At 35.4% G+C, this 121,896-nt stretch overlaps 1 protein-coding gene and 1 long non-coding RNA gene across 3 annotated transcripts; one reads left to right on the top strand and one right to left on the bottom strand.

The window, feature by feature from the left end:
* Positions 1 to 221: 221 nt before the first annotated feature.
* ABHD2 (abhydrolase domain containing 2, acylglycerol lipase) lies at positions 222 to 108,437 on the bottom strand. 2 transcript variants are annotated; one of them, XM_074295129.1, is made up of 12 exons: positions 108,298 to 108,437; positions 103,127 to 103,189; positions 78,861 to 78,939; positions 71,811 to 72,011; positions 39,059 to 39,234; positions 37,259 to 37,426; positions 21,229 to 21,412; positions 12,111 to 12,203; positions 9,160 to 9,270; positions 6,661 to 6,730; positions 5,009 to 5,093; positions 222 to 795 (listed from the first exon to the last, which is right to left on the bottom strand). In XM_074295129.1, the coding sequence occupies exons 4-12, from the start codon at positions 72,002 to 72,004 to the stop codon at positions 599 to 601; spliced, it is 1,278 nt and encodes a 425-aa protein (XP_074151230.1). In that variant the 5' UTR covers positions 72,005 to 72,011; positions 78,861 to 78,939; positions 103,127 to 103,189; positions 108,298 to 108,437; the 3' UTR covers positions 222 to 598. The 2 variants fall into 2 exon arrangements, with proteins under 2 accessions (XP_074151230.1, XP_074151229.1); XM_074295128.1 differs by lacking the exon at positions 103,127 to 103,189 and having other exon boundaries at positions 108,298 to 108,436.
* On the top strand, positions 28,610 to 93,374 carry LOC141558234 (uncharacterized). The gene is made up of 3 exons (XR_012487001.1): positions 28,610 to 28,648; positions 76,593 to 76,645; positions 93,292 to 93,374. It is a non-coding gene; the product is annotated as an uncharacterized LOC141558234 (long non-coding RNA).
* Positions 108,438 to 121,896: the final 13,459 nt, after the last annotated feature.

The raw sequence follows: 121,896 nt of genomic DNA, 5'->3' as shown, positions 1-121,896 counted from the left end.
TCTTTTCTGAATAGGGAGAAAGACCCTTTAGGAAGTGTTGTAAATATGGAGCTTGGCTTATTATAGAAGCTAATTCCCCCCCCCCCCCCCCACCCTGTTTATGGAGCTCACATTCCTCCAAATTCTCATGTTAAGTGGTTCAAGCTCCCTCTCCTCAGTACTGGCTTGGAACCACAGGCCCTTTCAAAGTTGAAACAACGGCACAAAGTATAGTCACAAAACTCTAGGATACATCTTGCCACATTCTTGGGAAGATTTTTTTGATTGGCAAAGCAAAGATGCTGTTCAGATACATTTTTAATAGGGAAACTAGATGACAATTGGCTTAACCAAATGCTGAAATCGGACAGGTGATCAAGAGTCCTGCCACTCATCAACATGGCCAATAACGCAATAAAGAAAACCAGTAACCTAAGCATAAAAATAGCTTGAAGATCCTGGGGACAGCCATCTGCCTCGGCGAGAGGTGCTCTTGGTGGGAAGCTTCCCTGCTGACATACCCAGGTCATTGAGAAGGATGAAAACCTGAAGCAACAGGTGAAGAGATGAATAGTTTCAGAAGATGGGCCACTGGAGTGCTTCTGAGTCTGTAAGGGCATCACTCCATGTCGGCATCCATTTGCTCTGTGTCTGAGCACTGGGATTTGTTACGCTCCCATTGGCAAATGGCATTGGCATACTGCACCACCAGCTTATCCATCCAGGTTAAGGGTTCTGGGAAAAGAACGGCACCCTCAAAGAAGCCCAAGTGACCTCCATGAAGTGGCAGCACAAACATGACATTCTCTCGTTTCTCTGCAAAGGGAAAAAGGCATCTGTGTGAGTGATCAGACTCCAACTGGCTCTTTTTAGGTACAGATAAAAGAAGTTGTATAATAGGTCTGTATTTTGCTCACTGGTAGCACCTGATTGTTCAAGAGAAAATGCCGCATAGTAGCACTGATTTTCCACCTAAATCACCCCTGTCTTTCAAATTAGAAGGGAAACATCAGAGGCTAAGATGCTGATATACTTTTATATTAACTTGGTTTAAAGGTGTGATATGCAAAAGGCTGACTATTTAATGTACCTGGCTTAAGATATATGGGCATGTTCTTTTTGATTGTCATTTTATGTTTTTCTAAGACTTATTTGCAAATCTAGATGTTTTAAAAGGGACTGTGATCTATTTGATCATTAGATCCTTGGAGATGTTAAAGTAATATTAGTTAGGAAAAAAGTATCGTAGGCTTAGGGCTGGAAATTACCAAGATATCCCAGGCTAGACCCAGACTCCCATGCCTCTTCTAGCTCCTGCCTCCTATGAGGTGGAGCTTCTAAAACTTCTCAGTTTATATCTCCTTCCCTCCCCATCATCATCCTCATCCTCACCCTCACCAGCCATAAGTTGGCACTCAAGGGAGAGCCTTGAACAGTCTATTCAACTGCCACCCTCAATGGACCTCTCTCCATGGTTAACATAACTCCATCTTTTTATACACCATGTCCTATCCCAATGATTATTAAACTTCAGCTGCCATGTATGGATCTTATTTCCCATCCCAATTGCCTGCTCCCTTACTCTCATAGCCAACCCCCCAAGATCCCATTTCAGATTTTTTTGGTGACAGATTTAATAGCTTTCTATCTTCTGGTCCTCACTGACTTGATTTCCTCTAGAAGGTTATATTTGGCCTGCCTTTCCAGTACTGGGTTACATTTTCTTTCTTATTCTCTGTCTCACTGGATGCAAGAGGAGAGTTGGAACTCTCCTTGCTCCCCACTGTCACTTCCAGACTCACCTTTTATCATCATTACTCAGAAATCTCTTTTCCTCTGAGATTTATGATTTCCAAATTTATCACCAAATCCAGATCTCGGTAGCTCTTATTAAACTACCTACGACATTCTTTTTGTTTTCTCAATGCATTCACTCAGAATAAATATTAATTCTCTCTCAAATTCTCTTAACTTTCCAGTTCCTCAATCTGCTATTTCTGATGACCACTTTACTCCAACTCAGTTAAAAAGAGTTTGTCATTACTCACAAGTGTACCATTTCTACAAAATCTAAAATTCCTTTGTATGACTTATCTTTTAGTTTCCAAGTTTTCCCTATGCTTTACAAAACCCTAATTATATCTTTATCCTTGATGTAACCTCATTTTCTTCACCATTTCTGAAGTGAATGCCCTCTCCTCTTTTCCCTATCTTGGCCCCTTGGTCAATCCAACGCTGAACTATCTTTTCCACTAAGTCATCTAATCATTTATCATGTGCCTTGCCAAATCCAACCCCAGATTTTCCCCACCACTTAAATCCTCTGCTCCTATTGACATGCTAGAATGGAATTGAAGTAAACAGAATATAGTACTCACTGGGTTTGTTACAGGCCTCAGGTAGGCCCTCATTGATGCAACAGCTTTTTAACTTTCACTGATTCATTATCTCATCGTTTAGATCAACTGTTCTGAATCTTCTCACTTTGGCCATTTGTCAAGAGCTCCTTTGTGTCTTCTCATCTTACATCACTCAAACATTTCTCTCCCACTATTTCTGCCTTTAGGAGAGATGACTTTTTCCCTTGCCAAAGACAATTCCTCTATCTCTTTGAACTTATCTCGTTTTGTTTTCTCCAAAATATTGTCCCCTCTATTATCTTTATGATCTCCAATCTTTCTCTATTATTTCCTTTCCATCTCCCTATAAACATGCCCAAGTTTCTCCAACCTTAAAAATCCTCAAGTTTAGCCTGTGAGTACTATAAGCCTATGAATACTTAATAAATGGTTCATTTATTCATTATTTCTTATTCCTAGTAATCTATCATCCTATATTTCTCCTCCTCTTTTCACTTACTCTTTAAGAAATTCATCCACACAAGATGCTTCCATTTCACTTCCTCTCTTCACCATCTCTTAAACCCTTTGACTATATCATTTAAATAAAATGACCTCCTTTAAAGTTACCAATGATCCCTTAATTACTAAAAATAATAATCTTATCCTTGTAGACCTCTCTGCAGTATTTATTGTCTACTTTCTCCTCTTGGATATTATTTCCTATCTAGGTTTTTGTGAAAGTACTCTCTCCTGGTTCTTATTCTACCTTTTCAATAGGATCTTTATCTAGGTCATGCTCACTAACTATGGGTGTCCCCTAAGGCTTTGATCCAGGCCATTTTCTTTTTTCTATTTTATCTCAATTGGTGATCTCATAAACTCTCATATAATTGGTTCCTAGATCTATGCATCCAATCCTAATTTCTCTCTTGAGTACTTGCCCAATATCACCAAATGCCTTTTGGACATATTGAACTGGATATGACTTATATGGATAGACTCTCAGCATTTTAAACTCAACATTTCTAAAATGGAACTTAACTTTCTTTTCAAACATACTTCTTTCTAATCTCCCTATTATTGTTTGAAGCACTACTGTTTTGTTCACCATGATGCCTTACTCTTAACTTCACATATCCATTTTGTTGCCAAATCATGTCATTTCTCTTTGCAAAACATTTCCTTCTCTCTATTCACACAGCTCCCCCCCCCATGCTAGTTCAAGCTCTTTCAGATTTCTCACCTAAACTAGTGCGATAGTCTTTTAACTATTCTCTCTGCACCAATTTTCTCTGTACTCCAAACCATTCTCCACTCAGCTATCACGATGACTTTTTTTTTTTTAAAAGTCCAGGTCTAGGCATGTCCCTTTTCTAGTTAATACACTCCCAATAGATCCCCATGATTTCCAGAGTCACAAACTTCTCTAATTGGCATTTAAAGCTTTCATATCCAGATCCCTTCCTACTTTTCAGTCTTCTTAGGTTTTGTTTCCTTCTATGTTCTCTACAGTTGAGCTAAAATGATCTAAAATCTCACTTCAGCAAGACACTTTTCCCAGTTTCCCCACCTGCTTATTCCTTTCCCTCTGAGATTTCATCCCAGGTACTTCCTATATCTTGTACATTTTTAGTTATTTACAAGTCACTCCCACTAGAATACGTGCTCTTTGAAAGCAGGGACTATTTGTACCTTTTTTATTTTTATTTTTTGTAAATGCTAAAAAAAATGCTAGTTGATGAATTAATTTAGACCAGGCTTTTCATTTTACAGTTAAAGAAAAATCACAGGTTAAATGATTTGCCCATTGTTAGTAGTAGTAGTAAATGACAGAGGCAGGTTATATTCAAGTATAAGAAATCACAAGACTATTTCTTTTTCATCACAAAAGCCTTTCATTGCCTAACATCTGGCCTCTGGATTACCCATTTCTTTTACTTTCCAGATTTCAAAGGCTTTTACTTAGTGACTAATAAGCCATTTCTGTTTTGTTCTATCCAATTAAACCAAAAATGCTATTTTTTAATTTGACTTTCTTATTATATTCACAAAAAGGGAAACTTTGTCCTCATAGTGTTCCCTCTCTTATGGTTTATGTCCTAGAGGTCTAAAATGGCCCAGTTTGTTCTTCCCACATTTCTTCCTCTCATTCCTCAGCTTTCTTCTTTGTCCTCTATCTCTTGTTAAGTGTGGGATGAGATTACATCAACCTCAAACTAAATAAACTACCTTCCACTGGGCAGTATTTTTATTCTTGCAGTTACTTGGTTTTAATCCCAAGAACAGCTGGTGTCACCATCAACAGTGATGACTTTATATTTAATATTTTATTCTTCTTGTGAAGCTGTAGTTCTGAACATTTTCCTTCCCAAAACCAACTTCCCAGTTTACAAGAATCATGATCTGCCAGAGCAATTTCACATAGCACTGGTGACAGCAAAAAAAGCTCCTGGCTAATAGTTCTGACCTTTTGCAATAGGACAGGAAAATCAGAACATTTCTTATTTAAGTGTTCAGGAGGCAACATTACCAGAGACTCTTTGAAAATGAATAGAATCTTATTGAATAAAAGCCTAGTGGTGAGAAAAGCCTCTCCATATAATGGATATTTCATGAGGAAGATGGCAGGATTTATTATGTCAGGAGTAGTGCAAAAAAAGGATCAATGAAAAAAAAAAACTACTTACCTGAAAGGGCTTTGGGAATTGTTAAAAGACTATCATGCACCAAGGGGTCATCAGCAGCATTAACCAGCATGAGTGGAACGTAAATCTGTACAAGGAAAGATAAAATTAAAGCTGCTGTCTCTATGTACTAACATCATTGCTCTTGGGTGACTAAGCCCGAGACTCACTGTGCAACCCTTTCTAAAGAGAAAGTGAACAAAGGCCAATACCTGGCCCATGATCAGGGTATACAAACGCCATGTCAATAATATATGAATGATAAACTTCTAGTAGGATCAGGTTGATAAACAGGTTGGGAGTGACCTTGGCTGAACTTGTTAATAATGCTAGCTGGAGGTAATACAGTCAACATATTCATTCTACTACAAAAATACTTTTTGGGGGGGTGCAAAACATGAGATAAATTTAACCTATACTTTCAAAAAACAAACTCTTATTTCAGTTTCATAAACAATCCTTTTCTATTTCTTTTAAAAATCAAGGCTTCCATTTCAGTTAAAAACCAAACCAAAACAAAAACATGGGGAGACTTATACTGGCAACAGGTTGATATAAAAAATTATTAGGTTTAAGTTTTTAAAAAAACTATTATAAGCCAATGATGTCACATGGCTATTAAAAAACTAATACAATGTTAGTTGCATTCAAAAGCTAGGGTTCTTTACTCTTTTTGTGTTATGGGCAATTTGGTGAAACTCATAGATACCTTCTAAAAGTGATGTTTTTAGGTGCATAAAATAAAATACATAGAATCAACTACAAAGGAAACCAATTATATTGAAATAAATATATATATTTTTCAAAAACTTTCTTCATATCTATCCAGACATCCCACCTACCTTGAGGTCTTTGGACCTCAGGTTAAAAACTCTGGCATATAATGTCAAGATTATATAATGTCATTATAACTGTGTTACCTAAACATATCTGGGGTCCTGTGTTTAATTCTGGGTAATACATTCAAAAGTGACATCATTTGGAAATTGGCTTAGGATGATGAGGAACTTGTAAATCATCTTATGAGGAACAGATCAGTGAAATGAGGCAAAGGAGAAAACTTAGAGGACATTATAAATGTTTTAAAATATCTGAAGGACTTTCCTATAGTAGAGGTAGATTTCTTCCATATAATTTTAGAAGGCAGAAAACTTAAGTAGCACAGGCTAGTGGAAGGATTGCTTATAGTTATAGTCAGAGGACCTGGGTTCAAATTTTGGATCTGTCACATAGTACTCGTGTGTCCTCGGGTAAGATGTCTAACCATTATGGGATTCACTTTTCTCATTTGTAACACAAGAGGGTTGGATTAAGTCACCTCTGAAGTTCCGTCTCCCTATTGATTTGTGATGAAAATTAGGAGGAAAGCAGTTGTCAGTGCAATATACGAAAGAACTTTTTAACAATTTGCATGTACCAGTGATAAAGTGAGTGGCTTGCCTTGTGAGGTAGCAAGTGTTGCATCATTAGAAGTATTCCAGCAGAATTGGATAATCATAATCAGAAATCATGTAAAGAGGGTTTTTAGGGTGCCCAGGAGGTTAGACTACTTGGGATACAAGTTTTTTTTTAACTCTCCAAGTCTAGGATTTTTAGGTTTGGGGCAAAGCAAAAATAGCCTTATTATTTATAGTCAATTCTAGTCATTCACTCACCCCGTGCAGATACCTCATACAGCTTTCTTCTTCATAGTACTCTTTTAGGGAATTATAGCCATGGAACTTCCTAAGATATACCAAAGGAAGAAAAAAAAATATAAGAAATAGATACTTTCCTTCAAGCCTCAAAGCTGGTCTGTTTTATCTTTCTTCTAATTTCCACATTTATCTACAGGAGCTAACATCTTTCCACAATATCAAAAAAGATCAACTATTTGAGCCCAGGTTGGCATTAAGCTAAGAGGCTAGGAAATTCAGAAGATGCCAATACATTCTTTGCAACAGAGGTCTTTCCAGCAAAGGACAGTCTTTGCATCTAGATTGCTAGAGAATGAGAAGACATAAACTGGCGAGCAGGAAGTGGACAAGTATGTTAAGTTCCTCCTGTTTACCCAGGAGGCAGTGATTGGAGATAGACTTACTTTCTCTTCTAATTTTTTAAATAGCATGCTATTTAATCATAAAAATGTATTATGGAATATGGTATAAGAAGTGCATCTAAGCCTAATTTTTACCACTTTGTTCTTTAGTTTCCCTAGTATATTTTAAAAAATTATTATCAAATGGGAAATTCTTTCCTAAGTAATTTATTTTATGGTATACTTAGGTATTATTTCTGATTCTCCCTTGTTTAGTATTTTCCATTGATCTATTTCTCTAATTTTTTAAAACCAATTAACAGATGGCTTTGATGACTACTGCTTCATAATAAAAGTTTGAGATCTAGGACTGCTATTATCCCTTTATCCTTACTTCTTTTTCAGCATTTCTCTAGATAGTCTAGATCTTTTATTTTTCCAAATGATTTTGTTATTATATTTTTGTAGAATCCTATAAAATATCTTTGATGATTTAATTGGCATAGTATTAAAAGTATAAAATAAATTAAAAAATTAAATTTTATTACATTGGTATGGCCTAGTTACAAACACTGAATATTCTTTCAGCTATTTAAGTTGCTCTTTATTTCTTTTAGGAAAATTTTATAAATGAATATACACATATGCATAAACACATATACACACATATACGTGTATATACAAGTATTTTGTATGCATTGATCTACAGATATTTTATATTTCTTGCAGTTATCTGGAATGGAACTGGTTTCCCTTTGTATTACTGCTTTTTGGATTCTGTTATTTATAAAGAAATTCTCTGGATTTTTAAGGACTTATTTAGTAGCTGGCAACTTTGCTGAAATAATTGTCTCAATTAGAATCTCTGCTGATTCTGTTAGAATCTCCAAGTAAATCATCATAGGATTAACTGCTTTTTAACAAAAATATAAAATGCTATGGGAAGAGAGCATGATAATAAGCAGCCCTGACCTTCAACTTTTAGGGGTCAGATTTGCTCTGGTTAAAGCTTAAGCATATGATACAGATCCACAACATCCATAGTTCAGATGATTCCTGAGAAAAAAATTGTTTTCCAGTGATGTTGAGGAGTTCAGAAGTGACTCAAGAATGACAAAATAGACAATTTCAGAGAAACCTAGGAAGTCTCGTATAAACCGATATAGAATGAAGTGAATAGTACCAGAATAACTTATGCAGTAACAATAATAATCAAGAAAAAACTTCAAAAGACTTTAGAACTGGGATCAATGAAATGATAAACCACAATTCCAGAGACCCAAGGAAGAAGTATGTCTCTTACCTTCTGACAGGGAGATGACTGACCCAAAATTCAAAATGAAACATATTTTTGGACATGGTCAGTGAGAGATTTTGCTTTGCTTTACTATGCCTATTTGTTGCAAGGATTTTTTTTCTTCCTTTTCAATTTAATATAACATCAAAAAAAATATTTACTATAAAGGAAGGCTGGCTCAGTGAAGGAATTTTTCTGCCAAGTTGGCTTTCCAAAACTCCAAATTGTCCCTATCTTAAATGAAGATGGTTAAAATCCATTTTGCTTTTGTGTTCATATTGAAAGCTTTTTGATTCCCTCTTTCCCATTTTTTGGCTTCATTTCTTACTTAGTCTTAATTGCCTCAATGGCTGTTGCCTCCGACAAACTAAGACTTGGGATAGACCTTAGCTCCAGTTGTCCTGATCTATATCTTACCATTGAACCCATATGGCTCTGGAGGAGAGAATAAGGCTGGTGACTTTACACAGTCCTGTCTCACTTAGATCCAATTTATTTGCAAGTCCTGACATTCATTACCTTCCTGATGTCATTGATCTTTTGTGAGAAAACAACAAGAGACCCTCCCCCCCAAGCTTAGTAGCTTAATGGATATTATAGTCGTGAAAGGAATGTTATTTGCATAAGCATCAGAAGAGGCTGATTTAAAGTTAGCTTTCCTCTGATCATTCTTAAAACTCGCTTTATGTTAAATAAAAGCTTTTAAGTTTAAAAAAAAAAAAATAAGTTCAGGGGACAATATCCCCTTTCCCTGCTAAGGCTAAACTCATTAAGCACCTATTTTTAGACGATGCTGTTTTAGAGGAAGATGTTTTAAGAGATCAAAACTCTTATACATACCTCATCACATTGTCATCAATTTGCATTAGAGATGTTGCTGTGTACAATCTGCTTAAGTCAGTATCCTCAAGGCTTTGAGGTTTCTTAACATTGTTTCCAAAGAGAACTTGCCTGGAATAAAAGTGAATAAAAACATAATTTTGGGAGGAAAGTTTAAGGAACATGCAATGGCAAAAGAGGTCTGCCTTGCCCAAAGGCAATCAACAAGAGTGAAACTTTGCCAAAGTGTCTATATGTTGATTTGAAATAGATCCCTGTAGCCCTCAGAGTCTGCCAATGAATGAGCTCAGATTGATGGTTTTTGAGCGACTGCAGAGGGAGGTAAGCTGAGACCTTCACTGCCCTTTCAGAGACAAAGATCCTCTCTGTGCAGTGAGTGGAGGCAGTCCAGACAAGGTTAAGAAACTGGAACTGAGACAGTGCTAAATCTTGTAGAACTCTTTCTCTCTCTCTCTTTTTTTTTGTCTCTGTCTCTCTCTTTTTCTGTCTTTCCCTCTCTCTCTTTCCACAATGCAAGTTATTAGTGGACTCTGCTATTGAAGGATGTGCCAGGCAGCAGGCTGGCTGCACGTGTGGGTATTACAGACCCATTGTCTTCAATGGCATGTCAGCAAACTGATATTTATCACCTAGAGGACAGTATCTTTTTCTTTCTGGATTGATTATTTCTCTTAAAGAGGAAGACAATTAGCTTATCCAAAACAGATGGCTAAAACCAAAGAAATATGCCTAGAAAATACTAGGCACCACATTCAAGAATATGGCTCCCTTTATATAGATATGTTACAGATCAACAAAGAGGAAAATGAGGATACTCTCATCAGGTAGGCTTAATGAGCAGTGTTTATTATATTTCATCTCAGTAGCAGCTATAAATCATGCTGCATTTAACAACATCTCTGCTCCCCCCCCCAATACCAATCAGTGTTTGATTTGGTGTCCTACTCTAAAGCAGAAAAGATAACCCAAAGGAAAGTACATTGTTTGGCGCTGTTACAAACCCATTGAAGAATTTGAAATCTTTCCAGCTTTTAAAAGTTTACTTAGTAGGGGGATTAAATGCTGTTTGTAATATAATTCATACATTAAAAATTCTTTGTAAAATATTTGGTTTTCAAATTTGGTAAATTCAAAAAAGTACATACACCCCCAAATTTACTAGATGAGCTAATCCAGGACACACTGGAATTTGCCTGTCCTATACAGAAGGTTCAGTCATCTAGTGATTGGCAGAAAACTTTTCAGATAATGGTTGAGATAAGGGCTGAGTCCTTGTCCTCCCTAAAAGAAATATTTTACAAATTGACCATTTGTGTCGTTATATGACTGACCACTGTGTTGGAAAACAAAACAGAAGCAGCATCCATGTCTCATGAATTGGTATCTAGGCTGAAGAACAAAAGTCCCTCCCCATCCATCACCTTACTTAAGGAGCAAGGAAACTACATTAAGAGTGGTGGTAGTGTTTAGTCGTGTGTGACTTTTTGTGACCCGATTTGGGGCAAAACTTCTGTAGTGGTCTGCCACTTCCTTCTCCAACTCATTTTATAGTTAAGAAAACTGAGGCAAATAGATTGAAGTGATTTTCCCAAAGTCACACAACTAGTAAATGTCTTGAGGTCAGATTTGAATTCAGGAAGATGAGTCTTCCTGAATCTACACTCTATCCACTGTGCCACACAGGTGTCCCAGCCATACTTTAATATGGCACCTTAAATATACAATTTGCAGATGACAGAGCCAGGAGACTAAATTTTTTCTAATGGTAATTTAAATTAAAAAAATAAGTGAATTGATAATTCAGCATTTATTTACTTTTGTTATTATTTCTAGGTCACCAAAAAAATAATTAAATAAATTGCCTATTGGGATGCAAAAAAAAAAAAAAAAATCAGATTTGTTTTGTTACCTTTAGAAGCTAATACTCTCCTTGCAAAGACATTCCTAGAACTTACAAATCAAAAATGAGTAACATGATAGCCTGTAATTCAGAGGTAGTGTGAGGAATTAGAAAGAAGACTGCAGAGAGAAACAAGACTTAGGTTCAAACTCTGGCCCTGTTACTTCCTTCCTATGGGCTGTCAGTTCACTCCTCTGGGTCCAAACTTCATCAGTTACATGAAAAGGATGAACTCTTAGGGGTTTAACATTTTTAAAGTTTCTTTGAGTTGTAAATATTATTATCCTCTAAGTGGTATATACAGGGTGTTTTACACACACCTCTTCTTCCTTATTATAGCCTGGTAAGGAAGGAAAATAATTGTGATATGCAAATTGTCAGTAAAATTTGGGGCTTTTTCATATGTGTGCTGAAGCTTCAGAAGACAGATGTTGGCAAATAGTAGGAAAACCAGAGTAATGCTTTGCATATAGTAAGCATTTAATCAATTAATAAAATGTGGGCTGCAATAATGTTGGATAGACAGATGTACCCTGATTATGGAAGACCCTAAATCTAGGGAGAAGAGATAAAAGTAGGGCGGCCATTCATGATTTCTTGAGTAAATGAATTAACTTAATGAAAGTGGTATTTAAATAAGAGCATGAATAAATATGGCAGAGGAATATTTTAGGATGCCAGGAAATCAAGTAGTGAATCAATAGCTATTTTATTAATACATTCTACGATCACCTTTGTGAATAGTGTTAAAAATGCTAACAGTCTTTATGATATTCTAGTTAAAGTATTATGGTAGAGAGCTATTCCTTTCCTGGATTTACTTAAATTTAAAGGTAGAAAAAAATCTGGTCAACCTTTGTGGTTGAGGAAAATGTAATTTCTAACAAAGGAAAAATTCAACGATTAGGCCAGCAGGAATACCTACGCAGGCCATTCAGACGATCTGATATTGTAGAAATGAGGGTCCAGAGCCTCTTAATAGCCCCTATTGTAACTAGGCAGCAAATGAGAATGAGCCCCATGAGAAGGAAGGTAGGGAGGGCAATGGTACCTGTGAGAAAGGATGATTTTCTTCATATTGTCAGCCATGAGGAAGTTGTAAAATCTTCGGCACTGATCCCACTGCATGAAAGTTTCCTGCGCCCTAAACCAAAATGACAGTCAGAAATGATGAAAGAAAGGCTTAGAAATGAGTGGTATTCAGGCAAAGACAATAAGCCGGAGGTTTTCTTCATTGTAATGAAATAGTTAAAACAGGCAGCAAAAAGCTTTTAAGGTTGCTGACTTTAGTTTTTGGAAAAGAGAACCATGATTGACAGTTCCAAAGCCATCAATTTTAGAGTAATACACTGAATAATCATGATATTGCTGGCAAGGATTTACACCAGGAAGAAGCTACTCTGGTGGGCACATCTTGTTTGGTCAAGGTCACTTACTGGGGCTTAATTTCAACTACATGTAAATCTGTTGGCCGAGAAGAAAGTAACATCATTAATGTGATAGTAAGAACCCCCCTTATTCTAATATCATGATTGCCTTCTACCCTGTAAATAAGTTTTCTCAGCTTTGTAACAGAACAATGACGAATATGACTGGCATTTCATGAGTGTGCATGTGTATATGTATATGTAGTTTCACATTTGAAAAATGTTCTTTTTGTCTCTGTTAAAAAGGTATGGGGAAGAAAATTTATTTTTAGTAACAAACGAATTTCTATTTTTCTGGTCTCTTGTTACTCACAAAATTAGTATGACTCCAAATTGATTGATAATTAACGATCAGTCTTAGAACTTTAGGACAGGGGGTGAGAAAATAGAAATGAAATTAAAATGAAAAAATCCTTTCCAAGTATGACTAACAGGGAAATTATTGCTGAACAGAGTCCCTTCCCACAGATACCACCATGCTAGTTCTATCGCATCCAAAATTATATTGTGTTTGGTTTGTGGTCATTTTGTGTACACACACACACACACACACACACACACACACACCCCTATATAACTATTTTGAACTTAAGTTCTCTGAAGGAAGGGATTGTTTTGCCTTTGTCTTTGTATTCCCATGCTCAGCACAATGCTTGACTCATATTAAGTGTTAAATAGACTTATTGATTATTGGGGGGTAGGGGTGTGTAGATATGTGTAGAGACAGTCTAGAGACTGCCTACCTTTTATAAATATTTAGTTGCCAGATTTGTATACTTGTATCTGAAATAAATGTACATTTTAATAAGCCAATAGCAGCAGCTTCCCAAACTAGCTAAAAGGATCAATCCTCATCAAGCCCTACCTAATGCTTCTTTTCCACCAGTCTAAGTCATAGCACCAACTGAGTCTCAGCAAATAAAATCCCTTTATTCATTTCTTGTTCTAATGTTATGAATGCCAAGAGGCTCAATTTCATAATATACATTAATATGTTAACTTAGGTGTTTCATATTTCTACTAAAGTCCTAAAAGAAACTTTATTTTTACCTTCCAAATTAGAGTGAGGAACTTAAATGATGTGAGTCTTTCAAAGTGCAGACACTTGAAAAAATTATTTCCTTCCAAATTGCCTCAACTTCTTTTGGGGGCCAGCAAACTTTCCCCATGAAATAATGTTAAAAATTACAGTGAGAAATAAATTATTTTTTCAGATTTCAGCCCTGAAATCCTTATATTATTTAAATCTCACTGCTAAGAATATTACTGAAACAAAGGTCAAGAAGGCCCAAATGCTATAAGCTTTGCACAAAATGGAATAGCAGAAACTGAAAAGCTAAACAGGAATCAACAGTAGAACCAAAACTATAAGAACCGAACATGTTGGCAGGCCCTTTGACCCCTTCCTTTGGACCCCAGGGGCCAGGCAGTCTTCTACCCACTTGCCTAAGCAATGAATAGCAACTTGTTTCCTTTGCCAGCTCACACCCTTTGACTCCCAGACAACCTGTCCAGACATTAGACTGCCTTTTCAGGACACTTCTCTTCCACTCCTTTTTTTTTTTTTTTTTTTTTTTTTTTTTACTGTACTTCGATATGAAGGAAGGGAGGAGATAAGAAAGTATATGTGAAGATGGAGGGTTGGGACTAAGATTAGGTATATGTACTAAGTGACTTAATAACAAAGTAAGCATCTGAAGAGCTTTGGTCCCCATTAGGTACTTAAGATTTGATGAAATGTTGGGATAAGATGCTGATTTCAGTATTTTCATAGTGATTATCTGTGACAAATATGTATTCCCAAACTAGGTTTTTCTTGTCATCTGTCATATTTCTGGGCCATTTTTCTTTATCATCAGGTGACATGTACTTAAGCAATGAATGACTTTTCTAATCAAAAAGACTGTAATAAATACTTGTCTAATCAAAAGTAACATAATAATAATAAGGCTGTTCCTGTTTGTGCACATACACACCCATACATCCTCTACCCCTTAAATAAAAAACTAAGCCCTACCAAACCACATGGAGTGGGCAATTAAACATAACTTAATTTTGTAATACTTTATTCACATGACTATTCTCTTTCAAAGTCAAGAGTTAACTCTACATTGGATACAAGCTGAAGAAGTTTTAGAGAAAGGGAAAACTTTCTCAATAAAAGCAAATGCAATAAAGACCTAAACACCATTTTCAGTGATGCCAAAACAGCCATTTGTGCTATAATACCACAACCTAGCCAGAACTATGCAACCACACATCTTGTCTCTATATGTCCAGAACTTCATTTGGACTATTTTATAGGGATGGAAACAGAAGTAGGGAAATGGGAGAGTGAGACTAAAACTGTTGAAAAGTGATCTTGGGATAAGGGGGAGAATGTAGTTGAATGCAAGTAAGAAAGTGCTGGGAAAAGAGAGTGGGGAACAGATAAGGGAGTTCTTAGACTATCTTGATGTTTCCTTATCAAGATTATTTCTTGTCAGCGGAAAGGGACCTGTATGTGCCAAAATGTTTGTGGCAGCTCTTTTTGTTGTAGCTAGAAACTGGAAGATGAATGGATGTCCATCAATTGGAGAATGGTTGGGTAAATTGTGGTATATGAAGGTTATGGAATATTATTGCTCTGTAAGAAATGACCAGCAGGAGGAATACAGAGAGGCTTGGAGAGACTTACATCAACTGTTGCTGAGTGAAATGAGCAGAACCAGAAGATCATTATACACTTCAACAACAATACTGTACGAGGATGTATTCTGATGGAAGTGGAAATCTTCAACATAAAGAAGATCCAACTCACTTCCAGTTGATCAATGATGGACAGAAATAACTACACTCAGAGAAGGAACACTGGGAAGTGAATGTAAATTGTTAGCACTACTGTCTATCTACCCAGGTTACTTATACCTTCGGAAGCTAATAATTAATGTGCAACAAGAAAATGGTATTTACACACATGTATTGTTTCTAGGTTATATTGTAACACATGTAAAATGTATGGGATTACCTGTCATTGGGGGAAGGGAGTGGAGGGAGGGAGGGGATAATTTGGAAAAATGAATTAAAAAAATATTATTTCTTGTCTTTAGATACCTGGACAGATATACAAGGTTCTATTGTACTTTTGAGAACATTTTCCTAGTGGGAAAGGTAATTGAAATATTATATTACTAAGAGCATATTTGAATAACAATGATTTTTCAAAGCTTCTTTATATTTAGTATCTTACTACAATCCTGTAACCTAGTGATTGGATGAGAAATAATTTACCAGTGAAAAACTGAAAAAAAAAAAAGTTTTCTTGTCAGAAACAGCAAGAATATTGTCTCTGCCAAAGATTTTCTTGTCTTTGTGCCTTAATTTTTCACATTTGTAAAAACCATGGAATTATTCCTATTTTCAAGCTTTCTTTCCATGTATGAAGTATGGTGAGAGAAAATACAATTTTTTATTAAAGTACTTTGAGATTCCTAGGTGTAATGTTCTGTTGGTCTCTCAGTTGTTATCCTTCTCTGGGAGGAGGTTTCTTTTCTGTAAAATCTTTTCCTCTGTAGTCAGGTTTCTTAGGAGGCTTCTGGAGCCTCCAGCCAGAGCGAAGGTAGAATCTCAAATTCTCTTCTTCCTGAATCCTGGCTCTGAAGCTCCTCCAGCTCTTGTCCTTCCCCAATCCGGACTGCTGTCCCAACTTAATGTCCCAGTCTAGACTGCTCTTCAGACTCAATGTTGCCTTCTTTTATCCTCCCAGAGAATGGGCTTGTGAGAACTCCCAGGCGCTTGTGGGAACTCCTACAGCCAATGAACTTGCTCCCTTTAAAGGTGAAAACTCCTTCAAATGTGTAAACTCTTTTTCAGAAGTCTAAAGGTGTAAACTCCTTTTAAAGATTTGAACTAAAGATGTGAATTCTGAGCTAGAGAATTGTTTAGACAACCTGAGTTATCACCTTGTAATCCTAACACTAGGGAAAAGGTTGCTATAAACTACTTTACTAAATTGTAAACTTGCTGAAGGAAGGGACCTGGTTTCCCATCTTTGTTTACAGCATTTATGTCTTGTACTTGATAAAAATTTGGTTAATTCATAAATCACTAATTCAAAATTTGTGATAAGGCTAGGTTTAAGTTCATCTCTTCTGAACAAACCCTTAATGCAAAGCACAAATTATCAGTGTCAAAATATTATAGAAGGAACGATTAAAATAATAAAGAATATTATTATATTCTTCATATATTTTAATACATTTTTAAAAGTATCCTCAAGTACTATTTATGTTAAAATTGATCCTAGGAGTAACCTCTAAAGCTCCATTAGCCTAATATGAACTACCTTTTGTATTGTTTTAAAAAGCCTCTATTTTAGACATTCAGTAGATTCAGGCTGCTCTTTCCCCAGACCTTCAAACTGGCACTTATGACTCTTTCAAGTCCTATGTTTTTTCCATTGCATAGCATTACCACTCATCTAATTTCCACTCAAAAGCCCAGATGTAGTGTTACCAAACCCATTTAGCAGGGAATATAACTGCAATGGGCATTTGATAATTCTTGTATTGTTCTTTAAAAGGGTCTCTAGTTCCCATAAGGCAATGTAGAGCCAGGCCCTGTGCCAAGTTGGTAATGCTTCTCAATACTAACCCATACCTCTTTTTTTTTCCTGTCTCATTTCCTTTTAGAATCTTTTCCTAATTAATTGCAACCTGGATGATAATTCCAGTGCCCTTCATCCCCTTAGTACTCATAAACTTAGGACTCAAATCATAGACTGTCCTTTTCAATCACACAAAGGGTGTTCAATGAAAAGATTGTTCTATATTGATAGCGGTTTTGTAGTTATTGCCCACTCTCACAGGAGACTATTAGGGGTCTTCTCTGAAAAAATGTCCAGGATTATTGAAATGCTCTGTAAACTCATTCTGCCTTCTAAGAAATCATGGGACTTCCCCTCCTTCCAGCTTGAAGGTCAGTTTCTTAGAAGTAAAGATCAAGCATATTGCATATTGCATTTGCTTGATCAATTCTCTCACTTACTTTTGGGATTTTCCTGTTGTTAAATGGATGAAACTTATACTCAAGATGTCTTTAGATATACAGGCTCAAACAAGTAATTAAATCAAGGATTAGCTTGACCACACACATTCCTTTAGCTTAGGCAGCAGCTGCATATACCGAGAAATTATCACAGAGAACATGGCACATATCATGTGATTTATTTAATCCATAATAAAACATGAAGTCATTAAACAGCCACTAGATTTAGCTGACTATAGAAAGCAGGCAGCTGGCTTCTCTCTGTTCCTCCTATTTCCTTCTGCCAGAGCAAGGGTAAACTAATGAGCTTAAGTAACAAGTGATGGAAATTAAACTACCGAAATAGTTTTCAAATTCAACTATGATTGATTTACTATAAGAAACCCAGAAATACTGATTTTGGAGGAAGGTGAGCCCTCCTCACTCCACTCTGTCAAAAAGGATGGAGAATGTTGGCCACTTTCATGTCCCAGCAGAAAGGGAGGGCTCAGTTTGTTAGACAATGCCATGGACAGAGTGCTGGGCTTGAGTCAGGAACACCTAAGTCCAAATCCTGGCTCAGACATATTATGCTGAGGGACATGTTATTGATGAAAGACTAGGGCAAGTCTAGACACTAGAATGATCCAAGATTCAGCTTCTTCATTTGTAAACGGGGATAATAATTCCTGCACTATTAGTTACAAGGTCAAAGGGCTGTTGGGAGTCTCAAATGAAAATTATTAGAATTTTTAAAACTTCCTTAACAGTTAAAATTCACTACACCAGATGGAAATGTATTCTAGGGTGGAAAAGAGATTAAAGGTCCCAGCATGGAAATCAAATGGAAAGAACCCTGAGCTAAAGGTTAAGAGAAAAGTCAAACAAGGTAACCCTGGGTAATTAAGATCCTTATTCTTATTCTTCAAAGGTTAAAACCATTGCTTATCTCATGAAGCTGACATAGGAATGAATAAGTAATAAAAAAACACTTTGTGTCTCCAGAGGGGGGACTAAATATATGTTGCTGCAAAATTTATAGCTATTTATCATAGTATAGACTTTGACTTTTGTTTCCCCACCTGAGACACAAACACTGGCCATAAATGACTCATGGTGTGCTCTTACCCCCAGTAGAGGGAGCTAGTGTAGCAGAATGAAAGAAGCTTCCATTTAGTAGATGCAATCTTTGCAGAAGTTTCTGGCTTTTTTTCTTTAAAACAACAACATGCATTTTTGCATCCTCTTTTTTTTTTTTTTTTTTTTGTAGCTAATAATCCTGGCAGATTCAATTTATTTATTTATCTGGGTTTTTTTTTAAATGGTATTTTATTTTTCCAAATACATGAACAAAGTTTTCAACATTCCCCTTTGTAAAACCTTGTGTTCCAATTCCCCACTCCCCCACCCCTCCTCTGCTCCCATCCCCTTCCCCAAGACAGCAAGCAATCTGAAATAGGTTAAACATGTTTTGTATCCTTTTAATGAATATTTTTCTAGTACTTTGAAAGTCAAGTTGATGGACATGCCTTCCTCAGTTTAGACAGGTCATATTTATAGATAACATAAGGGAGACCAGGCCATTATGGATTTATATATAATAAAGTCAATTAGAAGTAAAAAGATTCCTCTGCCTTTACTAACTTCAAAATTAGTCGGTTTCTAACCTATCACTTCCTACCTCAATGATTTTTACCAAAGTCATAATTGTGCAACATGATGTTAGGCTTCATAAAGTCAAGGAAAACCTACATTCAGAATGGTAGAATCCAACCGGGATGTTCCTGGTGTAGAATAAGACCTAGTTTATTGAACATCATTCAGAAAAGAGTTGTCCTGTAACTACATTTTCCAGAGAGCTGAATTACTCCATTTTATTCAGATCTTCTTATTCATTAAAAAAAATTAAGTACTTATACTGTATATATTACCTTAACTATAGTTGATGAAAATCTAGGCAAAATGTTATTATATATATTAAAGTATTCTTAAAGAATACAGAAATTTTCTTTTGTTTGATGATATAGGATAAATATTACAGAAAAATTATATCATATTGTAAAGAAAATAAAATCTAGGAGAAATCTGATTGGATAGTAATAGCTAATATTTTTGTATAGTCTTTTCAGCATATAAAATACTCTGTAGGATTAAAGAATACACTTTTGTTTCTACATATTTGATATATTACTTTTGAGCTGAAAATAATCCTGATTCAGAACAGCTCCAATAAAACCAAGATAAAAAGTATTATTTCTTTCCACCTGATTTCATAGTTTTGATAAGTTTGCTTTTATTTTTGTTTTTGGTGGGGTGAAGGGAAAAGAGGAAGGAGAAGGAAGGGGGGGATTCCAAAAGAATTAGAGATAGTGGAAAAAAGAATGGATTAAAAGAGAGAAGACCTTGGTCTAATTATTGGCTCTCAATCACTACCCTAAATATGTGACCAGGTAGTATTTAGTTTTCTAAAAAAATTAGTCCATTAAATTAGATGGTCTCTAAGATTACTTTGGACTCTAAAATTCTAAATTTATGAAGTACCAAATTATCTCAATTCATAGATACTTTTCAAGCTTCAGGACTAGAATAGGGACATCTTAGGGATAGAAGTGTATTCACATGGCTTTTTAAGGGCATTCAGGAATTAATAAGAAGCTATTATGAATCCATGCATGTGAAGCTGTGTAAGGTCTGGTCTTGGAGTTTACAGCTCTTGGTCACTACTACTCAAATAGCTGTTTACATATGAAAACTGATCCTGGGAGCCTAAGGTTTCTCTCACTATTAGAGAATTTTTCAAGACTAGGTTTATATTATATAGTAAAAGATTATATCTTGGGCTATTAATACCTTAGTGTGCTCACTGATTATATTGATTATCAATACTGGAAAATAATGAATACCACATCAGAAATTTTGGTTTTTTTTTAAATGTATATTTCCATTGACAATAAAATAATAAGAAGACAATAAAAAGGTTTAAAAATGAAGCCTGAGGCTTTTAGGTAAAACAACAAAAGATTCATTGATCATAAGTGCAATTAATACAAGAAGGACCAGGCCCTGACTATAAAATTTGCTTGGTCTTTCAAAGTATCACAAATTTCAGGCATTTAACATTGGAACAGATTGCTAAAGAATATTTCTGGTAATTCTTTGTTAGAAGCTCTTTAAAAACAGGATCAAACTGTAATGAGCTAGTAAGTTTACTGAACTCATAAATCCAAAGACAGAATATACAAATGAATTAGAATGCAAACAGAAAGGGATTTAAGTTTATGAAACCATAAAGTGTCAAAGAAAAGAAACTGAAAAATTCTTAATCTTTAAGGCTGAAATTAGGGAGAATATGCCCTCTCATGGCTCTTCAGTTTTAAAGATTACCCTGAATAGACCAACTATGATCTAAATTTGGCAGTTGTGATATATCTGGAAGGCAATAATCGTATGCTTCTCTTTTAAACTTTTCTCTTCCCTAGTTCCATTGTGAAAAGGATGGGAATTCTATAAATCTCTATGGATGATATTTGATTCCCTTAAGGACAGAGGGAGTTTTGTCTTTCATAAATATGGGTCCAGAGATACAGAATTATGAACAACAAGAAGACAAGGACATATCTTAAAGAACTCAATCCAAAAGCAAAACGTGATTTATCAAAAATCCAGAATTTTTTGCCTAATATTGGATTGATTTTTCCTGGAAGAAATGATGACAGAAAAATAGAAGAGAACACATACCTTAATGCACTATATCCTTGACACACACTGACACAGCAAAGGACTCTCTCTTGATTTGCCTGAGTTTCACCCAGGTATTTACACACGATGTTTCCACCCAGACTAAAACCCACTACAACTAGTTGGGTCTGGGGATAAGTCTTCTTGATGTAGCTCACCATGGCTCCAAATTCCCAGGTACAGCCTAAAAGTAGAAACCAGTCCACAAATCAGTTCTCATGCAACGAATATACAAAACACGCTTTTGGTGGGATTTTTCCTATGAGGGGAAGATCCTATCCCTTGAGATAAGTCTATTTTACCACTGACTAGCTCTAATTGTTAGGAAGTTTTCTCTTAAATCTATAAGTGCCTTTTTTTGGAACCTCTATCCACTGCTGCCAGTTCTGCCATCTGGGACTAAACAGAACAAATTTAATCTCACTTCCATCCTGGCTGTTCTTCTCTGGACATACTCCAACTTACCAATATTCCCTCTAGAACATGGCAGCCAACACTAAACACAAAACTACAGATGTGGACTGGTCAAGGCAGATTACAAAGGGACAGTCTAATCTTGAAACATCTGCCCCTCTTAATTTAGACTGCAGTGTAAATTCACAGTTGTCATGTCCACACTACTAATATATATTGAGCTTGCAGTTCACTTACTCCCTTGATCTTTTTTGGGCAAAATGCTGTTGAGATATTCTTCCCTGTCTTGTACTTGTGATTTTGATATTTTGAATCAATTTTTTAAGATTTTATTGATTTATCTGTTAAACACAATTTTTGTTCTTTTGTATTACAGTTTTGAAAATTACTAATTAGATAAGATATTGGAAACATGCCCGTGGTTTTTTTTTTTTTAACAGAAATTCCTAGCTAGTAAAGAAACTACTTAGACACTAGTGTTTCTAATGTCATTTATGTTGAAGATCAAATACTGTTCTAAGGGTAAATTAAGGGAGATCTGCTCCATTTTCAATCACCAAAAAAGAATGTTCAGGTCATACATATAAAAATGTATAAGGCTGAGGGCAAAATTTGTAGGGTCTTCATGATGTTGAGAAAAGCAGGAAGCTGATAACATTATTTGCAGGATCTACTTAGGAAGGGTGGGAACAACCAGGGAGATATATTCTGTGCACTTAGGATAAAAATGCTTTATGAAACAGTGGCAACAAGCAGAGAGAAACAAACCAATTCAGCAATCCAAATGAGATGCCCCTGATAAAAAAGGATGACATCAGCCTATGTCCAGGACTCCACACAAGTCATAAACTAGGTAATTCTCAATAGCTCCTTTAACAAGAGGAAGTCAATTACTATACAATAAAGAAGTGGCTCTGAATCCCTCTAAGTCCTTAGATTTGCCTCAGTGGGAACAAAAGTTAAAAACACACACACACACACACACACACACACACACACACACACACACACACACACGAAGACACTGGGGGAGGAGATAATAAAAAATGAGCAAAAGGCATGGTAGCATAAGAAAACTATTGGTTTATGGTGGAGGTTCAGACTTGTTGCTTGGTAAAAACTGAGGAATTTTAGCAGCTCATCTCACAAAAGAGCAGGCTGAAGGTAAGACTGTCTTTTTTTTTTTTTTTCTTTTACATATATGCCTCCCTCCTGTAGCAAGCACTCAGCATCTGGCTACAGGAAGCATGCTAAACCTATTGGGTCGGGTCTTAAGAAAGTGATTTATCTGCTTTTTTGAATTTGAATTCCCATCTGGGCAACTGATTCTATCAGCACTAGAACCGGATGCTTATGGAACCAGTCTCCAAATTAAACCACTTCTGGATACATACTCACTCTTGAATACTAAAGCAAATATTTTCCCCCCAGAAAAGATCTTCAGGATAGCATGAAGTTATTAGATCTGACCTTTAGCTCTCTCTTGAGGAGGCATCCTCCTGATACGTTTTCAAAAGAATGGCAAAATTACTTGATTTCACTCTCTTCACTGAGACAGACCAAAAAGCCCATGGTGCTATAGGAGTTGGTTTTTGTGAGTTGCTATAAACTGGAAAAATGAAACAGTGGCAAACTTTTGGTGATAATTGTCCTCAAAAGTTAGGTTGACCTTTGGGCAATACCTGGAATTCCCTTTTCACAACATTGCCTTCCCATCTCTGCCTTTCCTGTTCCTAGCAATAGATGGATACACAATAGCTTGGGGGAGCTCCAGGTAATAGCTTTTAGGATTTAGATTTGGAAGGATCCTTATTCCTTCCTTATTTTCCAATTTATACCTCATTTTATTTATTTATTTACGTATTTATTTGTTTGTTTGTTTGTTTTTATTTAAGCTTTTTATTTCCAAAACATATGCATAGATAATTTTTCAACACTGACTCTTGCAAAACCTTTAAATTTTCCTTTTCTTTCCCCCTCTCCAGGATGGCAAGCAATCCAATATATGTTATTCATGTTAAAATATATGTTAAATTTAACATGTAAACCATATTTATACAGTTATCTTGCTGCACAAGAAAAATTAGATCAAAAAGGAAAGAAAATGAGTAAGAAAACATAATGCAAGTGAACAACCACAAAAAGAGTGAGAATATATCATGATCCACAGTCTTTTCTCTGGGTGTAGATGGCTCTCTTCATCACAAGATTGTTGGAATTGGTCTGAATCATCTCATTGTTGGAAAGAGTCATGTCTATCAGAATTGATCGTCATGTACTATTGCTATTGCTGTCATACCTCATTTTAAAAGTAAGGAAACTGTGGCTTTAAGAAAGTTAAATGACTTTTCAAGATTACAAAATATCAGAGCCAGGATTCTAAACCAGGTATTCTTCTGTCTCTAAAACCAGTGTTTTTCCCACTATAACACATTGTCACCCATGCAGAAAGAAAACAAACCTTGTACTAAAGTTAAATTCATATTTGATTGGCACTCTAGGTTTTACTTTCCTTCTCTGTAAAATGAGGGCCTAAACTAGAAGGCTCTTGTAGTCCCTTCCATATTAGATTCTAATGTCATTAAAATTAGAGGCTAATTAAATGTGGCCTAAAACAAGTATAGAGATATCACTAAGGTTGCTACAAGAGCAATTTGCTATGGTACTAAGGAACAGTTACAGACTGACGGCTGAATTAAATACAAACACATCAGATTTGAGGGATGGACCAGTTCTGTCTGTCTCTTGGAACACTGTCATAACTGTTTTACACAAACCTGGATGTCTCCTAGGAACAGGGGAACAATCATTCAATGGACCTTACACAGCTCCAACTCTAAGTCTTTATGTTGTAGATGATTCTTCCCAGGTTCACAAGATGTTGTAAAGTTAATGGGATGCTACAGGTTTCATTGACTTAAAGGAGCTCACAGGTCAAACAAATGGGGCCCATTTTCCTTGGATTATTCCACTACAAGTAATACAAATGTCAGAGAGACTCTAATCTACTTTCAGGCATGAGAGAAATTCTTAATGAGATTCTACACATTTAATCCTTATGGGACTAGCATTAGTGGCACTGCTCAGATATCTAATCTAAGGCTACTGTAATAGAAATAAAATCTAGGGCACTGACTATAGCCTTGCACAAAGAGATGATTATTATCACTCAACACTTGAGGGCCAACAATGCTCAGAACAGAAAGATGAACGATAATGATACATAGCAAATGTATCAGCTATTGGAATATATAAAAAAAAAAGGCCTTCTGGGCAACATCTGCTTGTGATCTACTTAATTTTATAAGTTTTCCCAAATGGGGCCAACAGGACTGAGAAGTTCAACATCCAGGTTAGAGAAATAAGAATAAAGAATAAAGAATAAATTTATTTGGCTAAAGACAAAAATGGCATGACAAAAATGGAAAAGGCAAGTCCAGGTTCTGACACTTACTAGTTGTGATCCTTGCTAAATCAGATTCTTTTAAGTCTACATTTCCTTATTTGTAAAATGTAATATTGCAGTAACCATACCAGGGCAACTAGATGGTTGAATAGATAATATGGTAGGTCTGGAGTCAGGAAGAGCTGAGTTATATTGAGGCCTCCAACATTACTAGCTATGGGACCATGGGCAAGTCACTTCATTTGTTTGCCTTAATTAATCGAAGGAGGAAATGGGAACACCACTCAGAATCTTTGCCAAGAAAAGCGCATGGGCGGTACTGGCGTGCTATGACCATGGGGGCATGAAGAGTTAGTCACCACAGAGCAACAAATACTTACATCTCAAAGGGGGCGTGTGAGGGCAGGAGTCTGTAAATCTGCAAGAGCTGTGTGAATGAGTTCTGACACATATGAACAGATAGCTCCAGAGTCCTGCAGGCACAGTGCTGATGTTGGGAAGCAGCACGGGTCCACAGGAAAAAGATGGAGGTGGAGTTGAAAGACATGAGTTTGAATCTCAGTTCTGCCAACATTAATTGCATGACCCTGAGAAGGTCACAATCCCTCTGGGACTCAATTTCTTTATTTGCAAAATGAGTTGGTATGAATGGTCTCTATAAATCCTTTCAGTTCTTATGATCTATGATCATATGTCTATGTATGCATGCATATATGAGAACTTAATACATGTTTATGGAATAAATAAAATGTTTGCACACATCTATTCAAATAAGATGTGCATGTTAATATACATATGTCACATAATACACATACGATACATGGGTGTTTAAGTATACATACATAAATATATAAGTGTATATGTAATATATGAATGATATATCATATATTAATCTATCTATCTATATTAATTGCATTAATATATATTATACATGTGCAATCATATATATACACATATATGTAAATATAAGCCAAAGAGTTTTTGTAAGAGAGGGAAATAGAAGGTAAATATAATTCCCTGTCAAGTAGAAGATCTGGAAAATTAAGATGGTGAAAATAACAACATGAACTCATTCAGATGGGTGGGAGCCCAGGAAACCTTTTGTCATATCCAAAATAAAAATGTATGAATCACTATTAGGTCATATCTACTAGCTATAGGGTATTGCTATAAGACTGAATAATTCAGTTAAAAAATAGCTGTAGAAATTAAAAAATGCCAAGCCCGAAGTATAATTACTGGCACATCAGATGAGATGGCATTGTGTAGAAGAAAATCTTTATCCTTAGTTTTCCTTTTTCTTTGTTCCTTCAGAGCAATGACTTTGTGGGGACTCTGAGGATAGTACTGCCTTCAGGGATGTGAAGGCTTCAGATTGTAAGCTGCATCTATGGGGTTGTCAAGTTTGACTCTTCCCCAAATCTCATGCTGTTTTGGAAAGGAAATGCCTTTCATTTGTGCCTGAGAATTGTGAAAAAGGAATTGTAAAGGGTTTATCCTCAGAGGGATGATAAGTTAGATTCAGGGAGCTGGCAGATTGAAGATTGCATTTCACAGTCATGAAGAGTTTAAGTAAATTCTTATGTGCTCTCACTTTTATAGGGAAGTTTGGTAGAAATGATTTTTTTTCTGAGTTTTAAGACAGGGAGGGAAGCTATGGAAACTACATTTTTAGTTGAACTTTAAGAGTATTACAGATTTAAAAAGAGAAAGGGCCTCATGGGCTCATTAACTGTTTGTAAGTGGGAAAAAGCATTATTTAACTTTAACATATTAGTGTTCAAAGGTGCTGAGGGGTTGTCCTGAGAATGACAGTGGCTATTCTGGATCATAAATATGGAGAATAAGACAGCAATGTCTGTGAAACACACACACCATATACGTGGATGTACTTATATATAAATTAGGTAAAGGAAACCAAGTGGTAGTTTTGAGTATCTAGTTGGGGGGAGTTGATTATGAAAGGCAGAACCAGGAAGGAAAAGTAATAAAAATAAAATAAAAGAGTCCAGAAACTAGTAAGACAAAATATTTGTTGAATTGAATTAAATATAAAATGAATAATCCACTTTCCTGGGCCATTTTCTTCTCTCAATTATGTTCTCTTTATTTTGGTTTCCATTCCTACTAAATCCTTACGATCATTAATATCTTAATTTTCCATATAATATCAAGTATTTCTACCCACTAGGTACCTTTTCCAACTCTTCTCCCATTCTAGTGCAAAAAAAAATCATTCATCTGTAGACCAGATAGCTACAGGGAATGAACTGATGGATTTAAATTTATTTTCCTTTGCTCTCTTAGACTATAAGCTCCCCACTACAACTCTGTCCTTCTGGGTCAACAATTCCAAGGAGCCCTATTGGGGTGTGTGTGTGTAAAAAATATCTCCTTATTCAAATACCATACCAATAAAATAAAAGCTGAGTTAACACTCTTGAGGACTTCTCTTAGAGAAGTAGGCCTAGGTTATGTTCAATCTATTAGCTTTAGCTTGCAAAGGAAAAACTTCTTCTAAGAGCCAGGGGGAGAAGGTGGCTTTAATTGTGAGTCTAAGGACAGTGGACAGATAATTTGGTTTTGGGGGAAAGGAGTCGGAGTTTTAGGTATATGCTTGTGTACCTAGTTAGTTTGGGACTTCAGCTCAGGAAAAAAGATGAAGTTTAAGGAAGTCTGGGCATGTTGGAGGAGACTATAAGCAGCAGCCTGACATAATTAATCTAGACTGTCCCTCAAAAGTAATAGTATGTTATTGGTCCAAGTATAGGTGCCAACCCTAAAATGAGACCTCTTTGAAAAGAAAACAATATATGAGTAAACAAATACTGATTATAGGCTATACTCAAGTTTTATACAAGTCATATTGTGGGGGGAAAAGTTCAGTCATAAGAGATCATAGATTTAGAGTCAGAAGGGACCTTCTATAGTATCTAGTTGAACCCTTTAATTTTAGAGAGGGAAAATGATTAGTTCAGTCATATAGGCAGTGAGGGAGCAGAGCTAATATTTAAATTCACCAATAACCTGAGATTTTTAAAAAGATATTTACAAAGAAACACACAAGTAACTGAAGATGAAATCAAAGTACGGCACAATCCTGTCAGGATTATATTAGGAATGCTTAAATTTGGTAAGAAGTACAAAGAAGTCCAAGGCTTCTAGGGGAAGCTGACTTAACCAAACTTTAAAAATGTAATATTAGAGAAAATGTAATCAAAGAAAGGATAAGGTTGCTGCTCAGGCTAGAAGGAACTGTATAACTCCTTAGGAAAAGAAGGCAAAGCTAGTTAATTCTCCCTTTGCTTCTGTTTTGTCTGCCAATGAGAATGATCTTTAGCCTGAAAAAGACAATGAAAATGGCTAAAAGATCAATATATACATATAGACTCTGAGTCTTGCTCCCCTGAATCAGTTCATGTCATCCAATCCAGAGAAACTATATCCTATGTTATGCTGAAAGAAATGGCTGATGTATTTGCTGAGTTCTTGTCAATGACCTATGACATCATAGAAACCAGGAGAGGTGCCATCAGACTGGAAATGAGCAAATGCTGCCCAAGTTTTTTTAAAAAGGGAAGAGAACAAAGTATAGAAACTGTAAGTTTACAGATCTGATATTTGATTCTTGGTGAAATGCTAGATCTTATTATTAAAAGGGGTAAACATCCAAAGGAAGCAATGATTACAAAAGGCTAGTATGGTTTCAAGATCAAGTCATGCCAAGTTAATTTTTAAAAAGAATTATCCACATTTTTAGCAAAATATCTGATGGCTCTCTCTTATTATGGTTGTGGAAAGCCTGGAGAGATGTGGGCTAAATGATAATGCAATTAAGGAGATTTGGAATTGTTAGAATGATTATACCCAAAGAGAAGTCAGTTATTGGAAAGAAAGAGTCAATAGGGTAACGTTACGGATCTGTGTTTGACCCTCTGATGGCTAACATTTTTATCAATGACTTGGATTTACCAGTACAAGGTTGGCATGCTTATCAATGCAGAATGACACAAAATGAGCAGAATGATATTGGATTAAATAATCAAAATTCAAAAAGATCTTGAAAACCTAGAATACTGGGTCAAGTATAAAATTGTGAAATTTAATAGACTTGAATCTAACATCACACTTAGAAGAGGCAGTTAAATGTCAATTTTTCTGAAAAAGATCTGAAGGTTTTAGTGGCTCAGAAATTCAAATATAAGTCAACAATAAGATATGATAATCAATGAGGCTAATGCAATGTTGGGCTGCTTTAAAGAGCCAAGGAGGTAATAGTTCAGTTATCCTTTGCCCTGATTAGGTTATATCTGAAGTCCTTATTTTCAGTTTTGGGCAACACACTTCATGCAGAACAATGATAAGCAGAAGGGTATTTACCTCTTGAGTTCATGCCATGTGAAGATCATCTGGCACAACTGGGGACATTAAGTTTGGAGAAGAAAACTTAGGGTGAGATATGGCAGCTGTCTTTAGTATCTGAAGGACATCACTAAATATAAAGACTGGATTTCTTTTGCTTGCCTTCAGAGGGTAAGATTAGGACTAATAGGTAGAAGTTATAGATACAAATTTAGGTTTAAAGGAAAATCTTCATCACAATTAGACCTATACAGAAATGCATTGAGTTGTATTTAGGCTTCCCTTCACTTGGGGTCTTCAAACAAAGCGTGGATGATCACTTGGTGGAGTTATAAAGAATGTTTGCTTCAGTGTTGATTGGACTAGATGGTTTCTGAGATTCCTTTCAACCCTAATATTTTGTGATTTGATTCTGACACTAAAACTAGCCCTCTTTTCATGGTTCCCTCCTGCACTTGTATAACCAACCCCAGCCAACTAAGCAGAAGACAGATAAGAGATGAATAAGAATAGCTCATGCTTATTCTCTTGTACTCCTTTTTACAAACCAAAACTGGCAGGAATCAACAGGCCAGAATCCATTAAAATGTCTAAGATGCCAAGATGATAGTGAATCTGTTCATAATTTATTCATCTGCCTTAAAAAAGGATTATGTTTTGGGAAATGGAGAGGTCAAAGCAATGTGTAATTCCTAAAATGTACTTTTGCAGCAACTTGGAATAAGATGTCTTCTCAAATCATATAATATACTGATATGAATAATGGTTTAGAACATCACTATTTTAATAGAGCTTTATTGGTTTTACACAGAAGATCCCTAAAGTAGGTAGAAGAAAATTCTCAAAAAAAAGATCTAGCACTGTGCTTGATGGGAGGTTGAAAAGATCCTCTAGCTACCAAAACAGAATACTGCCCTCCTGTCCATTCTCTGGCCTTGCCAAAAATGAAGCGCTTAGAAATAAGATTAGTAATGCCATTTAAATCCCTGCAGAGCACCTGCATTAGCTTGGTGTTTCAGTCAGGGATGGGTACTGCTAAGTACTTAATAGGCTCATGGTCTTAAGGGAAGTCAGGTTATATTTTTATCCCTTTCAATATGATACATAAGGAAAGACAAGCTTCTCAGTTTCTTGAATCTAGACCAAACTTGGAAACCTTCTGGTTATTGACATGTACAGTGACATCTTGCTTTCTCATTACTAAAATTATAGTCTTAAAGACAATTTTTAAAAATCCAGATCCAATTACCCCAATAATCCACAATCTGTTTTACGGTTAATGTCTTTGGTTTATGGGTGTCTTCGGACAAAATATTAGACTATTTGCTTAAGGCATTTGGAAAAAAAAGAAAGCAAAACACACATTCTTTATTTTCCTAAATATTTTTCAGGATCAAGTGATAGGAAATGCTATACATTCCAAACACCATCCAAAGTTTTAAAAACAATATAAATAAGCCAACATATCTCTGCTGCTGTACTGTTCCTATGAAAAGCTACATTATTCACTAAAAAAAAATTTCAAATAAAATTTCTTAAATTTTGCTTCATCCTTTTGTAGCCAAGTGACCAATCCCATCTAGATGTTGAGATTACTATATATTGGTTTTGCCATAGTATTATATATCATTTATTTTTTCTTTGTTTTAATGATTGTTTTAGAAATCATACTACAGTGGGTCTATTATTCATCTTGAGTTTTAGACTTTATTTTTAGTTTGCTCAACTTGCTTAGATCATGCAAGATGGGTTTTGGACCCACTATTCAATTCACAAAAAATGATTTTAAAAAAATCAAAGAGCAACCTAGTTGAAAGAAGTTAAGCAATTAACTATCTACGAGACCAGGCTGAGTGAGCACTATTTCAAAAATTAACTATTTCAAAATTCTGACCAATAACTTCAAGGGATAAGAAAGAATGGAAACATGGACAGTCTGGGGAGGTATGACCCGAGCATAAATTCTGCTGTATTTACCAGGATAAAAATAGTGAAGGACATGCTAGCAGAAAGTCTATTCTAGTGGTTTGTTGCTGCTATTGTTGTTCAGTCATTCAGTCATGTCTGAATCCTTGTGATCCTATGGACTACAATACTGTCTATAGGGTTTCCTTGGAAAACATATTGGAGTACTTTGCCATTTCCTTCTCTGGTGAATTGAAGCAAACAGAGGTTAAGTAATTTGTCCAGAGTCACATAGCAAGTAAGTGTTTGAGGCCAGTTTTGAACTCAGGCCTTTCTGACCACACTAGACATTCCTGGTTCATGTCTAATTCTAGTGGTTTATCATCAGCCAAAACTTAGTTAAATACAAATGCAGAGTAAGTATCTGTTTTGGTTGGCATGGGAATATGGGTTAGGAAACATAAAACCAAAGGAAGGAGGAGGAAGTAAATATTTTCCTTTCCTTCTCTTTAAATTCCACCATCTAATCCTTGGTCTCTAATACAAAGTACATTTTTTTAATGGGTTAAGCCCTTATTATGGCACACATGATCTTCTTGGATAGCTATTCAATTTGATACTTGAGAATGTTTATAGATGCTCACTTGTGTTAGGTTTTACACAGACCATATTGTGATTTTTCAAGTAAGTATGCCATTTCTTTTTACTGTGAAACTGAGAACAATAATAAAGTGAAGGTGTAATTGAAAGGCTATTATATGCTATAGCAGAAAACTTTGCCCAATGGTCTTTAAATATTTTAAGGGCAACTCTTAGAGGTTAAGATTACTTAATTGAAAAATATTCATTGTGTTTAGGATCTAAAACCACTTTATTTATTTTAGTTGTTTTTTTAAAGACTAGGTTAATGTTTACTGCATTTGGGGTTTCTTAATCACTTTGCCTGAAGTCATTTTGATATATTTTTACCTTCTCAGAATATGTTCAAGATTATGTTTTGGTTTCTCTTCTTCCATGTCATCCTACAAGTAAAAGTATTGGTAGAAGATGAACTCTATAGAGCTGAAAGGAATCAATGGAAATGCTTAGTGTTTTTTTTCCTATTCTTCCAGTGGAAGACTAATATCAAAATAGACAGCACATTTTACAAATATTTTCACAATGAGCTTGTGCCATAAGGACAATCAATCAATCAACCAATAAGCAAGCATTTATTAAGTCCTCACTATGCAAAGGCTACTGTACTAAGCATTGGGTTAAAAATACAAGACTAAAGACAGTTTACATTCCAATAGAGGAGGACAATGAAAAAAAAGGCAGACAATTAAAAAGAGGAGATGAAGGAGAAGGGAACACGGGGAAATAAGGGATAGCTAATCTAGGCCTTTACCCAAAAGGCAGGTACTGGAAAGAACTCACTAATGAGAGGAAGGTTCTGCAAGGGTAGTTAGGAGGCAGCTGTTTACTGTAGAAACAGGAAGGCATCCAAGTCCTGAGATCTTTCTTCAGACATATTACATTTAACTTATCACTCTGGGTGAAACAGCATAGAGAAAGATGATCTAGGATCTGGAAAAACCTAAGTTCAAATCCTGCCTCTTAGCAAATGACAATCTCTTAATATCCTTGGCAAGTCTCTCAAATATAAAATCAAAAACAAGCTATCAATCTGTATTAGGAAAGCATTTCCATATCAAAAATTCCTGCTGGTCTAAAAGATCTATGAAGTCAGGGGTTATGTCTTGTTTGTCTTTGTACGACTAGTAAAATGAACAGTGTCATAAATATAGTAAGACTATAGACTAAGAATTGGAAGAGACCTCAGAGTTACCTTAATTCAAGATCCTCATTTTACAGATGGGTAAACTAAGGCCACAGATCTCTAGTGATTTGCATAAGTTCATATGGGGAAGAAGGTAACAAACAATTACTAAGTGCTTATTACATGTCAGGCACTGTCCCAGGTTCTGGACACACAAAGGTAATATATAAAATGGTCCCTATTCCCAAAGAGCTGACATTCTAACTGGGAAGACAAGAAGTACATCCCTAAGCATATGTAGAATAAATTTAAAGAAAATAAATACGAAGTAGTTCAGGGAATTAAGAAATGTTTCATGTAGAAGGTGGGACTTGAGCTATGTCTTAAAGAAAAGGATTTTGTGAGCAAAGATGAGGTAAGGTGGCACCCAGGCTTGAGGGATGGCCAATGCACAGAGATGAAAGGTGGAAGGTGAAAAGTAGAGCAGCCAGTTTGGCTGGATCTAGAGTGTAGGAGGAGAGAAAATGTTCAATGACATTAGAAAGATAGACTGAGAGTGTATTGTAAAGTGCTAAAAGCTAAACAGAAGAGATCACATATTATCTTAGAGGCAATAGGGAGCCCCTGAAGTTGATTGACAAGAGTGACCTGGTCAGATCTGCATTTAAAAAATCATTTTGGCAGTAGTGTATATGATAGACTGTTGTGGCAAGAAAGCAATTGAGAGCCTGATGCAATAATTGAAATGAAGAGTGATAAGAGCCTGACTTGAAGTGGTGACTATTTAAGTAGAAAGGGTCAGATAAGAGAGGAGATATTGATGTGGAAATGGCAATATTTGACAACTTATTGGACATGTGGGGTGAGGGAGGTTTAGGAGTGTAAATTAATGCTGAGCTTTTGAACTTAAGAGACTAGGAGGAGGACAGTGCCTTTGACAGAAATAAGGAAGACTGGTGGAGGGGAAAGTTTGGGTGGGAAAGATGAATTCAGTTTTGGACATTCTGAATTTGAAATGTCTCTGAGAAGTTCAGAATTTGAAATCTTAAAAGGTAATTGGGTGACATGGGACTAAAGCTCAGGAAAACAAATGGGACTGGATGTAAACTCTTAAGTAGCTGATGAGGTAATTGTGTGAGAGAGGGAGGGAGGGAAGTAAGGAGGGAGAGAGAAAGAGGAGAGAGAGAAAGAGAAGAGAAGAGAAGAGAAGAGAAGAGAAGAGAAGAGAAGAGAAGAGAAGAGAAGAGAAGAGAAGAGAAGAGAAGAGAAGAGAAGAGAAGAGAAGAGAAGAGAAGAGAAGAAAGGAGGGAGAAAGAGAAGAGAGGGAGGGAGGGGGAGAGGGAGGGAAAGAGAAAGGCAGAGGGAGAAAAGACAGATCTTTGGGGTATAACCAAGAGAGATATAGACTTGATGGCAGTAAAACTTGGTAGTTTCAAAATTGCTTGTATGACCCAGACCAAAAGAATTAAAATTAAACTGACCAATGTCCCCAGATATTTTAAACAAGAGATCTGTAAAATTTAAAATAAAATTTTTTTGATACCTATCTTTCAACATAATTAGTTTTCTTTATTATCCTATGTATTTTATTTTATGCATTTAAAAACATTATTCTGAGATAACTACAAGGCTTGAAGGCCTCACCAGACTGGCCCTAGAAGGCAGTTTCTAATAGAACGTCATAGGTCTCTAGTACTTTAGTTTGAATGATTAGTTAAATGTTTTAGTAATGACTTGAAGGATGACATACTTATCAAATTTATGGATAACACAAGGCTCAGGAAGTTAATTTACTCATTGAATGAGAGAACTCGAATCCAATAAGTTCTTGACAAGGTACAATAACAAGCTAAATTTCATAAAATAAAATTTATTAAGGATTAATAAGATCACAGTTCCAAAGTACTTAAGTAAGTGTAAAGTAGGATCAGTGCACAAGTATTAAGAAGGCAGTTTTAGTTAACTGAGCTTACTACGATTCAACAATGTGATATAGCTGTCAAAAAAACTTAATGAAATGCCAGACTGTATTAATTAATACTCAGTGTCCAGAACAAAGAAAGCTAGAGTCCTTGATTCTTTAACATGGACAGACTAGCTCTGAAACATAATGATATTTAATCCTAGTACTGCATTTTAAGAAAGATATTGACACAGAATCACAGATTCAGAACTAGAAGGGACCTTAGTAGTCATCTTGTCCAGTCCCTTCACTTTACAGATGAAGAAATTAAGGTAACACTGGAAATAACTAGAGCCAGGATTCAAACTCAGCTTCTATGAATGAGAATCCAGAACCTTTTCCAATTACCACCAGCTTTCACATGCTTGAATACATTTAGAAGAGGGCAGTTAAGATGGTGAAGGGACTGAAAATCACATCAAAGGAAGAGTGACTCAATTTGTGGCCTGTGCCCCTTCTGTTCTGAGTGGTGAATGCCTTGTGTGGCCCACAATTTCAGGTCAGGTTGACTTCAGTCATGTCTTACTTGATTTCCTGGCCATTTGTCATCAGCGGTTAAATTAAAACTGACATTGCTTCCAGGAAGGGTGTGCCAATCTATTCTATCCTTTCACTCATCATTCCAATAACTTTCCACACCACCATATCCTTCTGTGTCTACTGTTCTCCTTTATGGGTTGTAACATAAATTTCCATAAGAATATACGTCCTTCGAGGAGAGAGGCAAATTTGCTTTTGAATTTATATAACCAGAGCTTAGCACAGTTTTTAGTAAGCACTTTAAAAATCTGTTTTCATTAATTTATTCATTTATGTTTAATCTAAAGAAAAAATTCTTTGCATAGGAGGAGAAATGTCAGATATTTAAAAGATTATTAAGAGATGAAGAGGATTAGAACCTTTTAAACTTGGTCTTAGGAGGCAAAAATAGAAGGGAGACAGGTGAATGTTAGCTCAATCAGTCTTGGGCAGGTGAGGGGAAGGGGTTAAGGAAGGAAAACCTAATAATTAATGCTATGGAAAAGTGAAATTGGCAGATTTCTGAGACAGTGAACTCTCCCTAGAGTCAGAGATTTAGAACTGAAAAGGTAAGGACCTTAAATAGCATGAGTTTAACACTCTAATTTCACAGATGAGGAAACTAATGACCAGAAAGATTAAGTGACTGGTTCAGTGTCATAAAAGTATTAAGTGGCATTACTGAGATTTGACCTCTCTCCTGAGACGCCAAGCAGAAAGTGGATAATAGGGATAATAGCATCTCTGTATGCCTGTCCTTTCCTACCTCCCTCCCTCCATCTATATTATTTGGCTTTCATAAGCCTGTTAGGTGGATACTATTAAGTATTCTTATTTTAAGGAAGGATAAGGAAACAAATAGTCAAGGGATTTTGTGAATCCTAATCACATGTAAGTTTGACTAGATGATCTCCGAGGAACCTTTATCTCTGAACTCTTGAGAATCTATGATTCTGTAGTCTTAAAAGTCTTATTTATAGGTTTTGATTTGATCTAATTGAGTTTTGGGGAGCTCAGATCAAATGGAGGATGTTTCATTTCACCTCAAATGAGGTCAGGAGCTTCCTAGATTTGAGCGGTTCTCTGCCCAAGGCTGGCAGTTGATAAAATAATCCTTTAGAAATCTTATCCTGGAGCTAAACATCTGGCTTAGGGCAATGACTTGTTTTGCAATAAGCCATGGATAGTGCCAAACAATTTACAATTTTGGCTTCATTTCAGAGTGTGAGCTCTATTTTTTTTTAATGGTGACCATTAAAAGTGACGGGAAAACTAAGCTGTAGCCATGATGGGAAGGCTGATTTAAAGCTCTCCTTAAGTAACTACTTACAATGCATTGTCATTTTTCCTGATCTTCTTCCAAACATTGCAATTTTTTGGCTAAGAAAGTCAGAAATGATTAAAGATATACTACATCTGTTCATCAATAGCATTCCTTCTTAACCTTGCCCACTTGTGACCCCTTTTAGCCTAAGAAATTTTTATATGATCTCAGATATACATAAGTCTACAAAATAGGTAAACAAGTTAAACATTTACTGATAATAAATCATAATTTCGCTACCCCCACATTCAGTTATGAGGTCATGACCCAAAGTTTAAGAGGTTTTGGTCTATAGTGTAACTGTTACTATAGTGTAAGTTAATATGGCAAGAACAAGAACCAGAATAGCCATACTTGACATGTTTTTGCCCTTACCATAAGTGAACATTCGAGGAGATGTCAATTCAATATTGGGAAGTGCACCCAGGTGGTTCAGCACAGCACATCGATAGCCATTTTTCTGGGCATAGTCGACAAAGGTTCGGATGTACTGCTTCTCACTATGATTGGCAATTCCAGGGCAAATCACCATTGTGACATCATCTAAAGGTTGAAGAAAGACATTCAAAGAGATGAGATCAATGTTGATATACTAAATGAAAAAGCTAAAATCCAATTTTGTCAGGAAATGGAAGGGTTTCCCTAGTTCTCAATCAACAAAAGTTTTTATCACCTTGCCTGAAACAGAATTCCAAATGCCTTAGAAGGAGGAAGGAACTCGTCAAATGCTTATCTATGAATCATAACATTACCTACTTTACTTTGTATAGTGCTTTACAGTTTAAACTTGACACACAATATACATACATACATATATGTATGCATATATAGGTATATATACACATATCCACATATACACGTATCTCTTGTAGGGTAGGCCAGATAAACAATTTTACTTCCAATCTGCCAATGAGGAAACTAAGGCTCACATAAATAACCTGCCCAATGTCACATAGCTTGTAAGTAGTGGATTTGAAACTTCAAAATAGATCTTCTCTTTCCACTATACTGCTCTGTTTTTCCACATAGTAAGTTGTTTACCTTTTCAGTATGATAATGCTGCCATAGTGGACTAAAAACAAGTGCTTTCTTCCTTAAATCTGACAAGAATTCTTTCCACAAGTTAATAAGAGCTATTTCTGATATCTGAAGGTTTTTTTTTTCTTGGGGGGGGCGGTTAATCTATATACTGACAATACCCTTGAACCATTTCATCCTTTCCTAAGAAGAAATAGCTTGGAAATAAAAACATTTTAAAGGAAAAAATCATAACCAAATTATTAGTATTACTCATTTTTCCTGCCCCCTCACTGCTGTTTTTTTTTAAGCAAAGCAGGCTGGCTAAACCAAATTCTATTCTTTAAGCATAAGGTAAAATAAGTTAGGAAGTAAAAATATGCCACAAAGTACTTTCAAATTCCTCACTTATGAGAAATAAACTACCAAAATCTCATGCTAATGAACTTATAGGCATGCAAAACAAGCTTCCAGAAATGTGGAATCTGAAGCAAACAAGGTAGGTAATTCTGGAGAATTCAAATGACCTAGAATCTTGGCACATTTGTTGTCATTTTCCAATTTAAATATTATGAGCACCCATGACAAAGTTTAGAGTATAGGGCAGGCAAATGTCATTTTAAGAGATGAAAGCATATTTCAAGAATCATAAAGGCTGATACCATAATTAGAGGGGATATATGAAAATTAGTGTCAAGACAGTGGAGCTACTGACTGGTCCTAGAAAGAGTATTCAAAATATACCACCTTTTTTTTTCCCCCAGTTTTGTTTAGGGCTAATCTTGAGCTGAAAAATCTATTTGGTTTCCACACATCTTTTCTATTTGTAGGATCAGAAGAAGGCAAATTGTTCTATATGCATTGAAGTATAATGTGCATATACATACATCAGAATGTAGCCATCCTTATATGTAGCAGTTTTTTGCCACTACAAAAAGGGCTGACACAAATATTTTTACCATATGAATTTTTAATAATTTTTAAGATTCCTCATATAATCCAGGAGATTTGTTCTTCAACTTCTCTTCCACAGTGTTTCATAAGAGACTTAGTTTGTAATTAAAGACTGCCTCATAGGATATGCAAAAATATTTTCCCTTGTTCAATAGTTCACTCATTCTAAGTAAGGACACAACCATCCAAACCAGCTTGGCTTACCTCCAATGCAATGTTCAGCCAAAGGTTCAAAAAGGTCAAAAGTTGAAGTGGCTCCATCTGACATGGTAATGAACTTTCGGTGGCCATAAGGATGAGGTGACCTTACCCTCCCCATCTTCCCGTATAAAGCAGTCTGGATATGTCCACTTTTCCCCCATATCAAGGGTGGAATATATCTAGGGAGGAAAAAAAAAACAACTGAGCATTACTTTTCCTTACATACCATAACCTTAAGACATACACACACACACACACACACACACACCATATTGTACTTTAGCTCCAAAGTGGCTTTAGAATCCCTCATTGTGATTTGCACATATTGCCAATCTGAGTGTTTTAAATAATTCACAAGAGTACAAGACCACATATTTAGAGACTGAAGGGTCCTCAGATGCCATCCCCTCATTTTATAGATGAGCAAAGTAAGGCTCAAGAAGATTAATTAATTCATCCAAGATCACACAGGAATTAAGTGGCAGACCTAGGATCCCTTGGGCCTCTGACTTGAGGCCCTAATTTCTTTTTATTGTACCACACTATTTCTTGGTATTTTTATAAATAACAAATTAAAAAATATAAATATTTATTTTAGCCAGGCTTTATGGGTAAGTCACTGTATTAAGCCTAAATTTCATGTCTATGTTATAAATCCAAAGCAGATAATAACTAATCACAAATTTGTTAGCTAGGACCCTATTTAGAATTTTATTGCAAAGGATAATTACTAAATTCAAACAAGGCCAGCATCTTCATGCAATTGTCATTAAATGAAATAGTGAGTTATGTTCCTAATAGGAAATATAAAAAATATATTGTTGGATTATGTCTTACTGGTGATTGTTAATGAATGCAATAAATGAAGGTACAAACTAATAGATTTGAACTTGCAGCTAATAACAACAAAAATAAAAAGAATAATTGTAATAAATTACTTAGCTAGTAGTAGTTTTTCCGTACTAGAGAAATTAGGTAAAGTTTGGTTTTCAGGGAGTGACAGTCAGGTGAGACACGCGGAGCATAGCATAAGATGCATTTTTCAGATATGGTCAATATGTTGAATTGTTTTGCTTGATTGCATTTAGGACTGAGTTAGTGATAGAGATGAAGGAATGAAAAAAGGAAGGGAGAAGCTACAAGAAAACATTAAAATATGTAGAAGTAGTAGTAGTAGTTTTTTGGGGGGAAACATAAAAAACAAGGCAATTTTGTTAATACTGGGTTTAAATTTAAATATATTAAAAAACAACTTTAAAACTGTACATAACAGGCCGTTTCACATATAAATCTTTTTTTCTGTATTCTGAAATGTTTCTTTTTTGTTGATAATTGTTAAGTTCATAATGAAAAAAACCTAAAAAAATTTGTTCTTTATAGTACTGAATCATAACATTTTACAGCTAGTATCTTCAGCCTTTATCTCATCCAACTTCTTCATTTTATAGACAAGAAAATGAAGTATGGAAAAGTAACTTGACCATATAGCTAGTGACGGGCAGTGCTGGAAATGGAATCCATGTTTCTTAACTTCAAATCTGTGTTCTTCCCACTATAAAAGTACAGTTGTCTAATTTGAAGTTATTTGTAATCTATTCATCAAAAATGAGATCTGTTAAGTCATATCTCTCTCTTCCTTCAAAACCATATTCAAATTAAACATCTTTAAGCAGCCCTTCTAGTAACCTGACCCTATTCTGTTCATGCCGTTATTTCTGGGCCCACTAATATTTGGAAAAGGTGTAACTAGGAATGGTTGTAGCTGCAACAAGTACCACAAACCAAGCCCAGGGCCAGCTTAGTGAGTCATAGGTGTTAGAGAGTCCAGGTCAGTTGGTAGGAGGAAGCACCATCTGGTAGGATACTATTTTAATTAATGATTTTTGTTAACTAGATGATAAGCCTTGTTGTGTCTATGATGTTGACAAAGCCCCAACAATCCTTTTCTAGTAAGTGGCTCAGATACCTGGCATATTATTTTCTACTAAATTAATATATACTTGTTCATGTATTGTTTTATGTATTCTCAAAATGTATTCTTTTCTTATTATAGCTTTTTATTTACAAGATATATGCATAGGTAATTTTTCAGCATTGACAATTGCAAAACCTTTTGTTCCAATTTTTCCTCTTCTTCCCCCACCCCTTCCCCCAGATGGCAGGTAGACCAATACATGTTAAATATGTTAAAGTATAAGTTAAATAAAATGTATTCTTTATATGTGTATATTTTATCATCTTCCCATGTCTTCCTGAGAAAATAGGAAAACAAGAACTGTGCAATTTTTAAAGTAATGACAGAAGTAGTAATAATAATACTTACTGACATTTATAAAGCAGCTTGTGATTTACAAAATATTTTACTTAAATTCTCCTTTGTGTCTTATGACAGGTCTCTGAAATGGGCAACCTAATTGTAATTAACTATCAGAGTGGCTAGCTAGTCCAGTAAAATGTAATTCAATCTAATTAATGTTCATTAGGTACCCTAGTAGGCATGCAGTCAAAAATTTTTGAGTTATTTATTCTCTTATTCATGAACAAAATATTCAAAAAATAAAATTGAACTTGTTGACAAACTGCTAAAACAAACTGAATGTTAAACAGAATAATTAGATGTTTACTCAATAGACTTACAACCAATACCTGGCTTTAATGACAAAATCACAAAATTTGAAGGACTTTGGGAGATAATGGGGTATATCTTTTGAAGGGGAACTAGGAGAGTGTCTAAATAATTCTGAAAAAAATCTATTCTTTTTTAAAAGAATTTCAGGAATGGAGATTTCATAACTGCTCTTGGTCGTTCATAAGCTATTTACCACTACCACTCTGTAAACTGGACAATTTTTCTCAATATTAAGAATCCATTTTATCATGAAAGGGAGGTAACATAGTTCATAGATTTTATTCAGTATGGGGAAATCTGGATTTTAGTCCAAGCTCTGCTACTAATTAGGAATGTAATTTAAGGCAAAGTTTTGAACCTCTTGGTCCTTGATTTCTTCTCTGCAATGATAGGGGTAACCTAATGATCTCTAGGGCTAAAATTCTATAATTTTCTTGTGTTAGGGTTTCCAAGATAACAGTATCAACAAAGAACTTTTAAAATCCAATATACCAGGCAAGACTGCTTAGTCACGGTCCCTCAAATACACCAGCTTCCATGCCTTTGGTTTCCATTTTCTATTCAGAATGTCCTTGTTACGTATTTCCATCTGTCTGTCTCTTACTCATTTTCCAAAGCCTAGCTGGGGTTCCAAACCTCTTCTATGAAGCTTAATCATTCTTGCCTCTTACATGTGTAGCACCTAAAGTGTTTGTATCATTCTTTTGACAGCTAAATATGAGATAGCACAAAACTATGGTTTTCTAACAGAAACCATAATAACGATAATAATATCAATCAGCATTTATATAGTATTTAAATATTTATAGAATAATTTAAAAATTATTTTTAAAATCTGAAATTAAACATCAAAAAAGGAACACTTGCGTATAAATTGCAGACTACACAAAGGGTATATATGAAACTGCATCTCCATTTCACACCATTCACTTTTAAAACATCTATAATACATTTTTCACATGTTACTTTAAAACCTATCTAGCAAGTAATGTTTCCTTCTGAATTTCCTTTTGCTTTCGTGTGCATTTTTTTTTTAAGTTTCAATGACCCTCTTCTTGCTTAGCACTATTTCCTCTTGGGAAAGTGATTGGTGGATTTGGATAATGTCTTTGCACCCTCACAGAATGCCCATTTTAATATTAGTCTTGCACTTAGACACACACCAAATAGATTCTGATTGAAAATAGTGCTCGAGATTTCATAGCATTGGCATTTTGATTTGTGTATCTCAGGCTGACAGCCAGCAGACACTCTCACTATCAATTCTTTTGAGTTGTAATAGGTGGCCAACAGTGTTACGGTGGAAGAAAATGTTCATAGTTCACAGATTTGCAAAACTATTCCATAATTTTTTTCATCAAAAGCTCTTAGTAGTAGGATTTTTTCTGGGTGGCAAAAAACAGAATGAACATTCATGAATTGGGGAATAGCTGAACAAATTGTGGCATATGAATGTAATCAAATAAAAAATGATGAGTAGAAGGAATCAGAAAGCCAAATTCTGGCTTAACTGAAGCTACCTGAGACAGTCGTTAATAGCACTAATATGTGATCAGCTTATCAATAGTTTAATCTGTCTTCTGTTACATTTCACTTCTAACTTTTTGTACCTGTTTCCTCATTTACAAAATGGAATAATCATTGTCTTATTTTATCCAGGAAAGGCCTCTGAATATAAAAAGACTTAATACATGTTTGTTTAATTGAATGGAAGGTAGCACTACCAATTTCCCAGTCAAGGTACTAAACACAAGGTAGTATTTAACAATAGTAAAGTTTTTAAAAATCCATCAAACTGACATTTGGTCATAATTTCAAGAATCCTATTACTTATTGTTTCCCCCAAAGCCCCACATCTTCCACCTCCCAAACCCCATAAAGCACCAGAAAACCTTCAATTAGTGGTAGGCAAGTTTTTTGGTTTGTTTTTCCCCTCAGAGAATGATCCTTTATATATACAGTTGTGGAAATGAAACATACAATGACTCAGAGAAAAGAATGCATATACCCTATGACTCAGCCTGCAAGAACCTTTATTCTGTTCTTAGTACTAAGAGCAGAGAATGACTGTCAAGAGTAAAACAAAAATAGTTAATGAAATTTTAAGAAACAAAGTTCAAAAAGGAAAGAGTGAAGGAAACACATTAAAGAAAGTGGAAACCTTTCTTTAAAATAACTAGAAAGTTATATACTGGATCTAAGAACCAAAGCAAGAAATTCTACCAATCCTAATTGAATCTGAGGCTTCTCCCATAAGTCTATTTGTTAGACTGGGGTGAGGACAAAGAAAAGAAATGTGGCTATGTTCTTACTGCTAACTCTGCCACCCTATTATAGCATGTTATGAGATTCTATTGTCTCAAAAAGCTTAGCTATATTTTATCTAATTTATGGGGCTAGTAGTAGGTTTCCAGGTATGGGATTTCAAGAGAATATAAACATGCAGTTATTAGTGATATTAAAACAATAGAAATGTAAGGTAAGAAAGTAGATGGGTTTAACAGTATTTCTTTATTTCAGAAATATTTCATAAAAAGTCATATTTGTCTATATTCTTATACAGTATAAGAGGAAGGTGAATTCTAGAGAGCTGTACAAAGATGATCTAGAAACAATTACTATTTCTGTTGCTTTCCCTCTTCTTAATACTAGAGCACTCAAATTAAAGGAATGCTCTTTTAAAAAACGTTTCCAAAAATACCTTAACAGAACTACTATAAACTTAATGATTAATATAGCTTGAACTGGTGAGTTAGACTCTTTGAATAATAAAGATCATAAAGTAACATGACTAATTAAAAACAATGAATGGTGGAATTTATGTATATAATAAATATTTTTGATATTTCAAAAAAGCCACTTTGGAATGTCAGTTATTCTAGATGACATTGACTGCAACATTTTTAGAGCTTTATCTTTGGAAATGCTTATAGATTTTAAGGCATATTTCTTCTGGAAGGTGGTTAAAAAATATTAAGTCACTATAAAATAACAGTACAAGACTAATTTTCTTTTTTGGCTTACAGAATGGTTCCAAGGCAATTATAGTGGTTCCTAAAACTCTGAGCAAGAATAACATAGCTGCAATAAATGTTTTACTTCAAATAAGTTTATTTTCAAGGACAATATTAATTTGGATTCATAAATTCTGACATCTCATTAAAATATATCTCATAACTTTATATTCAGTTTCTATTAGGCATGACACCATTCATTCTTATTAACTTGGGTGTTTGTTTGTTTGTTTTGTTATTGTGTTTTGTTTTTTTAGCACACAAAAGAAATAATACACTATCACACATACCACAGCTAAGAAAAGAGCTTGGAGGAAATGAGAATAGGAGGATGAATGGTGAGAGGAAAAAGTAGAAACTGCTTTATATTTATGGGTGAAAAAAAAAGGATCAGAAACTCTGCATTTTTGAAGATTTTCTTCATCTCTCTTCTTCTCAACTTCCTCAACGGCAGAGTTGGGCCTTGGCACTTGTGTGCCGTTGGCAGTGTTTGAAAGTGAGCCCCAATGTGTTTACAGACCACTGAAGGCTTTGAATCTTCACTGTAAAACATGATTTAACTTAATACAAAATACCTTCATGCCACAGAGAACTGGCAGTAAAATAGATGATTTTTAAAAAGCAATTTTAAAAATGTTTCTCTGTATCTTCTGCCTTGGGCCTAGTCCATTCTCATTCTGGTTTAGCACCCTCCCAATCAGATATAATAAACTTCTCTTCTTTTGATCTCCTAAAACACTTTGTTCCTTATCACACTTAAATATTCTACCTTATGATTATGAATATCTATTTGAATCCACAATGGTGCAAGCTCCCTAAGAGACTGTTTTATTTCTTCTGATCCATGTATTACACACTGCCTTACACAGTATCCTATTGTATTTGTATTTGTAAATTCCTTTGTATTTGATTCAAAGGAACACAATAAGTAACAAGATTAAGTAATGAATATTACCAAAATTACATCAAAAGTGAAGTGTCAACAGATCCATTCCCCTGTTTTTAGGCAATCTTAACCATTCCAGATATCCATAAAGTGCTTTGAAGTCCTTGGTAATAATAGGCACTCTGACAACAATAGTTCTATTATGAAAAATGAAAGAAGACTGTATGTTTAAAAATAAAAGTCCTTATTAAATGAAGTTGAAATTCCCAGAGTCAGTTGTACATGATGCATATAGTGCAGCTCTTTATTTTGAAACAACAATTCATTATAAAACTCTGCACGATTTCTCAGACTAGCCAGAGGAAACAGATGTGGCTCCAAATCCTGTTGACCAAAAAAGATTATTTTTTTCTCTGTGGCTTTTTCTAACTTATGATAGGACAGGAAAGCTCAACTTGAAACCATGATGTTAACATTTTTAAGAAACCAGAATAGGTGACTCAAGTTCTACTGCCTATTTTAAAAAAATTCCATTAGACTATTAAGTTTTTAATAGCTTAATGACTTCTCTCTGGGGAAGGGTCAGAAAGGACAAATGACAATTCAGATTCCTCATGACAAAAATGCAATAGAAATACAGTAATAAATCCAAAGACCCTTAGAAAGAACGTTTAAACAACACCTTAAAAATTAAAAGACAAAGTGACCAAGACTTTTGGGTTAAACTTGAAATTCTGACATTAAACCAGGTATCCAAATGGAACCTTTGAAGGTGAAGATAGAACAGAATATGGGAATGTGGAAGAGAATGGACTTCAGGCAGCTCTTTTAGCAAAAGAATCACCAATGTTCTATTATTAGATTATTATCTATCATCTATTTCTATAGCTTTCTATTTCTCTTTATTTCTGATTTCTTTCCCCACCCTCAAGTGTTGGTCACTAACCCAGTAGGAGGAAACATATTTTTACATATTTTGAGACCTCGATAGCATCTTGAACCTCTGCACTGACACTGTGATTGTTTTTATGCATCAGATCAGGGCACATTCTGTTCCATTGTATTCTTACAAATATGTGTGTAAGGGAGGGGAGTTGAGAGGAAATAAAGGGTTCTAATTAATATTAATATTTATACAGTATGCATCTCAAAACATTCATATTTAATATTTATATTATTTCCATTTTGCAGATAAGGAAACTGAAGAGTAGAGAGATTAAATTAGTTATTTGAAGCCAAGTTTCTCCTACTTCTTTTTTAGTCCCCTTTCTGTTTCATCCTCTTTATGCTATTATACCTTACAAGTCACTTAGTCCAACTTTGTCACCATGTTAGAGATGAAGAATCTGAGGTCTAAAGAGGTTGGAGGCCCAAAGTCACAGAATTAGTTAGTGGTAGAACTGGGACAAGAATTCAGGTCTGGGCCCCCAACCCACAACTATTTCTAACATGCTATGCTTGGAGTCATTCTAAATATTTTCCCCTCTTGACAACTAAGAAAGGAGGCATTATAAAGTATCAGGGCTGATAGGGACCTGAAAGATCATGAAGTCTGTTATTTGACAAATGATGAAAACTAAGTAGTAAAGTGCCTTGCCTCAGGTTACATCTTGAGTTAGGTATAGAACCTAGCTTAAGACTAATTAAATCCACCATTTAAAAATCTTGGGAGTAACATTTTTATATGAAACTCTGAAGTATTGACTCTCAGGATATATTAATCATAGTCTCTTACTAATATATGGGCACAGTATTGATAAAAGAAAAACACAAACTGAATGGGGAGTGAGAGCTTCATAGGTTTATCATCAGATAAATCTATCATTTAATTCTTTTAAAAAGCTTTCTATTTTTCTTTATCCATAGCTTTATCAGAGTCTACTGGATTAAAGAACAGTTTAAGCAGATCTTATTTTTTATATAAATCACATTTTCAAGAATCAGGTTTTTTTCCTCCCAGCTATAAAATGGGATAGTAACAGTTATTATTTCACAGGAATAAGAATTATATTACATAGGCACTTTGCCCTAAATTCTTTTTTTTTCTGTTTTAAACAAAGATTGTTTATATGTGTGTGTGTGTGTGTGTGTGTGTGTGTGTGTGTGTGTATGTGTGTATAATATATATATTGCTCATTACACGATGTTTTACTTAGAAAATATCAGGAAATCAGAAAAGAAATAAATTGATAAAATTAACAACTTAAAATAGTAGATTGCAAACTAAAATACAAAAGATCAATAGTACTTCTATATAGCAATAAAAATTTTGAGAATAAAAGAAAAGCACGCTATAATTAAGTAACTATAAAATGTAGAAAAAATATATGTAGATAGATAGATAGATAGATAGATTATAATAGTCCTAAATTCTTTAGAAGGGGCTAGGGTCTCACTGAAATCTCTCTATGTCAAGAAAATATAAGAAATGCAATGCTGGCTTATATACACTTCAGTATTTTGTCTCTGATAGTGATATTGAGGAATATTCTGTTCTTGAGAGCATAGCTGTGCTCCATGATCTTTGCCTCAAGAGGTTAGGTATTTATCCTGACTATTCCTAACTTCTTTTTAATAACCTGTCAAGAAATTTCTCCTCTCACCTATGCATTTATATCCTTTTGAATGCAGTTCCTGATTATATAAATACCTTATGTTAGTATAATACTTTGCGATTTTTCAGAGTACTTTTACATATATTCACATATATTTGATATTGTGAGGCCTCACAATAATTCCATAAAGTGGACAAGACAATATTACTTTTCTCATTTGAAAAGTGGAATATAGAGGTACAGGGGAATGGTCACAATAGTTAAGTGACTTGGTACAGATTCAGAAATCTAACCCAGATCTGCTGATACTAAATTTGATGCTCTTTCATAGTATATATCATTAAATATACTGGGGAAAACATGCACCTATTTTCATTTCAGTGATTAATAGCATCAATAAAAATTTTTTACTTTTAAAAATCAAGACTATCCAATAGTAATGGTAATCCTTAATGGATTTTTAGATCTGCTGGTACAATCTGGGGCTTTAAAATAGCTTCAGAGACCAATAATTATATGTATTTTTCATAAGATTCAGATCTTCAGGAGATGGAGAGCTTATTTACTATTTGCTGGCTACCAACCAAAGATATTTCAGTAACTTAGCCTTTGAAACTCTTACAAATATTGACTTAATGGCATCCTGAACTCAAATGACTGGTAAAAAGGGGGAATAAAGAAGAAATAAATAATCCATAAGTGTGTGTTGTGTGTGTGTGAGAAAGATTTATGCTTTCAGAAGTCATCAATGTAATAATCATCGCAAATGGTGACATTACAAAAGAAAACCTTCAATCCTTTTTATTTCTGCCCCACCCAAAGTATGTTCAGATTCTAATTGTCTTAAAGAGGAAATATAACTAAGACCTAAATATAGAAAATGTTAAAAAGTGATGAATAACTGCTTAAAACCCAGTAGCACAGAGCATAGAAAAAAATTACCCCAGATCCTCATAATTTGAGAAATAACCCACAGCATATCTTTAGCCAGCTACCTGGAAAAGCTTAAAACTTTTAAATCCAGAATTCATTTGATCTTTAAAAGAAAAAAAGGGGGCATTTGGTGACACAGAAATGATTTTTCTACAGGATTTGTGGTTTTTAAGATTTCATCCTAGCACACTAATTATTTTAGTGCTTTCACTAGACAAAAACTACTAAAAGCCAGGAAACACTGAATGTATTCCTAACTTGATTTATGAACAGGAAGAAGTCAGAATTCATTTGCTTTCTCTGTCTCTTAGTCTCCCTTTTATGAAAACATTTTATTGGCAGAACACTAATAAATAGGTGGGATTGGGGAGTGGACAGGATGCATGCTTCAGGTAATACTGAGAAAATTACTCTCCCCAAAAAGGATTCTTCTTAAGAACTCCAGTGCTTTGCTATGGAGCTGCATTGCCCCCTTTTCCTGAAAGAGTTCGTTCTCAAAACTTGGCAAACAACCTATTTTCTTGGCCATAGTGCTCAAATGTTGTAAAGCATTAAAAGCCAGCCTAATGTGCGTGGGTCAAGCAGTTAATGTGAAGTGAGTCAGGAGAAATGGTTTTCATTTGCATCACTACTTTTCAGGGAAATGGTCTACCATAAAGGGACTTGTTTGCTTTCACAAGGACTTGCATTGAGCAGAGGCAAAATTTTCAGTCCTATAAGAAACATGGGATTTATTTTTTAGCCTTATGATATGGACCTGGAATGAGTGAACAAAGAGATCATAAGGTCACAGGATTTAGTCAGAAGGGATCTTAAAGGTTGTCTAGAAACTTTCATTTTATAGATGGAGAAATTGAGGCACAAAAAAGTTAAGCGATTTGTCTGTAGTCATATACGGTTAAGTGGCACAGGTAGAATTCAAACCTAATTACTCTCTTTCTACTACATCTTGCCAGGGAATTTGGCAGACTAAATAGGTTTACAGAAAGAAAAGCCAACTAGACACTGGGATTCAAAAACCTTTATGCTTAGAATTCATGTCTCTTCTGTCCCTTCTCTCATATTTCTCTCAATCATTACAAATCCATGCCTGGCATTGTGAGTCTTCTCCCAAGAAAATAAATTAGAAGGTAGGGACTATCCACAACAAATGTTATCAATATAATGACAGGCTATGAGTTTGCTTCTGTATTGTTGAAATGTGGTAAATTCTATTCTATTAAATTATAATATTAGAGTCTCAATACCAATCTCATGATCACAACTTATATTAGAAAGCAATTGTCTTTCTTTTCAGAGGCTGGGAAAAACCTACATTGGGACTTACTCTCACCATTCAATATGGCTTTAGTTACTTCCTCAAAACTCCTCTTCCCAGAGGCTGACTTTAGTTCCAAATTACTGATTTTATAGAAAGTGCAATTTCAGTATTGCAGGCAGCTCCAGGTAGTTCTAGGCAATAGTAATGGAAAAAGAAGAGGGAATCTCAACTGATTTCCAAATCTTACTTCAGCCTTCTGGTGTACCCATGCTTATGATGGATTGTACACTGGGGCAAAGAAAAGACTAAAACCTCTAGATTTAATGCACTGATATAAAAAGAGAAGTATAATTTGTGACTGCTTCCTTTTAGAAGGTTGCTTTGCACTTTATATTCTATACAACTCATCACATAGACTCTAGAGGTAAGGAAATTGCTGATAAGAAAATGATGGATTTCTTATGCAATTATATTTAGAATTAAACATTTCAGGCCCATTGTCATAATACAAGCAAAGTGCTCAGATTCTCAGAGTGTCTATTAGCCAGAATAATCAGAGCTCTCCTTTGAAAATAGCATTTTTGTTCACTGAATGCACTGATATTTCCACAGCTATGACACATCACATTGTCACTGCTCTTGCTAGATGCTGTACTAAGGCCCTTCTGTTCTTCAATTACAAGATTATGCATGGGAAAATTCCACTATAGAGAATTTCTCTTTTTGACTAAAAAGACAAAAGTTGACCAAGGAAACTAAATGAAATCTTCCTTGCTTAATGTAATTTGGGACTTGAAATATAATCCATTGGGCAAAAACCTTAATTTATATATAGTCCATTTTGTTTTTAACTATACATGGTTTAAACTACAAAGTTTAAAAGCAAAAGTCACATGATTTATTTCACAGACATAACTATGGCTAAATTACATTAAAAGTAAAGAAAGAAACTTGCTCTTATTATTATCTCAGCAACTTTTGACCAGGTTTAATTAGGTCACCCAAGGTTTAACAGTATAGAGTGATTTAGTTAAATCTCTGAGATCAGCAGTAATTGAGTAAATTCAGTAAAGCCTCATCATATAGAACTTCAGTATTTCAGGGTCTCAGTTTTAGTGCCTGTCAATTCATTTGCCTATGGGTTGTATTATGTGTGTGTGTATATGTATGCACACACATACACATATAACACACACACATAAAACATGTCTACACATTTACTTACAATACTAAATAAGATTATATAGAAGGAGGAATAGGATGAGTTTGGTTGGACCATAGTGTTGATGCAGGAAAATACTATGAAATAAGGCTGGAAAGGCAGAGCCAAGCTCAGTCAGATTATGAAAGATGTTGGATTCTTGACTAAGGCAATCAGGAGATACTGAAAAGGGGAATGTTAGGATTAGAGTATTATAATAGTGTATGTGTTTGGTAAATTAACAAATTCAAAAAAGGCATTCAGTATACATTCTACATGAGAGCTCACTGATGTGGTGCTATTTATCAATGTAGCTCACATGATGACTCCTTCTTAGTTCCTACCTGTATCTTTGCATAAGCTCACCACTGGGGGCCCATTTGTGGGTTAAGAACCTTCCTAACCTTTTCATGATCTTAAAGGATGCATATTAATGGAGTGTGTGGCTTATTCAGTGGTGATCCCTCATTCTTAGCATGCTTCTTTGATGACACTTCTCTTTGGTATTAATTCTTTATTTGTGATGTGTTGTGGCCAGAATGTCAATGTCCACCATATACACCTCTTTGTTGGCCTTTGGGTAACCTCTGAGATGATGTTTTACAGTTATAAATCATGGAACACAACAATCTTCAAAACATACACATATCTACAGACACACACACACATACATATACCATATACATAAATGAGTCATTAAACGAAGGACCTACTATGTTCTAGTCACTGTGCTCAGTCCTGGAGATACAAAGAATGGTAAAAAGATAATCCCTGCTCTTGAGTTGCACACAATCTACAAGGATAAAACTGTAAGTAATAAATAAAAAGAAGGCATTAGAATTAAGAGGGATTAGAAAAGGCTTTGAGTAGAAAGTTAGATTTTAGGTGGGAGTCAGGGAAGCCAGGAGGCAAAGCTGAGGAGGGAGAACATTCTATGAATGGAGGTTGGGGAGCCAGAGAAAATGTCCGAATTTAGGAGATGGAGTGTCTTGAGGAACAACAAGGAGGCCAGTGTCTCTAGATCAAAGTGTGTGTGGGGGTGGAAAGAGGAGTAAATTAGAACACTAAAGAGGTAGGAGGGGCAGTATTTTGAAGGGCTTTGAATGCCAAAAAAGGGGAACATTTATATTTCTTTTTTTAATAATTTTTATTGACAGAACATTGCATGGGTAATTTTTACAACATTATCCCTTGCACTCCTGTTACAACTTTTCCCTTCCCTTCTTCCACTCCCCCCTCCCCTAGATGGCAGGCAGTCTCACACATGTTAAACATGTTAAAGTATATCTTAGTTACAATATATGTGTACAGTTCTCTTGTTGCACAAGAAAAACTGGATTCAGAAGGTAAAAATAACCTGGGAAGAAAAACAAAAATGCAAGTAGTCCACATTCATTTCCCAGTGTTCCTTCTCTGGGTATAGCTGGTTCTGTCCATCATTGATCAATTGGAACTGAATTAGATCTTCTCTTTGCCGAAGATATCCACTTCCATCAGAATATATCCTCATACAGTATTGTTGTTGAAGTGTATAATGATCTCCTAGTTCTGCTCATTTCACTTAGCATCAGTTCATGTAAGTCTCTCCAGGCCTTTCTGAAATCCTCTTGCTGGTCATTTCTTACAGAACAATACTATTCCATAACATTAATATACCATAATTTAGCCAACTATTCTCCAATTGATGGGCATCCCTTCAATTTCCTGTTTCTAGCTACTACAAAAAGGGCTGCCATAAACATTTTTGCACACACAGGTCCCTTTCCCCTCTTTAGTATTTTTTGGGATATAAGCCCAGTAGTAGCACTGCTGGGTCAAAGGGTATGTACAGTTTGATAACTTTTTGAGCATAGTTCCAAATTGCTCTCCAGAATGGCCGGATTCTTTCACAACTCCACCAACAATGTATCAGTGTCCCAGTTTTCCCACATCCCCTCCAACATTCAGCATTATTTGTCCTGTCATCTTAGCCAATCTGACAGGTGTGTAGTGGTATCTCAGAGTTGTCTTAATTTGCATTTCTCTGATCAATAGTGATTTGGGACACTCTTTCATATGAGTAGAAATAGTTTCAATTTCATTATCTGAAAATTGTCTGTTCATATCCTTTGACCATTTATCAATTGGAGAATGGCTTGATTTCTTATAAATTAAAAGTCAATTCTCTGTATATTTTGGAAATGAGGCCTTTATCAGAACCTTTAACTGTAAAAATGTTTTCCCAGTTTATTGTTTTCCTTCTAATCTTGTTTGCATTAGCTTTGTTTGTACAAAAGCTTATTAATTTGATATAATCAAAATTTTCTATTTTTTGATCAATAATGATCTCTAGTTCTTCTTTGGTCACAAATTCCTTCCTCCTCCACAAGTCTGAGAGGTAAACTATCCCAGGAACATTTATATTTCAATGTAATTAGTTTCCTTTTATTATTATATTTGTATTATAGATGATAGGAAAAACCAACTTAAAGAGAGAATAACACAATTGAAGAGATACTACCAACTGTTTTAGAATGAATAAATAATATCAATTATCCTCATTTCTTAGAGTTCCAGGTCTCTAAGAGGTAAATAACACTCAATGAAGGGTGGCTATAATTATTTCTTCTCTAACCAAGACAGAATGATAGCTTCTTTTATGTTCTTTACATGCCTTTTAATAAGCTTGTCCTGTGTCAATACATTGGTTGCTTAAGTTGCTTGCAGGGGGCCAAGACCTTGAGAGAGATGAATTAGATTTTGAAGGTAAGAAGAAGACTTCTGGATGGGGCAAAATTAGTATTCCCCTAGAATCCATCAAGATTGACCCCAGTCTGGTAAGTCCATAGCCTCTGTAAAGTGCTACAGATTACACTTCCAATTATATAGCACTTTTATCCAGGTAATACCTTTTATATATATTTTAGTTGAATGGTTTCTATAAAGAGGTCGTAAAGGTTGATAAGATTATAACATAAGAAGAGCAAGTTCTCCAACTATGTTACAGTATTAGAATAGCAAGTTGTCTGACTGAATACATACACTAAAAATCCTAAATCAATTTCCTGTATTCCAGTAATTTCCTGTTTTGAAGTGTAAAGGTCAGATAGTCTGATAAAGTCTATAATGATATAACACTCTCGTATCATTATTTGTTTTTAAATCATACTCAATTAGTGACTCATGTCATGTTCTGATAGTAAACGATAGTAAACTCAATAAAATATGACTCCTAATACATAATCACTCTTAATTCTGAGAATCCTTCCCTCCCATTCAGTTGAATTCCACAAACATTTGCTAAGTATCAGTTTGGGACCACACACTATACGAAGATAAGGGCTAGGTAAAGAAAAACAAAAATGAAAACAGTTTTTCCTTCCAAGAATTCATTCTACATGTATTGGGAAGACTGAAGCCACCTTGTACCAAAGTCTAAGTTATTTCTCTCCTGCATCTTCCTAACAAATAAGCTTTGAAGAATCTTTTATTTCATAGGAGGGGAGTGTATAAAAGTTTGGGGGGGTGATGAGCAACATGATAAAGTTAGCCTTCCAGGCATTTAATGTGGTGGATAGAACCACCCGTGAGAAAAGTTGTTAAAATTTGGTTTGTGAATATTAAGTTTGAGGATATGTGAAAAATGTCCGGTTTCTAGTTGTGTTCTTAGGTATCACTTACCTCTAGGATCATAGAGTTGGAGCTATGAGGGACCTTAGAAATCATGTCATCAACTTTTTTATTTTGCAGGAAAAAAAGCAAGCCTGCGGAGCTGAAAAAACTTGATCCAGGTCCAGAAAAGCAAGCTCTAAGCTGGGGCTTAAATTTAATATTTTTTAAGCTCTCTAGACCTAAATATCTTTATTTGTAAAACCAGTGGATCCAAAGATAGAACTTTTAAAGTCACTTCCAGATCCAAAGTTCCATGAGTAACACAAACAATAAGTGCTTTAAGATCTTGGAGGAAGTAGGACTTGGGATGGATCCTCAAAGATTTAGATCATCCATAAAAAGCTGGTATAAGGAAAAGCATATAGGTAGATAAGATATAGGTTTTTGGGGACACTGCATACGTCAATTCGATTATAGGGAAGGTTTAATAAATATTCACTAAATTGATTTTTCTTGCAAAAATATATAATGAGACATTTATGACTGGAGAACCCTGTAATCCAAGTGAATATGTGAAGCTGAAGGAGGCAGGTTGGGAGACAAGAAAATTGTACTGGGTTAATATAGGTGTGGCACCCTTTAGAATTAACAAACCTTTGTGAAGCTCTTCATTCCATGTTAATGACTGTTCACAAGCTTTAGTAAGCCTGTTGGAAAAAGCAGGCCAGGATGTAGCCTCCCAATGAATCATATCCAGAAGTAAATACTACTTAAGAGTCAGCACAACCAGTCTAAGAAATTTGTGCAACAGAAGATAATGGAGCTAAGCCTTCTGAAGTGAAGTTATTGGCTTGGAGAATTAACATTTTAAAAATACAGCACAATGCATATGTTTTACTGATTCTCGTTGATCTCCTCCTAATCAGGCAATAATTGGTTGCTGAATTCAACCATTGATCTTTGGAAGAAAGAGTGTCTTGATGTTGGGTATTTCTCAGAAGGAAAGTTTTATGAAGCCCCAAAGCCCTTACTTAATGACCCCTATAACCAGAGGCTGACACATATACTGAACTATAATGATGGTTTCTCTACAGCAACAATAAACTCATTTTATGCCATAACACTTCTATGAATAGCCAGCTCTGGTTGGTTCTTTACATCAAAGACTCTTTCTTACCTTTCTTCTCTCTCTTTTGGAAGAACCATCAGTTCTGATGGTTGAAAATAACAGATAACTCAAAAATAAATCTATATCTTTATCTATCTCCATTATCATCTATATTGTGATGTTTAAAATGTTTGAGAAACATAGTTTCTGTGTAATTTAATCATTTTATTAATAATGCTAGCATTTTAATAATAGAGGTCAATGGTACTCTCAGATCCCAGAGACTCCTCATGCTAGTGGGCCCATAGTTTATATGCTCTTGGAAGAGGTGTTCACAAGGGTGGCAAACAACTCTGATTGTTTAACAAGTAATGAGAGAATAAATATTGCAATGAGAGGTGGCTTATTTTCCAAAGAGGGTTTTGATAATGCATACTGAAGTCTTTGTCAAAGAGACTTGTCAATTTCTGTATCACCTGTGTTAATACAATGGAGAATCCACATTTTCGTAGACCTGTAAAGAAATTCTAAGTTTAGGCAAATGTATAGATTCCCAATAATGAACAGGAATCTATACATTTGCCTAAACTTAGAATTTCTTTTACTCTGTGATTAGATCTTAGTTTTCCCACACTGGTTGATTTCTGGATGAGGAAGTAAAAAAGGGGGAAAACCTTGATCCTGATTCAATAGTTAATTATTAATACAAGAGAGAAATAATCATTTCTCTCAATATCTGCACCTCAATTTCTATATATCTCCCAGATTTCTGTTTCAGTACTACATTTCCAACTATCTATGTGCATATCCATTTGCATGTTCTATTGTCATTTAAAACTCAATCTTGTCCAAAATTGAAATCATTAGATTCTTTCCAAAACCTTTCCATCTTCCTAATTTCTTTCTGTCTGTTGATGTTTATTACCATTCTCCAAGCCTAGGCTTTAAAGTGTAAAATTAATTTTTTACTTTTCTGCTTCACCCTCCACATCCAATCCTTGTCAAGTCTGATCAATTCCATTTCTACAATTTCTTTTATATCTCCTACCTCTTCCCACTCACACCATCAGCAACAGATGAGAAGATGAACATTTTTTCCTATCTTTTTAAAAATTCTTTTAACTTGCCTGCCTCTGATCTCTCCCATAATTGAACTTTCACACAAATGCCAAAATAATCTTTCTAATGCCTGATAATGTCACTCTTTACCCAAAAACATTCAGTGGCTCCATGCTGCTTATAAGTGCTAAGCCTGGCATTTAGGGTCATCTACAATATGGCTCCAATCTACTTTTGGGATTTATTTTACACTAGTCCCTTCCATGAGCTTGACATTCCAACTAAATTGGTTGTTCCTTGATCTTAGCCTATGTTCTCCCTTCTCCATGCGTTCACAAAGACTCTGCCTCTTCCTGGTCTCCCACTTTTCCCTCCAAGTAATTTTTTGTCTTTACCTGTAGAAATCCCTTTCTTCAAGGCCATTACAAGAAGCCACTTCTTCTTATGAAGTCTTTCCTTTACTCACCCCCATACTCAGATGTAAGCAATTTCTTCTCTCCCCTCATATTTTGGCAGAATACTTTGTCTAGATCTTTTTTATACTATAGAAAATTGGAACACAAGGTTTTGCAATTGCCTTTTTATTAAGTTCTATTCTGTATCATTTTGTTCAGTCATTTCAGTCCTGTCTGATTCTTTGTGACCCTATTTGAGGTTTTCTTGGCAAAGATACTGGAGTGGTCTGCCATTCTCTTTTCTGGCTCATTTTTACATAGAGGAAACAGAGGCAAACAGTTAAATGACTTGCCCAGAGTTATACAGCCAGTAAGTATCTAGGACCAAATTTAAACTCGGGTCTTCTTAACTCCAGTCTAGGCACTCTATTTATTGTGCTGCTTAGCTGCCCACTCAATCATATTTTTGTGTATATGTCATAGTACCCCCATCTTAAATTAGAAACTTCTTCAGGGCAAGGTCTAAACTTTTTCATTTTTATATTCCCAGTGTTTACCACAATGCCTTACGTGTACTAGATACTTAATAAATTTTCATTAAAATAGAAAGTAGTGTGTGCAGCCCTGACAAAGAGTCTCTTTGAGCTGCTACCCAGGTTTTATTAAACAATATAGTTATATTTTTTTGTAAATATGTGTATCATCAACAAAATAAGTTCATAAAAAAATCAAAGCTTTCTGCATTAGTAACAGCCAAAAAGATCATCAAAGGAAGATATGTTTCAAAAAATGTACTTTCCTATTATAAATACCACAACATGAAAGCACTTCTGAGCCTAAGCCTTGTCACTAAACAATCTCTATTTTACACAGGGTATTTCTTGCTAAAAAGGCCTACCTATTTTATGTAATTTATATTGTTTTCACCATTCAATTTCATAGTATTCTATATATACTATATATAAATTAGACTCAGTTATTATTACTCCCTTACTCCTTTTAATATAGTAGCAAAGATAATTCAAAAAAGTAGATAAATCAAAAAATACTTTTTATTTTTCTTTGGAATGCATCTAGTTTATCCTTATAATTTGGAGGCCAAATTAATTGTATTTTGCTAAGTTTCTCTTTAAAATTAATTTGTATTCCTTAATTATAAATCATATACCAACAAATAGCAAAGGGCAGCTTAGACACTAACAAATGGCAAGGGGAGTGGCCAGCCTAGTACCAGAGAGAAACTGGTCTGGGGTTAAAAACTGGACATAGATAATTCACAGAATATTCAGAATACTACATTAGAATTGTGATGATCTTCTGGAATATATTCCAAATTTGTAACCTAGAGATTAAGTTCAGTTTTGGTCAGTCCAGGAACAGTGTGGGAAGGAGGGAGGGCTGCTGTGATCCCAGTAAGTGATCAACTCTTTTGGGGAAGGGATAGTTTCATTCTTGGCTTTGTATCCTCAGAACCTAGTACAGTGCTTTGTATTGGATGCAAATAATAGCATATTATTAATTATAAATATTTATTATTGGTACATATTAAACATTGTGTACCATATAAAATTGTGCTAATAAGCTTATTGATTATATTCTAAAGAAGTTTTCCCCAAAGTCTGCCTGGTTCCAGGTTAATCTGTGCAAGGATAGGTTTATCCAATAAGTATTGAACTGAATTGGTCAAAATGAACTAAGAAGGAAGCTTGAGATTGTTCCTCAATAACAATAGATTTAATGTATTAAGGACCGTTAGAGGATCTCCAGCTGAACTTCTCTCTTTCTCACTCTGCCATGGGACAGGTGAGAAAACTGCTAACTAGAATTGATAATCAAGTGGCTCACCCAAAGTTTCAGAGCCAGGATCTGAAGCCAAGTATTCTTCATTCCAAATAAATGAGTACACTTTCCAAAAGATCTCTCTGTAGCCTGGTCACTAATATTCACTTCACTTGTCTAGATTGTGATACTATTTGTGAAGGAGAGATATCAGAATATCTGTTTTGTATTTAAATTAAAAGAATTCTCAATTATGGGACGTTACTATGCTCAAGGTGAACTTCATTAGTGAAATGAACAATAAATTGATTTCAGAAGTTTTAAGACTATGAATTCATTAAAAAAAATACTGGGAATAGTGAAGCAAAAAGACGTTTCCTTTATCTGCAATAAGCAGGAGGCAATATTTAGCAATACAGACAAACTTTTATATCATTTGATGTTCAGAAAGGTATATACTCATGAACAGACTCACCTATCAATGCCTTAGCAAACAACCTTATTTAGTCCTGGTATCAGACAACTGATAAGTTGGCAGTTTGCTTAGGTTAGTCACAGTGATTTAACAAAACAGGTCTCTTGAGATGGTATTACTTTTTTTAGCAGCAGTTTTTTTCTTTCTGGCTTGACTAGCCTATTGAACTGGCTATCTGATGCAGTAGATAAAACAAGTAGGCATGATTCCCCCCCCCAAAAAAAGGGCAAAATAATCTGAGCACAATAAGCAGCATATATTTACCTTACTAAGAACAAGGCATTAGAAAAGAGAGGGACTTGTGATTATCATTATTAGAGGGAATTCCCAAGTTAGGAAACTCCCTTTGTCATACATAAGAAATGATATTGCCTAATGTTAAATCTTAGAGAAAAAGAGATAAACATTTGGGTCATAAATCCAGCTAACATCCTTATATCTTTTATTTCCTATATGGAATTTTATTTTCTAGTCTGAATTTCCATATAATTCCTATGATAATGAAATAACATGATTTTCTTAATAGGAATATATAATATATATGTATATGTAACATGTATATATACATATATGCCCACGTATACACACAAACACCAAGCACATATATGTATATGTATTTCATTCAGTAAAGAATACATCACACAATAAAAGATGACCTCAGGGAAGTGCTACAGTATAGAAAGGCAGTTTGGGATAAGGGAAATAGCCCTGGATTATAGCTCAGGAAAGCTGGATTCAAATCTCAGTTTTGCCTACTGTGTGACCTCTGGCAAGTCAATTCAACTCTCAGTCTCAGTTTCCTCATGTGTAAAATGCTACTCATAGTGCTTCCCTCATTAGTGTTATTGTGAAGATTAAATAAGAATAATTTGTTTCAAATCTGCATAATAATTATAAAATTATACAATAAAGTGCCACATAAATATAAGTTATCTTTTCTATTATTACAACATAAAAATCTCACTTTTAGTAGTAATGATCCTGTGTCTTTACTCTTTTAAAAAACTTGTTACCAATGTAGGTTTCTAGCTAAGCAAGTCCTTGAAATTCAGGGGATTGTATAATCACATCACTGTTTCCTAGATCACTTCATCAATGTTTAATATTTTACTGCAAATATATTTACATAGTTAAATATTTACACAGTTCCTAAAAAAGGATGAAACCAGTTCAAAGAAAAATGATAATTGGGGCAATGACTATGTATCTAGAAAAATGACAAAGTCTTAATTTTCAGCTTGAACAACAATAAATCAAAGAGCAAGGAAAAAATGTTTAAACCAATCAAGTTCGGAATGTCTCTGTGAGCAAAGGAAAATTAAAAGGAATTCAAGCCCAAGAAAATGAAATTCTTCTATTCTTAAAAAAAATTAGCGTTGTATATAATGCTTTTCAAAAGATACTGGAAAGGGTATATACAATGAGAAATGAGGTCACACATATCAAGTTGCCTGCACTCTATTTCTCTGGAGTTATTAATAACTAAAATAAAAGACAAATATCCAATGGCTTATTTTCCTCTGTGATACATTGAGTTTGATAAAGCAAAGTGTAAAGATGCCCCAATTTGCACATTCCTATTCTGTCCTATATATTGTGCATTCTCAGACCAGAGATTCACAAAGATAGCATATGATATATGAAACCTGGCTCTTGACAGCAGTCAGAAAGAAAAGTGATCCAACTATTAGAAGACAGTTAATAGGAGACAAAGAGAGGCAGGGAAGAGGTGACGTCTGGAACAAGAAATGCAAGCTAGCTGGCCTTGCTTAATAGAAACAATAAGAGGAGATGAATTTGTAGGAGACATTTCTGATCAGTATACACAGTCAAAACTCAAACTATAGCAGACAGGTACCACTGTTGGTAAGAAATGATATATAGGGGCTAATTAATACCAGAGCATCATCTTTCAAAAGACTTATACAGAGCTTTAGAACTCTTGAAAAGAGAAAGAAGAAATGGATAAAACAATATGGAAAAGGAAATAGTGAGGATTAATAGGAATCTAAGTTTTTTCCATTCTTTGACAGAAGCTGGAAACAGACCTAATGAAAAAAATAAATAAAAAGCTCAGGGACAGCCACATGGTATGTTATACTGGCCATTACCACCAGGTCCCATAGCACCCTGCCTGGATTCCTGCCCATACGTGTCGGGTATCTATTAGGTTCACAGGTAACAATAACATCCAACGTTTCTCATTAACACAGCCAGTGGCTGCTCTGAAGAACGAACCAATTACATTTTTATCTCCTAGTGAGAGATGATCAAAAAAATGGGTTGCTAGGGTTTTGATCACGAGAGAACCACTAGGGCTCTCAATTGTTTCTTGGATCAAATTAAAATACACATGATCCTAAGCTTTTTGACTCTTCACCCAACTTTCCCAAGTGTTCTCATTAGCAGTTGAATCTCAGGCTGGGCAAATCCATTGTTCTTCCCATGTGTGTGCTTTATCTTCTCTCACCCCCAACTCATCCCTCATGCTGTTCTCTTTTCCTGGGCAGTTACTCTTTTATATTCAGCTCCCTACTCCCTCTCATCCTTCTCAAGGCCTCTAAGCCCATAGCCTTCTAAGACTAGCTGAATCTGGCTTCTGTCAGTCCTGGCACTAGAGAATCTTTTCTTTGTGAGATATATATATATATATATATATATATATATATACACATATAAAATCTGTACCAGTGAAAGAAATCAACAAAGCATTTATTCCCTTTTTTCAGCTTTTTAAAACTTGCAGTAACATCTTTTCTCTTTGTAGACAGGATTGACCTAAGTAAAAGAGCAAATGGCAACAAGTACCCAAACGTCCGTGGTTTAAAGAAAAACTTGTAGGAGCAGGTAGATGGCAGAGTGGGCTAGAACACTAGTCCTGGACTCAGGAGGACCTGAGTTCAAATGTCACCTCAGATAATTAAACACTAGCTATCTGATGCTGAGGAAGTCACTTAATCCCAATTCCCTCACCAAAAACAAACAAAATTTCACCAAAAACTCCAGTAAAAGCTTTAATTATGGCATTTCTTTCAACATTTTAATATACTGTAAGTATTTGGGACTATGAGGAATAGCTATGCTACTGTGCAAGTCCTTTACTCAGTGTCCCAAACTTTTTTTTTTTAAGACATTGGCTTTTTATCATAAGGGAGACTCCCATAGTCTCCCCAAAAGATCTGGGAATAGATTTCAAATTATCTGTGAACTTGAACCTTACCATTTTGATAACTATATTTCATGTGTATTTTATGCACTTAAAAACATTGTTCTAAGGGAAGATCCATGGCCTTTGCTAGACTGTCAAAGGGGTCAATGACATAGTCACTTTTAAGACAATAAATTCTTCTAAGACAATAGATTGCAGAACAGGTGTCAATCAGCATTTGTTGAAAAGAATTTCCTCCTCAGGGGTTTCTTATACAAATGAATTAAAAGTTTAAGTCTAAATTATGGAGTTAGACCTATCACAACACAATCCTCTCCACACATGGTCTCTCCTCCTACTCACCAAAGTCTGTTTTTCTTCTGATTATGGTTTCTAGGGGATGAGAGATTTCAAAGCAATTGAATTACTGTAGGTAGCTATATCTTTCTTACTGAGGCATTCCTGTCATTAGATACATTTTTTTTCTTTTGCTTCAGTTACATTTCTAGAATGAACTTCTTCAAGCCTCATATGCTTGGACATTTCCTGGATATAGCATCTACCCTTCTATTTATTCTTTTGGGTAACAGTCCTTTAAAAAAAAAAAAAAAGAAAAAAAAAAGCTACCAAGGTCTCTTCTTTCTGTATATTGGAAATCTGGGGGAAGATAAGAGTAAGCAAATAGAAGGAAAAAGAAAAACCTGTTTCATTCTCTGTGGTCAGCTTGGGGCCACTATTTTCCATCTTTCAAGACAGTATCGTGTCTCCCACCTTTCAAATGAGTGCTAAAACACTTTAAAAGAGTAGTCTACATATATTCACTTTCTTAATTTCCTTACCATTCTCTTCTCCATCCCCTGCAATAATGCTTGTCTCCTATCCTACCATTTAGCCCTGAAATTGCTCCCTCCAACTTTTAAATCCCCCTAATTATTAAATCCAATTGTTAAATCCTCAAGGCAGGATGATATAACGCAAAGAGCATGCGTGACATTTGGGGAAAGAAGTTTGTAATTGTTGTTCAGTCATTTCAATTGTGTTCTACTCTTTGTGACCACAAAGGGGGTTTCTGTGGCAGAGAAACTAGAGTGGGTCACCATTTTATAGATGAAGAAACTGAGGTTAAAAAAGGTTGAGTGACTTCTCTGGGTCACTTCGCTACTAAGTGTCCAAGGCCAGATTTGAGCTCGAGAAGAAAAATCTTCCCAATTGTAAGTCTAGGGCGCTAAATCTGGCATCCAATTTATTGTACCACCCAGCTATCCCTGGAGTCAGAAGACCTGGGTTCAAGTCCCAAGCTAGAAATGGAAGGCCAGAGGGCTACAGGTTACAGAGGAGGGAGAAAATAGTTCCTGTGCTCAAGGATTGTACATTTTAATGGACTTGTATAGAGTAATAATATAAATAATAATGACAACTCATTATGTAGCTCTTTAAGATTTATAAAATACTTTAAACAAATTATCTCATCTGATCTTCACAACACTCCTCTACTTTTATTATCCATTTTACAGTTGAGGAAACTGAGGCTAAAGGAGTGAAGTGATTTGATCAGTTGCTAAGTGTTAGATTCAGTATTTAAATGAAAACCTTCCTGTTTCTGGATCTAGTGGAATCCTCCTTATCCTGCTGCCTCTCACTAGAGTAGGAAATGATTAATATCACCCAAATATTAAGTTGAACCTTAAGATTTTTTCTCCTTTTTCCCTTTAATTCATTGGTATTTTATTTTTTCCAATTACATGTAAAGATAGTATTCAACATTCATTTTGTATAAGATTTTAAGTTCCAAAATTTTCTCCTTTTCTCCTTGCCCATTCCCAAGACAGTAAGCAATTTGATATAGATTATACACGTACAGTCTGATAAACATATTTCCACACTAGTCATGTGAAAAAGTCAGAACAAAAGGAAAAACAATATTAAAAAGAAAAAACAATAACAACAAAGTGAAAATAGTATGCTTTGATCGGCATTCAGTGTCCTTAGTTCTTTCTCTGGATATGGGTGGCATTTTCTCTCATGAGTCTTTTGGAATTATCTTGGATCGCTACATTCTTAAGTCTATCACAATTGATCATTGCACAATGTTGCTGTTACTATGTAGAATGTTCTTTTGGTTCTGCTCACTTCACACACCATCAGTTCAAGCAAAATTTTCCGGGTTTTTTTTTTTTTTAAATCAGTCTGCTCATCATTTCTTATAGCACAATAGTATTATTACATTCACATACCACAGCTTGTTAAATCATTCTAGTTGATGGGCAGACCCTCTATTTCCAATTCTTTGCCATCACAAAAAGCATTGCTATAAATATTTTTGTACATGTGGCTCCTTTCCCTCTTTTATGATCTCTTTGTGATACAGATCCAGTAGAGACACTGCTGGATCAAAGGGGATGCACAGTTTGATAGTCCTTTGGGTATAGTTCCAGATTGTTCTCCATAATGGTTGGATTAGTTCACAATTCGACCAACAATGCATTAGTGTTCCAATTTTCTCACATCTTCTCCAACATATATCATTTTCCTTTTCTGTCATATTAACTAATCTGATAGATATAAAGTGATTCCTCAATTACTTTGATTTGCATTTCTCTAATCAACAAATGTTATTCAGGGCATTTTTTTTTTCATATGACAATAGATAGTATTAATGTCTTCATCTAAAAACTTCCTGTTCATATCCTTTGACCATTTTCAATATAACGTGCATTCTTAAAAATTTAACTCAGTTGTCTATATATTTGAGAAATGAGACCTTTATCAGAAACTCTGGTCATAAAAAATTGTTTCCAAGCTTTCTGCTTTCCTTCTAATCTTGGTTGCATTGGTTTTGTTTGTGCAAGATTTTTTAAAAAAGAGAGTTCCTCACCCTCAAAACATTCTAGTTATAGGGATGGAAATGTTCCAAATATACAAACAAGAAACTCCCAAAAGCTCTACTGATCAACACTGTTGTTTCACAGGCTGGAAAACTGCACTATATTCCTTTCCAAAGCACACACAACACTGCCAAAAACAGACCAACACCTACAACTATTTGTGGAACACAGTAGGCAGAAAGGCACAGTTTTTAAAATGTAGGCCTTGTCTAACAGAATCACCAAACTGTTCTCTCTCTTCAAATGCATTCTTCCTAACTTGTATGAGCATAAGGACTGATGTATTATTGGGTAAATATATAACTTGGAATAGTTTGACCTTTGATGAGCTCAAAGCAGCCAAGTGTTTTAATTCACCTATTATAAATACTCATGTATTTTATGGTTAGTGCTAAAAAAAAAAAGTCATAGATATACATACTTGTGCTTTGCTATGTGCTAAATGGGGAAGAAATGATAGAATATCAGAGCATGACCTAAGAGATGACTTAGTTCAACCTTTCCATTTTATAAATAAAGAAACTAAGACCCATGGATATAAAGTGCTTTTGTACAAGATCTCAGGGATAACAAATTGAATTAATAGCACCAGTCAGTTAGTCTGTAAGTATATTTTGCATCTTGATTCATTTTTTTTAATTAGCAGGCATTAATCTTCTTTCCTTCCTATGCATTTTAATTTAAAAAAAAAAAACAAAGTCCTTGCAAAAAATATACAGTCAAAAGCAACAAATTTCCATGTTGTCCAAATACAAAAATATATGCTTAATTCTACATTTCAAATCTATAATATCTGTCAGGATCATCTGTCAGGAGATGGGCAGCACATATCATCAGCAGATTTCTGGAATCATAGTTGGTAATTGCATTGATCAGAGTTTTTAAGTCTTTCAAAGTTGCCTGAGTTTAAATGCCTACAATGTGTGAGATAGTAGGCACTATGAAAGTAGTAACCTGGCTTTCCCTTTAATGGCAGAGTAAAGTCCTTTTTGCCACCAGTCCTGAATTTGCTCATTCTCAACACCAAGAAGAACAGAGGCTCAATCTGTCTGCAATCCAAACATACTTTGGTCTTGAGTCATAAGGGGAGTATCTATAGGAAGCCCTCTAAGACTTCTGTTCTAAGTGCTGTAGCTGTTAGGCCTCTAATCTCAATTCCTTACCTACAGAATGATTTTTCCAAGATAAGAACATTTATTCTAATAGTAGCTGAGAAAGTTGTCCAGTTTTGACCCCTTCATGGGCCCTCCCTTAGGTCATGCTGAGAATACTTTATTGAATATTTTATTTTCTGCACAATTTTGTGGCTTAACTATTCTCCTCATGTCAGAAATACTACTCAAGACAGTATCTCTGACAAAAATATTAAAAGAGAAGTAAAGATAAGTCAATTAGGGTCACTTAAATCCTGTGTTTAGATTAATACATGGCTCCTCCACCTCCAAAATAACTTTGGAAGTCTGAAGCAACATAGACAATCATTTTTCCTCATTTCTTTTAAGGATCTAAATAGGATTTGCACTCATGGCATAATCAGGTTTCCTACACCAGCTCCATTCAACTTGTGTCTTACTAGGAAGTCTTATCTCATCTTCATATCTTCATATTTGCCTCATCTTTTGTATTAGTAACGTCTCAGTCCCCTTCTCTAAAAGGAAGCAAGAATAGAGATAGGTACTTTTCTGCTAATAGCTAATAAACCTTATATCACTAGGATCATGAAATTTTCAAAATGGAAGAGATCTTTGAAACATGCTATTTAGCAAAGGGGGAAACTGAGATCCAGGAAAATTGGAAGATAAGATCACACAGCAAGTTAATATCAGGGATGAAGCTAGAAACCAGATTTCCTGTCTTCTTTATCCATTAGTTTTTTTATGTCACATTTCTGATAGGTATTAAGAAACTTAATTTTAAGCTGACTCTTGATCTGTTCATCCCAAATTAAACATATGAGAACAAAAAATTAATTACTAAGTCTAAATATATATTCATCTATTAGCACAAGAGATTAATACCATTCTATTTAATCAGACTTTTTCACTTACTCATAAACTAATTCATTTGTAACTTAAACACTTTATCTTTCCCATGCAAAGTTAACTTTTTAAAAAGTTTTAATGTCATACACAAAAGAATTTAAACAAACTCCCTTTCAGTTTCTTTCACATTCCTGCAAATTTCTTCTAACATGAGGATGGTAAAATAAGATACATTTTTATTCAGTTCTTAGTTCAGCAGAACTGTTTCTTCAAAGTGGGTAGTGCTGAACAAGAACAGCAATTTTATTTTAAGTGTCATCACTGCCATTTCAAAACCTGGAAGGGGATTTGTTAGTGAAAAAGACTATAAGCATGTCTGGTCCTTTAGAAAGTCTTTTGTGATTTAACTGTTAGATTGAGTACTTATGCCAGAAAAGCTTCCTGTCCTTGTTTCAAAAAACTGTCATGGCCATAACGATGTGGTCATGTTATAAGGAGAAACTGGCTTTGGGCAAGCACCAGTCATATGAAGGAATATGAGATGAAAATCTAATTTGAAGGCTCAAATTCTGATCTGGGTCCTGAGCTGGACCCCAAAGTTGGGAAAAGCTGGCCCTTAGTGGGCCCTGTCTTCAAACTAGGCATTTTAGTAATTAAATCCTAATGTTTAGTAGGGCTGACAGGACAAAGAGCAAGAAAGGTTAAAATAACTATTCTAAAATGTAAAGGGGTTAAAACTTCTTCCTTTGGTCACTTTTTACAAAGAAATTTATGCTTGAGTATTAGAGGTTTTTAACTGTTTCAATGCTATCTCACCATAAAGACAAAGCAATCTTCAATAATAACAAAAATTTAATAATTTAAAAAAGTTTTAAAAGTTAATTGTTGAGTTATTCATTAAATACATGTCTGAAATCACAAACAACTCCCCCCCCCAGTGCAAATATTAGTGCAGTTGCAGATCCAGAATAACACCCAAACCTAACCTAACTTGAAGTTAAAATGGCAATTTGCCAGTAACTATGCAATTGGTTCACATAGCTTTTCTCTCTCTTCAAATATCTTTATTGCTAAAGGGATCAAAGGACACCTCCACGTCAGAAAGGGAAGAGTGGGGGTGGGAGTTAGTTAAGGTAGATGAAGACCATTTCAATGGAACCAGCATAGATCACTATAGAAAGTATATTTATCTGTATGTTATCAGTAACCAGGGTCATCTCTGCCCTTCAGACTCATAAAACAAATGTGCCTAAAAAGGGGACATATGAGAAAAATTACAGCATTTAAAATCTTTGTTATTGGAAGAAAGAAGCCTACTCAGCTTCCTTTACATTCTGAACAATTAGTAACTAATCAAATCTTATCTATTATGCTAGAAAATGGGCAATAGCAGTTTTCCCCTACCTTCCTCTAATTAATCATGAGTGAATGGAAATTAATAATGTTCTGCATATAAACTTACAGAGCTTTAAATACATTTATCTTTTTCTGGAAGTCTGTCCATAAGAAGCTAGGTATGGAGCCTCTTCTTACATAGGAAATATTCATTTCTCATACAAATCAGTAATGATATGGATATGGAGAAAACATCCACTACTTAATTCTGATCTTTAGTGATGTGAATGTCATTGTAACTCATGAAGCAACATTCTTTAAATTAGGAGTGGGGGAAAAGAGAAGTTTTTTTGTTTTGTTTTGTTTTTTGCAAAAAGCATTTTTAATGTCTTTAGCTTAATATTTGCCTAACCTAATGCTTGGGTTGGTAAGCTTGCCTTAATTCAGTTTATTCATCAGGAACTATAATCTAATTCAATATTCTATGTATTATCCAGATTCCATATGATGTAAAATATATTAATATTCTGTATTGATATCTGGTTACTTTTTTTTGCACTCCTATTTTCTTAGCCTTTTGTTTCAGAAGAACCTGTTACTTTACCCCAAGAAAATGGGACATAAGTTATGAAGATAATCAATAATCTTGAAGTACTTGATAAGGAATTAAAAATGACAAGTATTTAAAATACATTTTTTCTTACATTGCTTAAAAGAAAAAAGACACAGCTTGAAGCCCTGAATCTTCAATTTCTACCTTTCAAAATGAAAAGTGGAAAAAAATGGATGAAAACTTTTATGTTGGAATCTGTCAATAATTTAGGGGGAAAGTGGTTCTCAGGAAATTTATTCCCATGGTTTTAAAATTCTGGGTTCAGAGTTTGATTTAGCCTAAAACACAGTGAATTTCCCAGGGAAACCGCATGATAGCTCCCTATGTACCAGCCTCCAAAGGGCTAACATGGGTTTCCCACAAACTTTTGTTTTCTAAAATAATATCTGGAGTTTATTTGTTATACATTAAAACTCTATTGACGCCCTACCATTAGCAGAAGAGAAGTTCTGGGAAGTCCTAACAAAGTATGGACCTGGTGACATATATAGCTAGCCTGTTCTCTAAGGCCCACTCAAGCTAAATGTTGACAAGTTCCTTACCAGAAAGATGATGACACACTGTGTTTCACTAAGACCACTATTAAGGTATACTAGAGTAACAACCCTGGTTGGTGGAGAAACCAGAAGTCTACAAACAAAATCACAGATCCTTACAGTGCTGAAGTAAACAGCTAAAATAAAAACTTTTCTTATTTGATCATATGCAGCAATATGTTATATATGAGTCCCTTTTCTCACATTAAAATTCTGTGATTTATTATTTTAAAATTGGTAAAAAAAAAAAAAAAAGTCATATAAATAAAAAGGAGGAAAAAAAATAAAGCCAGAAGCACCATTTTTTTTTGTTGTTGTTGTTGTTTGTTTGTTTGTTTTCTAAAAAAGTGAGTATTGGAGTGGCATCTAATGTATTGGGGGAAAAAAAACCATTAACTGAACTTTAGATATAACAAGGTTCTAATCAGTAGGCACAGATAAGGAAATCATTTTATGAAGTAATTAGAAATTTGTATTATGATATAACATCTGAGCATGAACTGAACTTATCAAACAGGATTCAAACACTAGGATCAAGCTCTCTGTTGTGAGTCTGGGAATTCAACCTGCTTTTCCTATGCCAACATCTCTATCTATCTTGACAAATAGAACACTGAATACTACAGAAATTCTATTGAGATGGATGAGATATCATTGTTCTTCAAAGTTTCTTATAAATACTCAACCACAGAAAATGGCAGTCCCTTCTCCTGTATGAATCATATCCAAGGCTGCCCACAGCAGAGGCTCTAATCCAACCTCCAAATAATTTAAAATATCCTCCCTTTTCTCAAACATAAATTAAAGGAAAAAAGGCTTAGTTCATTTGGGGTTTCACACAACCTGTCAGGATTTAATAACAAATGTTCTCATTAGCTAATGGAATCTTGATACATTTTCCCATAAGAGAACTGGCAAGTACCCAGTATGTCTGAGCTTTTTTCTCATTCAAATACTTTGGGCAGAGATGGCTTTTTTGCTCAATATTTATGATCATTTCATCCAACTAGGGCAGGAAATGGTGAATTTGATAAATACCCTAGCTTTATTTTGGCTCCTAAAATACCACTATTTTTTTTGTGAAGTCCCTGACACTGATAATATCACCTTGTTATAGAAGAGAGGAGGAGGAGAAAAGACTTCATTACTTCTATTTCTAATTTAAGTGTTGAAATATCAAAATGTTGGTGGCCACTAGTGGCCTCAAAAAGTCCCATATTTAAAATCAGAGATAATGATCAACTCTTTTTGCTTTCTACGGTACATAAGTCAACTTAGTTTCAAAGCACATAAGTAAATTAGGTTTCACTTCAGTCTTCTTTGGAAATACAAGCAATACAGCTTAGGATAAGATTGCAGGAATTACTTACTCTTTGGTCAGGAGGGGACAGGACTTCAGCAGAAATCGAGATAGCCCAGAGTCCTGGAAGTAGAGGTCAGGTGGGGCTGTCGGGCTCTTGAGATTCAAACATCTGACAATCACATAGAGTACAGCCGCCACAGCAGCTAACTTTACCCCATCAAACACAGCAGGCAGCTCAGAGGTTTCTAGCATTGCATTCATCTTGAGCCTGTGGAAAAGAAGTATACAATAAAAGGATGGTCAGGAGTTTGGTATTTTCAGGTCACAGTGAGAAAAGTCAAGTTTTAATCTCACCAAAGTAGCATGGTGAGACTTTCTTAAGGATTAACATAAGGGCCAATAGAGTGACCTAGGCCCATGCCAATGAGATAGCAGCAGTCCTAATTTCAACACTCTCTTCAGTCATGCTCAGGTCCCCCTGAATCCTAAAAAAAAAAAAAAAAAAAAAAAAAAAAAAACCTTTCCCTTGGCCTTTGTCTCTCTTGCAAACATCATCTCTTTTTTCCTTTCCCAATAATTACCAAACATTTAGAAAAAGCTAACTTTATACCTTCAGTGTTTTTCTCACAGACTTCTTTTTACTAGCTCCTTATAATCCAGCTTCCACCTTAGCACTCTCCTGACATGACCATCTTCGAAGGAGCTCTTTATTGCCAAACCAAGGGCCTTTCCCCAGACTTCTCTCACTTCTGGGCCATTCCCTCTCTCTGGGCAGGCACTCTGCCCTTGGTTTCAAAGACCACATTCTTTTTCTAATAACACATGGAATTTATGTACCAGTTTATAAAACCCTTTACAACAAAACAGAAAGGTGGGTATCTTCAGGTATTATTATGGAGAGGAACTATAAGGTGGTAGAAAGACTGCTGGGCCTTAAGTCAGGAGACATGGGGATTCAATCTTTCATCTAAGAGGTGACCCCAGGCAATCTCCCAGTTTCCTCACTGTCAAATTAAGATAAGCATATTTACCTGATAGGGATGTTATAAAAAAAAAAGTACAATAATAATAATAATATAAGGTAAGTACTTTGCAAACCTCAAAACACTATTTTGGAGATAAGGAAACAAATTCAAGAGAGTTTACTCGATTTTGCCCATAGTTACAGAACTAGTAAACAGCAGTAATAGGATTCAGGGTATCTTAGGGGGATGCAGGAAATGAGTGCCAAACCAGGAATCAGGAAGACTCATCTTCCTGAGTTTTACTCTGGCCTGATGCACTTATTTTGTGACTCTGGGCAAGTCACTTAACCCTGTTTCCAACAGTATTCTTATCTGTAAAATTACCTGGGGAAGGATAAGTCAAACCACTCTAGGACCTTTGCCAAGAAAACCCCATCATACTCCCTCAAAAAGAGCTGGTATTGATATGGCACTTGAATGCACACAAAATGTGCCAGTCCAGGGGTCTCATTAGCATGGCCTGGGGAAGTCTATGGGAACTATTCAATGGCAAACCACAGCTTCAATGATTTTGGAATGCTTTTTGATGCTCATATGCATTTCTGTCTCCTGTACTTATACAATGCCAGTGTAATTATACCTTATTCTCTTAGGCTCGGGCAAGACATTTATACTAATCTATGCTATAATATTCAATTTCTATTTAGTCATTGCTATGATTGACTCAAAATACATAAAAGGGCAAAAAAGGCTTGTACTAACAAGTAGATCACTTCAGTCAAGGATAATGGATTCCAAGCAGAATCTAGGCATTTTTAGGTTGGTAAAAACTCTGCCAGCATTTGTGCCATTGTGGATCTCATATTCTGAGGGTATTGGAACCTCTGGCATAGTTGAGAAATGGAATGGCATATTTGTTCCTCACATGTCCTTTACCCAGTAAAATGCTAATATGAATATTAGCAAGTAAGTCTTCTTTTTTTGTTGATCCCAACTTTTGATGCTTGAGACAAACTATGGATTTCAGTGATAGTTAACATGGTGACACAAAGCAATGCATATATATTAGCTTTCTAAATGTGCCTATTTCATTGACTTCTCTTTTGTTCTCCTCTGGACTCCCTCTGGCAATGTTCTCCTAAGGTTTTCCCCTAAGGCCTTCTTCTCTATTCCTTGGGAATCTCATTTACTCTCCTAAGTTCAACCATATTTATCCAGATGATTCTCTGAATAATTTCTAGTTCTGATATTTCTGTTGGTTCTGATCCCGCTTCTCTTTATCTCTGTCTGCTGGCCAATGCCAAATGAATGTTAAATTTTAAAATTTGAACATAACATCTCTCCCTCTATCTGAGCTCCTTTTGATCAAAACTTCTGCTCATGACAACACTGTCTGTTTTCCATGTCTGAAAGTCTGTTGCTTTACCTCCTCTTATTTCTAATCTTATAACTTTATCCTATCTCCAGCTAGTTACTAAGTTCTATTGCTCCTCTTTTTATATCTCTTTTCCATCCCGTTTTTCTCTTATCTATTTTTATTACAACCTTCCTAATATTAGTATTCATCACCACTCAGACAAACTACTGTCATTGCCTCTTAACAGGTCTTTTCACCTCTATCCTACCATTCTACCTTTCATATTATCATCAGACTTATTTTCATTATGTATGGATCTGGTCATATCACTCGTTTTTTCCCCCCTAAAAATCTTTAGTCTCCCTATTGCCTTTCTTGCTTAAAGTTCAATCTTCTTTTGTTTGGCAGTTGTGGGCCTTCAAAATTTTGTGCCACTCTCCAACCTCATTTCATATGACTTTTTCCCTTATGCACTCTATAGTCCAAGCATTGCTCTTCTCTGTTTCACTAGAACTCTTTGGCTCACTGTTACTTGTGCCTGGAATGTTCTTGCTTTTCCCTCCCGAATTTCAACTAATCATCCTCTGACCCTCTTTTGGTGATAATCCCCAAGTACTATTTTTAATTTTATTTTATAGGCATTTTATACCTAGCTAGAAGGTCAATGAATAGAGTGCTTGGTCTGGAGTAAGGAAGACCTGAGTTTAAATCCAATTCCAGATCCTGTATGATCCTGGCCAAGTCACTGAAACTCTCTCTCATTTTTTTCAACTATAAAATGGGGATAATCATAGCACCTAGCTCCCAGATGGTTGTGAGAATTAAATAATATCTGTAAAGAGCTTAGTATGGGGTCTGGCATATAGAAGGTGCTTCTCCCATTCCAATCCATCCTCAACATCATTGCTATGAAAAATTTCCAAAAATGAAGGATCAATCAAGTCAGTCTCATCTCCTTGCCTTTAAAAAATTCTATTGACTTCCAATTATCTATAGGATCACATATAAACTTCTCTGTCCTGGCATTTAAAGCTCTTTACAACCTGGCCTTTTCCAGCTTTCTTGAACACCACTCCCCCCTTTATAGATTCTACAATACAGCTATATTGACCTTGTTCTTCACACACATCATCTCCCAGCTCTGTTTTGAACCCCCTTATATCTGGCATAAGGTCCTTTTTCACGTCTACTTCTTGGAATCTTTATTTTCCTTTAAGACTTATGGTAGCAATCACTTTCTGCATGAGACCTTTCCTGGTCTGCCCAGCTGCAGAGATATCTTCTTTCTTTGTATTTCATATAATTACATATGTAAATGTTCATTGTCTTTCACATAGAATATAAGTTCCTTGAGGGAAGAGATTATTTACCTTTTGTCTTTGTACTCCCAGAACCTAAAGTAGTAACCTCACATATAGTTGTTTAATAAATATTTGCAAACTGAATGATTTAATCATTGCCCAAAATCACACTACTAGCAAGTCAATAATAGAGCTGGGATAAGAATACAAATTCTCTTCAAATACAGTGGCAATTCCAATGTACCTCATAACAGTAGTATTAAAAGTATTTGAAAGACTATCATGTAGAAGAAAGACTAATCTTGTTCTTTTATTCTAGAGAGCAGTACCCCAAACAAGGAAGGGGATTCAAAAGAGGCAACATTTGGCATACAGGGGGCAGCTAGGTGGCGCAGTGGATAGAGCACCAGCCTTGAATTCAGGAGGACCTGAGTTCAAATTTGATCTCAGACACTTAACACTTCCTAGCTGTGTGACCCTGGGCAAATTACTTAGAAAGAAAAAAAAAAAAGTTAAAAAACAAAACAAAACAAAAAAACATTTGACATACAGTCAGGAAAACCTTTCTAACAATTGCAATAGTACTAAAATAGAATTAACTATTTTGGGAAGTAATTGATTTCTTGTTTAGTAGAATTTAGATGGCTACTTGTAGTCTGTAATATTGTTAGTTCCTTGTAAATACAGGTTGGACTGGATTTCCTGAGATCTCTTCAAATGCCAATATTATATGGAAAATATTTAGATTTTTACCAAATACCAATAGACTATTATCATAGAAATATTGAAATTCATTCTGGGGAAAAATATCAAGACAAATTATGAACAAAAGAATGGCAAAAGGGAAATTTGTTCTATCAGATTATATAATATGTGAGTAATATGTGAGTGCTCATACCTTGGGGCAGGAGTAACATGTTGCTACTATTATAAGTCTTTTCAGAATGGAGGAATGCTATGAGCTTCTGCTTAAAGATATTACAAAAATAGCCTTAAGTAATAGGTATTTACTGAGTGTGCACTCTGAAAATATATCTTTGAAAATGCCAAAGTGCTTTTACTGCCTGAAGTATTTCCTCTCTCTCCCCCCAAAAACTTTTAGTTTAAAATTAGACAATACAGTCTTTGCCTGAGTTCTCTGTGACCTGTTTCAGTATTTCTCATATTTTTAAAAGAAAATTCAAATTGCCAGGCCCATTTAATTGTCTCTTTCTTTATAATTTCAGGGAGAGGGAAATGGAATTTTTGCCAAAATTTCCCAGGAGATAGTAAAAAAAATGTAAGTATATTTTGGTTATGTCCATTTATCTAGCCTAAATTTGAAACAAAATGAGATAGGAATATAGCAATAATGTTTGTATCTGGCTATTTCCTATTCTACTAATTTTGAAGTTGTTCTAATTTTAATAGAATGATATTTTCTCTTTCTGGATAGCACAATAAATAGAACATCAGCTTACAGGAAAAGCAGCTATGGCACTAGGTTTCTGTGCAATGGCCAATAGCAAAGGTACAACAGAACTGAATAGTACTAGTTACCCAGCCTCACAAAAGAAAACCAAGCCAGAAGGCAAGCGAAAGACTACTTCTTAGATTTTAAACAATTTTCCACACTATGAGCAGGGAAACAGAACTTTTCACTCTCTGGTACTTTTGGGAACCTGTAAGTCATTGGTGAGGATATTCTGTCCTCCTATGCAATCCTTTGGCACTTATTCTGAGTAATTCCAAGAATGTTAATGTTAGATGTGCCTTTATTAGGACACTGGATTCTTTGGAACAATATGATCAATTGTAAAAAGCACCACTAGTTAACTAAGGGCTTCGTGATTCTTAGCACTATTAGCTACTTTTTCTCCCACCTGACTGACTTCATTCTGGGAGCAGAAAGGGGTCACATGGCCATTTTGTGTTTTAATCTGTCATCATTTATGGCCAAAGAAAACTTTTTCCCCCACCCAAATCTTTAACTTCTTTTAAGATGCAAATGCTCTTCTTGATTGTATCTAATGTTGATGTCTTCCATCTCTCCCTCACTAACTATCTGGTCTTTGACTACTTTATATTTTTATTTTGCATTTGGTCTGTATATATTTATTCAGTCTATATTTATATAGGCTATATTCCCCCCCCCCCCCAATAGAATTTAGACTCCTTGAGTACAGACTGTTTCCTTCAAGTCTTTAAGCTTCATGCTCTCAGTTTCTTAGCTTGGCATGTAATTAGACACTTAAAAAATGTTGAATGATTGAGTGTTAATAGGCCAAACTCTAAGTGATAAACATATTTACACTTAGGTAAACTGAAAAATAAGCCCTTATTTTTAAGTCTTTCCAGTTAAAAGACCCATTAGAATTTGTGCTCTACTAACATAATTTCTGAGAATCTAAGGTTAACTTCTACACCACAATGACAGCTGAAATGGGACTTTCTGGAATGTCACTTTAACACTCAGCTATACCTTGGATAATTTTATCATATGTATCCTTTAAATTTTTCAAAAGGATAACATTTCTCCTTAAATTCACTAGGCACTGAGGGTAAGTCAGAGATCCCTCTGTATAAAACTATATTCATTACACTGAATTTTCAAATCATCCTAGACTTCTTTCTTCTTCCTTCTTCTGCCGCCCCACCCATTAGTTGCTAAATCCTGTAGTTTAACTGCACAGTCTTTCACATCTATCCCCTTTTCTCCATTCCCATAGCCAGCCCTCCAGTTCAGGCCTCTAGTTCATTACCTCTTATCCTGACTAATATAATATGGTCCTAACTGGTTTTCTTATTTCCAATCAATCTTTCATACCATTCCTAAAATAATTTTACTAAAGCACATGTTTCACTATGTTACTGTCCTCCTGAAAATCTTTTTGACTCTAGACCTCTACTCTAATGCCTCTATGATAAGTTATAAACTCACGAATCCTGGCCTTCTACAATTGGGCTCCCAATTACTCTGAGTCTAATTTCATATTACTCCATCACATATTCAATGTTCCAGCCAAAATGAACTAACTGCTGCTCCAGAATTTGGCATTTCACATATGTGGAATGCGAAGGAGTTCAACTCTGCCTCGGAAAAGCCTTTGTTCCATTCCAGGCTTAAGATATCACCTTTTCCATGAAGATTTCCTTAATCTCTTCAGGTGTTATGTCTCTCTATTTTCAAATTAATTTATATTTTCTCACCTGTATACCCCTCCATCCCTTCAATCACAATTGAATGAAACCTCCTTGAAGATAAGGGCTATGTTATTTTCAGTGTTTCCAGCCCCAGTGGATAGCCAGGACACAGAAGGAATTTCATAAATGTTTGTTGGATTGAATTGAACTAAACAGATCTGGTCTAATGGGCTTTGAACCATCTTCATTCTATTTTATGAAATAAATAAATAGCAAACACATTTTTTTTTAAGTCAACACATTTTCAGATCAATATGGTATTGAGAAACACAAGCAAAGAGGGGAAAATACCTTTAGCAAAATAATCTTACCAATGTCACTTGTTCCTTAATAGTGAGAATTTTTGAATTGTCCTTAGAAAGCCGTTGAGCCGTTTGTAGTCAAATTATTCTAAGAGGCAAAGAGATATTATATTATTTTCATAAAAGTGAAAGAAACAACTTAATCAAAACATAAACAAAACAGTCTAAAAATGCTGCTTTTGTCAGAAGGGCAAAAGAAAGATGATTATTGCAATGAATTATAGAAAATGACCCACAACTTTGTGGGGACCCCACTTTGTGAGTGCCTACAGAGGAGTATTTCTTAACCTGTTCCATTCACAGGTAATGCTAAAGAAAATAATAGATATTCAAAACAACTGTTTGGACATGTATACATATATTGTATTTCATTTAGACTTTAACATATTTAATATGTATTAGTCAACCTACCATGATGGGGGGAGGAAGGAGGGGAAAAATTAGAACAAAAGGTTTATTAATTGTCAATGTTGTAAAATTACCCATGCATATATCTGGCAAATAAAAATTATTTTAAAACTTTTTAAAAAGGAAGTAATAGCTATTTCATGGACAGAACCAGTGAACTACTTGGTTTTTTTTTTTTTTTTTGGTTTAACAACTTATGGTTGTTAGTACTCTTTTCCTTTTGAAATAACTTGCATCACTTTTTCCTTATATTTGGGTCCCAATGAATGTTTTTTTTTGTTGTTGTTGTTGTTTTGTTTTGTTTTGTTTTTTGAATGAGGTACCATTTCTTGTGGGCAGGGATTATTTTGTTTGTGTTCTTCAATGAGATCCAATTCAAGAGATAGCTCCCCAGTGATTAGCATACAGTTGTACATATAGCAGGCACTTAATAAATGTTTGAATTGAAATGAATTATGTGATTAAACTGGCAAAAAAAGAGAGAGAATACTTAATGTATTAGTAAACTAAGGGAAAAAAAGTCAATTGTGATTTGTGCTATTTCTGGACTTAGATCTTCAATGTACTTTAGCTTATCTTTGTACTTACTGTTCTACCAATTTCTATTTTACTATCCCATTATCTGTTCTGGCATTAAAACACAATTTGGTATTAAGTTCCAAAGATCTAGACTATACTTGCAAACATAAGACTTTAGTATTTTTTCTACATAATTTTACTGGAGACTCTCCTTTCTATCATTTTTTTCTTGATGTCTATTTTCTCATATCCTCCACATCACCTATCAAAGCACAGTGAAACGCAAACTATGGACATAGTTAACTGAAACAGCAAATAAATATAAGTTAATTCTTAACTCCATGAACACTTAACTCATGAACACTTAAAAGCAACTATCCTTGAACATGGAATATTGATATTTATACTCATCCTAAAACATTCTCTTTAGCTACTTTTTCTTTACAGCTTCAACTCAAAAATGCTTATGCTTAAAATCAGTCTGAAAAAATAAAATACTAATTCAGATAAATACTTTGGACCTTTTTTCATTTGAACTAAAAAAAACAGTTATATCACCAATATCTATCTGTTGTTCAGAACCCCTAAATGCTTCAAATACCTATAGACCTTTAAGTTACTTTTCAATCCTTTCATATTAGAAGATATTACCATTGATAGTATTTGTTAAAAGTCACAGAAGATCTACTGTATGCAAATAATAAATATACAATACAAAGGACAGGTGAATAAGATAAAACTCATTTCTGTAGTATTTCAGTAATAGCTCACTGAGTTCAGGGGAACCAGGGTCATTCCAAAAGCAATTCATATCATGTTCCACTCCCCATGTTTTTATCAGATAAAATCAAGTTAGTAGTTTTATCAAGGAAAAGATGTCACAGAATACTGGAATGGTATACTTAAAAGTCATGTAAAGAGAACAATTCTGTATCTTAGACGGTGAGGAATACTAGGCTGTAAATATGAGCTCAGGTAAAGTACTTTTTAACTGTTGCAGCTATTTCCTACTTTCCTACCGACAGCTTCCCTCTTTGAGGGTCTATCTTTCAGAGGCCAGTATAATGTCTCACACATATTATTTATATAATAAATATGTTAATTATGTTAAAATGATAATAAAGCAAATTTAACTTAAAAGTGTGCCACTTGCTTTTTTGGGGGAAGGGAGGAGCTGGTTGTTAAATATTTATCTGCCTGTCCCTAGGCCAGAAACTCCAAATTCCAGCTAAAAGGATTCTTTGATCCTATAAAAAAATCCTACACTCATCCTCATCCTAATCTTAGAGGGGAAAAAAATCTATTAGACAAATACATCCTCTCCTTGTAGGCTAAGTTCCATTACTTTGACAACCACTTTGTCTTTAATGTTCTGCTACAGTTCCTTTGATAAGTCCAGTGATTCATTTTAAATTGGAATTGTTAAGGTATGTCAGGAGAAAAGAGGTTTGGCAGGGTATAGTATGTTAAGAGAAAAAGAAGAGCCAGAAAGTCTACTGTCTCCCAATTTTGAATTTATAGCCTTTTCATTTGCTACTTAAAGGCGTTCATACAATGCAAAGTCTTGTAAAGGAAAAGATCAGAGAGAAAAATTTGAATTTTATCTGTTTTTTCCTTTTAGATGCTATTCAACTGGTAAAGTCATTTCTATCATACAGACTAGGGTGCTGGCACAAAAGAGAGTAAAATCTGCCGTGAGGATGGAACAAAAAACAAATCTTGGGAGATGATATAAGAAAGCCAAGACAATCTACCCCTGAGCTTTGTATCTTCCCTCCAAGCCTTTGGGAATGGGAACATTTCAGTAATGTTGCCAATTTTTTTTTTTTAGGGAATATGCCGGTCTTCCAGGACAATTGGGTGTATACCCCAACAAATTGTATTTATTTTTATCTCACTATTAATTCATAAAGACTGCTAAAGTTTCTTTTAGTAATTTATCTGTGAAGAAAGACCATAGTGCTATCTTTCATCAAGGCTAATGTTTTCTCCTACCAAAAAAGTAGTGTTTGTGACAAGTTCCTTCAAAAAACTCAAATCAAACATGGTTTTGGAAGCAGATGACACAAACTACACAGTGTATATAATGGGACTACCCTGCTAATGGAGAAGCCAGCCATCTTTTCATGAGAGAAAACAATTACCCCTTTTTAAATCTGGGGCAAGGCTTTGTCAGGATCATGATTATAGAATCTGAGTTGGAAATGCCTCAGAGGCCGTTTAGTTCATCCCATACCTAAATGAAAACTCCCTTCTACAACATGCCCAATAACTGGTTTTACCACTTTTGTCTGAAGATGTCTCCTTACCTCCCAAAACAACACATTCCACTTTACTCTAATTATTAGGAAGTTTTCCCCATTATATTTAAATACTAGGCAATAAATATCTAAAGAATTTTACAATCATCTTGCATGTGCAATACAAAGTTGGTATTAAGGATAGTGAAATGAATTTTGAATAAGCAAGTACTATTTTAAAATGATTTAAAAAGTGGAAAATTAAAAGAGGGAAGGAAAACATAGGAAGAATCAGGGGATTTGCGGAGAAACAAAACTCCATTATTTATCTATTCAGAGAGGGCCAAATTTAGCTAAGCAGTCTTTGAAAATAACTTTTTACTATATGGCAAGATAATAATTTTATATAAGTATGTTCATCCACAAAGTTATAAGTACATAAATACCTAATGCTCTCCTGATTTTCAATAATTCAATAATATGACCATTATTAAGTGCTCCATTTATATATAAGATATTGTGCTAGGAACTTGGGATGAAAAGTTAAGAAAAAATAACTTCTTGCCTTTGAGGAGTTTATATTATACAGGGGGATTAAGTAAGTACAAAAATCTTTTTTTTTTTTAAATGAATAAAAGTCTATTTTTTTCTCTTACTACCTCCCAACTAAAAAACAAAACCAAAGCCATTTGAAACAAATATGCAAAGCAAATTGTCAAATTGACCACATATTCAAGACAGTTTATAAAGAGAGAAAGTACTAACGCTAAAGAAATTTGAGATTTCCCAAAAGAATGGCACCTGAGATGAACTCTGAATAAAGTTAAGGATTAATCATAATTTCAAAGGACTGAAGAATAAATCATGCTTCCCACATCTAAGTAGAGAAGTGATACACTATAGATAAAATAAAATATGGCCAATATGTTAATTGTTTGTATTACCATACTTATTTGTTGCAAAGGAAGGTTTTATTAGTTGCCAGTTGGGAAGAGACTCATTGAGAAATGATTGGGATGATTAAAAAAAAAAAAAAAAAAAAAAAAAAAAAGCATTGCAAGGAAGAGGCTGAAAGGTTTAAAGTTGAAATGTTGAGTTAGAGGAACCTCAGCAAGTCAATTGATAGAAGAGTATGTAAAGGAAAGTATCAAGAAATTTAGCAAAGCAGCCAGAAACTGGTGGTAAAGGATTAAATTCCAAGAAGCAATAAGATCTACTGAATATTTTTGAACAAAGAAATGCCATAGTCTAATTTGAACTTTAAGAAGATTATTTTGTCATTAATGTGGAGGATAGATTAGAGAAAGAAGAGATTAAAAACAGGGAGACTAATTAGATTATTTCAATAGTTTAGATGACAAGTGGTAAGTGTCTGAACTACAGTGACCTCTCTGAACGTAGAGAGGGACATATAGGAGAGGTATCTTGGAGGATGAATCAACAAGACAGTCAATTAATGAACAAGAAAGGTGAAGAGAAGGAAGAGTTAAGGAACATTCTGTGGTCATTCTCAGAAACAATGAGCTACTGTGTCTTCCACAGGAATAGGAAAGTTTGAAGTGGGACAGATTCAGTGACTAAGATAATGAGTTCATTCCATTTCAGACAAGTTGAATTTGAGATACCTCAGGATACAGACAGCGATGTCCAGCAAGCAAACGGCTAGCAAGACTAGAACTCAGGAGGAGTAATTATAGTTGGATAGTTGAATAAAGATGATAATGGAACCCATAGGAATGGATTTTTCACTTAGTAATTAGATCATTCAGTGATAAGAAATAGAGGGGAAAGAGAAGTGGTTTAGGTACAAAGCCTTGAGAGATACTGATATTTAGAAACAGAACTAGAATGAATGGATGGATGGAAAGATGGCTGTAATGTTCGGGCTAGCTTTCTGGAGGATCTCTGGATAGGCTTTGGTCTTTAGATGGAGAAGTGATGAAGGTAGGAGAGCCACCATGAGGCTTGTCAAAGATGGAATCTGGAGTCTGGAATATGGAGTCTGGAGTCTTCTCTATGTCTGTGACTAGGATTCTTCTTCTATGTCTGTATCTGAGAGAGACTGTATCTGTGCTGAGAGGCTCCCTCCCAGTCCTCCCAGCCCTTAAATACTTCAGTACAATTACATCACTACAGCAACTGAGCATGTGCAACCATCACATTACCAAATCACATTAAGTATATGTTTACAGAACTATTATCTCACACTGAGTAGGTGCTTAACTGTAAGCACCCTGCTCTGTCCTTGATTCAGAGAACTTTTTCAGAGTTCTGTTCCTCTACAGATGGCTACATAAATAACTGGGGAAAAAAAAACCACTTATTAAGTACTTATTATGTGTCAGATACTATGCTAAATGGGAGTGAGACAAATAGAAAAAAGTCAGACAGTCCCTGTTCTCAAGTAGCTCACATTCTGGTGGGGGAAGACACAGATATGGGAAGATAGGGCTGGAAAGGAGAGTAAAGAGATGAGGGGCAGTTGGTTTAGAGTTGGACAGAAAGTGATATGGTGGAAAGATAAGGTGAAAGATTATCTATTAGAATCTAGGGCCCCAAAGACAGGAATCTGAGTTCCATTAAGAAGAGGAGAAGGAGGAATGCCAGATAGTATGGACATGGATATTCAGCAACAGATAATGAGGAAAAATAGGCAGACAGGTAGGAGGAAAAATCAAGAGACAAAAGTGGCTTAAGATAAAGAGAAGAAAGTATCCAGGTGATTAATGCTGTGAAAAACCGCAGGAAAGTAAAAAAAAAAAAAAAAAAAGATGACAGGTGAGAAAAAGACCAACTGATTTTGCAAGTAATTAAGCATTTAGTAACCTTAATAAATATCATTATTTCTGTAGTCAAATGGTAGGATAGGAAACTGGAATACAAGAGATAGAGAGATACAAGAAGTGCAGTAAGTGAGTAAATAGTGAGTAAAATAGCTTTTTGTCTTCTTTAAAAAATTTGGCTGTGAAAAAGAGAGATAAAAGTGAATAGAGAGGATGGCAGTTTCTAGTGAAGGATTTTATTTTTTGTTTGTTTTAAGAATAGCTGAGATCTACTCACTTCCAGTTGATCAATGATGGACAGGAATAACTACACCCAGAGAAAGAACACTGGGAAGTGAATGTAAATTGTTAGCACTACTGTCTATCTACCCAGGTTACTTATACCTTCGGAATCTAATACTTAATGTGCAACAAGAAAATGGTATTTACACACATATGTTGTATCTAGGTTATATTGTAACACATGTAAAATATATGGGATTGCCTGTCATGGAGTGGAGGAAGGGGGGGATAATTTGGAAAAATGAATACAAGGGATAATATTATAAAAAAAATTCTAAATAAAAAAAAAGACTTAAAAAAAAAAAGAATAGCTGAGATCTGAGCCTGAGGCAAGAGGGAAAGAAACAGTTAAATAAGAACAGACTAATGATGGAGAACAAAGGTGACTGAGGGGCATGCTCTTGGAAGAGATGGGAAGGGATACGATTTAGGGATTAAGTGGAGAGGAGTTGGCCTTGACAAGAAGATTACCTTTTCATTTAAAGACAGGAGCAAAGGAAGAGAAAATGGGGTATGATACCAAAGTTTTTAGATAGGAGATGGATAGAAATGGAAGTTCATGATAGGTGACACTTTTGCAATAAAGTAAGAGATGAGATACTCTAAGAAGGGAGTAAAGGGTGGTATAAGAAGCTTGAGAAGAAAAACCAAGTTTGGAATGGCTGCTATTGGGAATATGATACTATTGCACAGCAATGTGCAACATGGTTGAGATTAAATAACAAAATTTTAGTGGACTCTGAGCAGAATTATATGAATTTCTTTAGTAGTATTCTGTAGATGCAAGTAAGAGTGGAAAAGACAAATGGTTAGGAGTAAAACCAGGGTTGAGGTTTGATGTGGTATGAATAGTGGTAGAAAAAGAAGGAATTCAAGGGAAATGGACAGTGTATAGCTGAAACAAGTAATGACAGGGTCAAGATTGTGAAGAGAAAAAAGTCAGGCAACAGCAAGGGTGGTGATCTAGAAAAGCAGAGGAATGAAAAGAAGCTGAGGTAAGGATTTAAAAATAGGTTTAAGAGGAATAAAATAAAGAAGCCTATGATCAGAAAAGAAATTTTAAATTTTGGGATTCTGGAGGGTAATCAATTATGGATATTGGTGATATCAATGGCATATGGCTAGGGTCAGGATGTTTGAAGGGACATCTACATGTACAGTAAAGTTTTCAAATATTAAGAAAGAGGCTGAAATAGAAAAGACGAATGTGACCCAGGTACCAACTCCTTGAAAAAGGGAGGGGAATGACCTGCTGCTAACACATGACAGCAACAAGAATAAAGATAAAGAAGAGAAGCTGCTGAGTTAAAACAGCTCCTCTGAACCAAAAAAAAAAAATATTTTGATGAAATGAATCACTTGTTAAAAGATATGTATTGTGTGTTTATATATATATATATATATATATATATACATATATATATATATATAAACACACACTCACACACATATAGTGTATATGTATAGAGCAAGAAGGGAAATGGATTTTTTTTTCAGTTGGATAAACAACCTTGTGGAAAAATTAAAGTATTTTCTCAATGATAGGGAAAATTTTGAAACTTTCCAGAACATACTGAAAACAAGTTTATTCTCTTACACAGAGAAACCCATTCATTTATCAAGCAGAAAACTACCTGGGTGGTTTCCCAAGGCAGGTTCTGAAGTTTTAAAGCCAATGGTTACTTTACTAAAAGATGACAGATCAAAACATTTTATTAAAAATCTATAAAATACTTACAGAATATAGAAATTCAGTAAAATCTAAGTTGGCCAAAATGTATAATTAGCTGGAATTTATTAATGCATACTTAATTTTTAAGATTAAGATTTTTTAAACATCAATTTACTCTAGAGATTTATTCTATGAAGACACCTCCTGAGTTTGTCTTGAAGTCAGTACAAATTCATTTTAATCTTCAACATCTAAAGTCTGGTATAATGATATTCAGGGTGATGAAACTGAGGCAGGGCAAATTTTTCAACAAATGAACTTCCTTTTATCAATATACTAATATTGGAAAATACACTTATGTAACCCTCAGAATTAAATAATTTAACAAAAAGAAGGGATCTCTGTGGCTCTGTCTAACTCATATTCAAATATCTACTCTAACACAGTTGACAAATACTTGTCCAGTTTTTGCTTGAAGACCTCTAAAGAGGAGGAATTTACCCATCTTTTGAGGCAGCCCATTTCACTCCAGAACATCTCTAATTGTTAAGAAAGTTTTTGTTGATATTAAGTCTCTGTAAATGTTCCTCAACAGAGGTCTTTTGCTAATATTAACAAAGGGAATTTATAAGCTATTTAACTTGAAAATTAAAATACTAATGACATTCCACTACACTCTGGAACTGTTGAACTGAAATATTACTGTTATACATCAACATAATGACAGACTTAAGAGATGGAAGAAACTTTAAAAATCATCTAGTTCAGGATATACTTGGGAATTTTACATAGCCAGCAGAATGGTAGGCTGAGAATTTCAAACTTCTAATCCCCTCATTTATAGGTGAGGAAACTGAGTCATAGAACAATTCTGTGATTTATTCAAACTCTTATTACAAGTTACTAGCATAGAAGGACCTGAACTTAAATCTCCCAACTCCTGCTTTGATTTTTTTAAATTAAATCATACCATAACTTCTTAAAACACAAAATCAGTTGAATACAAAGATCAATCCAATCTCTCCCCTCCAAGCCATCATTTTAAAAGTTAAGTATTTTATGAGAACAAACTGGTTTTAATGATAAGCTGTAATCAGTGATAATCTGGCTACCCTCTTGGAATTTAAAATCTGTTCAAAAAAGCAGCAAGCAACTAGATCTACAAGCAGATAAAATTATATGACAAAGTTGTCCAAAAAAAACCCCTCTTTCTTGAGTCTATTCTTCCCTGTTTTTCATACTATGAAAAGATGAAAAGAGATGGTTTACTTAGAATACGGAGTTATTCTTTCAACAGTTAACAGTGGTTCTCTTACAAGGCTAAGTCATACAGTATTTTAAAATTTGTCAAAGGTATGTCTTTGCCTTAGTGCTTCCCCAAGATCAGAAATTCAAAATAGATTTAGGACTGGAAGAGATCTTGAGAGCTTCCAGTTTAACCTTTTTTATAGATAGCGAAACTGAGGCCCAGAATGGTAAAGTAACTTGGCCAAGACCACCCAGAGTATTTGAATCCAGACCCACTGATTACAAATCCAGCCCTCTGCTCCACAGCTACACTGTTTCCACTCTCCTTAAACAATAAGAACAATAAACACAACTGAATGTGCAAGTATGGAGGGCAGGCTTATATGCAATCATTATAAGAAATAACTTTTAAAAATAAATTAGATACCCACTGGATTTTTAACAATTAGTTTATAAAACAGCAGGTTTGGAGGTTATAGGATGATATATATAGCGATGGAAAACACCTTAGAAATGCTCTAAGCAAACCCCCTTCATTTTACAGATGAGGAAATTGATTTGCCCAAGATCACATAGACTCTTGAGTGGCAGAGTCAGGATTTGAAACTCAGTATTCTAGGCTCCAAATCTTGTCCTTTTTTTTTTTTTTTTCCATTGCACCATTGAAAGATGAATTCAGGTTCAATTGTGCTGAATACATAAACCTTAGGAAGGCTAACAATGATTCATTTTGGTTAAGGCGGCTAGCAAATTAAGTCAAAATGATTTATGATGCAGTATACCTCTAGATGAAGAAATGTGAATAGGATTGTTGTTTATCTGCTAAAAAAAATCTCATTTAGGTTTCCAATGAATAGTCATTACCTTCCTGAATTTTCAAGACTTAACACATCTTCACAGTCAGTTAATAAGCATTTATTAGGTGCCTATTAGATGCCAAGTATTGTTGTAAAGGTTGGGGGTACAAAAAGAGGCAAAAAAGAGCTCTTTAAGGAGCTTCTTAAAGAATGTGAGAGACATTGGGCAACCAAACCTGTAGAAACATGATATATACAAGGTAAATAGGAAATAATTAAGAGAGAGAAGACATAAATAGCAACAATTACTATGATGCCTGTTTGGGGAATTACAAAAGAACCATAGCTGGTATATTCCCCAATTGGTAAATAAATATGGCTGAGAGTTACCTGCCTAGCCCTGGAACTTCTCGTACCAAGGACTCTTAAGCTGAAGGGAATTTATGAGTAGTTTTAATGACATGCCAAAGTAGTTGAGTTTCCCATTCTGTTCCTGTCTCCACTTTATTTGCTACCAGTCATGAAAGTAATTACCTCCACTCATCCAGGAAGCTTATCTCTGCCTTTGATTTGAGCTTATCTCCAAGTTGACTTTGGATTTAACTCTTAAACTTCCTTTTAGTTCCTTGCTCTGCCACTGCAAATGGGTATAATCCTTTCTACAAAATAAGGCTTATAAAATTCTTTCATATCCATAGCTGAAAGTTATAATTAATTAAATAACATGCTGCACATTATTTCAACGTCATTGAAAGTATTTTAGCTAGATTCCAATATATAAAACACATTTTGTGCAGGTGACTATAGGATAATTCAAAATTCAATCTCAGTACCTTCTTCAAAGATTTCCAAGGCTGAGGGATAGATGGTAAAACACAAAAATTAGTACTTCAAAGATACTGAATGTTGTGTTCCCTGGATGTGTGTGTATGTGGGAGGGGAGGGAATAAAGGGAAGGGAAGGATGAGGGTGAAAAAGAGAACAGGTCATAGACATGATATGAATTCAGAAGTTCATTGGCACTGGGTCTTTTTCTCTCTGATAGGAAAGATTGGAACATTAGGTCCTGAACAAATTACTTAATCTCTCCGAGTTTCATTTTCTGCATCTATAAAATGGCCAGATGACATCTAAAGTTCCTTTCCATCTCTAATCTATACTTCTATGATCTTACTGTTTAAAAAAAAAAAAAAAAAAGAGTAACAATAATTACCAATGTATTCATATTACCTACCTATTTTCTCTCTCCCTTCCTGCTTCCCTTCTCCCTCTTCCTACCCCCAATCTCTCTTTTAAACAAAATTTTTATGAAAACAATCTTTACACATTTCAAAGGCATGTTTAAGAAAGGAAGAAGTAGATTTTCACAAATGATATTCTACAGAAGACACCACTTTAGATCACAGAACTGCCTGGAAAATGTAAATAGAAAATCCCATTGTGTTTTATTATTTGTTCTCTTTTCACTACTGGCCTCAGTTCCTTGTTTGAAAATGAGAGGGTTGAACTAGTCCCTTCTAACTCTAAATCTACAATCTAATAAACCTATTCTAAAAATTGACTCTATATGATACTGTTTTAAAGGCTCTCTACAACAAGGTGTTCCCTAAGCACATCAATTTAAAAATAAGACAAAAGAGTTAACTAAAAATTCTGATGAATAAGAGAAAAGCATAAAACAAAGCCACACACACACACACACACACACACACACACACACACACACACACACACACATTCATTAGGAAAAAAGTGTTTGCTACTGTCATGGAGACTCTCTTGTGTAGAAACTAGCTGAAGTGGGACTTCTTGTGAAATGAGGCACTACAGATGCTCCAGCTTGAATCAAGCTCAGGAACACAGTAGAACCACCTAATAAACAAAATAATCACTCAAAAGAGTTTGGCTTAACCCATTGCCAACAAAGAATAATGGATAAAGAGCACTGTCTTTTTGAACCAACAGGAATCAATCCCTGTCTTTGTCACTTAGTGTCTATGTGATTCTGACACTCAATTTCTTTATTTGTAAACTGAAGGTATAGGATTCCACCACCTCTAAATCTAAGATCGCTCTCTAAATCTATGATTTCCAGATTTATGAAAAAGTATTTATCAAGTTCCTATTATGTGCCAAGTTTAAAATGCCAGTCACTGTAGATACAAAAACAAAAATTTGCCTTCAGGGAACTTGTATTCTATAACATTAAGGAATTTAGTCCCTCAGCATTCAAAACCAACTATTTAAATTCTTACAGAGATTTTCTATTTGAGGGATTAGAAATCAACAGATTGCACAATGAAGAGATAGTTAAAAAGCCAGAGAAAAGAACTAAGAGGTAATCTAGGAAGCTTAAGAATATACTTGTATTTATGATTTAGTTTTTCAACAGAGACAGATGTCTACAAAAGGAAAATAAAAGCAGTAGAGAAGATAGAATCTTATTACTTCATTATTCGTTACTAAACAGATTTGAATATATTATAGATTAAATTATCTCCTCCCAAATAGCCACATATAGTAAAAATCTGATATGGAATTGGTAGCAGCTAAGACACTATTTTTGTTGATCAACAAATTGATAGTTGATTGCTGATAGTTGATAATGCACATCTTACTAAAGTGATTCACTTGATTTTTTTAAAATTTCCCAGATTAAGACACCCTTCCCTAGCTACTACTCCCTTTAAATGTCCCTCCATTAGAATCTAATTTACTTGATGACAGGAATTGTCTGATTCTCTTTTCTATTTGTATCCCCATTGCTTAGCACAGTGCCTGGCATACAGTTAAGCACTTAATGTTTTTTATTTGTTCAATCATGGAGGAAATCCTTGTTTAAGTTCATATTGGACTAAATAACCTTAAGATTCCTTTCATCTTTGAGATACCCTGGTTCTGTGGGATGTGGAAAAAAAGATCCTGAAGGTGGCCTCTTGTCAAATTCCTCATAAATGTGTCAATCCTATAAAAAGTGCTTCAATACATCACTTTCACACATACCAAAGGATAAGGTGTGATGCAAAATTCAAAAACATCTACAACTGTAAAGCAAAAGCAATAGAATCCATTTTGTTTGGAGGTTACTGCCAATGAAGTAGCTCTTCCAAAGCAAAGAGAAAAAACAAAACAAAAATCTCTACACATATAAAATCACAGTTTTCTCATTTTCCTCATAATTCTAATACTAAGTTTTCATTATTATGTCATACATTCCCTCCTGCGGAGCATTCCCTTGTCTCAGTAAGTTTTCTAGGCCTTCATTAAAACACAAAGTAACTCCAACCTGCTGTTCCACACTTCTCCCATGGGCACATTTCTGTTCATGCTCTGTGTCTAAACTGTATACTCTCTGAGCAAAAAGCAGCTCTTACTTCTGAACAACATGCCACAGGTGCTCTATAAAAGAGGCAGTGCTAGATAATAAAGCAGCTGAGAGACAGGTGTGGTGCAACATAGAACAAATACATTAGGGAGTGATTATTTGTATTATAGGACAATTCTTCTTTTACTGAACTTGTGTGGTATTTATTTACAGATCATTTAATGACCAAAGGGATAGGGAGGTTGCAGAACAGGAATTCAGGATTTAGGAGGGACCAAAGCAGGGCTCATAGCCAAAGTCTTAGAAATCATTGTATTTGGAAGATCAATCTGTTAGGAATTAAGACAATGCATTTCTGATAAAATATAGAACACACGTTTCAATTTATCCAACTTTAGCATTACCTATTTCCTAAAGGAAAGTAGGCCTGGAGGCGACTAGTTGATCAGGAGATGGAGCTTTGGGCCTCCAGTACCAAAGACCTGAACTCAAATCCTTCATTCTTCCTTGTATATTTTTCCTTCCCTCAACTATCCCATTTTTTCCCCCCGTGGCAATTGGGGTTATGTGACTTGTTCAGGATCACATAGTTGGAAGTGTTAAGTGTCTGAGGCCACATCTGAACTCAAATCCTCCTGACTTCAGGGCTGGGGCTTTATCTACTGTACCATCTAGTTGCCTCTCAACTATCACTTTTCAATCCTGCCTTACTTTCATGAGGTACAACCACCATTCTTCTACTCTCACACTTAGTAAAATGAGTATAAAGAGGAAGCTGAAAGGCTTCTCAAAGAATAAGAAGAGGATGAAATGTTTATGGTTCCCAATACTCTTAGCAGCCTTGACTAGGATTTTTTTAAAAATTTCAAATTAATTGTTTTGTTTTGAGTTGTGCCTATATGGAAAATGACAAACATCTAGCTAAGAAGTTATTAATTCATTAAACATTATTATTAAGTGTCTTAAGGACAAAGCATTGAGTTAGGAGAGTATATAATAAAATTAAATAAAACATGATCATTATCCTCAAGGCACTTATAATCTAGAAGTTATTCTGTTGCTCACATTTGTACTACCACTTCACAACCAAACAACGGAAGTATGTTGAATGCTTACTACTCCATACCAGACTCTATTAGATTTCTGTTGTTTTTGTGTGTTGTCAGGTAGAAGGGAAGAGAGAAGTTGGAGCAACATGAAGATGTAAAAAAAGGGCAACACCAAGAACTTCCTCAGGAGTTTACAATTTGATAAAGGAGACCAGACAGTGAAAATACAATGAGAAAATAACTTAAGAGCAAAGAATTATTAAATGTTTATACTAACTGTAGAAATTCAAGTGAGAGACTTGGGAAAGAGTCACCGAGGTAAGGCTTGAGTTTATTCTTGATGGATTAGTAAGATTTAGATGGGGGAAGCGGTCTCCAGATAATGGAAAATGGACAGGAGTCCAGGAAGGGAAACAGCTGAACCAAGTCATGCAGATGGAATGAGCATGCTAAACTCAGGACATGGGGGAAAGACTGACCTAATGAAAGAGAAAAGTTCAAGCTGAGTAGTAGGGCAAAATAGAAACATTCTATCAAGATCTCAGGCTATCACTTACAATTTGAATTCTTATAGTTGTTTTGGGAATAGGATAAGGTATAGTCTAAGTACTATCTTTACCATATTAGTTTAATCTGCCTTATACATGGGGTTAACAAAAGGCTGAAAAAACTGGGAAGCATTCCTACCCTACCTATGATAGCGAGACATGCGGTGTCATCTGCCAACATAGATGGAATGTAACATTACATTACACCTAATGATGACATCTGAGCAGAAGAATATGATCTTAAAAACATGAGATTTGTAGATTTAATCATTTTAAAGAAAATTTCTTTCCATATCTGTCTAAAATTCTTAAATTCTCTTCTTCCTTAGTTTGTCACTCTCCTTTATAGGGTAGATGCTGTATAGTGACATATATAGTTTTCAAGATCTCTTTAAAAGTAATTCAAATTCTGTACCTTTATATATATTCTGATAGAAATGTGGGTCAGTGCCTTTTTGATCAGGCCTACATAGTAATGTAGTATGTCTCATTTCTATAGCAATACCCCCTTAAAATTTAAATTATATTAATAGCCACCTATTAGATACTCAGTAAATACTTGTTGAAATTAAGAAAAGAGAATGATTCTAAGAAATCACCATTCAAACTACTTAGAAATGTCCTTATCATTAGGTTAAGCTTGGAGTGGAATGGGTCAATTATGAATTATTTCTAAGATCTATATGGTAGTAACTCTTAGTCCTTCTCTGGGTTGTTAAAGACTATGGTACTAAGTGGTCTACTCTAGTAGACGTCTATACTAAAAAAACCTCCAAGCACAAACTAGGTGACAAGGAAATGTTTATTGTTTGAAACTCAGTCCAGCTAAGCTTGGAGAAGGCTGGCCAAGAGATGATGATTTTATTTTTTATTAACTCTGGCCATCAGCGTTCTACATTAGGGATGTCCACTCTTCTATTGCTCTTCTTATTTTCTCCTGCTGAATCATGACTGGTACTCTTAGCTTGTATCCAAAGCACATCTTCCCTTTCAGCTGCAAGTCAACACTTATTTTCTCTAGAAAGCTCTCCTGATTGATTGAGGGAAAAGAGCCTTTTCAAGTTAAAATAGAGCTAAATTCATAAATACAACAATCACATGACTTGACTGGTATAGTAGGTCAAAGATTATGTTGAGTAAAAGAAGACCTGAATAAAGTTAAATGGCAAACTCCTTGACAGCAAGGATTCTGTCCTCTATTGCTCTGTGTATTTTCTAGCATCAAACAGTGCTCTCTATAGTAGGCAAGTGTTACATATGCTAATAATATGAATTCATTTTTTTTTAAGTAAGTGACTTTTAGAAGACAGAAAAAAATGCATTCTCCCTTTTTTTGCAGTGAGGAGACTATGGGTGTGGAAAACTGCATATATTCTTAGATTCAACTGACATGTCAATTGCTAAATTGATTTTTTTCTTTTTCTTTTTTATACTTTGCTATAAAAGAATTCTCTCTGGGGAAAGAGAAAAAAAGGATGTATTTGGAAATGAAGGTGAAGTAAAAACAAAAAATATCAATAAAACATTTTTTAAGTACAGAGTTATAAACCACCTGGGTGCTAAATAAATACCCATCATATGTTTAAATAACATATCCTACCTCAACTATATGTGATTTAATAGGCATCAAAATGAAACACTACCACCACCAAAACACTGTGATCTTGACACCAATGGATATCTCTGAATACTTACCTAAGCCTCCTCTCCCTTCTCTTTCACTGATGAATGATAACCATTTACATTTATAGAATGCTTTAAGGGTCTCAAAGTGCTTTCCTGACAATAAGCATGTGAGATATTAGCACAAATATTATCATTTCCATTTTTCAGATTAACTAAATGACTTGTCCATGATCATATAGCTAGTAAATTTTGGAGCCGGAATTTAATACCTTTTAACATCAAACCCAAGCCTTCTTAAACGATAATACAATTTGTATTTATTGCTAGTTTGAAAAATGTAGCAATTACCTACAGGTACATTTTAGAAAAAGTCAATAAAAGGAACATTATAAGCAAATCCTCAATAGTAAGGGACCGTGAAATTCATTGATTACTAGTTTGGTAAAGCATTGAACAAAAATTTATTATAAACAACTTGTATAGCAAAGTCTATTTAGCATTAAACTACTAAAGAACTTCATGTCAACTCCATACACACCCACATACCCATATACATATATAGATATAGATAGAACATTTTACATAGCTGTCAACATGAACAGCAGCTGGATTCTGCTCTTTTCACTTAACATTATAGCTAGGTGGCTCATTGGATGGATAGCATGCTGAGCCTGGAGTAAGGAGGACCTGACTTCAAATATGGCCTCCTCAGAAACTTCCTAGCTGTATGACCTGGACAAGTCACAACCTCTGCCCCAATTTCCTCAACTATGAAATGGAGGTAATAACACCACCTAGCTCTCAGGATTGTATATAAGGATAAATTTGATATCTATAAAAACCTTTACAGACTTTATCACTCTGTAAATGTCAGTAACTCCTTCTACCACTAGTACTATTATTATGATATTAAGATACCATAAATTGTTAAGGTGTTCTCTTATTGTGGGACATTAGGAATATTCTACCCTTTCTTTTGCTTTCAAAAGCAGCATTTCTATGAACATCTGTACAAATAATTTCCCTTTTGTTTATTTCATATATAGAATATTAAAAGCTGAAAGGGACCATGAAGATCATTCAGTCCTTTTTTCTCATATACAGATTTAGAGTCTCAAAAGTAGAATTATCTTAAGGTAAGAAAAACCAAATAATTTATTAATCCTTAAAACCACTTAATAAAAACAGAGCATACTTAATTTAGGAATGAATCAATCAGAGCATGCATAATGTCACAGTGAGTCAAGAGTAGAATCATAGAGATAATGCCAAAAATGATCCAATCATGTCAGTCTTAAAAGAACACAATATATGTTAATAAAATGATCAGTGGCATCTCCTGTTTACCCTAAAGAATATATATTTTAACAAATGCCCTTGGTCTGTAATATGTTAGTTTGGGATTAATTAAGAAATTAAACAAGAATTTGGTCATCAGTTGATTCTTCTAAGATTCAAGAAAAAAAGGAAAATGCTTCCCTAAATACTTTAGTATTTTCATAATCAGTTTGGGTTAATAGACCAGAGCAATTAGCCTAGGGCAAAATTTTCTGGCTCATCAAAATGACTTTCTGGAAGATAAGAAAGAGGTGAATAAGGGGTAAGTTCGAAAACAAAACCAGGTCAAAGTCATTTTAAAAATCATTTTTGCATTTTTCATCCTTATACCAGTAATTAATAAACATTTATTAAACATCTACTATGTGCTCACCTACAAATTTCAGACCTTGAAATACTTTTCTTCCTTTCAAGATCCAATTCCAGTACTGACACCTCCATAAAGTTATCCTTATTCCTTCTAAGTTAGATATCTATCCTGCAACTTCTCCCCACAGTATTTGAGTCCACCCTTTCCACTTAACTCAACAAACATTTACTAAAGATTTATTTAGTATAGCAAAACACATATTTGTATTATGATTACTTGCATAAATATTTTGGTTATAAATTTGTTAAGGACTGGAGCTACATCTTATCTTTGTACCCTTTGTACTAAGCATAGTGCCTTGTACATTAAATGCTTAATAAAAACGTTTGTTGAATTAGATTACATATACCTTTGATAAACTTTTTGTCTCCACTAGAATTTTCAATGTGGTACAGAGGTGAGTTCTAGAAGGTTATATTTTAATAGATTTCAAACTCTTGTAGGACTTAGTAAGTAGGAATTGTTTTGAGTATGGGCTCAGTGATAGACTGTCAAATGTCCAAAGACTAGGTCAGCTGCACTTGGAGAGGTCCACCATCAATCTGGTAATAGGATAATGAAATTTTGAATTAAAGTAGCATTTACCTTCTAATAAGTCCTAGAAGATGGCACAATCTGCATTACTGGAAGAAAGGCCTACATTGATAAAGCCTAATAGAGTATGAGAGAAAAACTATATTATAAAGCAGAGGTCATCAAAACCATTTGGTATTGGCTAAGAAATAGACTAGTTGATCAGGGGAATAGGTTAGGTTCACAGGACAAAATAGTCAATAACTATAATAATCTAGTGTTTGACAAACCCAAAGACCCCAGCTTTTGGGATAAATATTCACTGTTTGACAAAAACTGTTGGGAAAATTTGAAATTAGTATGGCAGAAACTAGGCATTGACCCACACTTAACACTGTATACCAAGATAAGTTCAAAATGGGTTCATGATCTTGGCATAAAGAATGAGATTATAAATAAATTAGAAGAACATAGGATAATTTACCCCTCAGACCTGTGGAGGAGGAAGGAGTTTGTGACCAAAGAAGAACTAGAATTCATTATTGATCACAAAATAGAAAATTTTGATTGTATCAAATTAAAAAGTTTTTATAGAAACAAAACTGATGCAGACAAGATTAGAAGGGAAACAATAAACTGGGAAAACATTTTTACAGTCAAAAGTTCTGATTAAAGTCCTCATTTCCAAAATATATAGGGAATTGACTCTAATTTATAAGAAATCAAGCTATTCTCCAATTGATAAATGGTCAAAGGATATAAACAGACAATTTTCAGGTGGAGAAATGGAAATTATTTCTAGCCATCTGAAAAGATGCTCCAACTCATTATTAATCAGAGAAATGCAAATTAAGATAACTCTTGAGATACCACTACACACTTGTCAGATTGGCTAAGATGAGAGGAAAAAATAATGATGAATGTTGGAGGGGATGTGGGAAAATTGGGACACTGGTGCACTGTTGGTGGAGTTGTGAACGAATCCAACCATTCTGGAGAGCAATCTGGAATTATGTCCAAAAAGTTACCAAACTCTGCATACCCTTTGATCCAGCAGTGCTTTTACTGGGCTTATATTCCAAAAAGATACTAAAGATGGGAAAGGGACCTATATGTGCTAAAATGTTTGTGGCAGCCCTTTCTGTAGTGGCTAGAAACTGGAAAATGAATGGATGCCCATCAATTGGAGAATGGCTGAATAAATTGTGGTATATGAATGTTATGGAATATTATTGTTCTGTAAGAAATGACCAACAAGATGATTTCAGAAAGGCCTGGAGAGACTTACATGAATTGCTACTGAATGAGATGAGGAGGACCAGGAGATCATTATATACTTCAACAATAATATTATATGATGATCAATTCTGATGGATGTGGCTCTCTTCAACAATGACATGAACCAAATCAGTTCCATTTGTTCAATATTGAAGAGAACCAGCTACACCCAGTGAAAGAACTATGGGAAATTAATGTGAAACACTACATAGCATTTCCACTCTTTCTGTTTTTGTCCACTTGCATTTTTGATTACCTTTTCAGGCTATTTTTACCTTATTTCTAAGTCTGATTTTTCTTGTGCAACAAAATAACTGTATGAATATGTATACATATATTGTATTTAATATATACTTTAACATATTTAACATGTATTGGTCTACCTGCCATCTAGGGGAGGGGGTGGGGGGAAGGAGGAAAAAAAGTTGGAACAGAAGGTTTTGTAAGGGTCAACGCTGAAAAATTACCCATGCATATATCTTGTAAATAAAAAGCTATTAATAATAAAAAATAGAGTATGAGAGAATTAAGTGCTTTGATAGAATGGTCTATCAAATCTATTAAATGTAGTATAAAATACCTAACATATGGCATGCACTAAATAGTTGATAATAGTTGATAATAATGACAAGGTAGGAAATGTGTTTTATGAAGCTTTTTCAATAAGGAAAATATTCTTGGGAATAATCTGGCACTTTCCAATAGCAACCATTTTAAAAGGGTGTGTTTTTCAATGTCATTGACAAGAGTGAGCACTAGATTTACATGAATGGAACGGAGAATGGAACTGTAGTTGGTTTTTCCTATCTTAGAAGCAAAGGGTATCTAGCACATAATCATCAAACTAAAATGAGATGTGAGGTACTAGAAATAATGATTCCATTTATATTGAGTTTATATCAGAAATGCAGCACCAGGATTATTAGGCTTCTGAGATATAAAAATCAGTCACAAGATAGAGGGAGCCCAAATCACCACAAATATCTAGTTACATTTTATTTACCTCAGTTTTTTGGTAAAATTAATGTCAAAATCAGATTACTCCTGAAAACCAATAGAAACCCAGCAATTCACAAGGAAATGAGTTCAATTACATCAACAGTCAGCAAAGGGAGCAGCTCAGAAACAACTGTCTTCTACAGTCAGCTCCAAGTTATTCTTTTTGTGGCAAATGGATAAACCCAGCATACTTTGGGCTGCTTCCTGGCACTATCAGTTATTCAATGATTTAAGAGAATATAAATTTTACAGTTAGTCAAAGGAAAACATAATGAGGAAGGCAATTCTATTCTTCCAAACATATATCATACATTTCAAAGAAAAAGTTTCCCTTTGAAAATCTTCTCTTCACTAATATAGATAAATTCAATTGATTTCATACAGAAATGTCAGATGTTGGAGTGTTTCTGCTTTGGGTGGACTAGTCTGAACTCTAATATCTTTTGTAACTCTTAAGGTCCTGTAAAACCTCATATTCAAGCTATGATGGCATATGTGAATCATATTACATCTCTATGAGAAAGGAAAAGCAATCCAAATAAAGAGCAACAGTCTATCTGTTCTATTACCTAATACTTTTGTATCTGGAAATGAAATTTGTAAACTTAATTAAGCACATGTATCCAAACAACCAACCAGAGAACACTGTGCAAATGATATCAAATTCAGAGTTGTAGATCCAAATCTTTGCTTCTAACCCCTGGTTCAGATGTTACAACAAAGTCATTTATCTCAGGAGATAGAAGAATCTTTGGTAAATGCATTGCTGATAATTTCAGATCTCAATGTCTCATACAATATTTAAAAAATAGAAATGCTTAATTTTTCCGTATGGTAAGTATAGTACAACAGAATTTGTTAAAACTATGATTAAACTAGATTGCAATTATCCCTATTAAGTCCTAGGAAAATTAAAAATCACTAACTGTTCTAAATCACTTACCCAAGGTCATACTTCAAAAGTAAGCGAGAATGAAGGGCAAAAAAGTATTGATGGTTTTCAAAATAAGACTTGCAGGCAGAAAAATGACCACATGAAAAAGATTTCAAAATAATGAGAAATGCAAATTAAAATAACTTTCGAGATTTCCACTTCATCAAACTAGTAAAGATAATAAAAAGCCAAAATATTAGTTTGTAGAATGATAAATTAAACTAATACAGAACTGAAAGAAATGTAAATGGATCTATTTGGGAAAAGAATTGGGAATTATGTGAGAAGAATTATTGTTCATATCCTTTAATCCAGCCATCCCACTACTAGATATGTCCCAGAGAAGGTCAAAAATAGAAAGGTCCACACCCCCATCCCACCCCCACCCCTGTGTGTGTGTGTGTGTGTGTGTGTGTGTGTGTGTGTGTGTGTGTGTACTTTCACAGGCAACTGGGGCTAAGTGACTTGCCCAAGATCATGGGCCATATTTGAACTTGGGGCTGGCAATCTATTTACTGCACTACCCAGATGCCCTCAGTCCCACATATATTAAGATATTCAAAGCAACACTTATGTTAGAAAAAAAAAAAAACAAGAAGAAGAAAGAAAAAGAAAAAAAGAAAAAAGGAAACAAAGTAGGTGCCCATCAATTGAAAAGACTAAGCAAAATGTGGCATGTTCTTTACTGGAAATGTAAAACCAGAAAAAATTTGAGAGACATGGACAAATTTGTATGAAATAATCAGAACCAAGAAAATAGAACCAGGAGATTGATATCTATGTAACATAAATGAAAACAATAGTAAAAGGCAAATGGACTTTGATTAAATACAATGCCCAGTATTGGTTCTAGAGCAGGAATAAGGTGAAGTAATGTGGATGCTCTTAGCTGAAATAATTGTGTCAACTGGTTTTGCTTTACTGTTTTTCTTGGTTACAAGGACGGTTTCTATGGAAGCTCTTACAGGGAAGGGATGTATTGGGAAATAGCTATGGTATTAAAAACAAAAGCCAACAATAAGACTTTTCTTTTAAAGGCATATATGATGAAAGAAGAATTTTAAATTCTTCCTTCAATGAATATACTTATTTGCATGGCCAGATAAACACTGTATAAGCAGAGAAATCATATAGTTATACTACAGTATGGAAACTTTCTCTAAGCACATTTCCTTTTTTTCTATAAAGACAAAAAAGGAAGAGAAAATTTAGTAATGTTATTTTAGACTGCTTCATATTTCACACTTTAATAAAATTCTATAATAACAGAGTAGTGCGGCTAAAGAGCTATAGAATATGGACAAGAAATTAAAGGCTCTAGATGGGATCAAATATCTATCATCTTGAAAAGCCAAATTAAAGCTAGTCTATAAATTGGAGACATAGGCAGATATAATCAGGATGAAATCTGACAGGGAAAGTGACAGAGTAATTTACCCATGAGAGAACATAGAAACACCCGCTGAAGACAGAATTGGTATTGGAGAAGCCTAGCAAGACAAGGTCTAGGGGGTCAAAGTAGACCACAAATTATTAATTTAGTAGTCGAGCTTTTTCTTTTAGTATTCTAGCTTTAAAGAAGGCACATATGATACTATGATATATAAACAGGAGTAAGATATATAGTTCTTTTATGCTTCATTATTATGTATTATTTATTAGCATGCTGTATTTAATTTCAGACATGCAATTAAAATATGATCTGGAGAACTCAGGAAGGCTCCAGAAAACAGCCAAAATGAATTAAAGGCTTTGGGAAATAGGGTTCAAAAAAGAAAGGCTAAAGTGACTGACGTTTAGTCAATGATCAAATGAAAGAATATATAGAAAGTGCTTGGCAAATATTAAAGCACTCTATAAAGGCTAGCTCTTATGATTATTAAAGGTAATTTAAAGAAGAGCAACTAAAGGATGTATACATGAAAGTCTCCAAAAACATAAAGGAATAGTACAACAAACTTCTCTCCTATTCCACTAATGGTTGGCAAGTAGACACCAGCTCACACTGTGGCAGAGAGGATAAAATTTAAAAAATTCTTCCATCAGGTCATACAACTACTTTTATTGATAGCCTCAAATTAAGCACTGTGGAGAGATAAAAGAAGACATAAATAACCCTTGCCCTTATGACATTGCCAGTATCAAAGGGGAAAGATCTAGGAAACAACTTTTTCTTAAGTAAACTTTTAAATTACCATAAGAATGGTAAGGTAAATTAATAGGAGGTTGAGACTACTTTAGTTAAGAGAATTAGAAAGGGAGAGGGAAATCAGGGTAAGTTTCAGGAAGAATGTCTTTTGAAAAAAAATTGTGATAATAATAATAGTAATAACAATAATAACTCACATTTATATTGTGCTGTAAGGTTTGCAAATGCTGTAAGTGCCAAAGGTGGCTGGGGAGTCTGTTCTGGAGATTAAGAAAAAAATAAAGTTATCTTTTCTGTGTAGTCATACCTAATCAACTCTTAAGTAACTAACTCAAGGTCCATTTCAGAGTCAGCTCTGATTCCTAGATACCCTCACTAATTCATGATATGACTTTGACAAGTTGTATTATCTGGATTTGCTTAAGAATTATTTATACTCTATAGAAAGAGAATGACATTTTCCACCAGGGAATGATATGCTTTAATTCACAAATGCCACCTAAATGCGATGGCTAATTTGTAGAAAAGGTCAAGTTTCAAAGCCCCAACTAGACAGCCATTAGCTAAGCAACTCGGCCTCTTTGGAATAAATCTTCTAGTAAATTTTACTGATTTCCAACAGCAACACTAAAATAACTAATTCTAAGCCTCCACTTAAGAAAACACAAGAAACGCACACACTAGGGAAAAACCAAGAGTGTCAATGCTCCAATTCCCTAACAAGCTGTTTACTTATCAGCTCTTTTACCAGTGAAGGCGAACATAGAACGAACCTTCTTCCAGCTGCTAATTTATATAAACAGTGCACCCAGCTGTGTCACTACAGCAAGATGTCCCAGACCCCAAGCAAAGATATGAGTCAGATAATTTCATACTCATGATTTTTATTGAAAAGAAGGCTTTAAATATGAGAACATAATGCCTCTGAGTCCAGATCACTGAAGGAGGCAATTGCCTGTCATTTACCTAGTTATACGACCTTGGCCAAGACACTTAACCCCTCCTAGATTTCTTTTCTTAACTACTAAGGAACTGAGCAAGAAGATCTAAGGTTAAATTAAATACCTGAATCTTAACTTTACAAATATCAATAAAACATAAATTTCTTGAGCACAAGGATAATGGTTTTTTTTCCTTCTTTCCTTCTTTTTTCCCCTTTCCTCTTTGTTTTCCTGGTGCCTAACAGGGCCTGACATAGTAACATCTTAATAAATGGTTACTGAATTAATTATTAGGAGTGCTTAAAAACTTGGATCAAAATGCTGATCTACCATATTTCTATTCTAAGGACTGCTGAAGAATCATGATGCCCATCTCTTAAAAGAGAAGTGATAGTCTGAAGATGCAGGGTGAGGTATAAACCTTTGGTCATGCCTAATGCAGAAATTTGTTTAGTTGATTATTCATATTTGTTACAAGGACTTTGTTTTTATTTTATGGCAGGAGCGGGGAGTTAAATGGGAGAGAAAAACAAATGTCTGTTAGTTGAAAAAAGAAGTAAATAAAAGTTAGATAAAATAAAAAAGAAAGCATCTAAGGATAAAAGTATTATTGGGCCATCAATTAGGAAACTGAAATAACTATCCCCTAGTAGGCCGAGAAGGCTGGCTAAAGTGACATCTCAGTGAAAATAGGCACTTATCCAGTAGTTATGTCATGGAGGAAATCCTGCCATATGGAATTCTATGATGTTAGAAACCACCTTTCTGCCACGGTCAGCCAAAGACCATATGGAACGATAAAGAGAAGATGAGAAAAAGATGGTATTTGTCTCCCTACCATGAATGAAACAAGAGAAATATGGGGTCAGTAAAAAGCCAAAAGACTCAGAGCTGTACCAAAATTTCTCAAGAGAGTGTACCTGGAAGATAAGAACTAAAAAACACGTAAGAAGCCCTTTCACTAATTTCATCATTACACTAGGGGAAAAATACTAAAGAGGAAGTAGCGTTTTTATTTTTTTTAATGAAAAAAAAAAAAGGAACAAAAAGTATTGTGATATGTCTTAAAGCTGTACTACTAGATTAGAAGTTCCATGAGGGCCTGGATCATTTCTTTAGGACCTCCTCCTCTCACCCACAAACATATCACACCCTACAAAAAGCAAACTGTTTATTTTATGAAATTACAAAATGGCCAAGTTTTGGACCTGCTCTAGAAAAAACTGAAAATCTAAGGAAAGAAAAATAATATGTCAGTCAGCCAGGAATGAAAGTCTTTAGTTATATCCTGAAAGTAAATAAATATATTTACAGGAAAACTAAAGCTGCTTGGTGTTTCAGATGAAATCAAGATGACAAGTGTCCTATGGCTTGAAGGGGTCGGGCTGATAAATTCACTTAACTATATTTTTGGCAGCTATTTTGAAAAGCCATGAAGGTGCTAATGAAAACAGAAGGGAAAACCCAATAGACCAAACTAGAACTTGTTTTGCACTTGCCATCTAGTTTTGTCACTGTCATTTCAGCGCAAGTGAAAAAAGGGAGGAGATTAAGAAACATTTAAGATTCCTAACAATCATCAGTCAAAGCTTTTTTTAAAAAAATGTAAGAAATAGAATTACCTATTCCACCCCTACTCAAATGACTAAGTCTTTGCTTGAATACAGTTGACAGATGATACCTGTACTTCCAAAAATCATTTAATACAATCAATGTCTCTTGAAAATTTTGTCTTTAAATGTTCATCGATTTAGAATCAAATTGTATCATCTAGATGACACCTACAACAACCTGATCAAGTTTAGTGGGTAAGAAAACAGGGTATCATTGAAACAATTTCTGTGTGGCCTTTCTTTACTCTCTCATCAAGCTGAAAAGCAAGTTTTTTTTTTTAAGTATATTGTGAAAACTTGCATTTGATTCTGAAATTTGTTGGCATTACAGTTGTCTAATACATGATGGAAAATAGAAAAGAAAACAAAATAAAAATTGTCTGGTCTGCTTGACCTCTCCATGCTCTAGGTTAGACTCTAAAACTAGAAGTTGAAGAGTATGCCAGCCTTCTTTGAAAGAGTTTCCTTCTTTGCCTAGATTACAGGGGTTCTCAAACTATGGCCCACTGAGGACATATATGCCACCTGCAGCTTAATGGCAAATGGGCTGAGGAACGGGAGACAGAGTGTGAGTTTTTGTTTTTACTATAGTCCAGCCCTCCAACAGTCTGAGGGACAGTGAACTGGCCCCCTATTTAAAAAGTTTGAGGACCACTGGGAAGTTCCTTCTGCCAATAAAATCACAGGTGCAGCCTCTATCCCCTATCTCTGAGGAAAACATAGGAATCTATAAATAAAAAGAAAGATAACCTTTAATAGACCAGGAATAGGGCAAACACTAGCAAAATCCTGGGTAGAGGAGAAAACAAAAATAAAATAAACAACAACAACAATAACAAAAAACAAAACAGGTGGTTAAAAAAAAATCAAAACTATACACAAATAACACTGTGTAATCCAAACATCACAATGGGAGGAAAAATTAGAAACGAGTAGAAAGAGAATTACATAGCTGTGCCCTAATGAAATGAGTAAAGTGCTCTGAGTTCTACTCTGATTCTCAGTAACTAAAATGTTTGTACAAGTGAAAACCTTTCTGGGGCTCAATTTCATCATCATTTATAAAATGAGGGATTTGGACTAAATGATCATCAAGGTTCTTTCTAGCTCTAAATTCTGATCATCCTAAATACATAGAGGGTAAGAATTGTTCCAAATTCATAATTCAGAGGATAACCCATGGTAAAACAGGCAGAAGCGGAGGAGACCACAAGAAATCTTATGATTCACTTTCCCTATCAGTTGGACCCCCTAAAGCAAGCAAAACAGCAGGAAACAAACTCTACTGCATCTGCCATCTGATTTATCATTGTCATTTCAACCAGAAGGCATAAAAGATTATCCTTCAGAAGATAAAATAAAGCTTCTTTCATTTAAGTTCTTTTCAGAATGGACTGGAGCGGCAGCAGAACTGGGCCAGTTTCTTCTTTACTTCTGGTTCTTTAATTTGGATATAAGGAAATGCTGCAGGAGCTCAGAAAGCATCATGAGGGTTTCATATTAAATCTGACAAACATAACAGCTTTGCAATGTATCTTTTTTGAGCTTACACTTCCTTTGATTCTGGCTAGCAAAATTGCCAGGATGACACAGAGAAACTAATGGTGCTCTCAAAGTTAAAGGGTCAGAGGAATCGATGTAAGGGAAGAATGACAACTATATCTGCAAGGTTCGGATGATTAGCTTTCATAGAGTTTGTCAACTCCTGCCTTTGAGGGAAGGGATCCATATTGTTTGCTACCAGCCACAGCAGAGGCTTCCAATGCATCAAGTTCTATTTCAATGTTCATTTCATATAATGCACATAGCGCATATTACAGGCCACGCAGACCGCTCATAGGATTTTAAGTTGAGACAGGGATCTTGGAGGTCACCTAATCCAGAATCCAAAGAAGCCGATGCAGGAATTCCCTCTGCAGCTTTTCTGGCAGGTCTCATCCAGATCTACTCTCTGTGACGGGGTGCCCAATTCTTTGATAAAGCATTTCCCTTTCCACTGCTGGACAGCTCAAAATGCATAGAGTTTCTCTTTCAGTGAGCCTAAAGCGCTTCCCCATAACTTTAGCCTTTAGATCCTAGCTGACCTTTGCCACGACAAGAAACGAGCCTCTACTTCTTCCTCTTTGCACAAGACAGCCATTCAAATATTTAGCACAGCAGCCACGCATATCCCTTCTAAGTCTCCTTTTCCTGGGCAAACACCTCCAGCTTCCCTTCCACAGCTCCTCAAGGAAGACGGTTTGCTGATACCCCGGCGCTCTCCCCCAGGGGACGGGAGGAGGTGCTGGGAGCGGGCATAGATGCCAGGGAGCTCGGGGCCGGGAGAGGAAGAGAAGGGGACAAAGGACTAACCGAGTTAAACATCAGGACGTCCCTCCGCACCAGTTCCATTTCCGAAGGAGCCCCCCCCCCGGGGTGAGCACCGGAAGGCCCCCGGGATGGGGAGAGAAAGGGAAACCTGGAGGGACCTGGCTTCGGGGCAAGGCCTGGAGATGGGGGCAGGCGGCGCCTGTGGTTTGGGGGCATCAGTGCGGGAGGAAGCTCCACAAGGAAGCACCTCCAGAGGAAGAGCTGGGCTCTCGGGGAAAACACCGGGATCTCGGGCGGAAGGAGGACCAAGTGCGCGGTGGGAGGCGGAGAGTCCGCAGGACAAGCCGAGGAGAAGCGGCAAACAGGGCCGGAACGTGAGGGGATCAGCTGTCCGGGGGTCCAGGGCAAGAGATGGATGGATGGGGACCACACGGAGGGGGATGGGGAAACACCCGGAGACGGGACCCGCCTGCCGGGGCCCCAGTCGCGCATCACGGCCCTTACCTGTCGCTGGCTGGCGATGGCGACGAGATTTTCTCCCGATTCGGTTCCAGTTCTTCCGCTCTTGCCGGCTGCTCTCATGGAAATGCAGCCGGAACCCTTCGGCCGGTGCCGTGCAGCTCCCGCCGCTACCGGCCCCTCCCGGGCAACTGACGCCACGCCCCCTAGCGACCAGCTTCGCCACACCCCTAATCTCGGGGCTATGGTTCGTCCATTGGATCGCACACCCGCTACTCTAGGAACCCCGAGCTCCCATTGCATCGGTGCCGCCCACTAGTAGGGTTTTTTAGGTCATTGGTCCAAACAGCCGCTCGTCAAGTGGAGGCTGGGTCCCAGACCGAGTGTATTTTGGTAATTGGCCTCCTTTGACGTCTTCGGCCAATAAGAGACTACTGTTTAAGGGAAGGAACGGGGGAGGACGATAGGGCAGGGGTAATTGTGACAGAGAGGGGTGGGCAGGGCTGGGTCACGCTAGGCGGGAGAGCCCAGATGAGGGCTATAAATCTCGGATTTTGGGGAAATGTGGGGGAAAAATCCAGGAGCTGTGGGAGGAGATATCCTCGCTGTTTTCCCGGAAGTCGCAGAATCCCGGGGGGCTGGTGGGCGGGCGGCCAGGTGTAACTAAGCCAGCGGGCCGCAGCCGTGCCGGGGACGCACCTTCGGAGCGCCCGCGCCCGACATGCACCGGGGGTAGGGAGGATAAGGGAGAGCATCCCAGGCCCAGGGCGGCTCGGGACCTTCTCCAATACATCAGCGCTCGGAGAAGGGACCTGGACTTGCACTGACAAAGGGAGCTCTCACGAGCACAGTTCTAGCAGTGCAAGACCCGAGCGAAGTTATTAAATAAAACAATATGTAAAACTGGAAATGTAACACACACTCCCTAGTGACCTGCGAGGGTCACAGTGCGTCGGGCAGAATTTTAATCCAGAGCTGATTTCCAGGCCAGAGGATAAATCGCGCCGCGGCTGCCTTTCCACAGACCTGGGAATCTTGTCTCGCTTATTTGCTTTGCACGTCGAGCGAGATAGGAGGCCCGAAATCTACTGGTTTCTGAAGTGCGCTCCCCGGGCCGGAGGACCATGGCTGTAAGAAGAACTTGGGGCATGCTGTGACATGGCAGAGCCGTGCTAAAAGTGCCTTATTCCCGATTCCTCCCGAGACAGAGCACTTCAATGTCTGTGAGGAAAGGCGTGTTTCAGCCAACAGTCTAGAACTAAGCCGGATAATTCTCCATATAAGGACAGGAATGAAACCACCCCATCCCATTTGAACTTTGATACCTTAATTAAATGAGAGCACATTTCAATCAATCTAATCGTTCCATCACAGGCCTCAGAGGACGTATTGTCAACCTTTTTTTTTTTTTTTTTTAAAGTCATGGACATTTTTGTCAGTCTTGTAAAAACTGAACCCCTTCTCAGAATGTTTTAAAATATATTTTTAAAAAAAGACATTTTTTTTTAAAGTTCAGTAACCCACAGTAGCAAAACACTTGAGGGACAGGGTGAAAGGAGAGAGAGACTAGAATAAATGGAAGGAAATACAGTTAGCAATAATAATTGGAAAAAAAAGAATTTTGAAGCAAGTTTCTCTGATTAGGCCTCAAACATAAAAGAAACGGAGTCAAATTCATAAAAATAAATAAGAGCCATGCCCCAATTAATAAATGATCAAAAGTTATGATCTATGCCCAAAGGATAATAAAATCATGCATATCCTTTGACTTAACAATACCACTACTAGGAATGAATTCCAAAAGAGATTTTTAAAAAGGAAAAGGATCTATATGTACAAAAATAATTCTATGAGCTCTTAGGACAAAAAAATTGGAAACCGAGAGGATGTAGTTTGTGATTGTATGTGATTATGTTGGAATATTATTGTTCCGGGGGAAATGATGAGCAGGATGCTCTCAGAAAAATCTGGAAAGTCCTCCATGAGCCCAAGCAAAGGATCTCCTGTGAATGACAGTTATTCTTAGCAAAACAATGACGCGCGATTACTCTGAAGGATTTATGATGAGAAAGAATTGTGTCTGAATACAGATTGAAGCATTTTTTTCTCTATTTCTCTTGAGGGATTTTTTTTTTTTCAGGGGAGGGGGAGATCTGTATTTTCTTTCACAACACATCTTATGTAAATGTTTTGGAAAAAAACTCAATGACTCAGATTAAGAACCTTGGGAGGCATAGACTAAATGCTAAAAGGGCTTCCAACTGGAATGATGGTCCACTAGAATCTTGTTAGGCTTTGTTATTTAATCATATCTAGTTCTTCACAATCCCATTTGGGATTTTCTTGGCAAAGAGAGTAGACGGTTTTCCATTTCCTTCTTCAGCTTATTTTACAGATGAGGAAACTGAGGCAAACAGAGTTAAGTAAATTGGTCACACAGTTAATAATTTAAATTTAGGAAGATGAGTCTTTCTAACTCCAAGTCTGGCCCTCTTGCTACTGTGCCACCTAGCTGCACTCTGCTGGGATAGCCAGGGCTAATCTATTAAATAGCAAATAAGTTGAAATGGTATGAAATTCCAAATTTTGCAATAAATGTGTTCTTCAAGCATATCATTGAATAGGTATGGGTGGAGGGGGAGGCCCTTAGTACCTCCAATAGTACCAATCTCAATGTGTCCATGTCTACCTATATTGTGTGGTTGTCCGTGTTTTCCCATAATCCTTCACAGAGTGAGGTCTATTTATTTGCCAAAAGCTTTTCTCTAGATCTCTTGGCATCCTAACAGCAGAGAAAATGTCTTCCCTGTTGCCCCCATCTTTTTTCTCCCCAGTAATACATTTTTCTGATTTACTTCTGAGAAATTCTTGGATTATAATGTGTGGAAACCAAGTGGTTCTTTCTAAAACTTAGACTAATTTAATTGTTTGAAAAGTCTAATTATAAAACAGGAGACAAAGAACATTTAGCTACTCCTTTCCTTACATGCATGTAACTACCCTGTTGAGGTAGTATCTAAGATAGTTTCAGATTGGATATATATATACCCTATCTCCTATGTACAATATAATAAACTTTTTAGCTATGTGCCAGTCTAGACTTGTATGGATCAAAAACATAATTTGACCCAATTTTCATTTAAATTACTTTAATCCAATTGTCATGCAACTTAATAACTATTCTTATTTGGTAAATCTAGCTTCAGTTCTCTTTTGGAAAATGTGAATCTATGCCTTAGACATTTACCCAGATTTTAGTGAAGATATCTAGAGAAATAGTAGTAAAATCTGTTTTTTGTCAGTCCTGGGAGTATGTGTAGGAATTTCTTTCAGATAATATCAAAACCCATACTTATTTGATGAATTCTGCAGAGTTTCCTGGCGAACTAACAAGCAAAAATATCAGAGTAGGAGGAAGCTGTACAGTCCAACTCTTCCAATAACTACTCTAATAAAGATCTAAGAAGAGCATTATATTGAATAACAATAAGGGAATCTAAGAAGAAATGACAGTGGGTCATGTGACTCAGGAAAGTGACAGGATAGGAACTGTTGAACAGGGGTGAACCAGAAGCATGGGCTCAATCCCTGAGGTATGCAGTGTTGTTGTTCTAAACTTTAATGGCATCAATTCCTAGACCCAGAACAGGCAACAGTTCGCTCTAAACCTGAAGAAGTTTTTAAATAGCTAACAGACTGTGATCAGCAATGTGTGTTGGACTCTTGTATAGGGACAAATCTGTCATTGTTGCTCAAATCCAAACTATGAGCCTATAAAGTCCAGGATAGCACTAATCAGACTACATTCTAGATCAGACCTCATAGGATCCATGGAAAGTTTATAACTTTCTGGCCTAAGCCATCCCTATGATCTTTGAAGAATGTAGACTTCAATACTGGACAGCATAGTATTAGGAATATACTAAGGAAAGATATTCAGGACCACAAAAGCCACAATAGTCTTACTAGAAGTATGCAGAGCCTGGACCTAACACCAAGTCCCAATATGTGAAATAAGCCTAAAAAATAAGTTGTAATGAAGAGCTATTATGATGCCAAGGGTACTCAAGAAACAAGAATAATTTCAAAATACTTGTAAGCAAAGCCTTAAAGGAAAACACAAAGTTTTACTATAAGGTCAACTAGAATCCCTAGGGAAAAAAAATTTAAAATGTTATTAATGAAATGAGAGTGCTGGAGAAAATAATTAGAAAATAAATGATAGCTTTGGAGGAAAAATCTGGAAAGAAAATTAACAGCATATCACAAGAGATATAAAATTTTATCTAACTAAACTCTTGAAAATTAGAATGCCTCAAACAGAAGTTAATGACTCCATGAGACAATAAATATTAAAACAAGTTAAAAGATTATAAAAATAGATGAAAATATAAAATAGTTATTAAAATTTATTTTGAAGGAAGATTAAGGAGAGATAGATAACTTAAGAATCATTGACTTACTTGAAAGCTATGAATAAAAACAAAACTTAGATATCACATTTCAGGAATTCATGAAAGAAAACTGTCCAAATCTATTAGAATAAGAGGCAAATGAAAATCAAAAGAATCCACTGTTTACTTCGTGGAAGAAATCCCCAAATGAAAACTCATAAGAACATTTAGCAAAAATTCAGAGCTCCCAGGTTAAAGAGAAAAAAAAAATACTGCAAGTAGATAGAAATATTTCAAATCCCATATAATTAGTTAACATCACCTAAGATTTAATAGTTATTTAACTCTATAAAGAAATATAGAATATGTAACGTGCTCTTGTCTCCAGAAGCTGCCGATCGTTCTCTGGGAGGAGATCTGCTGTGTCAACTCAAATCTCTCAGACAGATTCTTCTTCCTGTAGAGAGCCGACTTCCCTTCCTGCAGAGAGCAGCCTCAAGTCTCATCCAGACAAAACTTCCTTTTCCTCCAGAGATGTCCTCTTTTATCCTCCCAGAGAATGGGTGTGGGATAATGCAAGGGCTTCTGGGAAAAATTACTTCAACCAATGAACTTGCTTCTCCTAAGCATGCAAGCTCTTCCCCAGGAATTCACAAGCAAAACTCCCCTAAAGGCCGGAACTAGAGAATTGTCAAGTACCGACTTAGCACTTAGTAAAAACTAATATCTCATTATCTCATTAGCACTTAGAACCTAACAAGAATATGTATACAAAATTCCAAAAGACAAAAGATTAAGAATAATATCCCCAGCAGAACTTAATACATTACCATAGTATGAAACAGAAAGACTTCTAAGCATTTTGGAAGAATTTGGAAGAAAAGGGCAGAACTGAGTAGAAACATTGAGATATAAATACAGAAGTCAGGAGAAACACAAAAGGCAAATACAAGTAAACAGTTGGAAGGACCATATAAAGATGAAAATGTTTGCATTCTAATGTGAGGTGGATGGAGATTAAACAAATGTTTCTTCAGAAATGCAGGGTCATAAGAGTCAAATAAGTTAGAGGGCCTGGGTGGCTTTGTTATATTAAGATTATCTTAAAACATTAAAGGAAAGGGACATGATGGGGAAAGAAAAGAGAAAAAGTAAGAAAATCTGTCTTACATAACCATGGCGTAAAAGTAGAAGTCTATTTAAATTAGGAAATGGTTGTAGTTGCGTGCATCACTTGAACCTAACTTTCATCTGAATCAGTTGAAGGAAAATAGAACAGAGAGAGAGAGAGAGAGAGAGAGAGAGAGAGAGAGAGAGAGAGAGAGAGAGAGAGAGAGAGAGAGAGAGAGACAGAGACAGAGAGAGAGAGAGAGAGAGAGAGAGAGACAGAGAGACAGAGACAGAGACAGAGACAGAGAAAGGAGAGAGAGAGAGAGAGACAGAGAGAGACAGAGAGAGAGACAGAGAGAGAGAGAGACAGAGACAGAGACAGAGAGAGAGAGAGAGAGAGAGAGAGACAGAGAGACAGAGACAGAGACAGAGACAGAGAAAGGAGAGAGAGAGAGAGACAGAGAGAGACAGAGAGAGAGACAGAGAGAGAGAGAGACAGAGACAGAGACAGAGAGACAGAGACAGAGAGAGAGAGAGAGAAAGGAGAGAGAGAGAGGAGAGAAGAGACAGACAGAGACAGACAGAGAGAGAGAGAGACAGAGAGAAGAAAGTAGTAGGAGAAATAAAATAGAGAGCAAATCCAGGGAGAGATTAGTCTTGAACAAAATAAATATAAGAGGGGAGACCCTGAAGATAAGAATCAATGAGTTCTGAGACAGGGGAAGGGAGGAAGAACAAGGGAGCAAAAATGGACAATGGGACATTGGTTTTGAACACATTCCTCTTCCTGATTCTATTCACTTCACTCTACTTCAACTTCAACAATTCTTCTAAAGTTTTTCTGAAAACATTTCCTTTTTAAATTTCCCATAGCACATTAGTGTTTCATTAGATTTATACATAATCATTAGTAACTTCTTTGGTATGGTTCCAAATTACTTTCCAGAATGATTGGACCAATTCAGTTTTGCAAGCCTAAGTGCTTAAGTATGCCTATTTACAGCAGCACCTTTGATATTTGTCAGTGTCTTCCTTTTTATCTTTCTTTGTTTCTTCCTTCCTTTCTTTTTCATTTCTTTCTTTCCTTCCTTCCTTCCCTTCCACCTTTCCTCCATCCTTCCCTCCTTTCCTCTCTCCCCCTCTCTCTTTCCTTCCTTCCTTCCTTCCTTCCTTCCTTCCTTCCTTCCTTCCTTCCTTCCTTCCTTCCTTCCTTCCTTCCTTCCTTCCTTCTTTCTTGATATAAAACCATATTTGTATAACAGAAGGAATTTGTTAATGACCTCTTCTTTTGCAAAAAGTTTGTATAATATTGGAATTAATAGTTCTTGGAATGTCTGATAGAATTACTTTTTAAGTCCATTTGATCCCTAGGTTTACTGTAGTTTTGTTGTTGTTTTCCTTTTGAAGAAAACTATAGAACAATAATTCTAATCAATATTGACACCAAAAAAAAAAGTGGGCAAAGAGGATGTAGCAACCTATCACAAAGATTTCTGAAGTCAAAATGACAAGATTTGGCAAATGACTAGATATGTTAGGGCAAGGGAAAAATGAGTGGTCAAGGATGACATTAAGGTTACTCAATTTTGTAACCTTAATGTCATTCTTGACCACTCATTTTATAATAATGGGGAAGTTCAAAAGAGAAAGGATTTGAGAGGATAGTGATTTTTGTCTTGGACATGTTGAGTTTGAGATGCTGAGGGGACATTTAGTTTGAAATATACAAAAGTTTGAAACATACAAAAATATACTCAGGAGAGAGATGAAGGGAATGATTTGCATAGGCATGATAGTTGAACCTATGGGAACTAGTGAGACCACCAAGTCAGATAGTATTGAGGGGAAAGAGAAAAGAGTTTACAATAGAGTCTTAGAGGTATTGACATTCATAGTCAGTGGTAATAACCTTTATGAAGAATCAGCAAGATGACTAAGAAAAATTAATCAGCTAGATAAAAGAAAAAAACAGTGTCATAAAAACCTAAAGAGGAGAGAGTACTTGGAGCAGGGAGTGTCAAATGTTCCAGAGAGATTAAAAAAGGGTGAGGATTGAGAAAAGTTAATTAGATTTGGCAATTAAAAAAATCATTTGAGTTTTAAATTATTTTGTTATACTTGCTTAATGGAAGAGGGAGAAAGGAGGAAGAGAATTTGGAGCTCAAAATAAAGTAAAATAGATTTTTTAAAATCACAAAACTTATTAATAGTTTTGGAGACAGAAATTTCAGGTGAATGTTAAGATCAGAAGCCATATTTGTTGAGAATTTAGAAGCTTGAGAAAAGTGTAAATAGCAAGTATAGATGGTTTTCTCAAGGAGTATAGCTAAAAAGAGAAGATATAAGTTCCTGGAAAGATTTACATGAACTGATGCTGAGCAAACCAAGTAGAACCAAGAATACATTGTACACAGTAACAAGATTGTGTGATGATCAACTATGAAAGACTTGGTTTTTCTCAGCAGTTCAGTGATTCAAGTCAATCCCAATAAACTGGGCTAGAAAATGCCATCTACATCCAGAAAGAGAACTATGGAGATTGAATATAAATCAACAAATGCTATGTTCACTTTCTTTTTCTGTTTTTTTTTTTTTTCTCTCATGGTTTTTCTCTTTTGTTCTGATTTTTCTCTTCCAACATGATTCATAAAGAAATGTATATTTAAAGAGTTAATATACATGCCTAAAGAGAAAAAACAAAACAATAATAAAAAGACATAAGATGATAATAATGGAGATGCTAGGATTAAACGACTGGTGTTTTTTTTTCAAGGCTGAAAAAAACATAGGCATGTTTGTAGGCTGGAGGCCAGTAGCTCATAGGTGGGGAGAAGTTGAAGATAAGAGACAGAGTAGAAAAGATATTGGGGATATTCTGCTATAAGTATGAGGAGGGGTTAAGATCAAAAGGTACATGTAGATGTGTTTGCTTTGGCAAGAAGAGTTCCCTTTTCATTAGAAACCAAAATAATGGAAAACAAAATAAAAAATAATGGCAGAGGGATGTGAAATGAGAAAGGAAGAAGAGGAAGCTCTTGAATGATCTCATTTTTTCCTGTGACATGTAGTCAGGTTGTTAGCAGAGGGTGGAAACAGAAGTGCTGTGGGAGGTTTGAGGAAAGATGGGGTTTGCAACATGCATTATATTGAATGGCATAGAGAACTTTTGAGAAAAAACATCATAGAATTGCAGAATGATAGTTACAAGGGACCTCTAGTGGCCATCTCATCCAACCCACATACAAAAAGAATCTGCACCATGACAGAACCAACTAGTAATTATCCAGACTCTTTTTTTTTTTTTTAATTATTTCAGGCAATTAAAATTTTTTTAAATAATAGTTTTTATTTACCAGATATTTGCATGGGTAATTTTACAACATTGACAATTGCTAAACCATTTGTTCCAATTTTTCCCCTCCTTCCCCCCTGCCCCAGATGGCAGGTCGACCAATACATGTTAAATATGTTAGAGTATAAATTAAATACAATATATGTATACATGACCAAACAGTTGTTTTGCTGAACAAAAAGAATCGGACTTTAAAATAGTGTACATTTAGCCTGTGAAGGAAATCCAAAATGCAGGCGGACAAAATTAGAAGGATTGGAAATTCTATGTAGTGGTTCATAGTCATCTCCCAGAGGTCTTTCGCTGAGTGTAGCTGGTTCAGTTCATTATATCCAGATTCTTTTTGAAGACCCCCAAAGAGAGCCAGTCCATATCCCTGCAAACAGGACCTTCTTTTGGATAGCTAAAATTGTTAGGAAGCATGTCTATTCTCAGGCTTGCCTAGGCAAGTGCATATTTTTGCTGCCATGTATGTACAGTCAATCATTATTGCCTCAGGGTGACTGCATCTCAAACCACTAACTTGGGTAGCCCACTTATTGGGAGATTCTCCCTAGTCCAATCACTAATCAATTCTGAATCAACTCCTAGTCATGATAACCAAACAGAAGCTACTGTGAAAATACTTTAACAAAGGGAGAGAGCACGTAGACTCCTGCAAGGGGCCAGAAGGGATGCTCATGCCCATCAATGGTTATACCAGTCAAGTGAAAGGATTTCTTCCCAGGTCTAATTCCTAAAAACAGTATTTAGTATACTAGTCTTAGTTGTCAATGTGTGAAGAAGAAACATATTATTCTAGAATTTTATATTTTAAACAGATTGTGGTCTTATAATAAAAGATCTTAATGTTTGCATTTTCTTGGATATTTTTGTGTCTTAGAATTAGAGTTTCAATTTCCTTGTTGTTGAGTCTTTAAATAGTATTTCTCAGTTGCCTTACACATGACTGCACATGTGCTAGTCAAACAGTTCTAGTCCAATGAGAGATACTTCTTCCTTTGCTTTGGGAAACAGATTACTTATTGGATAAAGGAACACACAAAATGGCTTGTGGAGCTCAGGCAAGACTTTTCTCAAACTTGATTCAGAGCCACAAAAGCAACTGTTATGAGCAAAATCCAGATGGGTTCACAATTTGCAGGTTCAGTTTTCTCCACCAGGGAAGCAAAATTCAGCCAAAAGTTCCAGAAAGGGACCATCTTTCCAGTTTAGGAATTCTCAAAACACATTTATGTGAAAGCAACTCGAAATGAGTTGTGGGAGAAGGCATGGCAGAGGAGGAATCGTGAAAGGACAGAAAAATCTCTTCTTTGCAGCTCCTGTTGCCTAGAGCAGCCTTTCAGTATCAGTCGCAGATAGGAACATCTGTTTTCTCCTTTGTTTTGAGCTCTAATTTTCTACCTCACTGTGAGTTCTTACTCTATTCTATTTAAACATATTATTTCAGTTCCACTTCCATCAGAAGCCATTTATGAGATGGCTTGTAAATTGTTTGCCTTTTATTTTAAAAGCTTCTTAGATTTCAATCTCCCAATAGTTCATTATGGTCAGAGACATGTGCAGACAGTCAGTCAGCAAACATTTATTAAGTGCTTATTATGTGCCAAGTACTATGCTAAGTGCTGGTCATAGAGGGAAAAGCAAAGATTAGTTCCTCTCCTCCAAGAGTGTGCATGCTAATGGAAGAGACAACTTAGTACATAAAAAATTTATATAGTATTGATAGAAGGTAGTACAGGATGGGGTAGGCACAGCATTTAAGGGATTGGGAAAGGCTTCTTGCAGAAGGTAAGACTTGAGCCAGAGAAGCCAGAATGCAGAGATGTCAAGGCAGAACATTTCAGTCATAGAGGACAGACAATATGAAGGCTAGGAGTGGAAAGTCAAGGGTACTTTTCAAGGAACAGTTCAGAGGACATTCTTGCTGGGTCATAGACCATGTGAAGGGGAACAAGTTATAAAAAGAGGGGAGAAAGTATGAAGGATCCAGTTTAAAAAGCAGTTATAAAAAGCAACATTCTTCTTTATGGAAATAACAGAAAAGAGGATTGCACCTACCAAATATAGTATAGCTCTAGTTCTTTGCCAAAGCTGAACTGGCTCCCATCTTGACTATGATAGCTCATTTCTCAGTCCTGTGAATACATACAATACAGTAGGTTACTAGGAGGCAGCATGATACAGTGGCAAGGGCAAACTTCCCTCACTGCTCTGTGCTTTTTCTTTGACTAAAAAAATGACTTAATCATCTTTTTGTTTCTGTGGAATTAATTTTTACTGACCTATATGCCTTGATAATACAGTGTCATAAGGCAGTTCTGCTACAGTGACATGTATTCCTAAAAACACATTTAGCAAAAGTCACCACAAGGCTTATTGGGAAAATGGTGTTAAGGACAAAACACTCAAATTTGGTCCCGAGAGAGATTGTGGTTGCTACACAAGGAAACCCTATGATGAGATTTGAGCTACTGACGAGCCCAGCTACTATCCAGTGAGGGCATATGATCACCCCATGGGTGACCTTTGGCACAGCCTCTTCTGTGAGGTACCCCAGGTGACCCCTTCTCCTGACACATAATAATTACACTGAGGTGTACCCCTTCCATTTCTGATCAGGCTTTTCCCTGGGCACGTGGCTTGGCAATGATGGGGGTAAAAAAGGTCCGATCATCATTTTATCTATTCTGGAGTGAATAGGGGAGCAGATTGAGAATATTCCTGACTTCCTTTTTCTTCCTTGCCTGCCTCTTCTGGCTCCAAACTCTTGTCTCCCCAGAGTGTGCCCCCTCCCCATCATTGCATTCTGGGTTGTGGGTATAGCTTCATCCTACTTGGAGCCAGATTTCTCCTTTTCTTATAGGCACCACTGCATTCTGACAGTGGCTCTCCCCCAACCCAACCACAGAGATTACCCCCTGCATGCTCTGCCTACCACTTGTAGTAGTTTTCCTGATGATGGAAATATATAAGCAAATACAAAATTCATAATAGATTCAAACTGTTCTTTAGATTGGGTTAGAATAAATTCAAGTTTCCAAAACGAGCATTATATCAGAACTATCTATGTTCTGTATGTTGAGCACATCAGCAAGTAGTTCCTATAACTGTAATATTTATGGATTTGTGACAGTTTTTTTTCCTAACGATATTTGTTTTCCATGTGAAATGTAAGAAAAAATATTTTTCCTTTTGAGTTACCCAAGTAACTTTCAGTAGACTCAAGTAGATTCAGAAGATTCTCTAGTTAAGGATTTTAAGAGTTAAATACTAAGTGGTAATTTAGTAGATGAAATGCAATAGAAAAACTTATCATATGATATTAAAGTAATACAGCCAGTTTTCACATGTGGCCCATGAAATCAGTATTTACTGTTATAGTTTTATCTTGTCAGAACTAAGCAATGGATTCAAAGGATCTCTAAATCTGATCGCCATGCTAGCTTCATCTTGATAATGGAGTCAGAGGTTGTTTATAAATGGGTGAGAAGAGTGGGAGGAACAGAGAGTAACAAGACATCCTCTCTGTTTAAGATTTGGCCTTTCAAACTCAAGATCAAGATAGCCTAAAATAAAATGATAGGCCTATAATGACAATGCCCATCAGAGATCAAATTGTTTAAAAGCATCCCATGATTATATATAACAAGGAGTGTTGGAAAGGTCAGTAGCTAAAAATGGTTCCTTTTTTTATTCACCATACATATTTTCTTCTGAAGTCATTTTCCAATGATAAAAATCAAGTTTCTAGTTCTCTGAATTCTGGGTTACTGACCAGATAGTTAATACTTGAGTCAGAACATTTAGCCCATAGCCTTTCTCCTGAAGTATTTCATCACTGAGATATTATCAGGCTGTTAAATTTTAAATCTCCTTGTGTAATTGTGGCTTCCTGTTTCTTTCTTTTTTTTCTTTTTTATTAATTTTTATAATTATAACATTTTCTTTGACAGTACATATGGATAGGTAATTTTTTTTAAACAACATTATCCCTTGTACTCCCTTCTATTCGGAATTTTTCCCCTCCTTTCCTTCACCCCCTCCCCTAGATGGCAGGCATTCCCATACATATTAAATATCTTATAGTATAGACTAGGTACAATATATATGTGCAGAACCAAATTGTTGTTGTTGCAAAGGAAGGATTGTATTCAGAAGGTAAAAATAATCTGAGAAGAGAAACAAAACAAAACAAAACAAACAAACAAACAAAAAAAAAACAATGCTCACAGTTTTACACTCATTTCCCAGTGTTCCTTTTCTGGGTGTAGCTAATTCTGTCCATCATTGATCAATTGGAATTGGATTAGATCTTCTTTATGTTGAAGATATCCACTTCCATCGGAATACATCCTCATACAGTATCATTGTTGAAGTGTATAATGATCTCCTGGTTCTGCTCGTTTCACTCAGCATCAGTTGATGTAAGTCTCTCCAAGCCTCTCTGTATTTCTCTTGCTGGTCATTTCTTACAGAACAATAATATTCCATAACATTCATATGCCATAATTTACCCAACCATTCTCCAATTGATGGGCATCCATTCATTTTCCAGCTTCTAGCCACTATGAAAAGGGCTGCCACAAACATTTTGGCACATACAGGTCCCTTTCCCTTTTTTAGTATTTCCTTGGGATATAAGCCCAGTAGTAGCACTGCTGGGTCAAAGGGTATGCACAGTTTGATAACTTTGGGGGCATAATTCCAGATTGCTCTCCAGAATGGTTGGATTCTTTCACAACTCCACTAACAATGCATCAGTGTCCCAGTTTTCCCACAGCCCCT

Source organism: Sminthopsis crassicaudata, chromosome 2 (genome assembly GCF_048593235.1).
Source record: "Sminthopsis crassicaudata isolate SCR6 chromosome 2, ASM4859323v1, whole genome shotgun sequence".
In the NCBI taxonomy this organism is placed as follows: domain Eukaryota; kingdom Metazoa; phylum Chordata; class Mammalia; order Dasyuromorphia; family Dasyuridae; genus Sminthopsis; species Sminthopsis crassicaudata.
Note: the sequence above shows the minus strand (reverse complement) of the source record. Positions and strands in the feature narration are given on the sequence as shown.

What these genes read in the sequence shown, in the direction of transcription:
- ABHD2 (XM_074295129.1), bottom strand. Translation starts at nt 72,004, where the DNA reads ATGAATGCAATGCTAGAAACCTCTGAGCTGCCTGCTGTGTTTGATGGG. An exon ending in AAAATCATCCTTTCTCACAG is followed by an intron (nt 9,271 to 12,110) that starts GTACCATTGCCC and finishes CTTTTATTCCAG; the next exon opens with GCAAGTTCTCTTTGGAAACA. An exon ending in ATTGATGACAATGTGATGAG is followed by an intron (nt 6,731 to 9,159) that starts GTATGTATAAGA and finishes GGTATATCTTAG; the next exon opens with GAAGTTCCATGGCTATAATT.